A 144,179-nucleotide genomic window follows, 5' to 3' on the forward strand; every position below is an offset into this window, starting at 1 on the left:
GCATCGCTTACCTTCGTGCTTTCAAATGCAACCCCAATTAAATAGGCGTAAATCAAACAACTTCCGTAACGGCACTCTACGTGGAAACTGAACTCGTTTCCAACCGCATTTTCCCTTCCTAAAACAAACAGCGTTTCTATAAACGGATCCGCAGCTACTTATAAAACGCAAGCCAGTCAAAATGACTAATTTTAAGTGTACACTTCTATACGTCTAATATATTATATCTCATGAACCATTTTGTGAAACTCACTCGCAAAAGCTTACTATTTTAACACGGATTGCCAGTACGCGTTAAGACACTTGACCCTACCTAAAAAGTAGCTTGTTTATCTGTAAACTTACGCCCAAGGCGTGCCTGGCTTACAAGGCTTAGTTGCCACTCGATCGCTTTTGAATATGTTGGTAAGCTAGCAACCGACAAACCCATTAGCGGTGTTTCCGTAAGTTAGCGCTTTTCGACGCCGGTACTTAATCCCTCCAAGCGAAATGTAAAGCAAAAATTCTACGTTTCCAGATAAATTTTACTTATCTTTTCGAAAGAATACATAGCATACGCATTAGTTCTCAGCGAGTGCTATTAATGTATTCCGCAAGTTACCAATGATATTCGGTAACGTCAAATATCCTATAGCTTGCTAGGTCACGAGTTTTCATCGCTAACGTGTTGTTGCTACGTTGACCCTAAATATATCATGGTGGTTAATTCTACCATTTCCACGATAAGAAAATCCCCTTATCCGACCAAGACCTATATGCGGTCGCAATTACAAAATAGCTGGATAGAATTTCCAACAACGCCTGTCCTACTTCACAAACCCTAGAGTTGCCACGCCAAAATGAAGTTATGATAAACTTCGACTAGCCAGTCGAATGACGATAACCAATTTCAATGAAAATGCACGTTGCTCGCGAAATGCCCCACAAATGTTCACTTGTTGCAAAATTGTTATAACTATAATCATTGTATGTATCGCTTTTGAAGCGAAGAAATGTAAAAATGTTACCATTATGTATAAGTTACTCTATGTATCGCGTATAATGTAAATTAAATAACCATGTAATCGCTATAAAGTATATGTCATTGTATGAATCGCAAAGAATATAAATTTGAATGAATATATTGCAATAATTAATTGTCTCAAACTTTAAGTGTAACCTGTCGCGCCTATATATATATATAAGTATAGAAAATATGTGTGTCTATAACCAAAAAGTTAATAACCTAAGTTTGAAGTGTTGCAATAAAATTGTTCAAGACATACGAACACACATCTGCCGAAAAATATTTCGCATTTTTCAGAATACAAAAGCACGTTGGACAGCGAAAGGTCACAGCACAGCGCAGCGCACAATGAATGGCTTTCCGGTGACGTCAAAATTACAACGCACCAAACAGGGAGTTTCCCCTGCTGCCGCACAGATCGCCTGAAAAGCTCAATCCACAGCAATGCAATGGTGTGTCAAGCACACAACAATTTCGAGCAACTCAGCGAACGCTGACATCAAAGTCCTCGGTTGCTAATTCAGGCACCAAAGAGAAAACTTTCTCGAGGAATCAGGAATCTGACTAAAACAATTGCGCAAATGCGTTATGTGATCGAACAATATTCGCGTCCACGTGTCCACACACATTTCACAAACAAATAACCAGCTTTTAATATGCAAGCTGTTCCAAAATCTAGCGTGGGAATATTTGTAGAAGCCACTTTGTCATATTGTGTTTACACAGAGAATTTTTGTTTTAATCGATGTGTCGTAACGGAAAATTTTCAGTAAAAATCTATGGCCTAAATTCTTTGCAACCACATTGTAATGTTTGCGTTACTCCTTGCAGCCAATGTGCAAACGATACGCGGAAAGTTTTCGGTAAAATTCCGTTACGTAGATTTCTTGCAACCACATTGTAATGTTTGCGATATATTTGTAGCGAATTTGCAAAAATTCAAATTGCTGACACCAATTTTTATGCGTCAAGGTATTTACATCCGTTTTTTTGTATATGTTTCAAAACACCGCGGTCTGAACATTAGTCGGTTTCCCCGGTTGTGTGATTTTCAAACTGTTGACATTTAACTGGAGTCAGAGGCTGTTTCGCAATCGCATTTTGACGTAAAATTTGTATGTTTCGCATCAGAAATAAGTGTGAAAAAGGTTTAGACCACGCCTTGTTATCACGTGATATTTTGTTAAGTATTATAAGAATTAATGACGTAAATCTTTCTTTATCGCAGAAATTTTCTTAACTGCTTCTCGTCTATAAATAGCGTGTTCAATCAATATAAAATGGCTTTTATAGCTTCTACTCAGACAGCAAACTTGAGTGCTTTTGTGACTCAACCAGTATCAACCAGTACTACCTAGTGCAGAGAGGCTTTTACAGCTTTGACTGAAGACAGCAAAAATTGACTGTTCATGTATCTGAACTAAAGGAAAGAATTGGACCTGAATGGCCTCACGAAGACAGGCCATCTCAAATCTTGTAGGAGTGTGGTCGATTCATCTTGGCAATTATATAAATGAAGACTCATTAATCGGACCCATACTCCCTACAAACGCATAAACTAAACATACATGCACTTGTAATGCGAGTGACAAATTATTCCTTTTTTGAAACATATTAGTTTTTTAACAAATTAGTCTATGAGCTTGGAACACAAACTAGAGGTTGTAATTGGCTTAAACAAAATCAAAGCCCATAGAGAACTATGTAGCATTCTTGGAACGCTTGAATAAATCTTTAATCAAGCAACATTAGTTTGCGAGAAAGCGTGTTGTGCTTAACTTGAAATCGGTTGTCTTTGTTAAGCTGACATTGGAATCCCTCAAGTTGCTCTGTACATACATATATACAGAAGTTGTTATTATCTGGCAGTAAATATTAAAGTATATGGTGGGCAAACTTTAACGTCAATGTCTGACTAAAACTGAAAAAGAAATAGTGAAAGTGCTATTGGAAGCAAAATCCCTCTTACCATTACTAAGTTACAACAAACTGTAGGATTGTAAGATACCCATGGAATGTATATGCAAATATATAAACAGAATAGGTAGTTAGAAAACATCATTAGCTTTATTTTAGGCATTATAATTTCAACACTGAAATTCACAGTTTTATGAAATATGAAACTTAGTCATTTTAATTTTAAACACCTGTTTGTATTGATTGATCAATTATTTTACAATGATGTGTCCTCAATATTCATTTCATCTGGTTTATCATAACATGTAGTATAATAATATCATGTTTATCATTTGGTATCAGTTCTTCAGAGAAAAGCAACTTTACATTTTAATAGACTTGCTGAATTCTAAAAAACAAATTAAAGAAAAACAATCCTGATTAAAAAACTAATGTTAAACTGTTCCACATGTCATCTATAGGATTTAAGCAAGTGACCAATTTGTAATTAATTTTTCCTAAAGCTAAAAAAATGAACTAGGATTCCTGTTATCTAACTAAATGTCTGGAAGCTGATTTTTTTGTTTAAATCTATGCCTTCAAACCCCAATTTTAATACAGGCAAAGCAATTCTTTAAACAAATGCCTAGTCATGTTGTTTTTTTAGTCAACATTCTAATAGGATTTGTTTATTTTTGTTAGAACTCCAAAATACCAATATTATCTAAATGCCTCAAAATGCTCATGAAGTTTGAAGGGCAATATATAGTTTAGCAGAAGTGCTGGTTGAAATACTTAAAGTTATCTATCGATAAGACATAAGTCTAAAGTACATTGTACATCTTTGCTGATATTGTGTAAAAATCCAGGGAAAATAATTTAGTAGTCTCAAATAATGTCAGTACAAAAAATTACATATAATTTTTTATTTAGAATCCAGTGGTATAAAGTAACATTAAACCTAATTGTGATTCTGTCTTGCAATAAGAGATATTTCTAACAACATTTTTCTAAAATAACCAGTGTCTTGTTTTTCCGAGGCATTTTCATAGCTGTTTGTTATTTAGATATAACTAAAATATCACCTATGCATTAAAGAGATTTGTAAACCCGAAAAAATAACTGATTTGCATTGGACGGTTTATTAAAAAGTAATCGCCCTACATATAACAAATACCAAAAAATGTATTAAATCCTATGGAATGTAATCAAATACTAATCATTCTTATAATAATTTGTTTAATTTTAGTATATTTAAAATATTAATGAAATTGCTGATGGACATTTGTTGCACCTATTACGATTATCTAAACAGTTGGTTAAACATAGGGATATTCAATATTTAATAAAGGATCTTAAGATTCAAATCCAAATTTATATTGTATCTAATTTCGCTGTTTTAGATGTTGAAACCAATATAGTTCAAGTTTTACAGCAAAGAATTGCCTCAATTGTACGCAATTTAAAATATTAATGAAATTGCAGACTGAATTTGTTGCACCCATTATGCTTAGCTGAAGAGTGGGTTAAACATAGGGATATTCAATATTTAATAGAGGATCTTTAAGCTTATATTGTATCTAATTTTGCTGTATTTGATGGTTGGAACCAATATAGTTTTTAGCTTGAAGTATAGGTCGAGCTTGGAGTGCAAAGAGTTGCTCCTAATTGTACATACGCAAGTGGCAAGTTTGAATAAAGGTCTGTAGCAGTGGCGAAACAATTACTGTACTTGCTATTAAGGTAGCCATGTACTGCGACACCAGCGTTTTTCTAATTATTTGCTGTTAACCTTCGCCTAATAATAATATTTGCATGGGGTTACTCGAGGTTAACAAAGGTTACTTCACAGTGTATTTACCCAGTGATAATAAGATATTAATGGCAAATAGTAACATGTTCTTTTCAGCATCATATTCAGCTGATTAACCAGATCAGTTGTAGCAAAACTTAAATACAATACAACAGTTCCCTCCCTTTGTAAAGAGCTCATTGTGCTGCACCGGCAGCACCGCACTCATTAAATAAACAAAAAATTAAGTTTGGGCAACAAACAGGGGTTTCTGTTATGATATTTTTTGCTGGTAGTTATGGACTACAATTTATACAACTTTTTGAAATGTCAGTTGTTTATAATGTTGAATATTTGTTTTAATTTCATGATATTAATATAAATGTTAGCAAACAGTTTTGCGGTTGATTGCTGTATTGCCTTTTTAAAAGTATATCATGAATAATAAAGCTCTGACTCTACTAAATCGCTTTGCACTGCATAGTTATCACACGTGATTAAAATAAAATTGTAATGACACCAAGTTACATGTCAAAGACAGGATTGGCAAGGTAAAATAGTATTAGTAACCGTTAAATGTGTTGTTTTCAGTCAGCATTTCATGGCACATTTGGTCAAGACCTTAGGTGAGTGGCATCAAATTTTCAGTTGGGCCAAGGTTTAATGCAGGGGTGTCCAACAAGCGGCACGCGACCTAATAAAAAATGGCACGCAAGCCCTCCCCAAAAACACTAAAATTGTTATTTATCCAATTGACAAAAAAGCTCAATTTGTTATAGAGCCAATTTTCAGAAAATATTAAGTTTGTTATACAGCCAATTGCCATTGTTTGTTCACAATATAAAACAATCGCGGCAATCACGACAATTAACAATTACTTTTGATATAGTAACATTATACTGTGTGGAGGCTAGCATTCACATATATTATATAGCTTGGTGTAAAGAAACAAAAGTCAGCTCACCGAGAGACACTTTGATGTAGGGCTGCGCCTTTCTACTAGATAGTTATTTTTCAAGTTCAAATAAACGTTCTGATTATTGGTAAAAAAGCGCTTTTATGATTAAAAAGAATTGTTTAAGGAAGTCAAGGAAGGCGAAGAAAAAGAAGAAGAAGAAATCAAAGCACAAGAAGAGGCGCAAACGCGACTACAAAGTGCCTGACATGAAAAAAGGCAAAGTAAAACAATGGTTTGATATCGCAGACGACACCTTTGACCGTCACAAGGCAACGGACCAAATGCGATACGAAGACTTGTCAGATGCCATCCCTAGCTCTATGTTTTGGACACTCACCGAGCAAGTGAGGAAAGCAGGAAGACACCCAACTGACAAGTATGGAACATTAAAAAAAGCACTTTTAAAAGCCTACGGTTTCGAAGACGAATCAGGTTGGATGGATCGACTGGAAAAGACAAGACGCAGAAAGAAGGAATGGCCTTCGCTTTTTGCTGACAGGCTAATTAGAGTGGTAGGAGGAGAAGATGAATTAAACATCGACAAAGTCAAAGCTTCAGTCAACCGGAAATTCATAGACGAAATTCCCGAATGGCAGCGCGCCACAATAACTGCAATGGATCCACAAGACTTGGCCGCAAGAGCACAAAAAGCGGACCAGCTTTGCAAGGAATCTCGCATATGGAACAATCAGAGCAGCGGACAAAGCAGCGACTCTGACGACACCAATGACGACACCAGCACTGAGGCAAAACCAAAGACAAAAGAACAAAAAGGAGTACAAAGACAATTCTCCAAGATAATGTTAGAGCTCTCACGAATAAAAGAAGAGAAAACAACAACTCAGGTTCCAGTGTCCGACAAACCGAAGCATCGACAATTTTCCAGAAACTGGAACTCAAAAAGCAGCAGTTGGAACTCAAAAAGAAACAGAACTTTTCAAGACCAAACAAGAAGAAACAGCAGTTGGAATCAGCCACAGACATCAAGACGCCCAGAAGTCCAAAATAACTCTCGTTACTGCTGGAAACACAACAGGTTCGGCGCCGAATCAAGAGGTTGCATACCGCCCTGCGCATGGAAAACGGACCACCCTGTGAAAGAAAAATCAGTCAACAACGTCACAGGAAATGATACAGCCACTTTGCCATTTGTAATGGACAAAACGACTGGTCAACGGTACCTAATCGACAGCGGAAGCCCTTTCTCCTTCATACGCCCAAAACCTCACGCAAAGCCAGATAACAAAAACGACTTTTCGACGACAACGGGAACGCCAATCAATACGTATGGACAGAAAACTCTAACTTTAGATTTGGGATTTTCCTCAAAAATCACACATACATTTATTGTAGCCGACGTGGCCTACCCAATCATTGGATGTGACTTTTTGGGGAGAAACACACTCGATGTGAGCATTGCTAACCAAAAACTACGCAATACATCGACGAACGAACTGATTGACATACAATCAGACCAAACGGAACCACAAAGTGTAGTCGAACGACGTTTTGCCAGAATTCTAAGTTCTTTTCCAGAGCTAGTAAACCCACAGCCAGACTACCACAAGGCTCCGATACACAAGTACCAAATCAAGTTAGAGACTACGGGAAAACCTTTTCAAGGAAAGCCCAGGCGCCTACACCCAGAAAAGTTCAAAGCACTAAACGAACAGCTCGATATTTGGGAAAAACAAGGCTTAATAAGACCTATCGAGTCGGAATGGGGCAGCCCTGTGAATTTAGTTTCCAAACCGAACGGCAAATATCGCGTCACAGTGGATTTTCGCAAACTGAACCTAGCCACGACAAATTCGAGCACCAACAAAGCACCCCCAATGATACAAGATTGCACAGATTTCCTCAGAGGTTGGACAATTTTCTCAAAACTCGACTTAAAAGACGCATATTACTCCGTCGGCGTAAGGCGCGAAGACCAGCAGAAAACCGCCACAATAGCGCCGGGGAGAAAACCATTCGCCTGGACAAGACTTCCACAGGGACTGAAAAACGCTGCAGGATGCTTTCAAACATTCATGAATGATGTGCTAAAAGAAATACCAAACTGCCTGGTATATCTAGACGACATCCTAGTATTTTCAACAAACGATGAACAGCACGAAACTGACTTACGTCGCGTGCTTGGCAGACTCGCCGAATACAATCTCTATGTCAACACGAAGAAATGTGAGCTCGCAAGACGGGAATTGCAATTTCTCGGACATGTGATTTCAGGCAGAGGAATTCGACCGCCAGAACGCAGAATCCAGGCACTGCAAAAAGTTCAACTCCCAAAGACCCAAAGGCAACTGCGACAGCACTTAGGGAGCCTAAACTATTTCAACCGATTTTTACCGAAGTGCGCGAAAACCCTAGTACCCTTGTATGCAATGCTAAAACGCAAAGGGACAAGACAAGCTCTGACCTGGACCGAAGAACAGAAACAGGCCTTTCAAGCTTCAAAGGACAAATCATCAAACGCCGTTGCACTTTGTCATCCGTTGTTAGATGCACCACTGTCAATAACTAGCGATGCTTCAAACCTTGGATGCGGCGCGGTTCTACAACAACGTGTAGACCAAAAATGGGAACCTTTAGCTTTTTTCTCAAAAGCCTTTAACAAAACTCAACAAAAGTATTCCGCGTTTGGACGCGAATTACTCGGCATTTACCTTGCGGTGAAACACTTCATATATTACATTGGAGAGAGAGAAACAACGATTTTCACCGACCATCTTCCTCTCGTTCACGCTTTCACATCAAAAGCAGATCGCATAATTCCGCGAGAAGCGAGACACTTGGCGTTCATCGCCGAATTCGCCACATCTATAGAGCAGGAAAGGATAACGTCGTAGCCGATCACTTGTCTCGAAACGCGCTCAATCACATTCAACTCAACACGGAAGCGATCGACTGGAAAGCCATCGCACAAGCGCAAGAAGAAGACCCAGAATTGAAAGCCCTATTGGACAACGGCACTGGCATGTCACTACAAAAGCTCACTCCACCAACCACGAAGACGGAATTGTGGTGTGACACATCAAGCTCTGTTCCAAGAATATACATTCCGCAAGGGTTCAGACATCACGTCTTCCGGATTCTACACTCCGTGACCCATCCAGGAATCAAACCCACCATCGAACTGATCGCCAAACGCTACGTATGGCCACATATGAAGAAGCATGTTCGCATCTGGACCAGACAATGCCACGAATGCGCGACTTGCAAAGTAACACGACACAATTTCACTCCAATTGGACGATTCCAACCAGTTGAGAGGAGATTTGAATGTGTGCACGCCGACATAGTGGGACCGTTCAACAACAGCAACGGTTACAGGTACATTCTAACCATGACGGATCGTTTTTCTCGTTATACCGAAGTTCCCCTCTAAAAGACATAACAACCGAAACTGTGTTAGAAGCTTTTCTATACACCTGGATTTCAAGATATGGAATATGCAACACTTTGACCACAGACCGTGGATCTCAGTTCACATCACACCAGTGGAAGGAAATGATGGAATATTTGGGGATACAACACAATACAACCACCTCATTTCATCCACAAAGCAACGGCCAAATCGAAAGATTTCACAGACAGCTAAAATCGTGTCTAAGAGCACAGACTTCAGCAGAGGACTGGTACTACAACCTGTCGCTCATAATGCTGCAATTACGATCAACGTGGAAAGAGGATCTACAGTGCTCGCCAGCAGAAGTTCTCTACGGACAAACACCAAAATTGCCAAATGACGGTTTTGCCACTACGCCGCCAGAAAGCGAGGCAACAGCAGGAAGCATTCTTTGCAAAATTCGCTCCTACATGGACAAACAGCGATACAAGCCGACACGGCCGCGAAACAAAAGGCCCAACTACGTCGACAAGGCATTGATGACCTGCAAACACGTCTACGTGAGGAACGACGCTTCAAAACCAAGCCTGGCCCCACTCTATGACAGGCCATACAAAGTTCTTGACAGAAGCGACAAGTACTTCAAGCTTGACAAAACTGGAAAACCTGATAACGTTTCCATTGACCGCTTGTCCGCCTACCCTATTCTATCTGTTCAAAGAAACCGCCTACTCTATTCTACCTGTTCAAAGACAGTCGTCCAATAACGACGACGTTCGAACAGATATTACCGAGGATGAAGACAACTGCCCACCACAGATGGAGCAGACCACATCGAGAGGACGGAACGTTCACCTCCCAGCCAGATATCGTGATTAGTTAATGTCACAGGACATCAGACTCCGATTTCACCGACCTATTTTTTGTTTGTGTTTCAAATATTTTCAATTTTTGCCGTAAGCAATTACTGAAAAGCCAACAAATCTACACCATTGTGACAAGGCACACTTTTCGCAAACTAACATCATCAATAAACCAGAGCCCTTCTATTATGAAGCAGGACCGATCAACAGGTGTTTTCTACAATGTCTCAATGCAACGACATTTGTTTGCGACCTGGTGGACTAACTTAAGCTTCAACAAAACATCAACCTCCCCTGGAGAATTAAAACCCCACCCTGCATCGACTTCCCTTGTAGGACGAGATCTCAATAACCTACAGGCCAAAGTCCAAATTTAGCTCACTGCAATACAGCTGAGCGTCAACGTAACACAAGTGCAACTTAGACAACGCAAGCGTTTTTACGCGTCAACCTGCAGCGAAATTCTTCCTAATTCGAAAGAAACCACTTTCGCTGAACTCTTGACTTTTTGATGATCTTATCGCTGGCGATAAGATATTCGAGACAAAACCATGGGCCCGATGGACGTCCTTGAGAAGAATATCCCAAGCTAAGTCTACCTATTTTCACGGCGTTTCCTATGCACAATATCTATACCAGTTGGAATTCTAGATTACTCCAACGACGCCGCTTACAATGCACTTGGTAAACATTCCTCTACACTTCAAAGCACAAGCTGCTGTGAATGTACTTCACACATAAACTGCAATGAAGTAAAATATACCGCAGTATCCAGTGAATGCTATTTCAGATTCACGTCATTTTACTGAAAAATCATTATACCGCGATTCTTCGAGCAAAAAGTCGACTACACATATTTGCTAGACGACTCAGTCCGATGCCTTCACAAACACAAACAACCTTATTCCACCTAACGAACCCCACAACCCTTACTAACATGCTAACACCTGCAGCGTTACTGCTGACAGCGTCGGTTTTTGACAGCGCATAGAGCGAAACAGAGGCCCAAATTATGTTTGCTAAATACTTTAAAGCCAAACGCTAAGCTTACCGAATTGTGCATGAAATGAATCGCCATGTATCTATAATTCGATGTATCGCATTTCATCAATGCACGTCATAACTTTATTTGTGTCATAAAGGGTTCGAGAAACCAAGAATTCATGACTTACAACACAGACAGCCATTAGCTGTCCATTTAAGTTTCTGTGATCATAGAATCCACAGCCGACTATTGATTGTTTCCTGTATTGTATTTTCAATTGTTTGTGCACATATATATATCACGGAGAAAAATCTTTAACAAAATCGCCTCCAAAAAAATTATAAAACCACCCATAAAAACGTTGCTCTCTTCAGTAATATATATATTGTTTTCTTATAACGCCACGCTTGTTTTTCGCTCGCCATTTTTTGCATGCTATTTCTCTTCATGTCCCACAGCTTTCGGACATGCACCCAAGCCAAATCCTAATATCAATCTTCCAGATCTCTTTTCAAATTAATGAACAACCCTTCCTACGTCTGGCTTGTTCATTGGAAGGGGAGTTCTGTAGCATTTAGCCTACTTTTACGTCACTATACACGTGACCGTTGTTCACTAACGCGTGACCTAACGCCGAATCGTGCGCTTTGATCGTTTCGCATTCATTCTATTATATACGTCTTACTAATAGCGGCTTGAATCACCGCTCTGTTTTTAAGAAGTTAAGGACAGGTATTCTAGCGGCCTGCTCCTTTGGAGTCGGATTAAGAACTTGTAAGAGACTTAGGCAGCCGTCGGCCCTCGTCTACAGGGTCAGCAGCCCTCTTATAGCTCCCCTACGAACTCTCCACGCTTCACTGGCAACCCTGGCTAGTGCAGACACCTATGGCCTTAGGGCCCTTCTTTTCTATTTTGCGACCTTCAGTATGGAATAAACTAAAACAAGCTAACAGTAAACCTGGTAGTAGGTATTATACTGTAGTGGGTTATGGTGCCTTAAGTTTATTAGGACTATTGTTAGGTCCCTAAGCAGGGGCGCCCGCAGAAACCTTGTCAGCGAAGCGAGCGCGAATTTTTTTAGGTGTACCGGTATTTCTCTTAAATTGCCTGCATTTTTTTATTATATAGGTTTTATATTGTTGCATATCTTTAAAGGGACTCCAGCCTTTAAGACTAAAAACCTTATTTTGTCCAATTAAGTCTTGTTCCGATTAATTTTGAACTTATTTCGTGTTTAGGTCTTATTTAGACTATTTTAGATCTTATTCTGTCGTGGTTATTACTTCGAGTATGGCTACTATGGTAGCCTATTTATAGATTAATTACTGATTTAGACAGTGTTGCTTCGAATGTCTTATTGCGTTTTCTACTTAAATGACTTGTGGAATCAATGAGCTAAGCTTAATAGGAAAGTAAAAAATATATGTTTTATATAATAGTATAATAGGACCTACATTATTTGTTGCAAAATTTTAATTTAGACATAGAGGGGAACGTCAAGCATTGAGCACAGATAAAAAATGTACATTGCTTGATATATTGGCCTTTATCAAGTTGTGGGTCGAGTTGACAAAAAAATTAAGGTTAAATACGTAAAAATTTCCCACAAAAAAATTACAATGTTTTTTAGTTTGTGAGGCTTTAAGTTACCGATGTGTTATACTTTGGTACAATGGCCATATTGCAAAGAAGGCATAAATCGGGAGAAATACACAACATAGCATTAACTAAATTAGGCTGACAAACGTGAATTTGTATGTTTCAGAGTTTAGACAACGGCATGTATTTCGTTCATATTTTAAAGTCGGATACATTCGAAAGCAGCGCAATATATCTATATATATTAGGGCTAAGTTTGTTAACTTCTGTTGGAGAGAGTGACACAGTGCAGAGGACTTTTTTAATCTGTAAATATGGCCAAATAATTGGTAGGAGATACGAAAAAGACAGAAAAGATTCACGCGAAGCGCAAAAAAATCATTTTAGTCTTTAAAACAGGCTTAAAATAGAGTTTGGATCCTTCCCTAGAAATAATGTTAACGATACAACCAAACATGTAGAAAGTCCCCCGTGTTTTCGCTCGGCTTATGTGTTTTATTGAAAATAAGCCGCGGGCCGGATTAAATTGCCTGGCGGGCCGGATCCGGCCCGCAGGCCGTATGTTGCCCAGGTATGTCTTAGAGTATGCATAAAGGTCTTAGAGTATGCATAATTTTGCGTTAACTATTACTACTTAAAAATTTATACTTTAAAACTCGCACGACAGTCACCATTATACCTCCTTTTAAGAATCTGCTTCATTTAAACAAATGTCGATGTTACACCAACATCGGATATTAGCGCAAAGACCGAACAGCGAGAAACATACTGCGTATAACTTGACGTTTTTTAGCGAGAAAAAAAAATAAGGTTTGACTTAGCGTTGTCAATTGTCGAATACTTGCTAATCACTAATTAGTCAACCTAAACCAGCGCTTCTCAACCAGTGGGGGCCATAAGAACATTTGAGGTGGGCCACAGACCAATTTAAAAAGCTAGATTTAGTTTCATTTGTGTCACTATATTTTATTTTAAAGGAATAATGTTTTGGGATGAATTAAAAAGGAATGTAAATTTATTATTCAGCCGCAAGTATCTCACTAATGCACGGTTGATTAAATAATATGTTTTGAAATATATTCTGCTGTGTTTTGTTAAGTTTTTTTTTCATAAAAATTCTATTGGGCCACAGAATTTTTTTGCAAGGTAAATGGGCCACGAAAGAAAAAAGGTTGAGAACCACTGACCTAAACAAATAACGAAAGAGAAAAACTATCCAGCGTTTACGGTCGACCAAACTAAAGACGAAAAATGGCGTTTTGCGCTCGATTTTGGCTTTGCAATGCAAGGCTGCCACTCGTAGGGATATTACCCTACGGTAGGGTATTTTCGCCTAAAGTAGGGGGTAGGGAATACCTACGGGATAAATTGTACTTTGTAGGGAAAAGTAGGGTATTTTGGTAAAAAAGAAAATTATGGGGATACTGTAAACAGCTTTAGCAATGAATCGTATGTAATTTTGCAGATCCAGTTACAGTACGGTAGTGCGAATTTTGAAGTTCGATAAACGGATGGGAAAACTTCGGCACTGGTCTGAATCTTACCACAACGAGATAATATTGTGCATAGAAGGCACTAGCCGTTTACCGAACTTTAAATTTCGAACTTTGGGGACCAGCTCATTTTTCTAAAAATAGAAAATTAAAAAAATAACTACAAATTTGAAGTACGGCAACAGGTTGCCAGGCAAATTGCCTCTTCCTATTTCGTTTTTTTAGCATACTTACGTCAATAGAGTCGTTATAGAGCCCCTAGATCAGTGTTTCCCAACCTTTTTTACACTAGTGCCCCCTTTGGCTCAATATTATTTCATATCGCCCCCCTCATCTTGCTTCACAGTAAAGTATCATATTTAATCGTTGTCTAACATCATACTGACTTCACATTCGTTTCGATAAGCTGTCAGTCTTATTTTAAGTTGTCTAACATACATTCACTATACTAGGAATGTATAGATACATTAATTCACCAGGTTATGTCATAACCAGGAAAAATTCAACTTTCTATCAGGGGTCGACAACCTTTCCTTGTCTCAGAAAGGTCTCTGTGGGCCGCACAAAACGTTAACTAAAAATTATGTTATTGGAATGTTAGAACAACTGTGAATCAGACGGACCTCCGATTTTTTTTATTCATGCTACTAATGAAAAGTGTTATAAAACTAGTTTGAGGAAACGTGATAGATAGTGTAATTGAGTGTTTGTTAAGCTCTTTAAGTCCTGGCGCACCTGGCGAGCGAAGCGAGCGCAATATTTTTGGGGTATACCAACATTTCTTTTAAATTTCGTGCTAGTATTTGTTACATTGCCGAAAAAAATCAAAAAATGTTAAAAAATATATGTCTAATATTTTTGAATACGTTTTCCGTTTGTCCGCAACGGTGAAAAAGTGCTAATCTATTCCAAAGACAGCATCAAAACTTAAACAAATTAGACGTAGAAAGACGAGGAGCGAAAAATTTTTGCCCATACTAAGTTAAAATAGTCAAAAAGTATTTAAAATGGACTCGTGTCTAGTTTTCAAAAAGGTGGCGGGTCGTAAGTTGGCGGCCCCTAAATATACAAACATTTTGCCGCGTATAAAACTGTGAAACGCAACAACAACCAACAACTTTACATAAGAAAGTCAATTATTACGTAACAATGGTCCGAAAACTACTACAAGTTCGCAGTACGAACGTTGCCATTTAAGGTTAAAAGTTACCTAAAGTCCTGTTTGTTACTATTTTTATGTGAACTTTTTATAAAATTTAGGTACTTTTATGTAACGCCCCCTTATATGCATTCAGCGCCCCCAAATTAGAAACGGACCCAAAACGCCCCCTTGGAACTCGCCAACGCCCACAAGGGGGCGGTACCGCCCACGTTGGGAACCTCTGCCCTAGATCAACCCGCTATAGCGTAGGGAAAACGTACGGTAAAACTTGCATGTGTGGTGGGGAAAAATGAAAATTTAGAGTGGCAGCCCTGCTTTGCATTAGATTAAGACGCGTGACCCAATTTTTTAAAAAGCACGCCGCTTCGAACAGTTTGCTTAAACATGACAAAAACAAACCAAAAACGATAATATCACTTACAAAAAGGGTGGTAAGAACTCCCGCCCCCATTGGATACGCCACTGGGGGCAATGGATATTGTATATTATTTTTAACCTTCATAAGTAATACATAATACACTTACAAATGTTGCACTGAATATGTGAATAATAGAAATCACCTTGACCCTTGCAAGATAAATGTCGACCTTTAATCAATGTTGCACTGAATATGTGAATAATAGAAATCACCTTGACCCTTTGCAAGATAAACTTGCAAGGGTCAAGGTGATTTATATTATTCACATATTCAGTGCAACACTTACAAATAATACTAATAATCACATTTTGAAATTCCAGGGGGGGGGGGCAAGTGCCCCCCCTGCGGGCGCCCATGTCCCTAAGACTCCTTATGTCTGATTCCTACAATTTATTAAGGCAAGGCACAATATTTGGGTTAGGCTGTAGGTTAGTGTTTGGGTGAGGCTCAGTCAAGTATTTTAATAATAATTCTTAATCCACCCAAACCCGCACCCTAACCCTAATAATGTTCGTATTGGCAGGATTCTAAACCACTAAGTCGACCCAACACTAAGCCCGTTTATATGCACCTTTAAGTCGGATTCGAATCTCATTCGTTAATTCATTCTCTCTCGTTTTGGCGCTGGAATGAATTAAGTTCTCTCGTTTCTTAATCGGTCAAAAGGAGTGGTTTTCAATCCGTTCGGCGTTCAATCTGTTCGTTTCGCGGACGGCCAAAATCGTTTAATGTAGAATGACCTGCTTCAACGCAGTAAACATCACGCCACTTTTGGGGCATTATGACGTAACACGAACGGCTAGTCGTAAACAAACCAAGTTTAGCGCATAAGGAAAGAACATTACATACACTCGTTTGAATCAGATACTAATTTGTGACAGAGGCGCTGGTCTAGAATCCACAACATATTATATTATTTGGGTTAGGATGCGGGTTTGGGTAGGTTTAAATAGTAAAATAGTTGGCCCACCCTCACCCAATTATTGTACTTTGCTTTAATAATTGTTTCCACGCTGTGGTAGGATTCTAGGCCAGCGTCAAATACAGTTTTCATTAATGTTTGGTACATCTTATCACCTTCTTTTGTCCACTTTGCCTTGTATATAGCGTTGGCCAGCACAAACAAGCTTAACATTCCTGCACTTACATTCTGTGTGCCAGGTAAATTGAAGCACAATACAGTTGAAAACGTACTTAATCGGCAAACCTAACTCTAGTAATTCTTGTGTGATTTTCAATGTTAGGTTAATAAAAACGAACAAGCAGCAATAAATTGCTACCGCAAGGAGTAGCCTAAGCCGAAAAATCGGTTGTGCGTTAGAGGTTTACTGGAATATTACGTAATAATGCATATCAGTGCAGTTTGTACACTCAAGCTGGCTTGAATTTCGCGCCATGTAATTACGACGCTGGAACGGATTACTTTTCAAGCCGGATTGAACCTTAATCTAATCTGCCTGAGAAAGGTGCATATAAACAGGCTTACTGCTTAATTTACCAGTCTTGTAGCTTGGCATAACTCGACTCACCAACAAGATCAACGCAAAAGCACACGAGAGAGAGAGAGAGAGAGACCAGAGAGAGAGGAGGTGCTGGTTGTTACTGCGAGCAATGGTGAACGTACGGCGGCTAAGGTTACGCCACGGCGATAATGTTAATAAATAACTAGATTGCACTACTTCCACTACATTACCATATAAGATGCCCTACAAACTACATGCTCATAGATTTTTCTTAAAACGTTATACTTTTACTGAGAGCGAGGGATTAAACCAGGGGTGTCTAACATGAGGCACGTGTGCACGCGCCTAATAAAAATGGCACCCAAGCCCCTAATTGTCATAGCTAATTGTCAAAAAGCTATATTTGTTTTACAGCCAATTGTCATTGTTTATATACAATACAAAACAATGCCAGGAATTACAACAATCAATTACTTCTGATATTATAACATTATACTATTTTTTTTTGTATAAAAGCGCTTTTAATATTAGAAACAAAAATAGTTGCTAAACTTTGGCAGGGGAAGACTCCATTCAATTAAATATAATGATATCCAGGTTTCCGTTGTGTGGGAAATAAACTTGGTATAGAAGCAAGCGACCTTCGGAATTTCTATTAGTAATTATAACGTGTTCGTTTTGAGTGTGCTCTCGTAAAGTCTGTTTTAAAACTTTCTGGCATATTTTTGTTACCGTTTGCATCCTGCCTACCGAGGTCGTTAACTGACCAGTTAATCCCTAATGCATTCACTTTTCCTGCGACGTTTATTTGAACTCTACCGTAACACACAACGATATGAACACCATACCAGCGAGACGTGTTTTATTGCACTGTAAGTTGTTTTATTGAAAGAACACGGTTTCATAGGTGTCGTTAAAAAAATATTATCTGAAAATAGTGGACTGATGAAAGTAAGTTTTACGCCTAAGAAACGTTTGACTTAACAAAATGAAAATATTACATTTGCACTTTTTCTTTTGTAGATAGCGAGCATCTGTATTTGTTATTCAACGTGTTTGTCAAGCGTATTTAGAGGAAACTTTTGTTTTTTTAATCATTAATCCAAACTTACTTTTATCACGTATCCGCTCTCATTTGGCAACAGGCCAGCTTGTTTTTAACGCAGTCGCTTCTCCTTAATTATAGCCTACGTGTTGCGCCCCCGCCGCGACCTGCGCACTGGGGTCTGACCCCCGACCCCACACAGTTGCCCGGCGGGACGCAACCGCGCGAGTTCTTGTTGTTTGCAAAGGTTTCTGGTCAGATAAGCTGCCTGTCATAACCACAACTAAAATTCCAATCAAAAGTATATTGTTAGAACGAATTAAAACGTTATCAAATAGCATTAGTGAACGTTATTTTCAAGTTAATGTGAGACAGACAGCCACCGCCTATTGCAGCCACTGTCGGCTAAAACTTCGCAAAATACTTCTCTAGAAAAAAGCTCAAAGCAGCTAAGAAACGACGTGTATATAGCCAATACGTAGAAAGAAAAAGAACACGAAAGTTACCTCATATTTGGCCAATAAGACTGGCCGGCACTCTGAAAACATGGCTAGGCATTACAGCGGCCATTCTAAGGCCAATTTGCAGCGGGAGTCAGACGCCAGCGAAACTAGTGGCTTGTTTTGCAGAACGTGAGAAAACCACCCGCAAGACTGACAGTTATAGATTACGAGATTAAAGGTTACATGTCAAGTTTGAAACGAGGCGAACTGAAGCAGGAAAACTCAGGAATTTTACACACAACAATACGGAAAACTTTGCATCATCAAATATGATATTATGTAACTGAAGAACATATTTGGCAAACGAAAGCTGAAACGTGTAATCTAAAACGCTATTTATCACATCGTAAAATCACTTAATGAACTCTAAGATTTGGCTTGTGGCAATTAATTAATTTGGGTGTTTAAGTGTTGATAAACACGTAACACTACGTTAATTATTAACACAACTATTCTGTGGTAATAATTTCATGACGCAATTTCCTGTGCTGTGAGTTGTATTCATTGAAAGCGTAGTTATGCCCGAATGTACAATTAACTATATAGCGACCGGACAACACATGCACTTTGAATTGTTAAGGCATTTTGTAGTTTCCAGTGTCCTTCGGCTGAAATGTACCGTTTTTAATAGTTTTGCTTATTTTTTCACAGACATGACGTTGTTTTGGCATCGGATCGAGCGGGCGTACTTTTTCCCTAAATATCGGAATAAAGCAGGTCGTGTCGGTCATCCTTAAGTTTTATAAATGTAGATGAAGCCTGTGCTTGTTCGCTTTATTAAAAAAAATGCCTTATAAAAACAGCGCAGTCAATCAGTGAAAAGGCTGGTCATGGTCGTACACCGCCATAATGTTAATTTTCCAACAGAAATAAAATAAAAAACAATCACAATTTAATTTCGAACACGTTTTATTTTGGCCACGGACAGTTTCAAACTGCGACGGTAAAGCAAACTGTCGGTACATGTGCTTTAGGCGAATACAGCGGTGTTTGACCACGTTCTACACCAGGAGTGGGCAAACTACGACACGTTTTCAAACTGGCCACGAGACCATTCCTCATACTTTTTGCTATTTCAATTACCTATTATAAGCATTTTTTTTTCGCTTTGCCCAAAACTTGTTCCTCCAGCGAGTGTAGATAGCAAATTACCCTGGTTTTATTTCCGATTAACAGTCGTTAAGATTGTTATAATAAAATGCGTAAAGTCTTCACAGTTAAAATTTAACGGCCCGCAAAGACGTTTCGAGTTTGTGTTTGGCCCGCAACTGAAAAAATGTTGCCCATCCCTGCTCTAAACTCTTTCTTAGTGGACCAAAAACCCGATTTATTTGCCTGGAGTGGTAAAGCAAAAAACATTAGGCGAATAGAACCATTCTTTAAAGGTTTTGGCAGCAGACTGCATCTACCAAACTCGAACTGATTTGACTACATTTATTTAAAACGTTTGCAAAGTCAAATTGGTCGTTTATGCTGGCAAATTTGGCAATGAGTAATTTTATTATTTTATTTCAAAAACACCGCAGCGTTATGAAGTTTGCAGTTGGAATTATTTTATCTGTCAAACTCGAGATTTCAGCCAGCCAACCGATTTTATGACAACTCTAAATAAACAGTAAACCACGAGTACTTTAATAACTGCCGTCAACTTTTCAATTGTTTGTTTTTTACAATTCAGTTTAAATTTTTGGTGTTTTTTATTGGAATTAAATTGATCAAAGCTTTCCAAGTATGCTTTTGTAAAAAAGATTTTTAAAACTTAGAGTAGTTAAAACTTCTATTTTACAAATTAAATAAATACAGTGTCAATATGTTTAAACATAAAAAAAAAACATTTAAATAGGAAAATATATGGAAATGGCTGAAGTGTCTTTGTGGCAAAATGTATCAACAAAGCAAAAACATTGCACTAAAATATAATTCATTGTATAACAAGGTATCCTACAGCGCATTAAAAATGTACGAAAAAAATATTACAGTGTTACGACAAACGTAAGTTAAGAAGGGTGAACACATAAATAGAGCAAATAAATACATTTCAACAAATTTATATTCGTTTGAAACACTATATACGGATCTGTTCATAAGTTTAATGGTGAAAATAACGGCCCAAATAGACGTAAAATGCGACATCAAACGTTTCGGCAAATGCTCATGCCATCACATTCATTTTTACATGAATTTGTTTTATATTGCAGTTGAGTCAAAAAGATTACCAGCATGAAATATAAACCAATTTGAAAGAATATAAGAGAATAAATAATGGATGTGTGCAGACTCTTGAAAACAAAGGCATTTCAAGAAAAGTGTTCCATGTAGCCTACTTTAAAATCGCCATTTTTTATGTGACTATTTAGAATCTTTAGATTTTGTAGCAAACAACGGCGAAAATGTGTATTTCGTTTAAAATGTGCTGTACTTTTGTTACAAGGCACGTCTTAAAATGCGAAAGTCTCCCTACTTTAACAGTAAAAAATTAAATCAACCAGTTGTAAATAACTCGTTTGATATCAAAAGAAAAAAAAACGTTTTTAATATATTTTAAGATAATGTATATTTTTAAACATAAAACATTTAACTGCGAACATCAGTTTCAACTTATTATAAAAAGAAAATAATGGAAAAATATCAGGTCGCTTGTTGAACGATCGAGCTGCTATGCAATTAAAGTTTGATTTCATTTTATACTGTGTCTTATTGTGGAACATTATGTTTCTATTCAAATAGCAAAACGGTCTACAAATACCGCATACGGCAACGAACAATATTTGGGTGAGGGTGCGAGTTTGGGTGGCTCAAGAATTATTATTAATAATAAATATAATAATATTTGAACCACCCACACCCAAACGCTAACCGCCACCCTAACCCAAATATTGTGCGTTGCCGTATTTATAGACCGTTTTTTGCGTTACTTTCTACGTAGCAAATAGAAAGAGCCACGAATCAAATAGCTAAATTTAAGCGCAATTAAGGTTACACGAGAAATACAATTACCAGCAAATTTGTGGCTAAAGTAGCGAACAGAGTGGCGTAGGTGGGTGAGAGGGTATTCCCCGATGAGCCCCCGTAAGGGTTATACACGAACTCGCATTTTTCGCCAGGTTTACAGCATTTCGTCTGCGCCACATTCTTCAGGTACCCCTGCACTGATTCAGTCGTCGAACGCCGTTTGCGACTTACGGAGTCGGAGGGTAGGACAGGAGGTTTCTCGCCCTGGCAAAGAAAATACAATTAAAAGTTAATTCTAGTGTTAAAAATAAATGTTGTGATAATGTAAAGCCTTCAAATAGACAAGCTGAACAACCATTGTGTCTTTATTGATTTTGTTTCTGAAAAGTAGTTGTAATTATTTGCTTATTAGTTTTTCGATAGTTCTTGCACTTAAAGTCCTATTGGGTAAGGTTGAGTATTAGCGCAACTCTGTTACAATCAAAATTTGCAGCAAACACATTTCGTTTGTTAGCTACCTCCTACCAAGTGTAATTTTTTGTATAGATGACCTTTTTGCTTTTGAAAGGTTTCGCACAAAAATGTCTATCATCCGTGAATTTAAAATTTCCGTTAAACTTTAAATGCAAATATTTCTTTTTTTCAATCAGAAATCGCCATAACGACGCTGTAACTTACGACGTGATATTTCATTGTTGGCGTCATTGCAGTTTTGACGTCATATATATCAAAGATGTTTAAATATTTTTTCTAATAATGACACTATTCTTTACGCGATTTTTTATAGGGCAAAAATTCTTTAGCGAATTAAAGAAAGAAAAATTTATAACACGGTGTGACGTCAAAAAAGCGATTGTTAGTGCGACGTCACAAATACGATTGCTAGTGTGACGTCACAAAGGCGATTGTTACCTCACAAGAAGTGGCGAGCGAGCTGCATCCGCACACAGTAGGGGCATACCCTGGAGGGGGAACCCCGCTGAAGCAACCGATCATGTAGGGAAAGTCAAAAGTTGCGTGATATCTGCAAAAGTAAGATGTTGAAAGTTGCAACTCGACACCAGTGGTTTTTATTTGTATTTTTATATATTTTTTTTATTTTATTTTATTTTTTCATTTTTTTTGTTAATTTATTTATTTTTGATTTATTTATTTTTTTCTCATTTTTTTAGGCCTGCAACAGTCTTCAATTTTTTCTTAATCAGGGTTCACCAAACTACGCCCTTCTACTTAAACTCGATACTAAGACTGTTTATGAAAAGAGTTATAAGACCTAAACTCATTTCTTAGTTTTTTTACAGAAATATGTTACAGAAATATTTCGCCTTATGAATATTTTTTTAGACTAACAACATGAAAAAATTGCCTTTGAACGTTTCAATTTGATTTATTCTCCTTGAGCATAGTAATGACGTCATTAGTATCGGATCGGATCGCGATAGTTTTTGTGAATAATATCGGGTATCGGAGTAAGTGCCAAGTATCGGACATGCTTGATGGAAAGTGTCGCGCGAACTAAGAAACCTTGACCAAAGTCGGCATCTTTGCATCATTTTCTGCAGTCTTTACATTATGTAAAGAGTTCAGGTTCAGGTTAGCATCTTGTATAGGTTTATTTTGTGCGAGGTAGAAGCAATACAAACTGAACGTACTAAGCTTTAATCGCACTAGTGTGTGTGTAGGCAATAAACAAAGTGAAATATTTATTTTAGAAGTCTTCTTGCACAACCAACCTGTACTTCTGGTATCTGTCCTTTCGCCCGTGACACGCATCCAAATCTGCTGACGTCAGTAATTTGCCTGTTTCGTCGATAGGCCCGTAAATAGGGAATCCGTCAATGGCCACGCCTAAAAATAACAAAATTAAATTTTAAATAAAAATACCAGCGTAAGCCTTTATATCAGTGGTTCTCAACCGGGGTGCCGCGGTGCCCTGCTGTGCCACTTGTAATGCCCAAGAGTGCCGAGAGATATTTAAGAATCTTTAAGAATCTGATTTTTGCTCAACTCTTACAATTTGTTTGTAAAGATTAGAGTGGAATACATCTAATTATAACTTCCTACGTTGTGTAGAGTTGATGTGTGTTGTTCCAGTTCCATTTATGGTGACATTCTACTGATTTACCTACAGAAAAATCTAAGGGGTGCCGCAATCTATTTATTATTTCTGAGGGGTGCAGCAAGCCATAAAAGGTTGAACAACTGGCTCTAACCTTCAGTGACTAGCTGTGGTGATTAAAGGCTGCTTGTAGTCTATTGTGACGAGGATCATCTGACGTCATGGCAAGAACTACGTCACATCCGGAGATGTCGATGTTTAAAGGCGGTGACTTGCCGAGCAAACGTGTTTAAGGTACGGCGTCAAATAAGCGCAAATTTACGTCATTTCCGGTACGCGCCCCAAGGTAAATACCTCAAGGTGACCTTGCCGAATTTAAACCGCTTTATCTTTTTATTTTTTTTTGTGTGTTTTTTACCGCAACTAACAATGGTGCATTGACAACATTTTGATGTCCCTCTTAAACCCATTGTGACGTCGATAATAAACATTGTAATAGTGGAACATGCTAACAATGCCTTTATATGTGCTTAGTGTTGTTTGTTATACGAATTAACACTGTTAAAAATATTGGGTACTTCATTGAAAAAGTTTTGGGTAGTGCAACAGTTTACCCCGAAACAGGGCCAAAATATTTGGGTACCCTTAAAACCTACCCAAGTAGAATTGGGTAGCGTGTTTTTCATAAGAAATTTCCCTTTTTTGTTGGGTAAAAAACATGCTACCCAATTGGAAGAAAATGTTTTTTTGGGTAGTAAGATTTCATACCCAATTATTCATGGAAGGTTTCTACCCAAAACAGGAAAATTGGGTATTAATCACAAGTACCCAATTCCAATTTCTCGAATTGGGTAATCATAACACCCTAAAAGAATTAGGTATGAGCTTTTATACCCAAAACGCATGTACCCAAAATCGGTGAATTGGGTAAGGTTAACAAATACCTAATTACCAAAATGGGTACTCTTAACTTCCTAAAAACAGTGGTTTCAGCTTAGCATGAAACAAGACTCCAAAGCAAATTTTAAAACGTACAGTTTGGTTTATTTACAAAATCAAGTCAACTTAAATACACAAAAATCGGTGAATTGGGTAAAGTTAACAAATACCTAATTAACAAATTGGGTACTCATGACTTCCTAAAAATTAAATACACACAAGCAGACTGTTTCAAGGATTCTAACCTAAATTTTGGACAAACAAATTCTTCAAATGAACCAAATGGGGATACTATACATACAGGGCGAGGAAAAAAATAATGGTTACTTCATTCAGTTTGGGTAGTGCATGAGTTTACCCCGGAAAACGGCAAAATAATTTGGGTACCCTAAAAAACAACCCAAGTAGAATTACTCAATATAATTTTGATTTTTTCTTGTGTAAAAAAACATGCTACCCAATTAAAGAAAAATATATTATTGGGTAGTAGGATTTTATACCCAAATTCAGAGCCGAGATTTGTACCCAAAATAAATAAATTGGGTATAGTCAACATGTACCCAAATAATATCGGTAGAATGTTGGGTAAGGAATGTTCACATAATTGGGTTTGGGAACTTTGGGTATTCATAGATTTAACCCAAAACAAACTTGGGTAAAGTTTAGCACCGGGTATAAAAAACAAATTAATGGATCATACATTTTATTGTTCATCGTAATGATCAACACAAAACTTGTTCGATAGTGGTTATGTTAGAAATATAACTAGTTATGACAGTGATTAATGCGACTGTTTTAAGATGAAAAATCGGCGGACCATAACGTCCTATTTCACTTATTAATCTATTAGGCATACCGTTATGAGTTAGTTCAGTAGCTTAGAGCCTAACATACATTAAATACTCCAGTTTGTTATAACGCTTATTAGGTGTACAAATATTTAAATAACGGCAAATTGGTGCGTCGATTTTAAATTTTGAAATTCGGCGCGAGACGTCACACTCCGTTAAGCGAGAGGCATTCTTTCGCCAAGCGCGCGTCTAAAAACGCCTTTGTCTCGCCAAGCGCGCGTCTAGAAGTTAGTTTGCGAACCACATAAGTTATGTGTATGTAAGAAGTGTGATAAACATCAGCCAGTTGCAGTTATCGTGTTCTCAACTTTAAAAAGATTAGGATAAAAAAGAAAAGGAAGGTGGACATGTCTAGGTCAAGCCTTTTATGGTAAGTTAAAACATTACTGTTTTTTGATTTAATTTATATGTCAACACTTTTTTTGAAAAAGAAACAAGAAAATATACCCCACTGATATTTACTACTTTACCTTTTTTGGTGATCTTATTGTTGGACCTAGTCAAGTTCACACCAAAAACTTGTAGGTTAAGCAATGTTAATAAATAATTAATATAATACTATTTGACCCACCCTTATCCAAATAAAAAGACAATTTCTCTTTTGTTAAATCATTTATTTTAGTTTTTATTTTCATCTTTCAGCAATCCCAAACTGCAAAAAATGAAGTTGTCTCAGTGGATAAGAGTTACAAAAAGCCATTAGAGGTACAAAATTAATATTTGCAATATTTTGCTATTTTATATGGTAATAATTGTCAATGTTGTTTTTTGATATTACCTTTATTTGTACAAGTGTGCTTTATATAGTAAAATGCTTTACATGAGGCAATTTTGTTTACCTAAATAGTTTTGTAACATTAACTATTGCACTTATTGGAACTATAGGTTACTGATAAACCAAATTCCATTAGTATCGATACTTCTCATCATATTAATTTATGCACTTTGCCATGTTTTTCGATCAACTGTAGTGTTTTCTAATTTGAAGTTAAATTTCTGAGAAAATTTTACATTAAAAATCACTAAAGAGTCTTTCCTGTAAATGCACTTATAAATTTGTTTTGCTCATTTTAATATAGTAATGACGTAATTTGGTATTGGATCAGATCCCGGTACATTTTGCCTAAATTTTCTTGTATTAGACATCCCTAATTTTAAGTATAAAAACACAAATATGCATGTAGTAAGTGATATTATTTTAAAGTATAGGCACATACAGACTACGGCACTATAATTTCGTTTTAACTTCATGTGTTTTTTTTACAGACAAGCAAGGATTATTATCAGCAGTGTCCACTATGCAACGGACCGTATCTGGTCAGGTGAAGCAAATTAACCAAACGCCATTGAAAAACAAAGAACTATTCTCCTGGTAAGAAATATGTTTATAGCTCCTGTTAAGTGATAATATACAATAAAATAACTCCAAACAATAAAGACTAATGTTGCCTAAAATTGATACTGTTAACATTACTTATTTTACAATTCATATATGTTTAGATTAGTACAATATATTTGTCTAATGGCTTTTGAGAAGGATCACAAAACTTAGTTTGCATTAAGTGAAGGACATATTTTGTTTTTGTAGAAAAAGACAACCACATATCATGTTACGAGGGCTGTCCAGGACTCCCAAATAACCATTTATAGCAGTGTTTGTCAGTGCAGAAAAAAACTACTGTTGTAAAAATCTAACCCCACTTATGTATATACCATTGTGTGTTTAATATGAGTGATGTCCCCACATGTACGTTTAGCCCTTCATTTTTTATAGTCTTTTTGGTGAAACGTTCTTAAATGTTAGTGATACGTTGATTATAATTATTGTTTGCAAAATGATGCTATTTTCATTGTAATTTTGGTATTTTTTTTCCTTATGTTGTTTTTTCTTTTGTATTTTTATTTGTCAAGTTCCATTTGTTACAACAGTGTTCTTTCAAATACACTTTCTTATTTGCTTCTTAGAAATTGTGGTGAATGCAAAATTATTTGGGTGAATTATTTTTCTACCCAACAATGTTGAATTTCTCGACAAATGTACCTTGAATATTATGTATGGCACGAACTAAAATTACCCAATATAGCATTTGGGTGGAACAAAGCGATACCAAAAAATATTTATTGGGAATCCCCACGAGCGTACCCAGAAAAGTGAAGTGGGTACAACCTAATATTACCTAAGAATACCATTTGGGTGGAACAATGCGAAACCCAAAAATATTTATTGGGAATCCCCACGAGCGTACCCAGGAAATTAAATTAGGTACAGGCTTATGTTACCCATGTAATTTAGGTAAAATAATGTGATACCCAATAATTTAGATTAGGTAGATATCAGTGGTACCCAAGGTATTTTGGGTATTAATTACCCAAAAATATTTATTGGGAATCCCCACGAGCGTACCCTGTTTGACAAAAAAGTACCCAATGATTTTGGGTATTGAATACCCAATTTTGCTAACAGTGAAAGATACAGGCTTAAAATGCTTTACGCAGCATTCATTTCGTTCGTTTTTGCTATGTTAAAAAATTCGAATCGTTACTAAGTATATATTCTGTGATCAAGCCCTTCTGGAGTCTTACTGGCCAACGATAACGGCACACATAAGTACACAAGATGCCTTTGAAATAGCTGACTGATCAGCCTGATTAGTATTGTAGTGCAAGCAAGGTCAAGCCAGAAAAAATAACTAACATGTAGTGAGGTTCGAACTCACGACCTCGGTCATACCGGGACCGTCGCTCTACAAACTGACCTTTCTTGCACTACAATCCTGATTAGGATGGCGATTTTCGTAAGCCTCTCCAAAGGCATCTTGTGGTAAAAATATGTGTACATAAAAATCAAAAAGTAACCAAATTCGCTTTTCTCGCTAGGCACGTATATCCACGTATACGCAAGTTCATGCACGTATACGCAAGTTCATGCACGTATACGCAGGTTCACGCACGTATACGCAAGTTCACGCACGTATACGCAAGTTCACGCAAGCTTACCTATAAGTCCCGATGCATTCCCACACTCCTGTTTAGCGAGGCATAGCGGCGGAGTTGTGTAATAATATGTTCCACTGCTATCAACCTGACCCCAGCACTGGTCGTATGTTGACGCTGCTACATCAGCTGCAAAGAAAAAAGGCTTAGAGGGATATTAGCTGTACAAAATTTAATCATTGTTTAAAAAAGTGACTGTACTGTTTATTATTTTTGCTTCAGAAAAATATTTTCAGAAAAGTTATGTTACAAAAACCTACCCAGTTATTTGCAGTTTGTATAAATTCAGCCGTGCAAAACAATGATATGAAAAACAATGCACTCAATATATGGGCCTTATTGTGTATAATGAAATAAATAATACATTTCTATACACGTCGTTGTAATGAAGTCATATCGTGTATATTTTTATAAAATTGTATCTTTTTGTAAAAATTCGGTATATTTTAGTAGGTGTGTCACCGAGAATTTCAAACCACATTGGTGCGCCGCAAGTGACAAAAAGATCACTTCCCAAACGACAGGTAATGACGTCACGACGATCAAGAGAGTTCGAGATCATATATCAGCGCTGCTTAACCGCCTGGGAAGGAAGTGAAGTAATCGGCTGCATTTGCATCAACTTAACTTCCTTCTAAACCAGGGGTTATTAAACTGGGGTCCATGGACCCCTTGGAGGTACCTGAACTAGTTTTAGGGGGTCCATGAAGGCCTAATTGAAAGATTAGTGTATTCAGAAGTAGTTAAATTTTTAAATAAAGTTTGAAAAAAATAAAACATTCTTGCACTGAATGTATTTATACTCCATTTCACTTTCACATTTTTTGGACCAAAAACAGCAGATTTTCTAAGTTCATTTGTATTGTGACGCAAATATGTGACGTCATCTATAAAAAATTCTTCACTAAGGGGGTCACTGAATAGTAAAAAAAATCTTTAGGGTCCGCGGTAAAAAAAGTTTAAGAACCCCTGTTCTAAACGAATTTGGCTTCCCGCTTCATATTACCAAACGAAAGATAGCGTTAAAAAACAAAACAGTGATGAAAGTAAGCCGGGATGGTCCGGAATGGCGTCCCGGTAAAAAAATGTATTTATTTTTATCAAAAAGTTATTTTTGTACAAGGCCATACCTTCATCTCACTAAATTTCTATTTAATCTAAAATTTCCAGAATCATATTTTAATAGATTCGTACTTAGTATTCATACCTATGCTTCCATTTAAAAATATGCTTCCATTTAAAAATATGCTTCCATTTAAATATATGCTTCCATTTTCAATTTGATGAAAGATTTTGCTTTGGAGTACTTTTAACTTGCTGCCATTAACATGTTTTAGATTGGCGTCTAAAGTGTTAAACATCCACAAAAAAATATAAAATGAAACAAAACACATTAGTGTCGGTTACGTAAAGAAACAAAAACAAAGCATTTCGACCAATTTAAGCTAACAGAACACAAAAAAGAAACATATTTAGGAATTCAAACAATAAATGGAAAAAATCAACTTTTAAAAAGTAAGTTAAACAAAAAAAAAAATTCAACATGTTTTCTTTGGATCAACAAAAAATATATCTGTGTGGAAGAAATACATTTAACATTGACAAGGTCAAACAGGTTAAGACGAACGACAACCGTCCAATCAACACTCAACACCCAAGAAAATTTGTTAAGAAACCGATGACGTGACAACGTCGGTATTACGTAACCATTACGTCATGTCCAGAAATGACAGACACAAAAGAAGCAAGATTGATCACGAATGAATCGGCTGTTGTTTAAGTTTACATTTTTGAATTAGATGACAGAATTTGGTACTTTATTAAATATTGAAAAAAAGTAATGTGCCTTGAATTATGTTTCTATTAAGTTTCAACTGATCTATTTTAACTAGTTATTTTATGTTTGTTCATGTAGGGGTTAATTTTATTCTGGTGTTAAAATGATATCCACTCCGTCGCATATATCCTCAGAAATAATCTCAGAACAAACATACGGGTGAATAAGTCCAGAAACAACAATCTAGACTTCTATACCAGCTTAAAAACATTCATGTGGTACATTGCGTTGGACATATCCATCCGTGTAAAATAACACATATTTAGTTTATCGTGTTTATTTATTTTTTTAGTTTTTCGTGTTTATTTATTTTTTTAGTTTTTCGTGTTTTACTTTTCATGTACTCAAAAAGTTAAACAGAAAGCACAATTGACCCCAAAGAACCTACCCCATCTTTCGAAAAAATGGGACACTGGTCCCTTTCAATTAACATAAATACACTGATATTGGAACTAGGCTCTTAGCTTTCATTCAACTGTGAATCTAAAAAAACTCATAGTCTTAAAACAAATTATGTAACGACTAGGTATAGAAAAGGTAAATGACGAATCCCAAAATAACGATTACATTATTCAGCCTCCATATAAACATGCAAGAATAAAGCCAAAATTGAAAAAAAACGCATTTTATAATTTACAACAATTCTACAAGCATGTTGTGAAATATTCGGGTTAAACTGAATCCATATCAGGACTTCAACGGGAGTAACATCTTACCGACGTTGCAGCAATGCACAGTGTAAGGGTTGTAGATTGGAATCCCGTTGATTGCCACCCCAACTAGACCCACAGGCAAGCAGGTGCTGGCCACAGCCGGCCTACTGTTGTCGGCGAGGTTCGGGATCGTTATTTCAAGGTTCTGTTCCTTGATTCCAGCGCTTTGCTTGCCTGAAACAAAAGGTTAGGTTGTTAAAGAGTTGCGAAAGCCTAAACACGTGGTATTTATTTATGGGTGGATCCTGGGTGAACGTGGCCTTATTTTTTACGTATTTTAACTAATTAAGTGCCAAATGTTTGTCGCTGTTCGCTGGAACCAAAATTGTGTTGCTTGTATCTCCAAATTTTCATCAAACCATCGAAAATGAAAGTTTTGGCAACTTAAACGATATAAAGATACAAACGATATCTGGGACTCGAGTTGTTATAAAACTTGTTTGCAACATAATACAAGAGTAGCGAATCGAGTTCATGAACTCACCAAGTAAATATACTACGAGGTAGCGGGACTCGCGTGAGCAAAGCTACAACAAGAAAACTCTCACTTAGATGAATTTGTTTTTCTCGACGGACTCGTTACCAGAGATGAAAGTCACCGGAACGATAAAATATTTCTTAAAAGTCGACTTTTTTCTTTCTTTTACATTTTATTACAAAGAGATTTATACATAACAATCCTGGGTGACTTCGAGAAAAAAAAGTCATTCCACACAGGTTTAGAGAAGCATATAATGCTCAGCGGCAAAATATGTTGACCTGTTTTTGTGGCCGTCATTTATTAAGGGTTGCCAATGAAAATGCCCAGTTCTAGAAACAAAACTTAAATAATTTACAGAGAAGTCATTTTACCGGTTTCGTGATCCGGGATTCCATTGCTTCTAACGGTGAGCGACAAGAGAGCTCTGCCATCGATGGATACCGAAGCCTTCTTCATGCTGTTAGGTTCTGTGAACTGACGGGCTTTGAAAGCGCCAAACTCCAGCTCATTAAGTGAGCTCACCACCCCAATAAGCAAGCTGAGAACACATATCAGGCGCATCTTGGTGGCTGGAAAGTTTATAAGGACGGATTCTGGCGATTATTGTGCTTCTACGCCCTGCTGAAGAGCCACTCTTATAAAATATCTGAAAAGTGAAATGTTGAACATAAAATGAACTTGTTGTTGGTTCAATGGGCTTTATTATATAAAAAATCTTAAATGAAACGGTATATTAAGCCTAAAATTCACTTGTCGTTTGTTACATCGGTTTTATTACAGAAAAAGGTAAAAGGTAATGATATATTAATCCTCATTTTACTTATAATAAATCGGGTTTATTATAATATAAATAAAAAGTAACCATATATTACGCCAAAATCAACTTGTTGCGGTTAAATAGGCTTTATTTAAAAAAAAATCTAAAAAGAAAAATATTTTTATGCCAAAATGGATATTTAGGCAGACAATACCCCGTGAAGTATAAACCTATTCATTTAAACAACCTTATACAACTGCGCAATATAATTGCTAGTGTGTACACAACAATTTTCCATTTGTATTTCGTACGTACAATAACTTTGCGTACGTAGTAAAACACGATTTTCGCAATTTGTAAATAAATGTTTAACAGAACTGTAACTGAATCAGTTATATGTACATTTTGAACATCGTCTGACACTAACGGAAAACAAATCTAAAATGTTTAACTGTAGTTTTTAACAGTTTACCTCTTTGTACAACTTTTTATCTATATTTACGTCGCTAGTAGCCTATTTGCGCGATAAGGTTGTATGTGTAACAACTCCAGTGATGCTCGATTATATTTTTTGTCGTTGCAACAACTAGTACATTATCTGGCGTAGTATATTAATGTTTTAATAGTAAAACAACCTGAGTAAAAATACATTATCTTATTTCGCCTAAGCACTCTTCTATATTAGCAATCTACAGCAAATAAACAAATCAAAAGAAAGATTATTGCTTCGACTCAGTCGATATTTACAGTTTAAAAGAAACAGGTGTAACTCGTTTTTTTTAAATGGACACAACAACATGTTCTGTCCAATATTTTAATCTGGCTTTAAAAAAACAATTCTAAACCAACCCTCAAAGGTGTGGCACCAACTATTATCAGTACGCGACGAATGTTAAAGCTCCTAATAATTTACCTACAAACGTTAACTTTGCATAGAGCGACATAGATAGCGTGTGAGCGAATTGTCTGGCAACAGTCGACTCACGTCTGTTGTCTTTAAAGCGATGTCAGGCTCGTCTATTAAAAAACGTAGCTGCTTAAATCACCGGTGGTTACGCACTTTCGAAAAACACCTGTAGTCACCAAACACACGCGCACACACATATGCACACATGTGCCTTGTTAGGTAGCTATACTGTGAGCACAACACAAATCGCATCATAATAGGAAGAGTGACACGTCATAAAGGGCAGCGCTAGCAGCAGAATGGGTGACAACTTATTATTGTGTCTTCCATGACCGGGTTGAAGCAACTGACGCTTTCTGTCTCCTATACGCGCATGTTTATCGGTGTTCCCGTGAAGGCTTGATGCTTTAAGGACTATAGATCGCATTTTTAAAGCGTGACTCGATTCTCTTGTGACGTAATAATGCGACGCGATGCATAGGTAATAGAACATGTGGGGCCTTGAAAGGTCAAACTTGAATAGGTTTTCACCCTTTTAGGATTTTTAACTTGTCACAAAAAGGTTACAGTCTAATAATTATTAAACGAAAAAGCAAATATAAAGTAAAATTAAACTAATTTTTTTATAGTAGTTAATTGTTGAAAATATGTGTTCAGTAAATTTGTTCAAAAAAATAAAAAAATAAAGTTACGTACTTTTACAAACTTACGGCACGTTAAACGTGACTTCCCCAAGTTAATATAAATGAAACGCTAATTAAATTTTATCAAAATCGCTGAGACACGCGGAGCGCAAAGATGTTCGCATTTCCTTAAAATTGGCACAAAAATACAGTGTGGGTTCATGGCCACTCCCCCCTCCAAGCAAACATACGTCATCATTATTCACCAGACAGCAAAAATCGACGTCATCAGCCCTTTGAAGCCTTTTATAGCGTTATATGATCACAGGAAGCTTATTCACACAAAAGGACTTGCTCAACATAATGGTTCTTAAGTTATGACTACTTGCCAAGGATGCTACATTTGCTTTCTACTTTGACCTGATTAAGCATTATTGTGCGAAAGCTTGTCGAGAATTCAATGCCGTACAGTTTGTCTTTTTACAGGGCCAACTAATTACCCTGTATTTGGCTAAATTTTCTAGTTACCATTATTTAATTAAATAACGCAAATTTGACGCTGCACAGAGATATTATAAGATGTTGTACTATTTATACTGATATTTTAAGATCCGGTTTTGATCATTTATTGTAGTAAATCTCAAACTCTAAAATATTTGCTACCGTTTCCTGGAGTGGTCCACAGCCTTTTATGACTTACCCAAGGAATTTAACCCCTACTAGAAATTTTGTTATATTGGTTATGTAATGTTAATTGAAATCAATCTGGAACATCAAGTATGAACTCTACACTTGTAGTAATACAGTAATTGTACACAAAAAGTTGAATGAAGAGACTTTCCAAACGAGCAAAAATGTGAATATTAAAGATTTTCAAATATCTCTCAACACCCTTAAAGTGTTAGAATGGAGCCCGGTTGAGAACCACTGGTTTAAATTAAAGAACAACGAAACGACTGTTTTAAAAAGTAATGGACTGTGTTTAAAAATAACCAGTAGGCAAAAATAAAAACACTATTCATGCAGATTACGCATTCAGTGAGAACTCTTAATGCATTAGTATTATGATGGCCGGAAACGCACACCGGTTCACGCGAACAACAATCATACAGTGACGTAATGCATTATGCGGTTGGGGATTGCCACACAAATGCCAGCTATTATTGTAAGTTATCGAATGAAGTTCCTGTTGATGTATTAAGTGCACTAAACTATACTTTATATTATTACTTACTCGCAAATTTATTTCTTGCAAATTCAATCTTTAAAATATTGCTAAAATGCTAGGGTCAGTTTTCTGCATAAATAGAGGTTCAAGGCTGTTTCTTTTCCCAAAAAGCTGACGTTTCTCAGTTTCTTTTTTTCGTGTACATCGCAGTGTTAATAAAATAGCGAAAACTTAGCTTGAAACTTGTATCTTTATAATAAAGAGAGAATTTCTCATGTACAAAGTAAAATTATATCCTGATAACATTACGCATTATCAGATCCTGTCCTGTTAGTTGCAAAAAATACTAAAAGAACATTAACTCCATTTACTAAATTCTAGCCTTTCTTTTCATAATTTGTTTTAGTTTTTGTGCTTTGTCTCTCGTCAAAGCTCTCTATTTAGTTCTGCTTAGCATTAGGCTCAAGGTAAGAAGGTTGACAGACCTAAAATAATCCATTTTAATTTCCCTAAAATAGGCAATTTTAATTTTTTTAGAAACTATTTTCAGAAACAAAAGTGAAAAAAATAAGAAGAATATAGCGCAGGACTCTAGCGCCCCTAGTGGTTGTCCCGAATAATTAATCTACTAAAGAAGAAAACATTATTTTCCGTTTTATCACGATAAATATTAAACTGCATTGTAACTTTTAATGCAAATCAAAATTTGCTGATTAATTTTTTATTCGTATTTCGAGTATTAACTATCATGTTCAAGCACTTTGATGCTTCTCGCAGCAAGCTTTGTTACTTGACAATAATGCATAGAAGTTCAGATACGATTTGCGATACATCGCAGCTATTTTACCTTTAAAAGTAAATTTATTACAAAATGGTAATTTCACAACTGGAGATAACTAATCCTCTTAACGTAAAAACAAATTTGGCTTAAGACCTGGCAAAAAGCATTTGAACGTTTTAATTTGATCAATTTGGATTGTTTGAGTACAGTAATGATGTCATTTGGCAGTGGCGTAGCCAGCCGAAAATTTTGGGGGGGCCAAAAAGTTTGAACTTTTTTGTTTAGCTTTTGTTATTGTATTAACTGCCGTAACGAACACAAGTAACAATGCTAGCAAACCGTTTCGAGCAGCAACTGACTGAGTGTTAAACGCAATACTCAAAAAACAGTCAATGAGCAAAAACTGTCTGAAAGTAGTAAAACTACATTAATGTATAGCAAACGTAGTATTAACTACATCGTTTGTGACGTAACAGTTCATAAAAATTAAAGGTGTGGCATGGATGTGAACGACTGTTGTGGTACTGCTCTTAAATGCTACGAAACAAGTATTTAAGTAAAAAATATATAATTTGTTAGGGGGGGCATGACCCCTCAGCCCCCCTGACTACGCCCCCATGTCATTTTGTATCGGACCGCGAAACTTGTTGTCCATAATATCGGATATCGGAATAAACACCAAGTATCGGGCATCCTTAGTCGTGGACATTACATCAGAGCACACCAGGGATGCGGTTTAAAGTCCACAGCCCGACTAGCAGCTTAGGTGTGAGTGGTTGTTGAGTACATTAGGAGTGCGCACTTGTCGCTCCAACACAACTTCAAGCACCTAACTTCCGGGTCTGACTGCTTGTGTGTCTTCCAATGTTGACAAGCTAGCCGTGTACGATAATGTCGGATCGGAGGCGATAACCGATACTTGGAGGGAGGCAGGTATTAGGTTGGCCGGTTCAAATCAAGTTAAATAGATTGTTGTTGTGGAGTATAATGGCTTGAGGTTGAAGGTAGACATACGGTAGTAAGAACATCATATCCCATACAGAAGTGTAACATTTTGAAAAATCTTTATTAATTCAAACATTGCAAAATTGTTGTTGCAATTTGACAAGCGTGAAGTGTAGTATTTTATTTAACAAAGATGGCAATGTCAGATTAAGTTATTGCTCTAAAGAGTTTAATACCGTACTACTTTCCTTATTTCTTTAGATATACTGTCGATGTCTTTGTTGGCGAAACATATATATATCTTAAACATTGAAATATCTGACCTTGGCTGTTAGCATTGCTCAACTATTGCTGCTGTATCAAAATAAATTATAATTTTCAGTTGCCTTAATTCCATTTGAATGAATGATATCTTGTTGCGGGCAAAACATTTTGATCAATTTTTTTTTTATCTTTTAATAGAGCAACAATAGCCGAAAGATTCTATAAAATCCACATAATATTTTGTTTTCAAGCGTTTCGGTAAAAGTCTTTTTATAAATTGGTTCAGTGTTAAGTGTGGCTTTCTTAAACAGTTGCCCTGATGTTCTTAGCACTCCAAATATCAAAAATGTCTTTACGATACGTGGGTAATGACATTTTTGATATTTGGACCGAAATTTACACGGTTCTAACTTTATATATAGTTTTTCAGCCTTGATATTTATCAAGCCCATAGTTGCCCCAATGCCCCATATAAATTCTTTCAAGAAATAAAAAAGATTAGCAATCGACAAGATTCATTCGAAATAAGATATGCCGACGATGCCCTAGATATTTTAATAGTGTCTGATTTAAATTAATAGCTTTAATTGCTTTTTTAGTAATTTCAGCAAAAATATCAAATCCATAATATATTTTTATTAGAATAGAAGGTGATTTCCAATATCATATATTCAGCGACAAGGTTATAATTAACTGTTATTTATTGCCGGCGCAAAGATTGAAAGTAACTTGCAAGGAATCAAATTTCATTGAGTGGTTGAAGATGCGGAAGGCGGCTTTCTTTTTTCTTTCCGCCATCTTGGTTTGCGTCGAAGGGGTTCAAAGGTCAACTCAACCGCCAAGTAATTCACCTTCTTTGTAAATTCGACTTAATTGACTGATTTTAATCTACTGTTATTGACCATAAAAATTATATCAATGTGTTGAAACGACCTAAAAAATGTCCTAAATAATATTATGAATGCTGCCGAGTTAGAACGCCATCTTTAACGCAAAACTACTTCGATAATTCCACACATTTTATTAGTTCAATATTTATTTTTGAACATCATTAAACTAACTTGTGTTGATTTGCTGAGCTAATTATAATTAGACTGGTTATTTGCAAACGATTCTATTTTAACCTAAGTTGTTGTGAAAACCGAGTACACCCGAGTACCGAGTCCAATGTAATGCTTTCCAACCATGTATTGTGGTTGGATGCTTTATTATGATGACACCCTTACGCATGAAATTCTGAACATCCACCTTATTTTAGCTTGGTTAGTGTTTTTTTCACCTCCTTTTGAGCAGACGGGTACATACAAGATGTACAGTCGAAGCCTGAACTCATAACTCGACTAAAACTCACATTTGGCTTAAGTCGGACTCGGGTTAATTTAACCGATCCGCAAACGACTACATTTAGACAATAGTTATTTTTAACTCAAGTTTAAGTTATCAACGAACAACTTCAACATATTTTTGTTATTAGGAAGAATTCCTCCTCCAAAAGATGACGTGTTCAAGAACTTCAATGACATCATAAGGGGCAAGGTCACTCATGCCACGAGTGGGGAGACTCCAGGTTTGATCCCTACCTCGGAAGAAGAAGTTTCTACTCGTCATACCGATCATCCTCTTGTTCCCAACATCCAAGCTCCTGAACTCCTGGAGGAGATGAACGTGACTCAGCACATCCTGGGCGCTGACTCAGCGAAAGAAGAGCCCGAGGCGAAAAACCTTTTCCCAACTGAAGACAACTTCGGGGATCTTTTTCTCGATGAATCTGTTGTCGCTCTCGCGGATACGACGGGATCATCGGATGACGAAAAAAGTAGTGATTTAGAATTAGGCGATGATGCTGATTTAGAAGCTGTCGGTTTAACTTCTGAGAGTAAAGTGGGTGGGGAGGAAATGTCTCAAGAATCTGGCGATCAAAATGCTGGTTCAGACGACCAAAATGCTGGTTCAGACGACCAAAATGCTGGTTCAGACGACCAAAATACTGGTTCAGACAACCAAAATAATGGTTCAGACGACCAAAATGCTGGTTTAGACGATCAAAATACTGGTTCAGACGACCAAAAAGCTGGTTCAGACGACCAAAATGCTGGTTCAGATGACCAAAATGCTGGTTCAGACGACCAAAATGGTGGTTCAGACGACCAAAATAATGGTTCAGACGACCAAAATGCTGGTTTAGACGATCAAAATGCTGGTTCAGACGACCAAAATGCTGGTTCAGACGACCAAAAGGCTGGTTCAGACGACCAAAATACTGGTTCAGACGACCAAAATGCTGGTTCAGACGACCAAAATACTGGTTCAGACGACCAAAATGCTGGTTCAGACGACCAAAGTGCTGGTTCAGACGACCAAAATATCGATGAAGATTTGCAAGAATCAGCTGTAAATGTTGCGGCCAGTAATAATAAGAACATGAGCTCTGAAGGAGCAGATGTTGTGAAGAGAGCAAGTGGCGATGGACCTGGTGAAAATGAAGAAGCAGCTGACGAACAAACATCAGTTGTAGGCGACCAACTGGAAGGACCCGGTAATAAAGTGAATGATACTAAAGCAGAAGAAACAAACACGAACAACGACCAGATAGGAGAGGAACAAATCGGTGAAAATGAGCAGGAAGACACTAATGATGGTGATGAACCAGTTGAAAGTGAAGCAGGTGACGACCCTGGGACAAATCAAGCTCAAGATGAAGTAGAACCGTCATCTGATGAAAGCAAGTCAGATTTAAGTCCAACGTTGGAAGGAACTGACCGGTCGCCACAAACGGAAGATAATCCCATAAATGATAGTTTAAATACAGACGAACAAGCTGCGTCTACTCCAAGTCCGATCGAAAACAATCCAATCACTGCCGAGAAGCCAGAAGTAACACAAGATCCCAAAAATGCTCAAGACTCCGGAAAAATAAGATTTGAATCCGACAAAAACGACACAGTTGAAAACTCGACTAACCAAAGCATGGAGAACTCGACACTTGCAAACAACAGCAGTATTGACTTCATTCCTCATGTACCTGAAGAAATGGCTCATTGGTGGAAGCGCAACACGCGAACCGGTGTGTGCATAGTCACTTTATTTGTGCTGGGGTTTGTGATGACTGTGGCCTACTTGGCCAGAAAGGGACACTGCGGCTGTTCCGGCGCCGACGACGGGGAACGGCGAGGACTGGCACGAGACTACCAGCAGAACAATGGAGCGCCCGCGTTTTACAAGAACGACTCTTATGATCCGCTATAGATGTTTTTATTTCCCTACAAATTGCGAGATAAAACTGTTGAATAATGTTAATCTGTAATTTACGCTTTCTTTTAAAAGTAGACACAAAATGGCTTGTTTATCACCGGAACTACAGTTAAGATAAACTATTTTGCAGCCATTTTGTGTTAGCTTTGATCTTTTTTATTGCGTTGCTCAAATAAAAAACGCAACTACGTTATTATAAATTATACACACATTAGCAAAAAATTATGTCTAATTTTCCTAATATCCTGAAAACTGACAAAGCCGACGTAAAACAATTATTTTTCAAACTAGCTTTTATGAAACACAGAAACTCATATATTTCTTGTAAAAAAGGTGCAATTAACTTGTATATATATATTAGTCTCTCTTATTTATATGTTTTTGTTTCGTGCGCATTCCGAACGTTGACTTTTTGTAAAAATAGTGAAGTAATTTATCAACTGTTGAAGCAAAATAAACAAACGCTATCTAACATCACAGTACGAGTTATTTTAAAACTTTTTATTTCAAGACAAATAAAGCGATAGACAGTCAAACAGGTTATATAATTTAAGATTTTAAAGTTTAAGTGCATTTGGTTGCAGAATATTGTTAAAAGCTCATCTTTATAATTATATAAGTTAGGTAATTTTTGTCAATTCAAATAAACGAAAAAGCATGATCATAAAAGTGTTTAAAAAGGAACATGATTTACAATATTTTAAGTTACCTATAACTGAATTGCAGTAAGACGTACTTAAAAAAAAGTAAATGAAACAACTGGTTTAAACATATAAATAGACGGCATTTTTTTTCTTAAATTGCCACATTTAATATTACATAAGCAATATTGGAAATTCATTGCAAACAAAAAAGCTTATGGCAACTTTTAAACAAGAAAACAAGTTGATTGTCAAAGTTGGTGGGACAAACATTGATAAAAACGTGTTGTCACAATAAAGTCATTAAAAAAAGACTAATTTTACTACCGCTAAAATCGTAAGTTAAATAAGGCAATGAAAACCAATGCTCAACTATAAATAACAAATTTATATAATTTATCTTGACAAAAACGTGATGAAAAACGTACTTAAATGGTAAAATAAAACATATGCTAGAAAATTAATTAATACCAAACCTATTTTGTAACAACAAAGTTGCAAAAATAGCATTGTGCCACATTAATCTTGAGCTTCAACATACTACAACAAATGTTGTCAAGAGACTTGGTATTCAAGAATAATAAGTTGTTTGTTTCATAAAATACTGCCAGTCAAATGGTCAAAAAAAGTAATCAAACAAACAGTAATAATTAGAACTGTAAATTTTATACACAATTAATTACAATTAATAAACTAAAATTTGTTTGGGTTTTTATTTTTTACTAATTTAAATTTTAAATATATTTCAGATATATGAAAAATTCAGCATTGGCTATCAGATGTTTGCTTCACTAATGCCGACTGTGCTCACCTGTGAGTCGATATTAACTTTATTAAAATGAAAAATCGGTATCAATCGTAAAAGTAATATATCTAATGAAAACTACCTTTTCTTTAGTATAACAGCAGCAGATGCTATCTGGTAACACTGGCAGTGTTCAAATTGTTGTGTAATCCCTGTAAAGCCACACTCCTTGTAGCATCGGTATCATGATCAGAAATCAGAGGTTTTAGCGTAAGGGAAGCGCAGATGTCACCCACGATAAGCGGATGACACATGAGTTTGTAGCGGGAATGTGACATCTCAGGGTTCACGGCCGACCATCCTTTTCCGTACACGAAGAACGGATGTTCCACCGGAGCTTCAACAGTTATCTGGTGAACATACAGACCACATGGTTACAACATACAATGCGCTGGCTGTATTATAGATTGCGACACATACACAACAGAGATAACAAAGCGATTACAAACATGTTCTAATACTGATAAGTGATCGGGTGCTTTTACACCACTGAGTTTGTTTTAACACTACTTTGGTGCGAGTTTGTAATCGCACGATTTGTCATCGCTGTTTTCATATGTGGTTGGTTGCAGTTTGTCGCTTTATAAGAAATCTGTCTTGCATTATGCCTGGCAGCAATAGCTTATTTTACACATTCCACATGTTACAACTGTGTTACATGGAACAAGCGCTGTGCTGTGTTTCAGTAATTTTATGCACACATGGTCCTAACGGTTTTTTTATTGCACCCCTTAATAACACAGTAGAAAACCACTGCAAAATCAATTTGGTAACATATGTATATTGTAATAAATTAATGTTAAACCAAACAAATAACAACTTTTTAAGTATATTAGAAAACACAGGGGGTTGTTCAAAGTTTAATTTTTGGTTTATTCCAAGTTTTGAAATGTTTTGAAAAACATGTGCGTAACTAATTTTTACACTGTGTGTCACCCTTTAAGGATCACATATTCTCGTTTAAACCCTAAAACACACTAAGAAGTATAAGTTGCATCTTCTTTGGTAAATCCTCATACAAATAAGGTCAGTAGTTTTAACCTACAAAAGTCCCATTCCACTGTTCAAAACAGCACTTTCAAATGCATGATTTAGACTCTTTTTAAAAAAATCACATCCATCTCTGTGAATCCTTTTTATTGTAATACAATTCAGTCTTTTAAACCAACAATTTTCAGTAACCAATTTTACGAAACTGAGATTTCAAATACATTATTTAAAAACTGACTAATTTAATAAAAAAATAAAACACTGTTTTGTGAACCCTAGCTTAATAAAAGGCAGTTGTTCAAACCTGCAATTTCTCCTCCCCAACAACAAAGCATAGTAGAGCCATCGTACGTTGCGGGTTGATGTTTACTTTTACGACGGTGCTCGAATCAAGCTTCAAATCTGGACTGAGGTCTGTGCTTTGCTGAAAATCCTCAATCGATAGATCTTGGACACATTTGATTTCACCACTTGCCATCTGGATTAGTGCATCTGTATTACACAAAGAACATAAATTGACGCAAGATCCGTAATATAGCTAAATAATAAATTTTAGTAAAAAAAATTCTAGTAATTCAACATCATCTTGATAACTGGTGATGATACAAATACATATGGAAACATTTTTATCAAGATGAGGTTGTGCATGGTGTGCCAAAGTTATTAAAACTAATTTAGATAATTACTTTTTAGTTTTATATCCTAGTATATTATCACTGTTGGACAAAATAGGTACAAACTTCATAAAAACTAGTAAAACTTAAATTCAACTCCTTTTTGCGATAAAATATGTTTGAACATCGCCGCCAGAACAAGCAAAACACGTAAGTTTGCTTAGGAAAGATTAAAAGATATCTTAGAATACCCAGACTATGGCCACAGTTAAGAGTGCAACTGTGATGGGTATTCATTAAGTCTAGCTTTTCAACCTGGCTTAAAACCCACATAAATGAAAAGCCAGTTAAGTTGTAATAGGATGAGGCTATTCACACCAATTTTACAATGCCTTGTTTATACTGATGTATTTTTCAGTAATATTTAAAAAAGTAATATATAGTTTTTTAAATTTGTAAGTAATATTTTAAAATACATGTCATATTATGACATGCTATGTACGTAACTGTGTTTTATTCTATTTAATTAGTTCCTAGCAAAAGTTGTAATTGTGTTTATATGATTATTTACTCGCAACTTTTTTCTTCGCCAATTCAAACTCATATATTGCTGAAATAGAAAGGGTCGGTCTCTTTGTATAACCACGAAAAAATCAGGAAAAATAAATCTAGTTCTACCAATAACTAAGAACAAACCTTTTTCAAAATGAGCAGGGTACAAACCGCCATTGCCAGCTGCATTTTCCATAATGGTTAAAGCACTGGGCAGATATATTTCACCACAATATCGTGTTCCATGCAAGTTACGATTGAGTGAACTGTGCGATTAGATAACTTTTGCTTTGGTTTTTAAGATCAAAATGTTTTAGATTACACGTGCGTATACTTCCGGAAATATTTTACGTTCAACTGCAGCTGCCTACTTTTCGTAAATGTAGAACAGCGGCCTTAACTTACACCTTCAAGCAATTTGTTGTAAAAAATATTGTTGTACTTTTCCAGTTTCATTTCATTGTAAAAAGATTCAACCAAGCATAACAACTTACTCACGCGTAACAAATGTCGTTGTTTTATTTTAAAAGATAGTTTTGCAAAAAACTATTGTTTACAAAAAAATAAATTTAAAAATACCCTAAAGTGAATAAATAATATTAACAACGTTGTTGAACTCGAACTTCAACTGGTAAATAAAATATAGGGCCTTGGGTTAAAAAATCTGTAAGCCAAAGATTTTTAAAAACTAGGAATCCACGTTTGGAAATATAGGGACAAAACTAAATAATGTAGCACAGCTAAAACAATGTATCGTGCACTGTAAATTTGCCGAAATACTTATATTTTCGAATCGCCGAACAACGTGTAATAATGCACAGGTTAATAAATAACCGGTATTATCGTATAGTTTGGTTAGAATATTTCACGCGAGTGATGCAACTCGAGCCGCTGCATTGTTGTGCCGTTGTTACATCATAGTAATTTTGTGACATCACTTTGCCCAAAAAACGTGCTGAATCATAATAAACGTAAACATGCGAAAATCGAATCACAGTGTTACGTCATGTTTGCCAGATTTTTGAGCAATAAAAATGACCTATTTTTGCTTTAGCATCTCTATACGAATAAAAAACGGTTGAAAAATGTAAGGCTGGTCAGTTGTTAGATTTTAGGTTTAAATTTATGCCATTAATTTGATGTTACCGCCTCGGCATGATCAACATGATCAACTGATCGTCTTTAATAGCGCGGCACTAACTTCTTTCAATTGTAGCTTACTATTAGCACTCGTGGGATCAACCTTGGATACGAAATAAGACGAAAAGTTCAAATTATATAACTTTTGATATTGATTACGCAGACTTAGTTGTACTTTGCAAGTTTTAAATTGCACCATGTTGTGAAAATTATTAGGATATTAATTTTTAGTTTGACATTTCGAATATCGTTTTATTTCAACGAAAAGCGATACTGTAAACAATTTGCGTGCAGGTCTCATTTAAAACGGAAACCCTTATTTAAATGCATGCAAAATATACCAGCAGCTCGTGAATCAAAAACGACTTTTCGAAATATAGTTTAGAGATTTGGGCGCTGGTCTAGAAGCCTACCATATTTATTTAACACTAACGAAATGAGTTGTCATTGGAGTTGAAAGGAAGGCATAAATATGTAAGAGTACATAATAATAAACACTTGACCCACGCAAATGCTAACTATCACCCTAATCCAAATATTATAAGCAGTGTAACCCCTGGACGAAAATGTGGTAGGATTCCAGTCCAGCGCCGCGATTTGTTTTTTTTGTTATTTCAAGATCTGCAAATTTAGCAGCAAATATAATGATGTAAAGAAACTATGGTTGGCAACTGGTAAAAATGTTGGCACGATTGTGCATTAAAACACAACAGGGGCTTTTCTGCTCCAGAACTGTTGCTGGTTTTTCCACGCAAAGTAATCTACAGCTCTCATGGCGGCCTTACCAACCAGCATCATTACAATCTGAACACTTTAAAGTACAACCTTCATCTTTGACGAAACTATTTGGAATATCAAGCTTTAATGAGCATGGATTTATTCCTCAAAACTTTCCGACTGTTCCGAGATATACCTGCGGACAAATTGCCCCTGTTAGGGCATTTCGGTATCAGCAGCGTAACGCCTCCGAACCGAAACCAAAAAAGGAAGAAAATCAACTGGACGACCTTCAATCAATCCTCAAGGACAAATCATTAGGGATCACAACAAAGTTTAAGCTTTTGTTTCGACAATACGGCCTTGTAATGACCGGAGTTCATATTGTCACCTCTGCCTGCTGGGTTGCATTGATATACTTTGCTCTTCAAAGGTAATACTTTATATAGGTGGATTTGCATTTGATTTATGGGCGTTGGTCTCCAATCCTACCACTATTTTACACTAACGAAACAACTTTTTAAAATTGAACTTGCAAGAAAGAAAGTAAAATAATAATAATAACACTTGACCCACCCAAACGCTAACTCTCACCCTAGCTCAGTTAATGTAACTAGCAATATAACACAACCAGACAAATATGTGGTTGGATTCTAGACCACCGTCATTTTACGATTAAAAAAATTGTTTGTATTTATGATAGCTGCTAGCCTGCCACTGGTATATCATTTTTTGTTTAATATTTTTTGATTTATATATTGATGCAATGTTCTTAATTTTAAAGATTTTGTTTTATCATCAGTTTTATAAATAGAATATTTTTACAAATTGTTGCATGAAATTTAAATGATTTTTTTCTTCTCACATATTGTGCAATTTTAGGGGAATAGACATCATACCATTTGTTGAAAAGTTGGGTGTTTTTGACTTTCTTGAAAGGCTTGGTCTGTCCTATGCAGAAAAATTAAAGAGTTCATCTGCCAGTACTTGGCTGATGACGTATCTTGTCTACGAGGTAAGTTTTTGTGTCATACCAAGTAAATAGTAAATATTCAGCTCACAAATTATGGACTGCAGACATATTTTTTCTATGAGCTTGCTAAAGTGTTATTTATTTGACCTGTTAGAAAGGTGGCCTTTTTTTACCTTTTTTCTGGTGCTGGTAAAAAAATATTTTAGTGATTTTATTTTCCCAATGTATTCTGTTTGAGATAATCTATTCATTTGGGTCTTTTTTAAAAGATTTTATATTCCCCATACACTTGCTTACCGCTATTTGGAAATACATATATTTTTTTTTCCCAGTATATCTCATCTTTAAGAATTGTTGTTTGTATTTTAGTAATGCCAATTCACAGCCTAAATATTTGGCTTTCTCTTAATTTTTTCAATAGGAAACATGGCAAGATAAATAATTAACTTATCCTCGGGTTGTCCTGTTTTACAATATATCTTTTTTTTAAGTAGATGTCTTACATCCCCTTTCTATTTGCCAGCTTGGCAAACTGTCGCCAAAAACAGTAATTTGACTTACCATAGGTCTAATGTCGAAAAATTGCATAAAAAATAAAATTTTGCTAAAAAGATATACAAACAAAAATTTAGAATGTGGGACATTTGAGCATTTTCCGTGTCCTTGAAGAACCATTAATTTTTTTTAAGAAATAATGAGAGAAGTGGTAGCCCTGCCCCTATTTTACAATTTAATAGTTTTGTAGTATGTCCCGTAGACGCAGATGTTTGTGTTTTACAGGCATTTGAAAATTTTCCGCTAAATATGATGTCACTAAATGTCCGTCGCAAATGTAGGTTTATATGTGAAGTAATATAGATATAACTTTTGTTATTTAATACTTTTATTTTGCGATAAATGTGAATGCTTTTCACATATTAGGGAATGTCCCTTATAAGTTCAATTGGTTTTGTTTGAACAAACCATCTTTATTATATAACTGTATTACTTCAGAGTAATATAGTTTATTTGCTGGGCAGGCATTTTACTGAATAGTTCTAAATTGCATGTATTAAACAAAGTATGCTGTGTTTTACAGGGATATCATTATTTACGGGGGTCTGAGCTTCCCAAGTTTCTAATAACAAATCTGTGTTAAACTGTGGGTGGTATCAAAACGTACAAAATCAGTGAAACTTGTCATGGTTTCGACAAAATGTTAAAATATTCTTTAGCAGATGGTCGGTGCAAAATGAAACCAGCAAAGCTTTAAGGTTGTCTTATAAAGCATTATTATTTTGCAGCTTGGTAAACCAATCCGCTACCCTGTAACCTTGGCTGGGACAATGTACGCCGTCCGATACTTGCGCAAGATCGGGTACCTCAAACCCCCGCCCCCTGCTGCCACCGTGCGGGAGTTGGCTGAGACGCAGAGCAAAATCATCCAGCATCGATACCGGTCAACCAAAACCAAGTTCCGCAACCAACGAAGGCCTCTATCTGATGGACAAAAGCTCATGCGTAATGGAAAAAACGGAGTCTCTAAGAACAAGTCATAGTTGGTCTTTTTTTGGAAAAAACTATGAAACAGTTATGAACAACTTGTGGCCGGATAGTTGCTTATAATGCTGGTCTTAACTTCAAGTTCTTGGATAAAAGTATAAACCTTTTTGGATAAAACTAGAAAAAGTGTACAAACCAGGGTGGCAATGTTCGTTTGACTGTTGTTTGAAGGAATTTAAAAACTATTTTGGTAGCTGCCGAACGACTATAGCGTATGCGAGAATAAGGCTGATAAATCCAATAAAAGTTGGCACTTAAATTTAAATACTAAATGGCTTATTATCCAATAAATGGTATTCCATTTATAACGCAGTTTGCAAAAGCACTTAAAAAACAATTTGGTATTTCATATTTTTTTACGTCGAACAATGCAACCAGTTATAAAAAATTTAAGCTGGGTAAGAATCGAACTCACACCATTTGGAATTAGCGACCACGGCTTTACCGACTGAGCTATCAAACTCCTGGTAAACGTAGCTCAAAATACAAGTTGTTCATTTTGCAGTCGTGTGCCTGTTTGTGACTACTCAAATTCTGGCTTGTCTTGTTTTATTCAGTGGTTGTCAATCTTTTTCAAAGTCGCGTGGCACCAGTGTATTTTTTTCCTGCGTGCAAGCCTGTTTAGCAAAAACGTTCTGTTTACATATTTGTTGTTTTTGTGAATTCAAGTCTTTGGCTGAAATATTCGACTGCGCTTATTTTCAATTGATTTGTTTAAATTTGAAAGAAAAATAGTGTGATTGTTAACGTCACAATCACAATCACCTCTTGTATTTGATTCCTTTAAAAGTTTTCTCTTAAGATTTTGGAAATGAAATGAAGAGAACTGGGAAACGTAGGAAATATAATGTCGGTTTTAATTTAATCCACTGTGCTAGCTTCACAGATGCGGAATTAAGATGTTGGAAATCTTATTGTGCCACAAAGTTCAGTTATTTGGGAGCAATTGCGATTTAAAGTGAACCACATCCTGTTGTGTTCTTGTCTCTGGCTGTTTCAGTGTTCGCTTAATTCAGTGATGTCCGTAATAAAAAAAATATATAACGAATTGTGTTTTATCTTCAGCTGTTGTTCCCAAACTTGGTGATTTTTTTATTCTTAACAGGGCAAGTTTGTTAAAAGCTTAAACGAATTTGTTAATATCCGGATTAGCAGCAATTGTTTGTCAAGAAAACTCATTAAATCGCATTGCTATGAACAGGGTTATGATCGTACAACCGCTCGGCAATAAAAACACTTTTAACTTGCCGTTATTTCAGCGAAGTTTTGAGCTGCATTTAACAGAAATTAGATTACATTGCACAGTGTGTGTTGTTCTGGCCGCCCTGCGCGTTATATGTGATGACGGTGATGTGTATGTAACCTTAGGACTATTAGATATAGTGTTTATATAACCTTAGGGCTGTTAACAGGGAGTCGAACCGTAACCGAACCGGAACTTTATGAACCGGTTTTGGTCCAAATTTTCCCAAACTGCAACCGAACTTGAACGGTTTTATGTGAAGGAGCCGAAGCGGAACTGAACCCTATATTTTAAATAAACCTTAACCGAACCCGAACTTGTAAATAAAAGCGGTTCACTTCAGCATGACGTCACAACCTCCATTCTACAGAGTTAATCTATGCCATGTTCAAAATTTTAGGGTAAAAAATGAATACTGATTAAACAAAACCTTAGTTTTTTTATTTTCCAGATATTTCAATAACGAGCAGCTTGTTTACGTCATGTAACTCAACATTTATTAACATTTTAATCTCATATTGCATCCAAACCGGATCGTTATAAACCGGTTTAGAAAATAAATTTAGGCGAACCGGAGCTGAACCGGAACTTTTAAAATGCTCGGGAAAAATGCTCGGAACCGGATTCCGAAAAAAATCTTGAACCCGAACCGAACCTGAACCGGAAAAGTCAAACGGTTCGACTCCCTGGTATTTAACCGTAGAGCTACTTCACGGGCTATTTTCTAAACAGAAACAAATGTTTCTTTGAGGACAATAAAATGCCTAAATTTATTATTTTTTGCATTTTTTTGCTTTTATTTACAAAAATATACTTAATGTGTGTTCAAGCGTGGGTCAAGTTACAGACGTTTCGGCCAGGGGCAAAAGTGAATCACCGAATATGCGTTGTGTGAAACCTTGTTTTATGTAATTTTTGCTGTTACTTTTCCCGCATATGTTTATAATTATCCCAATTATATTTTTTTTCATTGGCGATGAAATAAGGTAATGTAATTTAACATGTATTTGGTGTTAGTAAAATAAAGCAGTGCAGCCACAAGCATTATAACACTGCCTTGCCCAACTTGACGTACAATGCACGTGACTAGCATCCCAACTGAGCATTTCACTTGGTACGGGATATATGGGCATAACGCAAAACTCTTAGATCAGGGGTGTCCAACTCAAACATGCCGGCGTGCCAATTTTTATCTTATAACTTCTTCCTGTGCCAAAGTTTAGTAATATAATTCTTTGTAATAATAAAATCGTTTTTTACAAATAATAAAAACGTGTAGTTAGCAGTGCGCATTACTGCATCTAAATTTCCGTCGGTGAGCTGACTTTTGCTTTTTGTTTCTTCACACCAAACTTCATAGTTATGTGAATGCTAGCCTCCATTACAATATAATGTTATAGTATTAGAAGTAATTGTTAGTTGTCGTGATTGCAGCGATCGTTTTATATTGTGAATAAACAATGGCAATTTACTGTATAAAAAAAATTGGTATTTTTTTACAATTGGCTGAATAGCAAATTAGGTAATTTAGGGGGGCTTTGCATTTGGCACGCGTGCCGCTTGTTGGACACCCCTGTCTTAGTTAAACACCAGCTCGTCGCTATTATGGTTTTATGTCGCACCATGGTACAGACTCTGGTAGTCGTGAAATAATTTGTAAACAACTTAACACGTGCTGTTCCTTTAGATTGCTCATAATACGTCAAGCAGACGAGGCCGATACGCAACAGTGCTTAAATGCTACAGACCTAAAGTCTTTTAACATATGCTTCGACGAAAAAAATAGGTTAAAAATAAATATTTAGCATTTTAGCTTAAGCAGGGTGTATTTATCTATATTTAAAACCGGTTTTATGATTGACAAAAGTCAAGATTTTTTCGACTTGCATGAGTGATAGAACCGTAAGTTCCCTACGTTTTAGTAACACTAAATTTTTTAACTTCGCACATTTTTTATGGAATTATTGTATTATTTAGCAGTTTTTTGATAATTGCGAAACAAAATGTCTGATTTGCTGCTTACTATTGAAGATGACGATGAGGTTGAAATTGTATCTGAAGGCGAATCGGACGAAGAGGTAAATTAAAGTACTTTAATGTTTTAAGAACCATAAACAAACGTGATGTATGCGTAGACTTTGTAGAGAACCTAAAACAGTAATAAAACTGCTGCTATAATCTATAAAAACTACATATTAAGAAAATACTTTTAAGAGACACTGTTTGATTCTTCCACACTTCAAAGATAAAAAAATATGACATTTAAACAACTGTATTTTTCTGTCAAACCTTTAAATGCCCCAGAAAAAAAAGTTTTACAATAATGTTTTCTGGTAAATAAATTCTGTTGAATATCTAACAGGTCCTTGGGGTTTAATTTGGGACACATTTAGTGTCTTTAATTTTAAATTAATAACCTAAAACCATTCGTTAAAATGTTTTTTGTTCAAAGTTGACGCTGGTCACCAAAAAGCAACGGACGGACAAACTTGTTGAAAACAAGGGTTTTAATCCGTCGTTTGTCTTCGAAGATGAAGGTTTCTATGATTCGAAGTGGACTTTGGAATCTGCGTTACATAATGCAATAAAAAGAAAGGTAATGACTTTTGTGTTGTGATGTTTTTTATATAATACTCTTTCGAACAGGGATATATACGTCGTGTATCCCAAACTACAGCCCACGATCAGGTCCCGGCAGTTGGGTTAATGTAATCATTTTAGTAAAGTTCAACACAAATTTTTATATCCGAACTGTGATCGTAAATCCAGTTATCCAGCCCGCGATGGTCAGGTCTTAGAATTATCTGTCCCTTTATGAAAAAGTTGGGTGAATCTGCTACAAAGCAACAAGAATATTAAATGAACTCTAGTGGTGTTTTGCCAAACCGCAACTGATACTCTTAAATCAAACAAATATTTGTAGGTGTGCAACATTTAAAATCAAAATAAATAGATAAGTTTCTGACAGTGGCAAATATTTTTTATCTGTTTAACATTTCTGAGCACAAAAACTTAAGTCCTAGCATTGATATTAAGCACATAGTTTACTTGGAATCAGCCTGCAGAACTTTTACATACTCTTTGTACTTACAATTCTTCATTTTAAAAAATAAACTTGTTGTTGTATCTTTGTTTTTACACTTTGTATGCATGCAGTAATATTGCCATTCTTCCATAATAAAAGTCAACATTTTAGATTACATTCTTGCACAAATATGTTTGTAATTTAGAAAATGCGAACAACACTTGATCAGAAGATTGATGAAGTCCGAAAGAAAAACAAGGTAGCCAAATTAGTCATGTTAATTACTGTTTTTTTTGTATTTTACACCAACATCATATGATATGGGGAACTTTTAATATTAATTGCAATCCCAAAACGTCCCACTTAAAATAAACTTTAAAAGTGGACTTCTATATACAAAATCACAATTATTGACTGTTTCGACCTATTTCATACTAATACATTTAAAGCATTTATAAGGCAAAGTTTTTATCTAGGAAATTTTTAGGCCAGCAATGTAAAATCTATAAAGGGTGCTGAATTAAATCAAAATAATTTAAAATTTCAAAGCTATTTCAAAGGAGCATCATTTACAAATATTATTGTGACACTATTCTGACTTGTTATAATTTTCTTGAGCAGCCGGTGCAATATCAGCAGCAACAAGATGGTGAACAAAATGCTGACGATGATTTGTTGGACGTTGTTGAAGATGACGATGAAAGTGAAGGAGAAAAGAAAGTCAAAACAGGTGTGTAAGGTGTTTATGTATCTTATTTTTTCCAAAAAATGGCGGTAAACTTTTGTATTAGGCCAGTGTTCCTGAACCTAATTTTCACAGTGACCCAAATAATAATTGTAAATATTACAGCTAACCTTTGGTAAACCAATATCTTCACTGAACTGTTTATAAGCTTCAAGTCAGGACAATATAATGAAGACAACAGCAATGATCACGAAATCTTGTTCACAACTAATAAGTCATTTTACATATATTGGTTTCGACTAGTTTTTGGTGGTTGGAATCCTATTAAGATTTCTAAGCTTTGATAAAACACAAAGTAATGGTGTTAAAATGTAAAAAGTCGGCATCAAAATTAGCTTAGTTGATATATTTGCTAATACTGGTCCAAGTCCAATACAATTTGTTTTATCATTTATTAAATACTCGGTTTAGGATTGGATTTTATTGCTTTATTTGTAACATTAATAAAGTAAAAATAAAACACAACTAACAAAGTTCTATTAAAACATTTCATTCTTTATTTTTTTGATGTACAGAAATACAAGAGTAAATGAATATTGTAATAAAAAGTTCCAGTGATTTATTTTTTTGTAAATATTTGGTATTTTAACTTTAAGACAAAATAAATGTGATGAAGAAGAAGCGAAAACGGAAGATTGTTGAAGAAGAAGAACAAGATCTCCCCGTTCCTCTTGCTGAGATCCAAGATAGCTCCTCCGGAGACAAGAACATAACGTGGGACCCTGACCTCGGCTTTCAGGTAAAACTTCACCCTTTATTGTATGTTTGATAATATCGGGGCGATGTCAAGTGGTAGTATCGGTGTACTAGGGTTCTAACAGCAAATTAATTGTATCACGGTCATGCTTTTCAAGCCTACATAGAGTTTTCTTGCCCTAAAACGTTTTAAAATAAATCTTTGGATATTTAATGTTTGGAGTTTGTAGGTGGCATTTTGTGAACCTTTCAAATAACCCTTTATTCATTTTTAACTTCCTTATTCATTTTTAAGAAAAAACAAAAAGCTTTGTACTTCATTTTGTGTATTGATATTTATTTTATGACCATCTTTCATGTTTATTAATTTTGCTTATTTCAACAAATTAATTAGTAGTATTTCTTGGTATTTGCAAATTTTGTCTTTAATTAACCTCTGGTCTCGAAGCTGTTACCATTGTTATTTGCATCTTTGTTTTAAAGGAAATGAACATCTCCCGTCCACTGTTGAAATCTGTGAGTGAGATGAACTACGTTACACCTACACCGATCCAACAAGCCGCTATTCCCATCGGACTGCTCGGCCGAGATATATGCGCGTGTGCTGCAACTGGAACTGGTTCGTACTGTCCGCTTTATTTTAGTATTTTGTACTTTGCATTAATTTTCTGTAAGTAATTTAAATTTGGTTTAAGTTTGTTTTTATACACTTAAATCTTTGTGTCAAAATTTTGTTTAATCGGAATGAATCACTGCTGCAAGCTTGTGTTAAACTCCTAAAAATATGTTATTCTAGAGCAATGTTTGAAAGATTTACAATCCTAAAACCTAGAGTTTTTAATTTTTTTAGAAACTCTGTTTTCAAGTTAATTTTGTTTTGGCAAATAAAAGCAAAGATAAAGCAAAAATACAGTCATATTTGACGTGCAAAGTGTGAAAACTCATTTTTTATTTTGCTAAAATCAACATTTGTTGCCCACAAACGTTTCGACGTTACCTCATGCCATTACCAGGAACAAAAAAACGTTGATTTTATCAAATATTATGGCTTTGATATTTATATTTTATTTGTTTTCTAACAGTTTATAGAATTGTTTTGCCCATTAAGTTTGTTGTGTTTCTTATAAAATTCACTCCAAATTATTTTTTTCATATCTTGGTGAAATAATTACCTTCCTCTAGTGACCCGTAGTATTTTTAGGAAAAAAATAGTAACATTAGTATATTTTGTTTGAAAAATTTATTCCATTTTTTAAATAATAAACTAGTACTTGAATTTAAGTATTCCTCTTTCAAATTCTTATGGGGTGTTTTTCATTTCAATTCTTATGGGGCGTTTAAAGTTTACTTACCCCAAGGGTTTCACGGACCCCAGTTTAAGAACCCCTGCTCTAATGACTTGTTATATTTCCAGGCAAGACGGCAGCCTTTATGCTTCCTGTATTGGAGCGACTTCTGTACCGACCCCGTTCTGCCCCGATCACCCGGGTTCTTTGTCTTGTTCCGACTCGTGAGCTCGCCGTCCAGGTTTACGAAGTGAGCAGTCAGCTTGCGCAACACACAACCGTCAAGATATGTCTCGCTGCAGGTTATTTTTTTGTACAAACTATTAGAAGCTTTGTAGACTATGCAATGATTTTTTAAGTGGTATGTTGCTGCCAGGCATTGTTTTAATTGTAAAATTCTTCCAGCAAAATTTTATTAGTACCAACATTTTGACCACCTATCGTGAATGATTTGTACATTATACAATGATTTCTGTTTAAATGTTTAGTGAATATAAAATTGGAAAGACATGGATCATAATAAAGAATTTCCCACTTATTAATGCTAATGTCTTATGTTTTGTTCGCTTACGCCAAAACCTTTGCTGGTATGATATGCTAAAATTTATAGAAAACTACTGCCTTTTATACGAACAAACTATTTTAAATTTATTAGATTCATAAATATTTAAAATTTATTTATTTTAATTAGAAATTTAACTTTACGATGTTCAGAATCTTTTTGTGTTCCCTCAACTTTTCTTTTCAAACAAAAATAAATAAATAGTTTGTCAAAAGATATATATAATAAACATATGAACTAAAATACCACTTAAAAGACACAAAGATTTTTTTGTGAACCGTGTAATCCTATCCAACAACTTTTTAAGTTAATTGACTTCATAATGTTTGTATCCAGGTGGTTTGGACATCAAGGTGCAAGAAGCAGCTTTACGACAGAACCCTGATGTTGTTATCGCCACCCCAGGTCGGTTAATCGACCATTTACACAACACCCCATCGTTCGATCTTCGAATGGTTGAAATCCTTATCCTTGATGAAGCTGACAGGTGAATATTCTTTGTAATGTAATTAAATTTGTAAGTTGTTTTATCTGCTAGTAAATTTAGTTCAAACTTTTCATTCTTTCTCAGTTTGTTATTTAAGATTTATGTAAAAAAAAATTGTTAAATTTGCACGGGAATTATTCTTTATGCTGTCTTGTAATTACAGTTTTTAAGCGGCTAGTAAATTTAGTTTAAACCTTTTTTTTAGAACATCTCGCTATTCAGGCAAATCAAAATTGAAACACACCCAAGGCTTTTCGACACCTACTTGCTAATATTTTCAATTTTCATTTTTCTCAAATTTCCAGAATGCTTGATGAGTTTTTTGAAGACCAGATGAACGAGATCATAAAGTTGTGTTCGCATCAGCGACAAACAATGCTTTTCTCCGCCACAATGTCAGAACAGGCAAGTTATCGGCACGCACTTCCACTTTCACATTTTCATTTTTTTTTTCATTTTTGTCTACCAATTGTGGACTTACCAAATAGAAAGTTGAAAGGAGTAAAAAAGATATATGTACTAGATATATTTTGTATTGTGCTTCATATATATGAGCATTCGGTGTCATTCAACCTGGCCATTTAATAGGTTTTTGAAGCGTTGGTTAACAATTGCAATTACCAGAGGAGCTGTTTTTGATTAATTATTATTACTATGACTGATAGAAACAGTTTATCTAACGCAAGAAGATTGGTGTTTGAATTATAATTGAATGCTGTAAAGAGATTTAAAGTTTATAAGGTGTAATTGGCATATTAAAATTACAATGTTATATGTTGTTTGGTAGTAATTGGCAAGCAAAAATCTAAATGATAACGGTCTACGATTCCATAAAAATTCAACCTTTATATCTTACCAATAATATTATATCATTGTATTAAACATCACACCTTTATTGTATGCAGAAGTAGGTCAAACTATGTTGAAAATGAATAAAGAGTTATTTGAAACGTTCAAAATGCTACTTACTTCTGTATGGGCTTTGATATTACATCTAACTACAACCTTCAACCATTATGTTCCAATGGTTATAGTGTGTTAATGTTGTTTAGGTGCAAGAACTAGTTTCAGTTTCGTTGAAGAACCCGGTGAAGATATTTGTGAACAGCAACACAGACGTGGCACCTTTCCTCAAGCAAGAGTTCGTTCGCATACGACAAAACAGGGAAGGGGACAGGGAGGCCATTGTTGCAGGTTGGTTAACATCTAAACAATATTACCGGCTAAAATAACTAAGTCGCACTAAAATAGTTTGCAAATGGCTTAAGTTACAGTCATTTGCAAAATACTTTCGACAGACAAAGAAGCGATGGTCGCAGGTTGGTCTACAAAACAGGAATTAATATAATATACTTCATTTATATTTGAATCTAAATCACCTTGCCCTTCTATTTCAAATTTAAATCATTTGACTTTTACAGCCCTGTGCAGTCGATCTTTTATATCGAACGTGTTGGTTTTCACTCAAACGAAGAAGCAAGCTCACAGAATGCACATCGTGCTCGGATTACTGGGACTTAAGGTGAGCAAGCAAAACATTATTTAACTGGATGCATCTGTTGATAATTTAAAGTTTCTATAAAAATAATGATTTGTTTTTTTACCTATTTTGCTTTCTTGTTGTTTTCGTTTCAATATAAGAATATAAGATTATTTTAATGTGCAGTTTATTTTAAACAATTTTTTTTATATTGTACGATATTTGGAGTTATATAACCTTTAGTTACCTTTGTTATTTTAGCAAAGTCGGAGCCACAACCCCTGGGTTACTTGTGTGGTATTTTGATTTGCTTGGGCTGTCGGCTTAAGTAGTCTACATGGTTAGATTTATTAGGCTTTGTTCTGATGAATATTTTTCCCAAATTATGAGAAAAATTTGGAAGCAAAACGAAGACACAGCTTACATTATTAAGTTTAAAACGTTTTATGCTCATGTCTTGTGTTTGTTCACTTCAATCTCACAAAAGTACAGTAAAGAGAATTGGGTCGCCAAAGCTTTGCTGTAATACTTTTCGGTCACTCCCAAAAAGGTTGAGTATACTGCCCCAAGTTGTATTCTTTCCAGGCTAGCTTTAAAATCAATTTTTTTTCAGTTTTTTAGTTTTCTGAATTAATTGTAAAAAAGTTGATATGTATCTTTTCATTTCATACTTTGCATAACGCTGAGCATAGTAAACTAAACACAATGTTAAAGCAGTCAGCCATGAAAATGAAAGCACATTGCGAATTCGCTATAAAACTAAGAAAATGTTTTATTTTTACGTAACGCTATGTTATATTTTTATTGTAAATATCAGTCCAAATTTACTGATATCATATTAATAGGAACAAAATACGGGACGATATTATCGGCAAACCAATATATCGGTCTATCTTTACAGAAATTGTAAAAAGTAGAAGTGTTTTTAATTTCATGTGTAACTTCTCCTCAACCCTCTTGTATTGTTTAGGCTGGAGAGCTGCACGGTGACTTATCCCAGGGCCAGCGACTTGACAGTTTGAAGCGGTTTAAGAACCAGGATACTGACATCCTGGTGTGCACTGACCTTGCTGCACGTGGTCTTGACATTGAGAACGTTAAAACTGTGAGTTTCTAAACATTTACTGCATTAGACTTGTATTTTGTATCTGGTGGGGGTGAGAAACTTCTCGAATTTTCTGTAGTTAGTTGTTCGTTACCGATAAAGGTTTGTTAAAACTTTGAAAATTTGCTGGTTGAATTAGTTTTTATATAGACAAGAAACGCTCACCAATGTTTTACAAACTAAACTTTTTGTTACAAACTCTTTAACTAAATAAGTAGTTTCACAAAAATTTACATGTTTAACGATGTTAAGCCTTGCTTTTTCGTGCTTAATTGTCTTAAAAAGCTCTACTTTTATATGCGTAATTCGTTTAAGTTTTACATAATTAATCCTGTTGAGCTTACATTTACATGCTTAATCCTCTAACCCGTTCATTTACATGCTTAATCCGTTCCCCAGGTGATCAACCTGACGATGCCGAACACGCAGCAGCATTACGTGCACAGGGTTGGTCGAACCGCTCGTGCTGGGAGAAGTGGGAGGTCGGTGTCACTCGTGGGAGAAAGTGAGAGGAAACTGCTCAAGGAGATCGTCAAGTTCGCAAAGAATCCAGTCAAAAGCAGGGTCGTGCCCGCAGGTAGACACAAAATGACGTCCGTACACTGCTGGTAGTGTGACTATTAGTTGCACTACTCGCGTTTATAATGATTTTAGAATCAGTTTTGAGTGTCTTGTGCCAAATAGTGGGGTAAATTACTTACAAATAACTAAAATAAATTTACGATAGTAACGATAACAAAATGGTAAAGATAAAGATGTTTTCTCTTCAGATTCAGAGTCGCGTGTCGCTTAAAAGTGCGTCGCGTGTCGCTTTTTTTAATTTATGACGCTTGTCGCATCGGTTACCGCATATTAATTAAATAGATGTCTTGTGCTTCAAAAGACAGTCGCTTTTAAAAAGTGTTTCGATTGTCGCGTACCACAAAGGTGGTCATACAGTTCTGTAAAAAGCTGCGTAGTGTCGCTTAAAAGTGTGACGCGTGCCGCAGTCGTGATTTACAGTTAAGTCGCTTTCAAACGTGTCGCGTCTCGCATCGTTTTCAAACGTTTCGCTTTAAATGTGTGTCGCGTGTTGCTTCAAAATTGTGTTGCGTGTCGCGTAAAACGCGTGTCGCTTTAATGTGTGTCGCGTGTCGCAGAGGTGGTGACAAAGTTCTCGGAGAAGCTTCGCAGTATTGAGGATGAAGTGGGAGAAGTGATGAAGTTGGAACATGAGGAGAAGATTATCGCGGCCCAGGAGAACCAAGTCAAGAAAGCCGAGAAGATCATCAAGGGGGAAGCACCTGATAAGAGAACATGGTTCCAGACCAAAATACAACGGGAGTTGGCCAGAGGTGAAAATTAAATAAAACCTTAGCGTCCATTAAAAAAGCCGTGATTAGAATTTAAGTCAGTCGAATTTCTGTTTTTTGCTGTTTTATGATTTTGAACAATTTTATCTATTTTAAATGCCGGTAATATCGAGATTTGCAAATCGTTTATCAATTCCTTTTCTTCAAACAAACTAGTACAAAATTCAAAATGTATAAATATTGCAACTTTTATAACGAACATTAAACGGTAGTACAAACAACAACTTAAAGTACAATGGGTTGGTGGTCCCTAGTTAAAAAAAACTATTCGTCACTACTTTGACCTTTGAATTGACAGCTGAACGAATGCTTGGCACCCACTCTAGCGCCCCCAAGCGGTTCCAGAAGAAGGCATTGAACAAGAAGCAAGGTTCGAAGCCAGGAGGACAATCGGTGAGTCAAGTTATTCGTTACACGTCCTTGTATCTGACTCCAAGGAGCAGGCCGCTAAAATACCTGTCCTTCATCCTTAACTTCTTGAATTCTGGACAGAGTCACTTCACGCGTTTGATATTGCTTCTACTTAAATCTCGTATTTATAACAAAACGGAAAACTTGGTTTTCGTTAGAACCAGATTGATCAGATTTTGTTAGTTAGTGTTTCCGCACAAGAGTTAAAAAAACGTACATTTTACAAAAATAGCAAATGACATTGTTTTTGACCTTGTTAAAGCCATTACATATACACCGAACCGCGCTGTATCGATTACACGGTTTGCCACAAAGTCTTTCAATTTATTTCATGTGCAGCTTAAATAATGTGTTCAGAAAGTGCCGGAGTAAAACGAATATGCATTTATTTGTTGTTGTGTTGAACATGATATTTATACTTTTGTTTGTGAATTTTATTGAAAACATGTTGAATGATCCAATTTAAAACTTTGAAAATACTTCAAATATTTTTTAATTTTTTCATTAAAGTGTGTGGTTACAACTTACAATCTACACCGAATCTCGCGTGTTTAGAACACCGAATGTGTTTAGAAAAGTGCCATAGAAAAACAAATATTCATTTTGAACGTTTCGAATAAGTTAATAAATAAAGAGTTATTCGAAACGTTCAAAATTCCACCTACTTCTGTATTTGATATTCTTATTACGTCTTACTACAACCTCCAACCATTAAGCTCCAAAATATTCATTTATTTGTTATTCTGTTTAACCTTTGAACATGATATTTTTGCTTTTTTCCGAATAATATTCAAAACACCTAAAGTAATCCAATTTTAAAAACCCACAAATTTTCTTTGAAAATTTTCAAATGTATTTTATCTTTTTTTTCGTAAAAGCTATTACACCTACACCGAACCGCGATTTATCGGTTACCTTGTATCACGTGACAGGCGGAATCACGTGTTCAAAAGGAACTTGAGAAAACCGAAGCTTTCCAGCGACGTCAAGTTAAACGGGGGAGGAAGGTGAAGCGGGCACGCGCATGCGCAGAAGATGAACCCCCCAGCAAGGCGGGCAAGCAGGGGGGTAAAGGGGGCAAGGGGGGTCAGGGGAGACCCAAGAAAAAAAGTCATTTCGACGTGGAATTGAAGTCGACGAGTAAAAAGTCGTTCGCGAGGAACAAAAGCAAGTCAGTGGATGGTCGCTTGTATTTTTATTAAATTATTTTGACTTATAACATTAAATTGATTTGATTTAAATTAATCTTTGTAAATGGCTGTATTTGTCTCTTAATTTAAATCTCGTTTGTGTTTTTTTATTAAACTATTTGAATTTATTACATTGGAATGACACAGAAAAGTTTATTGATTATTTCTTCAATTTAAAGCAAATGTCGTTTTTACTTGCAAGCGTGAGGAGATGTAAATATTGCCAAAAAAATTGCATCATTTGCAAATATCTTCCTATTTTTTGTCATTTTAAATTTTAAACATTTATTTTTTAACAAATATTCAGTGAGAAGCTATGATACAACCGTCGGCCACTAATCGGCTTTGCACTTATTTTATATATATTTGAAATCCGCATTGTTTCTTCGACAATATTCACCCGTTTCTTTATCTTATTCTTGCAGGAAACCACGGCGAAACAAGCGATGAAAGAAACGAAAGACTTAAAACTGAAGTTTCAGTTGAACGACTCTCCCTTAGTCCGGAAGGTGCGACACAATATATAGGCGCTTTGTACAAGACGAATAAAGCATTAAGATAAAAAAGCGGGAGTTTGTTTACTTTGTTTTGTGACACCAGAACTGTAGAAATGCGATCTCAGACAGATTTCAAATTAGGGATTTATACCAAAAATAACCATCGTTTGGTTGCTGATAATTATCTTTTTTTGTGGTGGGCTGTTTTTTCTCTACACTTCTCCTAATAATGTCGAATAAAACTGAAAACCTTTTTGTGGTGTTCATGAATATGACTTGAATATTTTTGTTATTCTGGAAGATTCGGCTGAGTGTTCAGCTAACTTATTCTTAAAGTGCTAAGTTACCAGTAAACTAACTTAACTGGCATTGGACAAGCAAGCCCTAGTAATACGAAAAACTTTAGCTAGTCACCATAAGCTCTTTATCTTCAAGATTCTGAAAAGCAAACGTTTAGCTTTTTAAAACATTAAATTTCACATTAATTTAGCAGAATATCCCTCGTGGCCCGCCGCTGCATCTACCGCTTAAAGGATATTTTATCAAACTTTTTCAACGCCGTCACCTAAATATTTTTTTGTCTGTGTGTGGACCAAGGTCGGCACGATTTTTCAGAAATGACGTCTTAAATTGACATAATAAAACGAGTAGACCTGGAAAACCTACTGTTTTTACTTCTAGCCCAAACTGTAATTGATTTTAAATACATTTAGTGCTAAAACTTTTGATGAACTAATCTCTTTTTTAAACATCATTACTATTTAAATGATGTAATAGTTTAATTAGGCCTTCATTGCCCCCTTAAAACTAATTCACGTACGTCAATCTGTTTCAAAGTGATGTGTAACTTGGATGGAATTGCGTTTTGCAGTAAATCATTTGTTTATTAAGTCCTAAATACTACGTTGTTTAAATAAATGCAGCCCAAGCGTTTTTGTGAGATAGATAAAACTTTCTGCGCGATCTCAGTTTATGAAGCCATGGTATTCGGAGAAATAAATAAATCGCATTTGGAGCAGCGATTATGAGCGAACAATCGAGTGACGCGATCAGGTGTCTATCCAGTTGTTGCGCAATTCCCCGAGGATCGAGCATTTAAAGGCGATTATTTCCACAACAGGGTAGTCGACTTGCAGCCAGGTTTTAAGCTTTACAAGATAGAATGCTATTAGTTTTAAGAGACGGCAATTATTATAACTAAGTTAGGAAATAGGCTATTAAATATCTGCTGTAGTTACAGACAGTGTTGTAACGACTTCAGTCACCTGTAGTTATTTATTTGTAAACTACTTGAAAAAAATATTTTTTTTGAGAAATATTCCTTAGATCCAATTTCTTAAATCCAAACATAAAAAGTACTGCAGTCGGTAACCTGGTAACTACAATGAAACCTACACTTTTGTATGGACTTTGATGTTTGCTAAGTACAACTGTAAACCTTTAGTTTCAACCAATGATTTACGATGCAAAGTAATTATGCTTGTATTTCTAATCCCTATCTAAACGTATGTATCTGAAAAGCTAAATTTCAGATAAACAGCTGTTATTTAAGTTTGTTGTCTGGTCACCAACCCGTGAAAGTGTTTTTTACTTAGCGGGAAAATTTACAATTAAAATCCGAGTATAGTTTGCGTGTTTTCTCTTTGCGAAAAATGAAAAATAAACTTTGGAGGGTACCAGTTTTTAACAGTTTATAGTCTAACAGTGTATTGCCAAAAATTCGTGCATACAAATGAGTATAAATGTAACACCTAAGTGTATGCCATCGATTTAAATATTCCTTAGAGCCAATTTCTTAAATCCAACCAGATAAAAGTAGTGCAGTCGGTAACCCGGTCTTGTTGTTGCAAACAAGATTTATTCAATGTGGTTGAGCTTAACTCATCAATTGCGTCTCGATGGCAATAGAATACTGCGCGTCAAAAATAGGTTTGAGGCATTGATATTTATAATTATATAAACAAAAGCCTTTTTAAACTTGGTTGATTGACATTTAAGCACTTAGTTGGCGGCAGTATGCGATTTATGCCATAGACTGTTATGTAAAAACAGGCATTCATAAAAAATCAAAGAAAAAATACGTTGCAAGAGCATTGTTTATCGGGTCTCGCCCGTGGGTTAAAAACTCTACATATAATGGCTTACTTGTTTTAATAAAAAAGCGTGTTGTTAAATGGCGATCATTGGCCACATTTTCCTTATTGGAAGCAGCCTTGCTTTTCTTGCCCCAGCAGCCATGGCAGCCAAGAAGAAGCTTCCCTCAGAAGCATTTGTCTTGTTCTTCACCACTTTCCAAGTCACAGTAAGTCTGGCCTCTGGAACTATCTTCACTTTACTTTTCTTGCGCAAGATTTAAGGTTCGGCCTTGCTTTTTAGTTTAGCATTAATTACAAATAGAACGAGGCCGTAGTCTAAGTTGGAAACTTGGTTAATATTCGAACGGGCGTTTTTTAAAGAACTATAGCCAATTGGGCTATAGGGAGAAAATTGTCTGGCTTTTTATTTTTAAGGTGTCTGTGAGTGCGTCACAAAGAGGCACAATACTTATTTCCACCTTTAGCAAGTAACAAACTTGTGTCAACCGACAAGAGTGGCAGTTAGTGTGACCAAGTAACCAAGCATAAATATTTTATCAGCCCAGGTGTTATACCGCCTTTGCCAAATTCAAATTAATCACTTAGAGCTACAAGCTAGCTATCAAGTGTCGCACATCTCTACAATACAAAAAGTATCATGTGAAGTTCGAGGTTTCGATCCCTTCCCCTTAGATTTGCGCAACTGTACAAGCAATCTTTCCTAGTTTACCCCTCCTTTTGTGCCCCACTAATAGCTTGCCACCTCCAACACCCACTTTTAACTTGCCAACACAAATTTGACCCTGCTAGCTCACCACGGTTAATTTGGCAGTGTCAACGTGCCATTGCCGACTTGTCTATGCCACATCGTCATTGCCAACTTTCAACTGCCAAAAAGCCACTGCCAGGTTGCCATTGCCAACTTGTAACTGACAATTCCTACTACCAAGTGGCCACTAACAACTTGCTGATAATAACTTTCCACCACCAACTTGTCACCGCCAGCTTGCCACTACCAACTAGTCATTGCCAACTAGCCACTGTCAACTAGTCATTGCCAACTAGCCGCTGTCAACTAGTCATTGCCAACTTGCCACTGTCAACTAGTCATTGCCAACTAGCCACTGTCAACTAGTCATTGCCAACTTGCCACTGTCAACTAGTCATTGCCAACTTGCCACTGTAAACTAGTCATTGCCAAATTACCACTGTCAACTAGTCATTGCCAACTAGCCACTGTCAACTAGTCATTGCCAACTTGCCACTGTCAACTAGTCATTGCCAACTTGCCACTGTAAACTAGTCATTGCCAACTTACCACTGTCAACTAGTCATTGCCAACTTACCACTGCAAACTAGCTATTGCTAACTTGCCACTACCAACAAGCTACAACTCCAGCTTTAACTGCAATATTTCCCAGATGTTCCACTTGTGTCAAGTGCCACTGCTTGCCTTGGTTCGTTGGATAGTCGGAGCCAAACTTCTCAAGTACTTTTCAACTTACTCGGTTGTCCTTTCAATCTTCACCATCGTGGTAGCTGCGACAAGATTCGATCCAGATCGCAAGTAAATCGCAATTTAATTTTGCGGCTTATAAACTCATACTGTTTTTTCTCTTCAATTTTACTCTAGGTTTATTATGGTTAGTCAAACTTTTCCCGATATTTTTTATTTGAATGGTTATTTTAAATGTTCGTAACAGATATTCGTTTTGAATTTCAATAAACAATGTATTTATATCAAATAAATAAATCTTTCCAACATTTTCAACATACACATTAAAGGGCGAAAAGAACAATATCCACTTTTATGGGGTATTTTGCATATCGAAATTGCCTGACATTTGTTAAGATTGAACTTTTATGTCTGTGGAGTAATGACGAACAGTACTTAATGTTTCAGACGTGCCATTTGTACATCTGGGGGTCTCATGGCTGCCTTGAGGGTTTATCACAACCCAGAGGGTTACGGTTCGTGGTCAGCACCAGTTACTACTGCCTGCCTACTGCTCGCTATATCCTGGGTGAGTTATATACTTAATGGATCAAATTGACTGTATTGTATTCATCTAAGCATGGAATCTACATTAGTTGTACTGACCAACGATTAAGCATACTGATAGTAATACACCGGGTGATTTTGTATGCTTAAAGTAGCAAATAGGTACGCAATATTTTGCTATTATAACGACACCTGTAAAAGTGTATTCTAATAGTTAGGCGACTAGAAAGGTAATTGCTTTACGTAACAGTAGCATGAAAGCAAGACTTATTTTAGTGTTCAGTTTGTATGGTGTGGCACTTTTTGCCGAGATCTTCGGTATCTTATGTAGATCTTAATCTGCTAGGCTGCATTTCACGCAAATATCACCCACTGAGTCGTTTGGGCCAAAAAAATATTAATTCAAATTCTTTGTTTTGACTGAGTGGCTAAAAATGTCATTTGAAAAAGCAGGATTTTTGGTAATATTTGAACTAGATTAGAACTAGAACCAGAGCATACAAAGCAATTCACAAACTAGACTGGAATTATAAATTTTCCTCTAAAGGGATACATGAACCCCAGTTTAAAAAACTGCAAATTTAATCGTTGATTTACAGGGAATGGAAATGTACAAGAGCAAGTCGATTTACCCGGAGAAGCAGAAATGGTTGAGAATAATTCTTCCAGCTTTCTGCCTTGGATCAATCTCCTTAGTTTTAAGGTTCTTCATTCAGAACAGGTTTACGCTTAATTTATGCTTGTACGGTGTTTATAACTGGTAGTTGGATGCTTGTATGTCCGATAATTCGCGTTTAAGTTCGATACCAGCTAATTTTACTATCAACTTTTAAAAAAAATAATGAAATAAAAATATATTGCGTAAAAACGACATGTTCGCTATAAATAGTAAGCAAATAGGAATAAATAACAAAATGTCGTTTTTTTAAATATTATTAAAACATGGATACACTATACACGGATCTGTAATGTAGATTGATAATAAATTGCAAAGTCCAAAAAGATCGAGTAGATCGACAGCATCTTGATTAAGACGTTTCGATATGGTGTTCAAACCTGTAGGTGCTAATAGTTGCTCCAACTATAGAAACTCAGACTAATAACAATTGCGTCCCACCTTTTATAAGTGATGCTTGAATTGCTTCTCAGTCACATTAACTGAAGATGATACAAGCTCGTATCGAAACGTCTTAATTAAGATGATGTCGAACGTTTTTGGCTTTGAGACTAATTTTTTAAAATGCTAAGAAAAAAACTTGTGTATTGTGTTCCAAAGCATGTCAAATGTCCGATTTTAATATCCTAAAAACTAAATTGTTTAAAATGTAATGTTTTGAGACCATGCAGAATATATTAAAAAGGCGAGGTGCTCCCATTTGATCAACTTTTATCGCAAACTTTGTCTTAATTCTATCAACTTGACCCCTATCTTGAATATATCCTGTCAGCTGGAACCATCCTGTGACGCACACCCTGCACCACTTGACCTTGGCGGCTGCTTTGACCTTGCTGCTCCACGTGGTGGATCCAGGAGGATCGAATAACAAGTGTCCGTCTACTTCAGGAGCTGCTGATGTGGATTGCAACGGAGTCTGCTGTTGCCTTTCCTGCCTCTGCTGAATTTATATTACTGACCAATTTCTCTTTGAAAAGGCGCTTGATGGGATTTCGTCTGTTCTAGTAGATCTACCATTCAATTTTTGTATCATAAACCATATTATTTTTCTTGCACTTGCCAACTGTTTTTGAATTTATAAAAGGGCGTATCTTTATGGAATCCAAAACCATTAAGCAGGTTTCTGTTTGTCGATCACTGTTCCGCTGGCGCGTATATGAACAATAAAACTCAAAGTTTGAAAAACCTGGGTGAAATAAAGGATCAGACAAAATTAAACATAATTTAATTATTACTCTGCTATTCATATATATTTTACTTTAACTTATATGAACTGACGGTTCCAGTATGGGCGAAATATATATTCCTTAAAACAAAAGTACAAACCTTTGTTTCACTATGTTTTTTTAACTTCGAGTTTTATTTTCAACAGCTTTGTAAGAGTCTGATACTGTCACACGGGATCAGATAAAGGCCATGATTCGATGTTCACATCACGATGTACGTCCACACACGTTATAACGGTATAAACAATACAAGTGAATGTTCAGAAACTCGAGTGAAACCACGATCAGACTTTTGTAAAGAAGCATATATTTCGGCTCTACTGGCATCTTCAGTTCCATATTCAACTTTATTTCCCTCTAGTTTTTAAACTTGAAGTTTCATTGTTCGTTTCTACTCATGTCTGTTGTTGCTTAAACTTGTGCTGGTCATCAAGCCAGGATTTTTGTTTGGCGGACCATCAGAATTGTTAAGAAATGATGCCACGAAATTACGTCATAACGTAAAATCAAAAAGGGCGGAATTTTTTTCGAATACTTTTTTAAAAAGTTAAAGTAGGTGAAAAAATTAGTTTGGGAGCCTTTGGCCTTGGACACGTGGCCCTTTCACCTACCTTTGCAGGTCACGTGAATTTGTCTTACTTTCATTGTAAGGAATAGATTGTGCGACACGCTCCTGTGCATCGTTTCAATTTTCCAACAGCGTCGAATAATCAACCCGTTTCGTATCTAAACTCAATTGCGGTAATAAAGTGCTTACAGATAATATTGATGCTACCACCTGATGTTCCAGCTTAATGTTATTAAAGGACTAGAGATTTTAGTTTTGTTACAAACAAACAAACAAACAAACAAATTAATAAGAATTTCTATTCTTATTAACATTTCTATCGCTGCGTGCGTTGAAAGCCCACCGAACTTTTGCAAAGGCGTCGAAAAATAAAATGTTTGAAAGCCATTGATTAGAACATTTGACTGAAATAATCGATTTACTAACCTATTTTCTAACTGCGAATTTGCGCTTATAACGTCGTATATGCAGGTCTTGATTAAAATGACATGTCTACATTGGCGATAAGTAACTTTCAGGTTTAATTTAGATACCAAGAAGGCTTAAGGTGGAAAGTCACCCTTTAGAAACAACTTCATGATGAAAGGCACGAAAAATGCATTGTACATAATTTATTGATTAACAACATATCGTCAGTAAATCTCCAGGAACTCGCAAAAGTAGATCACAGTGCATTATGCTTGCACGGAACTTACAAGCCCAATGAAAAAGTCAAAATCCAACTTTGAGCTGACAAAGGCTTGAATCTTTGTATCCAGTGATTCTCAACTTGGGTAAATACCGACTAAGAATGGTGCAAAAAATTAGGGGTACACAGCACCCATAGCCCGAAGCACGAGCAGATACAGGTAATATCGGTATATGGCCTTATCACGATATTTAAAACTTTATAAGTTGCACAATTATTTTTTCGTAAATTAGACGAACATTTGTGGTTTTCGTTATGACTTTCATATCTCTCTCGTCACGCGTATTGTTCTTGGCTCTGTTAGGTTATTTGCCATAAAAAAGGTAAAAACACGCAGCGGCAAAAAAAAATTCGCAAAAGCGCCGACGTTTCGATTGCCTAATCAGATAATCTTCTTCAGGGGAATAAACTTGCAACTTGGCAGATAAAAATATACAAAAAAAAAGTTAAAAAGTGTAAACTAGGCAAAAAAAGAAAACAAAGCTTATAATAAACATTTGTGTTAGAAGAACCACTTTTTAGTTTATTGGTGTATTCAACCTTACTCGAAATTTCATGTAAAACTTAAAAAAAGGAAAAAAGCAAACTTTTAACACGAAAACTATTAATGTCGCTTTAAAATCATGGCGTATGACCTCAGTTATAAAATCCACACTTCTTCGAATCCTTTGAAATATACAAATCTATTCAAAATTGTGTCTCCTTTTACAAGTAACATCACAGAATAGTGGTGACGTCACCACGCTTGATGACGTCATCTGGCGTGTGCAATTCCTTGGGCATTGTTTGTTCTGCGTAGAGCGGGTCTGTGTAGTTACGCCAGACCACCACTGGCACCCTGACCACCAGTGACAAGGTGGCAAGTGCCAGTAGCGCGGTGGCAGCCACGGTGACAGGTTGCCACATGGCGAAGTGGCGTGCCAGGATGCCACCTGCCACCCAGGCCAACACCGGGTACTGAGCGAAGCTGTAGCGCAGCCAGCGGTCGAGCAAGGTCGTTTCAAGGACGAAAAACAGCAGGGCCAGGACGCCGTACGTTGCTATGGCAACCGTGCTGGTCAGGTGCATGGCAAGGTGACCTTGGTAGGAGAGCAGGACGACCTTGAAACACGTGTTTAGTTTAATACGATGCAAACTTGGTGGCCGTAATATTGTATTTGTAAAACACTATTAAAGATTCTTTGGAGCATAATGGTTGGAGGGCGTAATAAGAATATCAAAGTTGAATTGCTATGTTGAAAATGAATAAAGAGTTATTCGAAACTTTCAAAATCAAACCTACTTCTGTGCGGGCTTTGATATTCTTATTACGTACTATAAAGATAAAGATTGTATTGTAAAAATTCATAAACTCAGGTACGACTGTTTGTTATCTAAAGATATCACCTTTGTCTTACTTTGAGCAAAATAGTACGTTTTAGCAATTCTTTTTAACAAAAAGACTGATATTTATGACTTAATTACGTGATACAACATATTTCTCCGTTCAACCCACATTTTCCGAAGCTGGTTTAGTTAATTTTACATTTTCCACGTTAACTAATCAGGACACTTGAATCTTAGAAGCTAATTTTATAAAAATATTAAAAAAAAAGGAAATTACGCCAGGTTTTTGTCAACAAGGAACAGTTATCGCTCAACCTATAAACTCTGCATCTTATGACTTTTCGAAATAATTTTAATAACTCACGGCGTTTATGACGAAGACAAATGCGCTCCACGTTGCCATGGCGATGACGCCGTTTTGTAGAAGGGTCCTGGCCACCCAGAGGTCCCATGGGTGCTTGTATTGGAGCAGGGCGCCACACCTGGAACCACAACACGTGTTATTCCACTGTAGAGCAATTGTGTGTTTTCTTACTATTACAAAAAGTTGCTTGAGAAGCGCACCATTCATAACAACCAGCATGAATCATTTGAGTTAAGATAAACTAATGAAGCTATCCACTTATGTTGCGAAAGGCGTTTAAATTTGTTTGACCTTGCTGACTGATTGTTGTTCGAAGCGGTTTGCTTCTCAATCTATTATTAAATTCAGAACTTTTATCATCGGCATTATGTGTTCTGTTGGAGGGCAAGATTTAGTTGTGAAACACAAACTAAACGTAATCACAAACAGTAATACATTATATTTTATGAAACAAACTAGTCAGATAATCCTTGAAAAAATGTACATATCGCCTAAATATAGCTCCTCTGGGAATTGTATATTTTTCTACAACGTTTTGACAACCTGAACAAGTTCATTTAGTTTTCTACGATTTTCTATAATTGAAAAACATTTTTGAGTTCTCTAAATTAATGTAGTGTCTAAAGTAGCATCTAAATTTGTAAATTAAACTACGATTTAGTTCTGTACTGAACTGTAATAGCGGGTATTTGAAGACCCATCCTAATTGTTCAGCTTTTTAGTCGAAAATTTGGACCAAATTTACTTCAAGTAACTCCGGAATATTCGATAATCGACATCACCTGTAGGTTCTTGTGTGCGATATGACGAGACAAACGACGCACGCGGCGAACACAAAGCCCTGCACGAATAGTGACGCAACAATGGCCTGTCTGTCCCACAGCACCATCCATCCAAGGTGAGTCAAGGACAAAATCCACCAGACCACGTGCAGCTTGGCGGGGAATACCCGAGTGCAACACTCTTCGCCCTCTTTATCTGTGAAAATATAATATTTAATTGAAAAGGGTCAGGTCTAAAAGTTTAAGTTAGTTTCCTTGTACTCTTAAAGTTGTTTTTTATTTAAGTTTTTTTTTATGAAGAAAATAAAAGGCGTTTGAATGGCAGGTAGGTATTTTCCTGTCAATCTTCCATTTATTTGTGCTCTTCAATGTTAACAAGTCGCCTATAATAAATTTGATAGAATTTTAACAAATGTAGGTGCATTAGCAGGGTTTAAAGTAGAACAATGTTTATAGATGACCTCACAAATTTACGTCATAACAGGAAGTCTAAAATAAGTGACCTTAGGAACCCGAGGATATCTTTATTTATCGTATGGAAATATCCCTTGTTAAACGAATCCTAATTAAAGTCTTCGCCGTTTTGACAAAAGTCGTTTCAGCCCAAAGTCGTGCGTCTTATTGCGCCTTCGAAAAAGAAAGTTTTAACAACTTCGCTTTTGCGATAATCGATAACATCTTTGTAATATAACCTTTGTACAAAAAGTAACACCTCTCCAACATAAAACGTGACGTCGCAACTATGACATAAATTTGTGACATCGCCTTATGAAGTCACTTTATGACGCCAACTCCAAAAAAATCGTGAACCCCAAATAAAAATCTGGACTCGTACTTAATCGAATTCAGTCATTTACTAGTAGTTTTAAGTTATTTCTCACAAGTTCCAAAACTTACCCGTCCTGCACATTGTGGCGATGCAATAGACAACCCAGAGCATGTTCCAGGTGTAAAGGAACTCCCAGATAGCAAAGGACCACTTGGGAGGGGTAAGGTCGGTCGGCCAGGACTCGTACACCTCGTGGCTCTTGTTCTTGAAGATGGCTGAAGCAAGAATCGGATGGTTACTTAAGGGGGCAGTGTTATGAGGATGTGTGTTCGACTTTCTTTTATTTATAGAAGGCCGTTACCAATACTTTATTAGCATTGTTGAAAAAGTAAAAGTGTTCAAAATGAAGCGTTGAAGTCAGAAGATAACAATTTTAACGATCTTTTTTTATTTTGTCACTAAAATGTTATAAGCTTTTAGTACACAACAGCTGTCCGACCGGTTTACCAACTTAATTTTTGTGACTAAAACAAGTTAAAAGAATTGCTTTGCGTGTCTAAACGTGATGACATCCAAATTGAGTTAATATCAAGTTTTTGACAAGCCTGTGTAACATAAACTTCGACTAAAGGGTAATCTCATTAACAGTGCAAATTACAAATATTCATATTTCTTGCTCTATGCTTGCTACTTCAATGAAAGATCCACACACACATGTGTTCAACACTGTGATCTAGGCCTTCTAAAGATTTTTGACCAACGATTGCTGCTTACTTATCATAGTGCACCGAAAGCCATCGCAGACTAATCGAATCTGTCGATCCATGATGCAAGCACAGCAGGCTAGAAAAACAACTAGCCGTTTATGCTTGCTACTAACAAAAAGTGCACTTGACTTCGTTGTGTTCAGATAGGGTTAAAAAGAGCCTCGGAAAATGAACATTTAACTCACCGAATCTCAGGTCATTGAAGCACTTTCCATCTGTGTCAGCCAACACTCCAAGCACTGAAGCTCCAAGCCATAGGAAGGACGATACGATGGCCGACACACCGGCACAATATCCGCCACTGCAGGGTCGGCTGCCTTCTTCGTCCATTCTTCAACCCGACTCTCGTTTACAACATGTGTGATGAAGAATTAAGACTTAGGAGGATTTTCGACAAATTATATTTCTTTTTTGACAGATGTATTTCTCTAATGCTAAACCTGGAACTTCAATTACACTGTTGAACGACAGATTATACTTTTATGTTGACAAGCTTCGCACAAAAACGGCAGTCTTATTTCTATAGGTTAATGTTTTAAATACATTGCACGATTTTTCCTAGCTTACTATAGAAATGGAGTAGGGTGAAAACAACTTTCGCACAACCGTGCTTCATCAGGTCAAAGTAAAAAGTATAAGCAGGAAAGCAGGTCAAGGTATAGAAACGGAAAATGTCTACTAATAAGAATTATCGAAATTTAACAACACTTCTAGTATTGGAAATCCATTTAATTTTTTTTAATTTCACTTTTTAATCCTTTAATATATTTCTGTTTCTTTATTTTTATTTATCGGTGAAAAAATAATCATTAACTTGTTTATATAGATGATCAAGTTATAGATAATAATTTGCAAATTGTAGAAAAAACATTTGGAGGGCAGATGCACTTTTTTGTCATCAAACAGCCCAAATTGTTATTTAATATCTTTGCCGAACAGCCGATAAAACATCAAATTTAGGGTAAATTACCCACAGTTTAAAAAAACGCTGATTAAGAAGAAAACTCAGCCCTTAATACCGTTTGCGGTCTGGCATGTTGCAAGGAAATCAATGTATGCGCTCTTTTAACTTATTTTGGAAAATTTTGTCTGTCTTATACGCAACTAATACGAATACTTAAACATGAAATCGATTCCTATGAGAACTTTGACCATAATTGCAAAAAGCAAATATAATTCCAAACCATAACTTTACATATCTCCAAAAATATCAGTAATTTATCATGTTTTTAACTTATTTAAATTTGCTATCTAATTAAATGAAAAACTCTTTTTTATAAAAAAACACAAAATCCTGCCTGGCCTTTATTTTTTGGCGACGTATCTGCTTGTGAACAAAGTTAGAACGCTGCCATCATTTTTACATCAAACATTTGTTGGTGGCTTTTTAGGTTATTTCACTTACAACTAACAGAACCTGAGAAAATCCCAATTAAACTCCGCACTATACAATGTTGCACTGAATATGAGATTATGGAAGTCACCTTGATCTTTGCAAGATATAAATGTAGACCTCAAAATCTAGCAAAGCTAGCAATTAACACCAGACACTATTTTATGATGCTAACTATATGTATATATATAGGCGTATATACTGTATAAACATATTGCCAGAAAAGACACCGTCAGTATATCTTATTTAAATAAAAATCTGATTTTATTTATATATCTTTTAATAGTGTATTTTAATAGTGTCTGACCTGAATTGTTAAATTTGGTCGAATATTCTGCTGCACTATACTTACACCACTTTTCTAAAAATAAATAGAGATTGAAGGCAGTACTATGCAATAGTTACACTTTTATATCTAATCGACAGTACTTTCCTGATAACAAACAAGATTCATAGTTACACTTTTAAGAACCAAAGCACCCTGGCCTTTCAAATATAAAAAACGCTGTTCTGAACGTCCTGTCGATTATATACAGCTTAAAATATAGGAGCGAGGTATTAAGGAATAGAGGAAAGCTCCTTAAACGAGCGAAATCAATGGGATGATGCAATTCCGCAATTGCTTTCATGGCGATTAGCGAGAGATTACGGTGATTCTACCGCGTGGGATTAGTTCATTCGAGCGGGAGAGATTTGGCGCGAGAAAACGCGTGTGGTAAGGTTTTTAAGTTATGAGTTAATTGAAACTTAACATGTGTTGGGTCGACTTGATTAGCCGTGTTTGGAAAACGTTTGGAAACATATGGCCGGTGTTTAATACCCTTTAAGAAAGAAGTTTTGTGAGTAATTGGTTTCTGTTGAAAACTATAATGGATAGAATATTAATTGCCCTTGTTGGTATTGGTATATTTTTTCTGGTTTTGAAAAAAACATTTCCACGATTGCCAATATTCTTTGTACTTAAACTAAATATTGGGCTCATAAGGAAAACTTTTACTTGAATTTGGCTGCGCAATTCTTATTACTTTATTATTTGACTTTTCTCAAGCCCAATTAGAGGTTTACCAAATGTTGCTTTACGGTTATTATATACAACATTTGTAAGTCTCAATTGAATGTCCATAAACGGTACCGAATCCTGCGGCGCTATTCGCTAACATTTATATAATAATGATCAAGTGTATCTGGTATGTGGAATATCTTTACATTTCTATAAAGTAAGTTTTAATCAAAGGATAAACCATTTGTTCATATAATGTAAACCATATTACGCGTATCAGATCTACAACTACCAGCTAAGACTAAGCAAAAAAAATCAACGATGTCTCACAGCCCTTAGGCGTTTCACGTTAGATTTTGTTTGTATTTTGACACAATTTTCAATCTGTCCGTTTTGTTAATCCAGTGAAGCTTTTTTAGGACGCCATTGGGATAATTTGTTGGGCTAACTTTGCACCAAGCGATTGAAATGTTTATTAAATGTCGATCAGACAGTCCTAACTGACAAATTTAATATTTGTGGTACTGTATATCCCCAACATGAAATGTACATTGTACAAACAGGATGCAGCCAAGCAATGATGATATGGTTGTTTCTCGACTCTCTCCCGTCTGGGCCTCAGTAGATCAGTTAATTGAGTGACGGTCCCAATATGATCGAGGTCGTGAGTTCGAACCTCACCACGAGCTAGTTTTACAGACAGGATGCAGGCAGGCAATGATGATATGGTTGATTCTCGACTTGCTTTCCCCTGAGGTCGTGAGTTCAAACCTCACCGAACACTATTATTTCTAGCCTGACCTTGCTTGCGTCGCTGATAAACCGACCTGGATATTCTATTGAAGCCCACTCTTTGTTTATTTCAGGTCTATGTATTTTGTATCATTTTGCATCGGTCGTTTTGTAGTAACCTTAGTCTTTGTTGTTTATTTTTTATAGCAAACTTAACGAACCGCGAATCATTGAAATATTGCAAAGGTCCTACAGCGTAAAATTCATTAAAAAGTTGGGGAACTACAGTTCTAAACCATCTGAAAAAATTACTACCTGTTTTTCTCATTGATTTTTTTTAGCTTGTAATACAGATACCTAATTTATTTCGCCTTATGGCTATTTTGACTTGCACCTTAAGTATTGATAAAACGTCAACAACAATGTGAAGTCTTAGTTTAAATTTTTAACCTCTTTTTTAAATTTTTCTGAATTAGATTCCGATGTCAATTATGAATATCCCTATTTAATTTTTTTTTAAATATGACATGAGCTATAGCAGGCCGGTTTATAAAACTGAAAAAAATACAGCGCTTGTTGTCTCGCGAATTAGCTGCAGCTTTGATTTGACTAAATTAAATTAAAAAACTAAAAATAAACAAGTTTTTATGTGATCCTTTATTCAAATGAGACAACAAAATAAAAATGTACAAGTAAGACAAACAAAATCATACAAATTAAATATAAAATAGCACATTTTTATCTCCTTTTTTCTTTTTGTGATTTTACTTTGTGTCTTGTTGGCCTTGTGTGTCAGTCCCTGACGAAGGCTTGCCGTAGTAAGCCGAAACGTTGGTTGAAAATAATATATATTGCCAGAGGAACCTGTTTTAAATATACTATGCCTGGTAGCAATAGCATATGTATTAAAATCATACAAAATAGACTTTCAAAACTATTTTTCTTAATAATAAACCAACTGACTTTTTCAAAATTTTGTTAAAAATCAATTTTACTGTGTTTTTATAGCGATTCACATTTCGCATAAACTGGCTATTTTTTTCTGTAATTTCTATGAAATTAAAACGATGACAAATAGAGAAACAAAACACATGTCTATTTCGGAAAAAAATTTTTTTTTGTAAGTTCTCATGAAACCATTTCGATAGAATCTTAAATAAATAAAACATTTTTTTTGCGTTGAAAAATTAATCCTAAGCCTTCTTGGTTGATTTAAAGATTTCGAAAAGGCGGAAGATAATTTTTTTAAAATTATACAAATTTTTTTTTCAATAAACACAAATAAATGTTTTCATGTTTTAAACTTTTTATTTTTTATATACTCTTTCATAAAGCCAATAAAATATCCAGCTTTATGTAAAGCACGATCTATAAAAGTTGACATTCCAATCAGTTCAATCCACAAAATGCATCTTTTTCAACCAACAGAATCCCTTGGCAAATGTTGGGGGAGCAACTTGGCACTTAGGGCCGAGACGCCGGCGTCCAGCTGGGCCAAACGTTCCTTTTTCTCCCCCAGATTGGCCCAGAGTAACACAGAGGCAAGGAGGTACACGACCCCGGTTGAAATCGAGACTAGGATCCCTGTTCCAGCCACAAAGAAAGCTTCTGTCTTCTCGTGGTAAACTTGGTAAGCTGGCATCGTGAAAGCGAGGTTCGTGTCAAGGGTAAACCACCAGCAACTGCGATAAGATGGTGATTTTAAAGTAATTTGCAAGAAATAAGAAGCAAACTTTGAAACACAATACACGTTTTTTTGGAAAATGATGGCTTTATTTATTTTATTGAAAGAATCAAACTAGTTGAAAACAAAGACTAAGGATCCAATAGGAATAACGCCAATACGCATGTTTTGTTATTTAAGTCATTTGTAAAGAAATTAAACTGGAACTGGATTAGATTATTTGATATTTTTACTTTGAGTTTTATTGTTTAATAACAAGTAAATGCCGACAACTAGCAAGCCAGACTGGCAACTGCAAAAAGTCATTTGCAAGAATCTCAAGTAACAAATAGTATGTATATACCGTAGGGTGACAAAAAACGATCAGTCAAACTGCTTTTACCTCTGTGCTTTGACTATCTTACGATTTTGCAAATCACTCGACTTCTACTTATTCAAGTAATAAAAAAATGACTCCCTTTCAACTCTGTCCCAGTTGCCATTTAGTGCAAAACAACTAAAAATTATATACATTTAGTCGTTTACTTATAAATAGTAAAAAATAATGTTCAAAATAAACGCTATTGCTGTTTACTACCCCAACATTTACACACGTGGGACAGACTTGGACAACTAGATTTATTTTAGCTTTTTAAAATTAGATTAGAATTAAAATTAGAGCATTTTAGTTTTATAAATTAGATTAGGACTAGAATTAGATTGTTTTAAGTTTTTTTCAAATTAGATTAGAATTAGAATTACCTGTGTTTTTCACATACAACCAATTTAATTTAATCACAAAGTATTCTTATAAGAATGTGAGTGGTAAATATGTGTGTGCTAATTTGTATGCATTTTTATGCTTTTTAGCCTGTAAAAATTACATACAAGTCGTTCCAACAAAATATGTTTTAATTGAAGTTATGTGTTTGAACTGAGAGACTAAAAATGCCGTTGGACAAAGTAGCATTTTTGGTAAAATCCAAATTAGATTAGAACTAGAATTAGAGCAAACAAGCAATTCACAAATTAGATTAGAATTAGAATGAGCCGCATTTTGCTTTAATTCAATGAATTAGAAAACTAGAATTATCTAGTTGTCCAAGTCTAACGTGGGACATACAGCAGAATTCGCACACGCTAATAGATCAATGAGCATCCAGAAGTTTACCTTCCTTGTATTAATACATGTTCGCACAGTTTAGCACTTTACATGTTTGTGTTACTTTATTTCGATTTTTTAACTGCTTTTTTTAAGTAGTAGTTTTTAAAGTTATGGAGTCTTAACTTTTCGGGCCCATTGGTCAGGACTTTTCAAACTTCTCAAAATGTGACCCATTGTATTACATCAAACCTTTTCACGTACTTATAGGTAATAAATGTATTTTGTTTTAACTTTCCACACGTTGCTCTGGCCTTACCTCACAAGCAGCAGAATACCACTGAGGCCTGACATCGCGCTGGCCAGCAAGGCCAAGGTGTTCCTGCCCCGAAGCCCCCCGACCAAGTTGGCCTGAGTGGCCGAGAAGCCCCTCAACTTTCGGTCGGCGCAGATGGACAGACACGAGAGGGCGATAGCCACCAGACCCCCCAGGAACCCAAGCAGGGCCAAGGTACGGATTCCCTGGTAAAGCATAACATAATGGGATTCTGATATCTGTTGTTACGTCATAATGTTTATTGTTTGGTATTGTTGCGTTGTTTTGGTTTGAATTTCTCTGTTGGAAGGTGGGAACTTTTGCTATATGACCACTTTAACAATTTAAAAACCAATATTAGGGAAGAAGGTACAGTAGCAAAAACACGCGCGCTTACCAGCAGAAGACAAGAGACCTTTGTCATATTGATGAAGGAACAATCGACTTCTCGAGGCACATCAACTACCCCGAGCATCTTGGGCGCAAGAAACTTAGGTGGGGTGACCACCACAGTATAGCGAGGTAGGGCTGTAACGGTGTTCACATTGGGTGAGGGTCGGGTTCGCGCTCTTCGCCATTTCGGCTGGCTGAAACTGTTTTGATCAAGTTTGTAAAAGTACGGAGGTGCGGGCCCAGGATTTTGTTGGTGCGTGAAAGTTCTTTTCAGATGACAGCGCAAAGCTACATTTAAACGTGACGTCACAAAGGTACATTTAAACGCGACGTCACAAAGCTACATTTAAACGTGACGTCACAAAGTTACATTTAAACGTGAAGTGAGGTGACCCAAAATATCGAATAATTACTCATTGTGTTATTTTTTTAGGCTGTTATAAATATTAACAGATGAATAAAATCTGAAAAATATTCAATGAATTTTGAAAGTCGTAAGAATATCAAAGCCCATACAGAAGTAGGTAACATTTTGAACGTTTCGAATAAGTCTTAAGATAATGGCTGGAGGTTGTAGGTTGGTAGGAAGGCTTTTTTTGACAGACAAATGTAACAGTGCGAATATCATACAAGATATATAATGTGTTAAGTTTGAAGTCTAAGCGACAACCGTCAAACATTCACCCTCGATCGTAAATATATATAGGACAGATCCAGTTTGCCAAGTTACATAACACATCTGTGCATAGTGTACCTATCACAAATTAACTCCTGAAACTAACAAACAAACACAGAAATATTCTATAATTAACAAAAATACAAATCTGTCACGGTCTGGTGCGTAAACAGTTAGAGGCAGAACGCTGATTGGCCAAAAAAACGTTTGTGATCACAGAGGACGTCATAGTTACAAACGAGCAGCATCTACACGGTGGCTGTTATAGCATGCAGATAAATGGTTTTAAAGTCTGTTTCAACATGTTCAGACAAAGTGGCCAAGTTTTACATCAGTCAATGATTTTGAATGAGACAACCTAATATAAAGGTAAGCTACTTCCATAATATTTAACAGTCAGTATATAGTAAACATACGAAATAAAGGATTTATTTGATGTTCAACTAGTGTCAATCAAGGAGTGAGTGGTGTTTCAGAAGTACCAGCTTAACTATTCATAGACTTTTCGTCGATTATTTGATAGAAATACTTTTTGTGTTTTTTAAAGTGCTAGTGACTTATAATATTGGGGCTATGATCCCAGGCAACTAGCAAACATAATTTGTTCCGGATTTAAGAGTTAAGATGTCTTTTGCAAAGATTGCCGCTCGACTGCGTGTGTGTAACGGTTTTACAATATGATGCTTTCACTTACTTAATATGCACCTTACTAAGCCTATATACAGGACGAACCTTATAGTGCGTTGAAAATATGGAAATGCTGTTACTGGACTTGACAGAATATAACTGCTTTCGCATTTTGTATTAACCTAAACATTTTGAGATAAGAATATGCCGCGGCACCCTTGTGTACCGTTTATAAATAAAGCTTAATGATTGCCAGAGATAATTTTAATTTGGCTCTCTTTGTCAGCTCTTTGTTATTATTACAATTTTTTGTGTACGGTTCAAGTTTATCCACTGTCATAGAGTTTAGGGATTTCTAAAATTATCGAAGTTGAGCCCGAATTTAATAGTATGGGAATTTTAAATCTGTTTTTGTATTACTACTTTTAATATTGGCCATATACTGAGCAAATTGTGTTTTTTTGCCAATATCATGGTTGACAGAAAAGGATTTAACATTTCGCGTCTTGATTTTATTGAAACAGTTGGTATCATATCGAACGGCCGATACTTACACAACGCATTGAACGTCAATAACACTGCCAATTGTTTCCATTATTTGCCAACAAAGCCTTACTGGTGCACGATGTTCCCGCTCGAATTTCCCGCCTTTTTCTTGATTGATGACGCGACAACTACCACTGTGTCGTCATAGTCGGGTATGTTGGCGCACTCCTGCCAGAGCCCCTTGTACCCCACGGTGATCCACCGATGATGGGGGGGTCGGACAAGGTGGGTCCGGTTCACCCCCAGGGTAACCAAACGGAAGGGGCCAGGTCTGGGGGTACTGTGGTTCTCTACAACAAAAAATACGTCATTATAGTAGCAGAAAGCGGGTGCATTGCTAAACAAATTGAGATGGAACACAATACACGTTTTTTTTAGTAATTTTTGTTGTCGTTTTTTTTTAGTTTAGTAAAAATATTAAAGCCATGATATTTCGATGAAACTGCGAAATGGCGATTTTATCGAATATTATGGTTTTAATATTTTATTGAAATTGAGATGGCTTAAAACAATCTCACTACTTTCGCCTTTAAGCTGAGAAATAGTTAGCTGCCGTTTAAATGGTATTATCTGGTTAGATGCCGTAACGTCATTGTATCTACCAAAAACTGAAAAAAACTATCCAACATTTTTAACCGATCCGACTAGATATCTTTAAGTCGGGTTAAAATGTAATTTTTGCCTGGGTACTGTGGTTCGCTACAACAACAAAAATACATTATTTCTTGCCAAAACCAGACCTACTCGTCACAACATTAAGTGCGAAGGTCGCGTGCTGCTGTCCGGAACACCTTATTGTTAACTGTCGAAGACCACTATCTATAACTCGAAGCTGTCGAAGACTTTATAAGAAAGGTCAAACTTCGTAACGTGGCGAAATTTAGGATTTTTGATTTGTCGGAAAAGCACGTGCATTGCTAGATGACGTCACAAAAACTGACGTCACTTGTACGTTGTCACCGTGAAATATTTTGTATCTTTTTCTTTTGTCAGAATTTCAAATTTAGCAAAAAAAGAAGCATCAGCTTTTTTTTTGATTTTAGCAAAAAACGAACAGTGATACGACTCTTAACGGCCACGAATGGACAATTATTATTAATCTTTCGGTTATTTATGGAAATGACACGTCTAGTGCGCAACCCGCGGTTCTCAGTTCAAGCATCCTACGCAAATAAAGAACTTGTGCCCTCCATCATAACAAACCCTTACCTTGGTTCAGTGGGTCCATCAGACCCCGGTGTTTCCCCTTGACCTCCCTGACCCTGACCTCACTCCGGCACCAGTCCGGAACCACCAGGGCGCCCAGGTTGGCCGACCAGGCCACCAGCAACAACAGGAAGCCCATCAGCTGGGCACTCGTCACGCCTGAGTAACGACCCATCGCTCTGTGACGTCAACAATAATGACGTCACTCCTATTTGACAAATGATGACGTCACACTTTTATGAACAATGATCACGTCACTATTATTGAAGCAATCCTGGAATCACCTTTAAATATTGGACGTTTGACAACTTTTTTAAAATTAAATTTGCAGGTGTGAAATGTTCTGCTGTAATTTTTAGGCAAAGCATGTGACATTGGTAAATGACGTCACACACGCTGACGTCACTCTTCGTGACGTAACGTTGTCACCGTGAAATAATAATAATTTACTATTTGTTAGTTATATTAAGCAAAATTATTAACTTCAATATTAAAATTAAAAACGGGCCTTTTTTCACTGACGTCATTATTTTTGACGTCATCTCAATTTGGTAATCCATTTTACACTTCTCTAACGTAAAATAAATTAATGGTAACGCACAGGTTTAAAACGAAGTTTTTTACGATTGGTAGAAGCCAAAGTTAAGAACTGTTGAACAGGGAAAATTGCTCCTGGAGCCTGCGATAATCTGATTCATGACTTTGCAAACATAACTGGCACAAACTACCAAGATCTAACATTCCTGGTTACTTTTTAACACCAAACTACTACAGTCAGAGTAAAACTGCTCTCCATTTGGAAGTTTAAACAATAAATTTTCAAGAAGTATCCAAGATACTCGTTCTACCAGCCACTCTGAACTAAATGACTTTCATTGTATTTTTTCAGAAAATACTATTTTTTTCTTAACGCCACTCTTTATTTGCGGCAGATCTACTTTTTCTAGATCTTAAAAAACAAACAGTGACTATTAAAATAACCTGCTGTTCTCTATCAGTACTTTAAACTCGGAATATGATGTTTTTTATATTATTATTTAACTAACTTAAGGAAATATCTATTGAATACTTGTGTATATACTTCAAATTGAATGGCAAACAGGTTGGATTGATATACACTACGGTCTTTCACTGCATCCTGGAAGAAACAATTGTAATTTTCTTTGTAAGTTTGTACGGCCTTCTAATTCACGAGGTTCCAAAAATAAATCTAACTATCTAACAAATTACTAAACGTTAAAATAACCAATATTTCACAAAACGAGCTATTTACCAATGAAATTCGGACATAGAATGCCACGGTAAACGCATTTACCTAACAACCGCCACATTTCGTTGATGACAAATGCTAAACGGGCGCCTGAAACAATCAGTAACGATTGTGGGATTATTGAGCCATTAGGAAAAGTAATTTCTTGCTGCTCCAGAGGATTATCGATTCTCGCAAACATAAAGACCTTACAGGCAAAAAAGCCTAATTAACCACCAATTAATATTGATTTCTCACTCTCTCCGCCATTTTAAAGGTGAATTTGTTTTAATTTCGAAGTTGTTGACAGTTTTATAAACAGTATCAAAAATATCCGACCAAAACAGCCAAAAACAATAAATAATTGTCTTTATAATGTTAGGAGTTGTTTTAGAATTTGCCAAGCTGCCTTAAAAAATGTTTTTTATTGGCGACACATTAACAACTTTTTTGTGAAAGTAAATGACAATTGACTGTGGAAATACAAAGAATACGATTAAAACAAAACAAAATATAAGTACGCCAAGTTTACAAACTACTTAACCAAGTATTTGTATTTTGGTCAAAATGAACCGAAGACTTTTGAGCAAATGGTTTGACTTGGTTTTAAGTCATTGTGTCGAAAGACTTGGGTTGAAATACGTGTACACAATAAATATCTTTTAATAAAATTATTATATTTATTGAATTCATACCAGCGCACATTGAAAGTTTATTAACAGTCATAATATGATGAGAGGAAAAACATTATTTTTAACTAGCTCACCCAAGTTGACTTAGTAGGAAAAAAGGTAATTTTTTTTACCTTGTTTTAATACCTCCCTATGTTTTAACGTTAACACGTGCTGTGTCATTATGTAGGCTACCCACTAGAAAAACGCCTTGAGTCAGTCCTGCACAACTTCTAATAGTACAAGTTTACTAACAAGGAACACTATTTCTCATGGGCCGCCTTCTAACGTTTGTAGAACCATTGCAACCCATGGAATGCGAAATATTTAACGATTACATTATGTTATCAATATAAAACTACCTGCCTAAAAGTTTACCTTCGAAAAAACTTAAAATCAATATCGTTTAATTGAGTTAATGCTCAACCCATGTCAGAACCTGTTTAAAATCGAAGTAATAAATCGGAAATTATCATTTATCATTATTACGAGATTTCAGTAATTTTTTTAATTTCTTTAAATTTCGAAATTTCCGATTTCCAAGATTTACAACGCTGGGATCGTCATATTACCAATATTACAAAGTAGGTTACTGTAGTTGTGTATGTCGTATCGGCACTTAGATGGATTTTTGTGCAGTTTGAATTTAAATCCCATAGCAACATGGAAAACTTTAAAAGCAGTGGTTTTACAACTCAACGGTAAGAGAGATATTTTAAATTATTTGTATTGCAAATTTTTGCGTTATTAATAAGTTCTTCGATGCAATATTTTCATTGTTTTGCGGAGCATTATTTATCAATTAAAATCGCTTCAATTTTCTGCAGAAGTATCACGAAGCTATTCTTTGGCTTGAAATGGCTAAACTTCTTGTTTAAAACAGTTGATCTTTAAATCTTTGAGCAGATAAACTAAAGTTTTATGCAGAAAAACCTAAAATTGCCCAAATTTAAACAATTTTGTAAAAAATTCTAGGCTTTAGAAAGAAAACTTTCAACTGGGGAAAATTCCAATATTTAAAAGAAAAAAAAAAAAATTAAAAAAGAAAAGCTTCAAATGAAGAAACCTCGTCGTATTTATATTTTATTGTTGCGCTGCGATTCAAAAAATAAAAGTAAAAAATGGCATTTTTTCCGCAAAAGTTCCGAACTTTTACACAGTGAGCTCTTCGCAGTAAAACTCCTTCGCAAAACCGCTGTCGTCATCACCGGAAGTAGACGACGATGACGTAGTAGGACTTCCGGTCGTGAAAGTCGAGCTCGAGACCTTCCCACTCGATGACGTCACGCTATGACGACTCGATTTGGTAACGTAGGTCTGATTCTCGAACACCAGCGTGTCAACGTCCGCGAAGTTTCCCGAGTCGGCGCGAAAGCGTTCGGGAATGTTCGCGCTCCCGAGCCGAAGCCTTCCGACGTAGGGGGGCGCTAGAGTAAGGCGCAAATTCGTTTTGCGAAAAGCGTTTGTTTTTTGCTCGTAACTAGGCGACGTTATGACGTCACAAAAGTGAGGGGTTTTGTGAATGGGCCGGCAGATACGAGGGGGGAATTCCCCCAGTGCAAAGAACCCCGGTAAGTAGTTTTCCGGGTTAATTTGGAGAGAATCGCGCAAAAAGATCCCACGGTCCTGTGCGAAGTACGGTGCGCCGCTAGTAGTGGGCGATGGGGGGGCATCGATGCAGGGGGGTATTACGTCATCACGGTCTCCCAACATCATATCCTGAAGAAATTACATATAATTTAGCTTTACTTTATAAGTTTGTACGGGAACATTGGAAATGAGTCAGTAACGTATTTCTATACCCACGCCAGTCAAAATACAACTTTATACATTTTCATACGGTTCTAACCTATAGTATATTGCTATTAACAACATTAACATTTTGAGCACATTATGGATGCATAAATAGCCTTAAAATCAAGTACAAATCCAGCGTCTTATTGTATACTTTAAATTATTCGCACTCAGATTAGCGACACAATATTGATGTGTTACCTCTTTTGTATTCTGACAGCGAGTAAAAAACTCGGTCAAACTGGCGAATGAAGTTCGTTCCAGTGGACTCCACCTCCAGCACTGCAACATAACATCGTACCTGGAAATATTGAACTTTTGTTGAATTGCAAATCCCAAAGAGCTAGAACAGTGCAATGTTGTAAACGGGTCAATTTAAAACGACCTAAACTTATTTGAAAAATAACTTAAGTTTAAGTCAAGTCAAAAAACAAGTCAAGTCCCTGTCCAAGTCATCAATTGCTCGAGTCAAGGGACTTTTTACCCCTAAAATATTTTTTTTATTATTTCATTCAATAAATCCTGGCTTTAGAGAATGTTTTTTTACTAAAAAAGATCTTTGGTAACCCCGAATTTTATAATTTTTTTTTGCATGATTTTTTTTTTTAAACTACTATGTGGACGATTAAAGTAACATGTCATTAAGCAGATTGTGGCGCACATTGTTTACTAGCATTGCATTTAGTTAATAGAAAAAGATCTATATTAAATATAAAAAAATATCTCTAAATATGCAATTTAATCTACAGGTGCGATTTTTCCAACGCCTTATTTACAAGTGAACGTTAGAAATTAAACGCTATAAGATTCACATGCAAGTTTTACAAAGTGAAACAATAACGCCATTGGAAAAACACTATGGCATTTTGTTGCCTGGTGAATTATCATTGCTGCGCACAATGGATAAAACCTGCGCGTTTCTATAAAGCTTCATGCTTCCAAAGCTTATAATAAATTTCTAAGCCAAAAAGGTCGAGTAAATCAACATCATCTTGATTAAGACGTTTCAATACGAGCTTGTACCATCTTCAGTTAATGTGGCTGAAATAAGTTTAAACCTCACGTCTAAAAGGATAGTAATTTAGTTGCACCTTTATAAGTGAGGTTTGGATTGATGTAAGTAACATTAACTAAAGATAACAATAGTTCGTATCGAAACATTTTATTCAAGGTGTTCTCGATTTATATCAACTTTTTGGCTTTAAAATTTATTAAAAAGTTAATTCCAGATCCGTGCATAGTGTAGCTACCTTCCATAGCTCGTTTTACAAACAAGCAAGCGAGCAAGCCAGAAAGCCTGCTGTTAAGCTAGGCTGGGTTAGGAGAGTGAATAATCATTAGCAGGATATCGTTAATTATTGCTTGTCGAATACTACCGAAGTCAAATCAACGCAAGCCAAAGGTAATTTGATATTGCAAATCATGATTGCGGCATTAATCAAGTGTTGAAAGGGCTTCTGTGTAAGCCTGGCGCCTGCAACCAGCCAATGTAGCCCTTTGCACACTGCATTGCTGATTAGGCTGCCCTACAAAATGTGAACCTTTACCACGTGGTTAATAACATGACTTGGACAACCACATTTCTTTCAACTTTTAAAATAGAATATAGGGGTAGTAAGATTACCAAAGCCCATACAGAAGTAGGCAGCAATTTGTGAACGTTTCGAATATATATTTATTCATTTACAACATCAAAAAATAAAAAATGTTAATATTAGAAAACGTTTAAATTGATACCTACATATGTATGGGTTTTGATATTCTTACTGTAACTACAACCTCCATCATATTAAGATTTATTCGAAACATCAACAAAAAACAACCTACTTTCCTATGGGCTTTTAGATTTATTCTACGCCTAACTACAACCTCCAACTCCAAAAGGTATGGGTTTTGTTAGTAGTTCAAAGTTAGATAAGTTGTAAATTACTAAGCTTACGAATTGCAGATGGTAAACTAGAACATCATATTCTTAAACCAATTTTTAGTCATAACCTTGGTTAAAATCTTCTTATAGAATGCAAGGTGCAAAAACACGCCAATGATGTCACTTTTACACCTGTTATGCACCAATAATAGAATTATGCACCAATAATAAGTACACCTAATGAGCTAAACACGCTGTTTGGCAAAGACAGTACATATGACGGTAAAACAAAACAAAAAATCGAAAAAGGGCAAAACAGGAATGTTACTTAAAAGTAGTCATTTAAACTAAATTATAAGAATATTAAAAAATAGAGGTGACAATCCATATATTGTCTAAATGAGGCTTTTACATTGAACACATAGAAATAATATAGGGAAGCCAAGAAAGTATCATGGCGTTTCAAAACGCCTATCTGAACTATGAATGTGTTATAAATGTGTTACACAATTGCCTAAATTGGTCTTTGCATATAAATTAATAAAACAATGCCACCGAATAGTTAAAAGTACTCTGCGTTGAAACTACATCTAAACCAGGGGTTAAAAAAAAAAAAAAAATTTTTTTACCGCGGACCACTAAAATTTTTATTATTACCTCGCGTGGACCACTGTAGGCAAAAAATTTAACAATGACGTCATAATTTGGCGTCACAGTACAAATAGATTAAATAAATTTTTGCTGATTTTGGTCTAAAAATGTTGTGAAATGGAGTCTAAAAACATTCAGTGCTAAAACGTTTTATTTTTAATTAAACTATTTTTTTAATAAATTACTTTACTTAATCAATACACTAATATTTCAATTTGGCTTTCATGGACCCCCTGAGGTTAGTTCACGGAAACCAAGGGGTCCATTGACCCCAGTTTAAGAACCCCTGATCCAAACTAAAGAGGTTTTTAAAAGCCTCAAAACAAAGTTAAAACGTTACAATGTTACTTACATCTTGTTGGATGCCAGCTTAGGTCTAGGTAGCCTTCCCCCGTATGACAAGTAATCGTATAGTTGCTTGGGTGAGACCTCAGGGTAAGGCTCGTCACCTAGAGAGTAGATCTCCCACAGAAGAACGCCGAACGACCATCTGAACACAGGGAAGTTAAGAAATATCTGCACTTAGTGGTGATCAGTGTGCTTTTAAACACAATAGGAGTCTACTGATATAAGAAAACCATCTAAGCACCAGAAAGTTGACCAACATTTAGTTAGAGAGAGTGTTATTTTAAACACCAGTGTTGGAAAATAAGTTATTTTTAAATGAATTAAGTCCAAATTAAGTGATCTGTAAAATAACCAAGTCCAAACAAGTCCAGTAATAATAATTAGAGCAAGTCAACTTCAAGTCACGTTTTTGTCACAAAAGATACAAATTAATCTGTTGAAACTGGCAAAGGTGTACGATGACAAGCAATATCTCGACTAAAAAGTAACAAAAGCGCAACATATAGCAAGCAAATATTTTATGTATGACATTAAGATGAATAACCAAAGTTTACAAAAAAATCATCAATAAAAACACTCCATTTTAACCCGAGTCCGTTGTCGAAAACGACCTAAGTCAAGTCAAGTCATTTCTCAAAAAGACTTGAGTTAAGTCAAGTCATTTGAAAACTGCGACCTTAGTGCACTACTGCGCTGCCATTACAACACTGTTAAACACAGTAGGAGTTTACTTGTATTAAATTAAATATAAAAATCCAAGTATTCAACAGCTTTGCCAATTCCCGAATAGTCATAAAACATATTCGAATACCGGATCAAGAAAGTCAAATTGCCCTTTTAAAAGCAGTTGAAACGGAGCCTTGGAGAGGCTTTTAATACGCAATTGAATCATCATCAGTAAGAAGTTCTGAAGTTCACCAATTCAAACTGATGATGATAAAGTGTTTATCGATACGCCTTTTTTAAGATGATGATTTTTTTTACTCGACCTAATTGTTTTTAAGATTTATTATTAAGTTATATTACAAATCCGTGGATAGTGTACCCTCAATTTCAGTAAATAGTTTTTCTTCACTGTTAGTAGTTTATTTAGGAGGCTGTGAGATCTATCAGATCCACTTAATCACACTGAAACACCTTAAACGCAGATAAGTCCCACTCTGAATTGATGACGTAATGCTCTGAGTGGATGACGTCATACTTACACGTCAGACTCGACGGTGTACTTGTCGTGGAGTAGCGCTTCGGGGGAAGTCCACTTGGCTGGCTTCTCCTGAAAAACAAGAATATTTTTACAAAATTGACGCAAAACAGCTTTTATTGAATTCCAAATGTAAAAAAGTTATTTTTAGGTTTGTTTTGAATATTTTTTTTACAAAAAGTTCGCAGAACGCTATTAAACTTTAAAGATGAGTAATTGTATAAAACAGCAAGAAACAAGTATAAATATAACACAAATACCCTTCCAACTTTTTTCGATCTAAAATAACTTGAAATGCTCGAAATAGTGAAAGCGTTGTAAATATTTTTGAGCAATTTTAAGTGTAACAAAAAATCACAAAACGTTTATCACAATTTTTCTTATAACAAACAATTAAAAAATAATGCACTTGAATGTTAAAATGTGCATAAACAAAGCTATTAAAAGAGTTTCTTAAAATACAAGTACTCAAAAATTTACCTTATAATAAGTTTTCTAGTGTTTAAAACACTCAGGATAAAAAGAACTGCGATTCCTAATTTGTACCGTGTAACATGAGTCTTTCCCCAAACGTTTGACCTAATTAAGTCCCTCCAATGGGGACACTTCTAATTTTAACCTCTCCCTAAAAATATCCTAATCAAGCAAATCGTTAAACTGCTACTCAAGTAATTAAAAAAACAAGAGTAACAGTGACGTTAAATCCAATCTTAAAGCTGGTGCCGGTAAGGCTTCAGATTTATTCCAGTGAATTATTAACTGCATTATTGAATTAGAAAAACTATAAACGTAATTTTAACACCTAATCTCGTCAAAATAAGGATCTTTTTTTAAGACCAGATTGTAGGTTTGCCATACGCCAAGATGTTCCCGCGCAAGTTTGGTATTTCAGTTATAAACTTTGTGTAAGTTAGGAAATTTTTACTTATCCAGTTTACAGGGAAAAATTGGAATACTTTGAAGCGACGTTTTATTAGTGCAATATTAGGCCCTTTATAAAAGGTTATTCAACCAGTCATCATAATGTCCTGGGTTTTGCCTTTTCAGACTGGCGACCCTGTACCTCTGTCTTGTGGTAACTTTATCAGCCAAACGATATTCCTACTCTTTTCTATATTTCTTCCCGTGCTTGCTAATATACTTTGTATCTAGTGCCTTACCCAAAGACCGCACTGTCTCTCGCCAAGGCCAAAACTACTATATCCGCTCTATTCTGCGACCTTCCGCGATGGATTAAACTGAGAAAGCTAACAGTACAATCAGTAGTCGGCAATACATATATGATGTACTATAGCCCTATCCGGGTATCTCATGAATGTAGTCAACTCACCCATCTAGTACAAGCCCGGTAATACCGCTTCCCGTCCATTTGCTTTGAAAGTCCAAAGTCTCCAATCTTAATCACTTGATTCTTGGTCAGCAGAATGTTACGCGCCGCAAGGTCCCGATGTAAAATCTAGAAAAACGTATTTTAAATTCCTATAGTTATATAATATGTAAAATATGCGGTTAAACCTTTTAGTATGTTCAGTAGAAAAAGAGAGTGGCCCAAATAAATGATAAAAGACTCATTCTTTTATTTACATACGTTTCGGCAAGTGCTTATGCCATCCTTAGTTTATTTGGGCCACTCTTTTTCTACTGAAGATTATGAACAGATCCGTGTTTAGTGTTCCCATGTGGTATGGTTTTACAAAACATTGGTCGCGTATTCCGACGGGTGTGAGTTCGAAACTCACTTAAGTACTAGGCTTTGAATAAGTTGACAACAGTTTCAAACGCACCTTCCTCTCAGAAAGATGTTCCATCCCGAGTGACACTTGCAACGAAAACGAGAGCAGCTTCTCTGGCCCGAGGAAGTCCTGATCTTCCAGATGTGAACACTCCTGGAGGTTTTGTGTGCGAGCTTTGTGGTTGAGGAGCAAGGTTCTAAGGTTGCCTCCCTCAGCTAGCTCAAGCAACAGAAGTGGGGCTTGCTGGTGAGAACAACTGTTTCTCTGCGGGTAAGTTAAGTAGTGTTTATGTCGCTGTTCGTAATAAATGATCATACTTTTATAGATAAAACTGTATTGCCATTTCTACCAGGGCTGGGTTAAAAATGGCTTAAAGCCCGACTCAAGCAGAAAAAATACACCCGAGTCGGACTCCGATTAAATGAGCGATTTCGTCGAGTCCTGAGTCTGGCTCCGACTCTACAGTCTGTACTTCACCAATTCAAGAAACTAAAATACGGTGGGTATGTAGCAATCCACTCATTAGGGTTGTCATACAAATCTTCCATCAAAAGTACATGATTGGAAATTATCTACTAAAATTTAAGTTGTGTTCAGTGCCACTGGTAATATTAATTATCATACTTTAGTAGATTCAATTATGTGGCCATTTCTACCAAGGCTGGGGAGTCGGTTAAAAATGGGCCAAAAATGATCAGAGGCCGACAACCGAGTAAACATGATTGTTACGTCAGTTAGACATACAATCAGGCGTTGCAATTTTTTATTTCTTATTCTTTCAAATTCAACTATGTATAACTATATGAACTATGAGTCCTTAAATAATGAAATATATATTCTGTAGTAACAGATAGAAATTTCAAAACACACTTTGATGTATTTTTAGAAAACTTTCACGTATTTATAAGAAGCTCTGTGAACCAATAAAAATTCCACCTGGACCAATTTAAAACCAATGAGTAGGCGAACACATTGTACAAAAAGTGAACAAATTTTGAAACCAGTTAATATGCACCATTTTGTTGGCCTAAACTGCATGGTTTGTTAATCGTTTACATTGATTGCAGAAATCAAAGAAAGAGTTTGTTAAATGCTCTGTTTTAAGTAGGATTTTGTACGAAATATTTTTCTTGAAAGCCAAAATTTTCTGTAAAATTTTAAAACATTATGAAATGTTCCATGTTTTTATGCCGTCCAAAATATTTTCATATTTCGAACTGAACGTTGTTAAAGCGATGATAAACTAGTTCGACGCGGCTGGATGTTGTTGGTTGGAGGAAAAGGTCAAAAGTTGTTCGAGTTCATTACAGAGGTTTCTGACATTTACGCAAACAATTTGCTTGAACACGTCGGTAACACACTGTGACGTAAATGCACCTTCTGGAAACTACGCACATCAAGCGCAATGTACGTAATATCTAAGTGGTGTTTTTGAGTTTTAAGCAGATTCACATTTTTCAGCTGAAAAGCGAAATCGCGGTTTTCAGTTGTGCACCAAAATGTATTTTTTGGGAAATTCAAGTTTTTGTTTGGCGCAAATGCTTAAGCTAGGTAGCTTATTCAGGTAAGTGGGTGTCACAATTAGACTTCTGTGTACACTAGTGGTGAAACTAAGCCTGGGTTGTCTGGAATGGTGTCCCTCTAAAGGTTTTCTCTCTTTTTTTGTTTACCAAATGCCTTTAAACAGGCCATCCCGCTATTTCCTTGAATGTATTTAAGCAATGATTTCAGTCGCATATTGATGATCTCCATCGAACGACAAACTTAGGTTTTCTAAGGTTGTTTTTTATGACGTAACATTGCGACGTCATCTCTTAACATTTTTGAGCGTTTCGCTGAGAATATTATTCCGCTTTTTTCCAGTTAATTTAAACTAAGTTCTTTTCATTAGCTTCGCCTCTGGACATATAAAAGTATTAAAACGTTGTCAGATAAAGTATGCCGAACATTAAAGCCAAAAAGATCGAGTAAATCGACATCATCTATCAGAGCTTCCTAATCAAGTTAATGTCGATTTATTCAAACTGGTGGCTTTAAAATTCATTATCAACTACATTACCGGTACGTGCATAGTGCATAGTGCACCGAAGTATTCCGAACAATATAAAAACAACAGCAAAGTGAAAATCTCAGACAAAAAACGAACTTTCTATTGTTAAAGATAATAATCTGACCATTTTAACTCATCCTCGCCTCTGGACATTTAAAAATACCGAAACGTTTCGTAAAATAAAGTATTCAGAACAACATAAAACAACAAAAAGTGCAAACCTCTGACAAAACGTCGATCAGACAAGTTCCAACCAACGAGATCACATTGTCGTGGTATTCTGCCTTGATCAATGTTTTAGCTTCTTCAACAAAAGCCATGAAGTCCCCTGCTCGAAATCCATCTGGGAACAATATTTAGGGGGAGGCTTGCGTTAAGTTGGATTAGTGTTTCTTAATCTTTTTTTACAACTGTTGGGCAAAGCGAGTTCCAATGTTTTTAGTTGTACCTATATTTCTTTTGCAATGCTTGCGAGTTTTTTTTTATAGGCCTTATTGTTGCTTTATTTTTAAGCAACTGCGAGATAAATGAGCTAAGCCGGAAAAAAACATTAAACCATATATTGTTTTAACTTTACGTAAAATAAATATAAAGTGGGAAACTTTAAACTAGAAGCGATATACTATAATTAATTAGTGTTTTAATTGATCTCAATGACATCAATTGTAAAAGTCACGTTTCCGCCTTTATATTTCAAAATGTTACAAAAGACTTTTACGTTGTTTTACTGAAAGGCGCATGTATTTCTGCACTCTGCATTAAACAGAAAATACCCACGCGGAGCGTCTTTTTCTGAATACGGCTCTTTGCAAGTTTGTCCATAAAAAATGTTACAAAATGTCGAACTTATTAGCATTTTAGTAGATTTTTCGTCTCCAGAAACCACAGTTAGTCAAACATTATATCAGCAGACATACGCTATCGCTTCTCCTTTTATTTCAAAGTGTGCTTTCCAAATTTCTAACATGTTTGGAGCTAAAACAAAAAAGTTTTAAACGTCATAATAACGTAATTAGGCGCGAAAAGTTAAATAATTTAGTCGGGATTCCCGAGAATTTTTAATTTTTTAATCCCGTTTCTCGGGGGTGAAAAAATCCGTAAATAAGAGGAACTCTAATCACAACATGCTAAGTCCTAAGCGATTTTGAAATTAGCTGATTCCAGTAAACATATATTAGTGTTTTGCAACCCGTTGGATGGTACGAAATTTTGCAGAAACGTCGTGCGGATCAATGTGCCCTGTAACTGCGCGAATGCTTACAGACATAGTTAGCTTACCTCTGAGCACTTTCACTGCCACTGGTTTCTCGTTGAGCGATCCAGTTGTGAGGAAACCTTTGTAAACGTGTCCGAAGTATCCGCTCCCAAGTAAGTTGCGGCGCCAGCCGGGAACCAACCTAATAAAGTCGATATAAAAACTGTTTTTTGCTGAATTTGTGCGGCTGGAATAATTTTTTGGCTATTTTTCTTATACTCATTTTAATAAAGCTAGGCCGGAAACCAACCTGTACAGAATAAAGTTGATATGTAGCATTGGGGCCATGAAACAGTTCAAACCTATTCTATTTTCGACAAAACAACGCTAAACCTACTTTTCGTACTGATTATAATTGATTGATGAGGTTAAAGCCAGGAAGTAACCTACACATATCAAAGATGAAGTATTAAACCTATAAAAATGTCGAACTGTTACAACCGATTCTGTCCCGAGAAAACCTGCTACACCCACAGAGAACTGTTACATAACTATCCACGTTCGTAATGATTAAAAAAAAGGTACAATTTAAATTCTAAAAAACAGCAATAATAGACGATCACAACTTTTACAATGTGACTATATTATAAACATTGTATTTTCAATACATTGTCTACATTGTTCAATCACACCTATAACCTAATGGGTTTCAAACTCTGTTAAGGTTACCACGTGCTATTATTATTGTCTCCACACCCCTGAAGTCAGCTTCGGCGACCTTTTAACTCACCTGTCTCGGCTGACCTCTTTGGTCTTCACAAGGTCAATGACCTCTCGCGATACGCTTGAATAACTTGTGTCCTGTACAGAGAAACAGAGATTAGCAGCAGAAATTAATAAGACGAAATTTCAATGTGTTTGAGCCATAAAAAGTTCCGGGTGGGAAATGAGATAACCACAACAGCCGTTGGACTCAAATGGAATATAGAGTGGTCTTTGAGTGAAGTAAGGCCCGCAGGAACTTTCAAGTTTTTTTAAATGAAACATAAACTTTTACGCTTTTTTCTTGTTTTAAATAACTATTTTATTAAAATCATTGCACAAGTCAACCCAATTTGCAAACTTATCAGCTTGTTAAAACAAGAATATTTACAGTTTTTTTTATAAAAGACACACTTTATAATATGGGTTCAACCCACACCTCCAGGACGTTTCTTATTCTTATGCGGTACACTGTCACAAACAATTGCCCACCCCTTCTAAAAGTCTGTTAAACATATTTAAATATTTAATTTGTAAGTTAGCTGGAAAGTTTGTGTTATATAGTAATATGTTGTTTGCTCACATGGAAGTAGTTTGTAGCTTCTTCTTTCAACTCCTCCTCGTCAATCCCATCCACGGCCACAATAAAGTCCGGATGTTGCGACCTTTCATCCTCATCAACCAAGAACATCCCGTTTCCAAGATGCTGGAGTTTTTTCTACATTAAAATAAAATGTAGAAAGGCCGTTTACACTACAGCTGCACTGAGCTGAGCTGGACATGAAATTGCGTGTGTACTACTAACAAGGCAAAATAACTTTAACGCTTCGATGCCAGTCGAGCAAAGCGTGAAAATCGCTCCAAAGCTTCTTTTTTCAGCAGCACGGGGCTTGAGTTTAGCAAAGCGTGAAACGCTCGCCACAATAGAATTTAAATGCAAATTACGCTTTGCTCAGCTCAGCGCAGCTTTAGTGTAAACGGGACTTAATTTGCAAACTTTGACTGTTTAAATTTTGATGATAAATTTATCTTTGCTTGCAGTTGTTTGTAAATAAAAGTTTCCTTTTTTTTAAATTCAACTTTTTAATCATAAACCTTTTTTTTCACTGAAATAAAAAAAATCAATACTTGCATATTCTTATGGAAATTAACATTTTGTAAATATAAGAAAAACAAATTTTAACGGGATTTTATATCACCAATGAACGTTTTTGCAGTAGTTTAGCAACCAATGATAATATACCTAGTAAAGTATAGGCTACGAACATGGTTTAAACAATTAGCGTTTAGCCACCAACAAGAAAAGTTAGAAAAGTTAGGCTAATCTATTTAAACAGACAAGATGTAATTCTTGCCCTTAGTTTACAAAAAGTTAAAATGTACCATGTTTCTCCCAAATACTAAAATAATTAAAACTAAGCAATACAAGTTTACCTTCATTTTCATAAACATCCACTTATTTATGCCAATAATTAATTAAAGTCAAATTATTTAGGTTATGTATATTATGCTTTTTTGTTAGAAAAATAATCATTTTTTTACCTTTCTCTTGATCGAGATAGCTCTGCAAAATCCGATGAGGGAAAGGGTCGTTGCGAACGCAAGGGCGGGAATTAAGGTCACGTGCCAAGCTCTGAAACCCAAGGCTACAATCTTTTCACTTTAAATCGAAAATAACCGATTTGTTGCAGAGCTTATTATAACCGCAGTGTGAAACGTTACGTGGCTGAAAAAATTACAAAACTACCAACACTGTGAGTCTCCATGCACAAGAAAAGAACGAAACAGGCTTGTGCAACTAACCAGATAATTGTAGCTGCCACATTAATGATTAGGGCGAAATGCGGTACTTTCTAATTCTAAACTAACTGTATGTCTCGTGTGGAATTTTAGTTCTAAAAATTCTGCATAGCCAACCGCATTTTCATCGGAAGAAGAAAATGAATTAATGTTTACAGTAGCATTTTCACTATAAACCCGAATTGAATTTACCGAAAAGCATAGACTACGCCAAAGTTTGCCAAGATTAGCACATATTTGTCATCCACAATTGCCATTTAAACAAAATTGACTGCTTATAAGTAAGTGGATAAGTGAATAAGTAAATAAGTAAATAGGTAAGTAGGTATTGTTTATTTTCTGTTCGCGATAAAATTAAAATACACAAATCATAACAAGAAACAGATTCATACGCGATACGGCCTTACTTAAATTTAACTTTTTTTAGTTATTTCAAATTTTATTCTAATTAAAAATTCTGCCATATATCTAATTATTTAAGTCTGGTACAGAAAGTATGAGTTTAGTGTCGGAATGTTGCAGGTAGCAGGTAATAACAACTAAATGTTCTAACCATGTTTGCTGGTTTCTGGTTCTGGTCCATCGATGACGAAAGTTTGGTTGAATCCACCCAGGGGATTCCCCACAGAACACGTGTAGGTTGCTGCTTCGCAAGGAACTGAAGTCTGTTGAGTGAAAGAAAATTAAGTGTTTTAAATACAAAGTACTTTAAATGGATGAGGAGACCATTCGAAGAAGTCTGTTGAGCGAACAAGAATTGCTGTTTTTGAAACAAAGTAGCCTACTTCAAGTAAATTAAGCGACCATTTGTATTTATGGCGTAACTTGTGACGTAACGCTTTAAAGCAACTTGTGACGTCACGCTTTGACGTAACTTGTGACGTCATCCTAGAACATTTTTTCTCATACCCTTCAAACCAACATCCTAAATCCGCGGTCTGATTTGGTTTAAAATCTCGGTCTGAAGCTGTTTAAGATAAAGTATTACAAAGTTTTTACCCCAAACCCAAGCAAAAAAGCGAATATAATGAAGTGAAGCAACCGTGCCATCTCAATTAACTTCTTTGTTATTTCTGATTGCCTTTTTTTCAGAAAAAGGTAAATCTATAAAAAAGATAACTGAAAGTCCAAAATCTAAAGAAAGTTTTAGCTAAATAAGCTAAAAAATAACCTTTGTTCAAATAGACCAGATTTTCTGATCTGGCCATATTAATCACTTCATTTTCTATCGGATTTGGCAGCCGTACTATTTAACCAAAATATCGAGTATAACAGCAACGTACAAAATACCTGACATTTCAAATTAAAACTGTAAAATTTGGAACACAATACACGGATTTTTTTAGGAGTTTCAATAAAAATATCAAAGCCATAATATTCGATAAAATCGACATTTTGCAATTTACAGACGATTCATTATGTTTTATCGTTTTCATCTTCACTTGATTTTTAAACTGATGATTGCATGAGGTATTGCTGAATCGTCTGTAAATTGCGAAATGTCGATTTTATCGAATATTATGGCTTTAATATTTTTGTTAAAAGTGTAAAATGATTTCCAGAAACATAGAAGTTTAGGAGGGAATCGAACCAAGAACAAGTATTTTAATGATAGAGAAAAAAACATCAATTGCCTAGAGGGATTTGACCCAGCAACCCTCGGATTTCACGACCAACTTACCTCCTTCTCATTTATCCGACCTTCCATCGCCCTCCCGTTGCCCCAGGTTACATTGACGTCATCAATACCTGACCAGAAGTAGTCACATGACAAGTTGACCCTCTTTGTTCGGTTGCTACCACAGCTGACGGTGGTTGCTAGGGACAGCGAGCTCAGGTCGTCGAAAATGAACTTCTTCACAGGGGGACTCACCGAAGCTGAAAATATATTTGCTTTGAATATTTATCCGTCAAAGTTATTGCAGGACCAATTGAGACACTGATATAAAAGTAATTACTCTAGATAGCTAATTCAAAGAAGGAGAAAAAAATGCTAATTTTAATATGAGAGAAAATATTAACGGTCAACAATATATACATATGCATATATCAAAAAGCAGATTTTTGAGCAAATAAATCATTTATTTGTTGATCTTTTTTACTTTTATTTTTTTATTTTTTTGACGTATTCAAAATATGGAATCCAACGCGAATTCGTTACCATGAGAGCCAAAATACGAAAATTCAAAATTTAATGTAAAACAGCTATTTAAAAAAAATAATAACTAATCTCTTGATTCTCTTAAGTTTTTTTCTTGAATTTCCATTTTTGCAGAAAGCTGACAATAATCTCTTACCCGAATTTGTGACCATGAGTGCAAATATCCTTTGCGCCACAATCTTCCCTGTATCGTTCCGCATCACTTGGCATGAGAAGAGTCCGCTATCTTCCATCCTCAACCTCCGGATGCTGAGTTGAGATCCAACGAGGATCGGTCTCTTCTGACATCCCGATAACTTGAACCTTCTGAACTGTGGATCGAACAACGAGTCAAGACTTTCGGTTAGCTTGGTTGGATATTTAAGCTCATGTCGACTCATTTTCATGCCGTCTCCACCGACAACAGGGGACGTGGGCGTTGTTTTGTAGAATGTGCGCACAATTTTAAATGCCTTGAGTTAGAGTTAGAGTTAGAGTTGGAGCTGGACTTGTGCCCGCATAACCTATCTCAAAAATCAGGCACATTTTTCTTTAGAAATGTGAGCACATTTTGAAGGGTTTTTAAAATGTGCGCACATACTGAAAAATAAGCATTTAAAAAGTTAAGAGAAAAATAAGCATTTAAAAAGTAAAGAGAAAAATAAACATTTAAACAGTTTTCAGAAGAGCTTAACGCAGGGGTTCTGGTCTTTTTCTGAATAAGAAACGTTCTGTTGTATGGAAAAGGGTCGGTTTGAAAAATTACGTTAGAAAGCAAGTTGACTTAAATAACGTGTTGCTTTAGGTCCCAAAAATGTTGTAATGTGATTCTAAATACATCGACTGGTAAAGCGTTTTTTTTTAAATAAAATATTTCCAAATTAATTCCACTTTTTAAATATTACAAATATGCGTTGGTGAACCCAAGTATTTATGTCGTTTTAAAGAGATTTGCTGTGATATCAAACCTTGGATAAAAAAATCGACACTTGTGGTCACATAGCTGCTATTATACTTTAAATGTTTAAGTGTTTAAGTATATATTTGCAAATTTGTCAACTTTCCACCATAAACGTTTAACGCTGACATTTGAAGTATAATTGGAGTCAAGTCAATTTCCACTTTGGTACACAATTTTACTTTTTCTTTCAAACAATCGCAAAAACGCGCATCTCGACGACATTAATAATTAATTTCCACAAACCTTTTTCCGCTCGAAATTAATGACGCGGTCGTACTTGGTCCATCTCACCACTAGAGGGGGTGCTCGCAGGTCCCTCTCCTGAAAATCGTCGTCATATTGCAAATATCGAAGTGATTGACAGCTGAACCTGACCCTTGACCTCAGTCGAGCCTCTACAATGTATTCGGGGTTGCTCCGCCATTCCCAGAAACCACCTTCAGTAAATTCAAAGTCGTTACTGTCGTGAGCATAAACGTTTTCACCTTGCGAACCCCTATGTTTCCATAAAATAATGGCGGACCATACAGAAGTAAGTATCATTTTAAACCTTTTTTTTTTTTTCTTTTTTTTTTTTTTTTCGAAATTTCAAAATCTAATGAATAAAAATTAGGGCATAATGGCTGGAGGTTGCAGTTGGATGTAGTAAGAATATAAAACCCAATACAGAAGTAGTTATCCTTTTGTGCAGGTTTCGAACACCTCTTTATTCGTTTCCAACATAGTCGACTGGTCGTCTATAAAGGTTTATTCAAAACGTTCAAAATGATACTACTTCTGTATGGGCTTTGATATTCATTCTACGTCCAACTACAACCTCCAGCCACTATGCTCCAAAATGACAGACCTTCTATTGTTTATAACTGCGAAAATTTAAAAAATATAAAAGTATAACAGTTTCAAACATTCAGTTCATCCCTTATACTCGCTTACTGTTCACATACAAAGATTTGTTATATCAACACAATTAAATACGAAAAATTATTTCGCCAGTCTATACCAATGGTCCTTAACCTTTGGCAACCTGTCCAACCCCTATGTTATTCTACAAGCGTTCGTCGAACCCAAATTTTCGCTCAGTATTCGTTGCTTCCTCCTAGCAGCTGAAACTGGGCATATTTAAATTATAAACTTGGATTTATAAAGGTTAAATTGGCCAAACTTTCAATTTATAACGTTACATAACACCTTGGCACGCAAAAGAGATCGAATTAGCTTGAAATAACAGCATTTATGTTTCAGAGGGAGTTCTCGCCGAACCCGTGAAACAGCTGCGTTGAACCCCAAAGGTTAGATCGAACCCTGGTTAAGAACCACTGGTCTGTACAATAACAAAGGACGCCTTTAAACTATCCCACAACCAAAGTTTGAGAAACACTGCCTAGGGAATGTGGTTATCAGATCCAAATCAAGTCATTCATTTTCAAAGTGTAAACGCTGAGTCACCTTCCTCCACGACGCCATTATGACGATGCGTTCTTCTTGTGACGTCACAACGGTTTCGACGCGATTTTCGTGATTCGATCATGTTTAGGTTGAGCAAGAGCATCCAGACCTGTGCAGAAATAACTCGGTGTTATGTAACGGTGGGTTAAGCTAGATTCAAAATGAGGGGTTCGCATTATTGTCCGTACTAAATAATTTCGAATTTAATTAATATACATTAGCTTTTTCGTAATAAATACGGTATTTGTTTATTTATCGACCCACAGTAAAAGATTACCACCCTTAGTTTCAAGAGCATCCAAACCTGTAAAACCGAACACGGGTTAAGTTTAACTAAAATGTCGAAACGCTTGTAAAGTTGTTTAAATGTAACTGCATATGGAGCAAAAGACTTCGGCAATTAGTTTTGGATTTAGAATCGGATCCCGATAGCTTCAGGTTCGCCAAAAATATCCTTAAAACCCTGATATGTGTTATTTTTTTGAAGCAAACCAAGTTGTTAAAGCGAGTAATGAGTATTTATTGCGTAAGACACGAATTTTGATTAAATTCTTTGTTGGTATGCTTAGTCGCCAACAAAGAAATTTGGCAGATCAATATGTGAATATGTATTGTGGAAACGGTGGCGCGACGAAATAAATATATGACGCTTTGTTTTCTTCGCCTTAATTATTGTGAACTTAAACCTGTTCATATTAAGCGCGACTCGATAGCTTAAGTTCACAGAATCACCTAACTCCAAACCTGCAATCAAAGCATGAAACTCAGTAAGAGGTCAAGATACTTGTATGACGTCATAACACTTACGTGACGTCATTATATTTATAATAGGTCCTGATACATGTATGACGTCATGTGTGACGTAACCACTAACCCTCAATATTCGCGAGGAATGCCGTTGGACAGTTGTACTGGAAATATTTGTAGGTTTGCAAACTGTTTTGTTGGAGCCAGATTATTGTGGATGGCAGCAACAACACATTATCGCCTGATGATCTATGTGTTCAGTCGGGGAATCGTATCACTGACATTAAAACCTTGTTATAGATCGAGTTTGAGTGCGCACTTCCTGATACGCTCGCGCTAAACACATCTGGCAAACTGCTGCTGGTGCATTTGTATATAACGCAATCTTTTGCGTTCCATATTAGAACCACAGCAATGGTTTTCAAACCTATATTTTAAAAATAGTCTTGATATTAACCTTACAAAGTTAAACAAAATTCGTATTGTTAAATTGAAAGTTGACTTTTTTTTGACAATTCCTCGTACTGGCCATTTATATTCAATATGCCCTAATAAAAGGAACATTAGGATCTCTAAGTGATGGTAAAACACATTTTGGTTATTATCTTGTTTGATTAACCAAAGCTGCTGCTTGTGGATAAATGATTTTTTTCACATAAAGATATTTCAGTAGTTTTCAAATTTTTAGAGAGTCTTACGTGACAGACTACCTTACGATATTTTGGTGATTCGCTGTCCGTTGCAATAACATAACTCAGAAAGAAAAAAGCCAATACATAAATACCAATGTACCGTAAAAAAACATAATAAAAGTGATTAAAGGCCATTCTTTTAACTAAATATGGTTTCGGTTAAAGACTACAAACTTTCTACTCTCCGGCCCCGAACTAATTCTTAACCTGCAATGATTACCTAACGTTGGACCCAAATATTCAGCGAACCTAACTTTGGAATTTACTGTGTCAATCGAATTCCAATATAATACAATAGGAGGTAAGTACTAAAAGATATGTATAAATGTAATTGTTATAATGTTTGATAAATAACAAAATTTGAGTAGCGGTTGACTCTTAGATTTATTATAATGATGGGAGTTTAGATTAAACAATGTTATCTGTGTTTAAACTAAATATTGTGAATGTTTAACATTTTAGATGGTAAAACATCAAAATGTCAATATTAGTGAAACTTCAACATCAACCTGTATTTTATCAAAATATACTTTTTCGCATAATCATACACATCAGCCTAAAATATATTTTTGATTACAAAGACTTTAACCTTGACTTGTTCCAAAACGTGGGCTAGTGTCACGTGACTTGATACTGACCAATCACACGGCAGAGTTCACCCAAGGTTGTTTTGATAGTGAGATTCGGTGGGTTGTAGTAAACATTTGCCCCGCCCTAAAGTTGGTGAGCGAATTCACAGAATGTCAACATCCCAACTACAGCGCGGCAATTTATTTGGTAATCTCGTAGCGAAATCGGTGTTTATCACACTGAACAAATAAGCACCATTGGTGTATAGAGGTTGGAGGGTGTAGTAAGATGTAATAAGAACATCAAAGTCAATACAGAAGTAGGTTTTATTTTGTGAACATTTCGGATCACTCTTTATTTATTTTTATTTTGAATAATAATTTATTCGAAACGTCCAAAACGCTTTCACTTCTGTATGAGCTTTGATATTCATTCTACGTCTAACTACAATCTCCAGCCATTATTCTAAGATTTATCGAAACGTTTACAAAATGCTTCCACTTCTGTATGGGATTTGTTACTAAATCAGCGCCCGATCTAATTTATTTTAATACTGTCTGCTTGAAACCGAATACAACAATTTTTTGAAAGAAATCAACATTTTTTGCAGTTTAAATAAGTGAGAAAACACTACTAATATTTTATACGAACGCTTTCTGCAAAGTTGAAAAACACTTTATTGAGTACCGTTATATTTTTTTACTTCAATTTCAAATCTTTAGCACTACACAGTTCAATCAATCTTTGGATCATATAACTTTATTTCATTTAAAAAGATAAAACGTTTACTCTTAGATATTTATGCGCTCCCACAAACTAAATGAAAATAGTCATTGATATTGTCGGATTGTAGCACTATTGGTTCGACTTACATTTGTCGTAAAAACTCAATAATAATTAATGGCCGAAGAGGCACAATTGGTATGATGATATCCAGAAAAATGAAAATTTGAAAATTTTTAAATATATCTGACAATTTTCCTAATAAAAAAAAAAAAAAAAAAATTGGAAAAATATTTCAACAGCCATAATCGATTAGTTGAAATGTAATTTGGTAACCGTTTTGCTGATCTCCAGATCGCAAGTTTGTGTTTAATTTAAACTCAAGAAGGCGCCGTGATTTTATGTCTTTGCCCAAAATTGAAGGCCAATAAAGAGGTAGACTTTAAACCTATAAAACTGCATCTACAAATCACTCTGCACTATGTTCTAAACAAAAAAATATACGATTTATACTTTTTCTATAAAACTCTGGACAAAAATCGGTCCAAAACATACCAAATCAAACAAAAAAATATTTCAAAAGACGTGTTCCGAAAATATTTTTTTTTATTTTTTTTACGACTCACCAGCAAGAAAATGTAAAAGTTTATTCTTTCGTCGCTTGTCTTTCCATTTTTCATTCTTTTACTGTTTTGGACACATGCTCTTGTGCTTGATGTTCGACTTGCGTGGCTACTAATCCATGGTAGGGGCACGAAAACTTACGACATCACCAAATATAAGAATCCTGTCAAATATCTACATGAGCTAAAATTCTTCCTAATTTCTGCAGGAAAATCTAAACAAGACATTTTTACTGTATAATTTAAATATACTTTTAAATTTAAAAATTCTGCAAATTTGACTAGTTTAGAGTAGAGGTCCACAACTCCATTTCAACAATAGTATTTTAGTGTTTTTTAAACTCGCCCAAGAGTTAAATCCAAGCGCGCTCTGAGCATTGGTCCACGCAACCACGTGGTAGCATTTTAACTCGCTCCTGCTTTTACCTTGCCTTTTTAACGAGAAGCACACCAAACAACTTATGCGACCCGCCGCTCTTGATTTTTTTATCGCAATTTTAAAATATTCAATTGCATATCAAGAATATCAAAGCCCGTGCAGAAGTAAATATCATTTTGAACGTTTCCAATAAATATTTATTCATTTACAACATCAGAGGTATTCGAAACTTTCACAAAATGATTCCTACTTCTGTATGGGCTTTAATATTTATTCTACGTCTAACTACAACCTCTAACCATTATGCTACAAAGACAATTGAATAAATTCCACTTTTAAGGGAACCTTTATATTTTCTACGCTTATATCAGTATTTTAAAACAAGCTTGTTAAAACTTTCCTTAAAAAGGAATCACAATGTATTACTCGATGTACTCCATATTTTGCATTTTTTCTTATTATCTACTACTGTCAAAAATAATAGCTTAGTCCTGCTTTAAAGCTGAAAATCCCGCAGCGGAATGGATTGCGGTTTCGCGCGCATCCGCTGCTGCTGCTTTTGCTTTGCTGAAAGCTGCAAATGCAGGCTGATTTGCATACAAGTGTCACACCACTTCGACTTCGAGAACTTACTAAAATTTCGCCAAATTAACATCTCATTTAAGGCAGCGATTTCAAAATATGTGTGGCAAAAAATTTCAAATTTGTCGCAAATTTAGAATGTTTAATTTTGTAAAAAAGTATTCGCATTACAAAAATATGCAATATGCAAGCAAGCCTGGGAAACTTGGATGTTTAATATTCACTAGAGATAAACAAATAATATGAAAAACAAATATATGATCTTTTGTATAAAATGTGCGGTGCTTGTTTTGGTTTTTCATCTCCGCAAGCTAAATAAGTTTGAGAACCACTACTTTAAAGCGGGGTATTTTAAGACAAGTCTAAACTCAAAGAAACAAATTCTATTTTCCTTGTACGTTTCAAATAAACAATACGACGATTTATGCTAATAAAAACTTTCAGGTCTTAGTTGAAATCTTTGAACTTATTGCTTTATTCTTAATTTAACTGGACGAAGATATTTTGACACAAACCAAGTGTAATCTGTTTTAACTAATCAGCTGAAGCGTTGGTTTGAATTTAACCAAAGTATTGGATAATTATGAACCTTAAATATTTGTTCATATTTTTCATCATTAAACGAGAGAGGTCGATTCATAAGGCAAATATACTTCATGACCTTGATTTTCGGACGAACTAAAAACTACAAATTAACATTGTTAGAATTATTTCTAGCGTTTAACGTACACGCTTACATAAAACACCTTAAAATAGGTAAAACATATATTGTTTTAGACCTTGTTGACTGGTTGTTGTTCGAAGCGGTGCGATTCTCAAGCTATTATAAAAATTTAGAACTTTTATCGTCAGCATTATGTGTTCTGTTGGAGGGCAAGATTCTGTTGTGGAAACACATACTAAGGAATTATACCTTTTACACTTCGAAACTTAGTCCTAGCGTTGAAAGTTCACAGCTAAAAAAAATAACCATGTTAATTTATTTTTACATAGTTAAAAAAATCCTAGCGTTTAATATTCATAAAACCACCTAAAAGTAGAAAAGCGTTACAGTTTTTCCAGAAATGTTGCAGCTTACGCAGGTCACTACACACGTGCCCTACTTTTTACACTTCAACTCAATTCTAGTGTTGTTCACAGCTAGAAACAAACACCTCAAAATACTAAAAAAATATCCTGTTAGTTTTTACAATGTTAAAAAGTAGAACAAACGCGATAGTCTCTCCACAAATGTTGCAGCTCACGCCAAAATTCACAGCTACATAAACTGTTTCAAAAAAGTAAAAAAAAAATGTTTGCATCCATAATTTATGTTTACATTTTTGAAAATAAATTATGGGTTAATGTTCACACCTAAAACAACCTCCTCATTAAGACGCCCAACCCCCTGCTATCGCTGGTGTCAAGTTAACTTGTTCCTAAGGTGTAATATTCATAGCTAAAAAACTAAAAACATATGTTTTAACACTGCTGTGTTATTTTTGCAGAGTTAAATAAATTATTGCTTAATATTCACACCTCAAAAAAAACTGCCTTGCGTCGGTAAAAAAAAATCCGATAGTTTCTCCACAAAATTCACTTAGCCTTTATAATTCACGGCAACGTAAAACCGCTTAAAAAAGATTAAAAAATAAATATTTATACAGGTAAAAATAAATTATTGTTTAATGTTCACAGCTACGAAAAACGCCTCAGTAAAAATATGCTAATTTCTCCACAAATGCTGCAGCTTACGCAGGTCACTACAAGCGCCACACGTTCCCCCCTCCCCCCTGAACCGACGGTGTCGAATTAACTTGTTTCCTGATCGCGCTCAGCAAAGCACAATCGTTTCCCTTTCACGAATTCGCCGCTGCCTCGCCGAAAACCAATCGCTACTACAACACAACCGACCTCACAACAGCTGCAAACACTTGCTCGACGTTCGTCAAATTTTTGTTAAAATTTTCGTCAAATCTTTTTCAAAAAATTTTTGTTAAGTTTTTGTAAAAACGTTTTGTCAAATTTTTTTTGAAAATTTTTGTTAATTTTTTTAAAAACTTTTCGTCATATTTTTGTGAAACCTTTTTGCCAAATCTTCGTAAAACTTTTAATCAAGTTTTTGTGAAAATTATTCGTTAATATTTTATAAAAATTTTCGACAAACTTTTGTGAAAACTACAACACGTTAGTTTACTAAAAAACGTGTTTATCATTTAGGTACACTGCGCACGGACCTGTGATGTAGCTTGATAATCAATTTCAAAATCAAATAAATCGAGAAACAAATACAATTTTATTGAAAAAAAAGTCATGAAACCAATTGATTTAAACCCAAGTTATTTGACTTAAGTCGAAGTGCATGCAATCGTTTGTCCGAAAATCTTAAGTCAAAACAGTTACTTAAGTGCACTTAAGTCCTAATAATTTGTTCACTCAAGTCGTCACATTATGTAGGGCTAAGGGGAGCTCCTAAATAAGCCTTTTCTTTAATATTTTACTAAAAATAAAGTTATTATCTTTTGTAAAACAGGTGAAGTTTAAATAAAAAATAACACAAAGTTTTAGCGAAAAAACATAAAGTAGAAAAAGACTGACCAACTCTTTTTTCTTTCTTTAGCAACATTATACTTGCTAGAAAAAGGAACAGACTATCGTTCACAAAACAGGTAAAGTTTCTTCTAATAACTTAAAAACAATTCTGATAAAAACGCAGAAGCCACCCTAACCAAAGATTCATTTTTTCTACGCCTTTGAAACGGTTTTAATAAAAATAAATTGTTTAAAACCAACTCTAATAAAAATTTAAGCTTTTTGAATTACTCTTTTAAAAATGCACAGATTTTAAAACGTTCATCCTAAAATTACGAGCTTTTAAAAACCAATCTAAAAAAATACAAGTTTATAATTCCTTTCTAATAAAAGAAGGCCTTGAAAAAATATAAATAAAACACAAGCTTTTTCCATTGTCTCGTCATAATCACGCCACAATCGTTCCACAAATATATAAGGCGTTCTGCCAACTGCGATTGTTAACTCACAATGGAGCACGCGCGAAACTTTTGTTGTTTTCCGCGAATTTCCTTCGGTTTGTTTAAGAGGAAACGAAAGAGCTTCCCGTGTGCGAGGTTGACACGACCTCACTAATGCAACTGCAGCTACAATGTTGGAACACTGGGTAAATAGCGAATTTTTAAGTTTCATGACAATTCAAATTAGCGACTCTGTAGTTAGGAATGTCACGGGCGTACATTCATTAAATGTAACACTTGGACCACTGCGTTCATTACTGCTTTTCAAATGCGATTGGAATTTAAATTGGGTAATCTAAATAATTTCGACTTAATTTGTATTCAACAAGGCAAATCTAATTAATTTTACATTAAAGTCTGTAATTTCGAACATATTGTTTGGAGTTTGTAGTTAGACTTAAAATGAATATTTAAGCCCATACAGAAGTAAGTAGCAATTTGAATGTTTTGCTCCACTACTACACTTGGACCACTGGGAATATTACGGCTCTTTATATTGGAGTGGAATTTAAATTGGGTTATCTAAGAAGTAAATTAATTAAATATTATTGCAGTATTACGAAGAAGAAATATAAAAGTCTGCTTTAATTTCTAGTTTTTTAAAAATTCGACAATACCAACTCTACATTAATTTGGACTTTAAAGGCGTAGGTTTCAAACTTATTGGTTAGAGGTTGTAGTTAAACGTACTTTTTTATGTACTTTTCGAATAAAGCTTCACTACTACACTTGGACTACTGGGTTTATTCCGACTTTTTGTATTGAACTGGAATTTCAATTGGGATATCTAAGGGTAAATTAATTAAATGTTATTCTATAGGTCCACGATGTAGGAATATTAAAGTCCATACAGAAGTAAATATATCATTTTGAAGGATTCGAATAACTCATAATTCATTTTCAACATAGTCGAAACGTTTAAAATGCTACTTCTTTGTAGGCTTTACTATTCTTAACTAGGTTTCTTATTACAACCTCCAACCATTATGCTCCAACGTTGGATTATAATTAAAATTGGGATATCTAAGGGGTAAATTAATTAAATGTAGTTCTAGCTTAATTTCTAGTTTTAAAGAATTTGATAATCCCAAAAAAGTCGTTTCAAACAAAGACTATTATTCCAGCTTATAAAGAAATAATAATTCAGTTTCTTTCAACTGACTGAGAGACTAAAAATAACATAGATCAACTTTTTTGATAAAACCCAAATTGCTTTTTGGTCTAATTTTAAGTCAGAGTCTGTCTTTAACCAACGAAATGGTGGATTCAACCTTATAGACAAGCAGTTCTAAACCTTTTTATCACGAGGAACATTCTAACTATTCAAAACTCAATTGCTCCATGAAAAGAACAGCTTCTGGAATCTGTCAATTTACAAAATCGAACATCTGTTGAAATTAAATAAATCTTTGAGAATACAATTTTGTAAATGCAGTAATACGTAGTAAGTATATCAAAGCCCATACAGAAGTAGGAAGCAATTTGAACGACTATGTTGAAAATGAATGAAGAGTTATTCGAAACGTTCAAAATGATATACTTCTGTATGAGTTTTGAGATTCCCACTAAATAGATGTTAAATCAGTAACCCATTCTCACACTTTGCCTACATTCCTAATATCTTTAGATCTACTCTTGAATTGCTTACACAGTTGCATCACGACCTTATAACTGCTAAGCAGGTTTTCTCCAACCTTCGAATCACAGCCAATAGTTCAGACGTTGTATATTTCTCAGAACTTCTTTGCTTTTTCGAGAATGTCTAGTTCCAGTTTCTGCCTAACGTGTTAAACTCCCAAGTATTTCGCCTGATTCTATCAATCAAGAAAGTAGAATTATTTCACTGAGTTTTTTGATCAAACCGCCCGACATTTTTAAGTAAAGGTTGAAATTTGCGTTAAAAGCATTTTATCAGGCCATAAATTAGCAAAATACAAGGGGAATCCACGACTTTCTTTTAGGGACCATTAAAATTTCAGGTATGACCTCACAGAGTTACGTCATAGTGATCTTGAAAACACCTGTCGTTCTCCAGTGAAAATACGCAAATCAAAGCTCGGCGAATCGCGAAAAATGGCTTTATTTTGTGTAATTGGCAAAACTTTTAAAAATATAAAGGATGCGTTTACGCCTTAAGCTCATAGACTGACTTGCATATTGCTCAAAATGTTGTAAGCTCAGCTGAAAAATTACTGAAAACGAAATAAATTTTAAGCAAAGCGCGTACAAACTTGAATTTGCATAAAAAAGTTTGCAAAAATATAGTATGTGGTGGCCATAGCCTGGTCTCCCCCACACCCATCGTAATAGTTATTGTTTGCCAAAAAGGCCCACTTTGTAATAAAATGACTAGCCGCACAATTGTTATAATGACTTAGGAAGTGCACTTAAGTCACTGGATTTAAATACTTGACTTAACTTAAGTCTTTTGGACAAATGACTAGACTTTTTCTTTTAGACAATTGATTTGGCTTGAAATAATTCGGTGGTTTCAACAAGCATTTTTTCATAACACGTTTACGTTATTTTTAGTTAGTTATTACTGTCGGACGATAAGTCGGAGTTTTGAGTTTTATTTTTGTGACTGGGACTTGACTTGGGCAACTGATGACTTGGACTGTTTTTTTAATTTTTGTTATTTTAGAAAGACTTGACTTGGACTTGAGTTAGTTTACAAAATATTCGACTGAGGCTTACGCCATTTTATTTACATGTTTACACTGAGCCGCACCCATAGAATAGATAGATGAGGCATTTTATGTTAACTTTGTGATTGTGTTTTTGTTTTTTAGCTTTATATTTCTGGACTCGAGAAATTATAGATTTGCAGTGGTATAACTTGGCTTAAGATGATCTTAACAAAAATCGAAACAACCTAAATTATTTTGCACTGTTGTATATAGACGAGATAGTTTTGTCATATCAGGGGACAAGGGTGAATGAAATCTAGAGATAGATGCTAGGGGTGAACAAAACTAAAAAAGTTTAAGAAACACTAGCCTACTTTAAATAATTTTTTTCAATATTCTTTGAAAGGCCTACCAGCTACCACAATTCTTGACATACGATAAGTAGCACCTGGGACCTGGGTTTGTCTGCAGTCAAAGCTGTCACAATCTAACAAATTGCGAAAACAGATTTCTTCTAAAGAAAGTTGTCAAAAACATATCTGACGTCAACGAAATCTTCTTTTCAAGCTTGCCTTGTCTTTGTTTTATACCTTGGTGCACGATTTGTTACATAGTAACGTTTGTTGGCAGAGACTAGGTTTCTATATTGGGTTTTGTCAAAATGCATCACGTTGTTTACTCTGCAACTTTAAAACTGCTTTGATGTACATAAACGTCAACACAGATCGGCTTTCGAGCACTTTTTTTCACCAAAAATCAAAATATCGTATTCAATTGATTAAAACCATTGATATTTATGGGACAATAAAGTTAGGCTAATTGCTCACAACAAAGCACGTTTGTCGCCCAAGTAATTCTACTACATTGTACTACAGCACATTTATGAAGCGCCTCAAACATTGTTTGAATTCCAAACTTTGGCGAATTTTGGTTTGAGGAGACAAAACATTTATGAGAAGTACAAATTGAGGTGCAAAATTTTAGATTTAAACTTTATATTACTAATAACAGCCCAGAAAACTCAATTGGTTTAAACACCAGCATCGTAGGCTGTGATTAAATAAGAATATCAAGTATTCAATATCGGCATCTGTTGTTTTACCAGTTTTAACATAAGACAATTGTCAAGCAAACGTAAGTACCAACAAGTAGAGGCTGCTTCATTTTCGATATATCAACAATTTTACATATTTAGAAACTTCTCAAATGTTTTACCTGTAGATACACCATTTTATTATTATAACGAATTATATTTATAACGAATGTTTTGGACTAACTCTAAAAACTATTTTAAAAAAGAAATAAAACCAAAGCCGAATAATATAATTTTTTTAAATGATAAAAACGTACTTTGTGTCAGGTATATAATTTTATTTACAAGTTGAAAAACACAACAATACAGACTGATGAAAATAAGAGATAGGCTACACTAGGTGAGAGAAAATAACAGCTGTCATCTGGGTCGTTAGGAAAGAGGAAAGTCGAAACCCCGTTGGGTATTACACTTACTGCCGCTATTTAAAAGTGTAATGAAAAAAATGTGTTCGAACTAGTTAATCATTTCCTTGTGTTATTTGATTTTTAGATTAGACAACCAAATGAAGGACTTGTTTTTATGAAGTGTTTTTGTTCTACGTCATACGTTTTTAAAGTTACGGAAATGAGTTGACTGTATTTATACGGAAGTGTTGAGCAATTTCGTTTCTTTTTTTGAAACAATTTGTCAACGAAACTGCTACGTGTTAGGTTATTTATTTTGGCAAATTCCGTGCTTTTTAAAGGGTATGGAACTATAGATTAAATAATGAATAGTATTTTACGTGGCACTGGTCCAGAATCCTACCACAACGCACAATATTTTGTTTAGGGTGCGGGCTTAGTGTTGATTATGATGTGGTTCGAAGTTTGGGATCCGATTCTTTCTCCATATATATGTAGAATCATGAATTGTGTACTGTAGTCTAATTTTTAATGTTCGATACTGGGTTGCCGGGCAAATAGCCTCCTCCATTAGAAAATTGCACATTTAAATTTCGCAAAAAATGGATAACTTGTGTCAGGATTCTAAACTTTCGTTTTATGTACAAAAAATTAGCGCTGAAAACAAAAAATTAGCGCTGAAAACCTAACACCATTCCTGAAAGAATGGCAATTACATTCATGAGTGTTTTCAGAATCGGCTTGCAGCCTAAGTTTATTATAAAATTTTTGGCGCTCTTTCACTTATGTACGTGAAAAGTTCTGCAAAAAACAAAACATAATAATACTGCATAACACAACACATATTGTTTGGGTTAGGGTGCGGATTAGCGTTTGGGTGAGGGTGGGTCAAGTAATATTATGTTTAAATAATAACTTGACCCATCCTCAACCAAACGCTAACCCGCACCCTTACCCAAACAATATGCATTGTGGTATGCGGCATTTGAAGAAAGTTTTTTTTTTATTAATTTTCACGTACATAAGTGAAAGAGCGCCAAATTTTTGTTATATGAATCACTACATTACACAATGATGTTCAATAAAATGCGTCAGTATGACCTTGGCTAAAAATACTTTTGTCACGCCGATTCTCTTCCATACAGCCTCTGAAATACCCAAGAAAAAGTTGCATGAAATGCAGACTTGATTATATTAAGTTGACAAAATGACCACAACTTGTAATCTATATTTATTTTTTATGTAGGAAAACAGTTTTCTTGTTTTAATTATTTTACAAGATTTCAAACGAAGACTACACAAATCGTTGTAATTGTACTTTACGGTTATTTTTTCCACCTCCAATAGACACCCTCTTGTAAATATTTTATACAAAAGGTTGGTGTGATCAGAGGGTTGGTCTTAATTAGTTACCTGTGGAAAATAACTTAAACTTTTTTATGAATTAATGCAAATTATTTCATGGAACCAATTTATTAAAATTTCAAGCAATTCGCGATATGAAATAAATGCAATTTTACAAGTTATCAAATACCCCGACTCTTCTGTAAAACAAAGTACTGTATTGCATTTATTTTTGCAGCAAAGTATTTTGAGTCTACTTTTGTATTTGTAACAATTTTAATAGTTTAGTGAAATACAGTCTGCTAGATTCGTGGATTGTTAGACATGCTTTTAAATTACAGCTGGAGTATTGGTTTATTTCTTATTTTCAGATCATGGCGTCACCTCCAATAAAAATCAGTTTGAAGAACACAACAAAAATGACCTTAAACTCCCGGTGAGAAATCTTGAGCCGTGTGTGAAATAATAGCCACAAACTTGCAGTTATTCGGTTTGTGGAAAACTGTACGCTATATTCAAAATGTGTAATAACTGCAAGCAGGCCCATTTCTCAAAGTTTCTATGAAACGAGAGAAAATAAGAGGCCGATTTTTACAAGTATAAGTGCCCTAATAGAGTGTAAGTATATATTTGTATGCACTATATTACTTTGTGGCCCATTTTCATTTGAAAAGTAAGAGGCCATTTTACTGAGTTGTCAAGTCGCGCTCGCCCTGATTTTTATATCGTAAGTGGCGTTTTGCTTGAAATATTTCTCAGCTTGTCACAAATTCAAACAGCAACCTATTACAATCCATCACAAATGATACACATCATTTTCATTTCTTATGAATCTTAAGATAATAGCTGGTAGTTGTAGTTATACGTAGAATGACTTATATGGGTGTTGATAATCCTATTAACATACTTGATTTTCTTTAACTTACTTTTTTAACAAATTAGCTGTTAAAAATGCAAATATATATATATATCTGTCATACAAATCATCATGCAATATCATTTTTTCATTAAATTAGCTTAAAATTCACCATTGTGCGAATGTATATATATGTGAATGAAAGACACACACAAACATGTGTTTAATAACTCGACTCGCTCCTCTCTGAGCCTGCATAGCTCAGTTGGTAGAGCGACGGTCCCGGCTTGACCGGAGGTCGTGAGTTCGAACCTCACTGCAGGCCAGTTGTTTTTCTGGCTTGCTCTGCTTGCATCATAGATCGACAGATTCGGCGAGTCTGCGATGGCTTTTCGGTGTATATATATGTGCTATTTTCTCAATTTAATTTCTTGTAGTATCTTAACACTAAAACTGACAATCATAAAATAATTTGTTTTATTTAAAGTGTCCAACCTATTAATCAGTTATTTTACTTATAGTCACAAAGGCATTCGCCTAAATAATACTTATATATTTACAAAGATCACCTCATTTCAAACTAGCACTTAAAAGAAGATAAAACTGAACTTATTCCTATGAACTAAAATATTGTATTCAAATAATTAAAGTGGCCACTCTAACATAAAACACTGAAATTGATATGAATGTATACACCAGGGGTGTGCAACCTTTCATACTGCCTATTTAGATCGAGTGAAAACCTATTTAGAATTGTAGTTTTATTTTGTTAACAGGCCACATTACTTTGGAATTACTTTCTCTTTCTGCTTCCGTCAACCATCAAATTTTTGACTCAAAATTATGAACAAACTAGTAACTAACTGTTAGCAGCTACTGCAGCCATTGTTCCATAAACAATACCACAACAAAAGAATATTGTTTATGGCGATGATTTTAATCGTGGATGAATTATAATTTGATTTACGGTCAAAATGACCGTTAGCGGTAATTTAAGATAAATTGCCTTCCACCTCATACTGCGAGTATTCTAATAAACTAAATATTTACTATAGGGTGACCTAGACTTACGAACTGTCAGGAAGTTTCTTATTTTAACAGTTACCTAAAACAGTTACCAATGTTTGGTGTTCCATGCCAAAATAACAAAGCACACCGCGGGCCACAAATTCGCAGACCGCAGGTTACACGCCCCTGGTATACACCACCATAATTTTCAAATAATCATAAAATTATAACATAATAAAAAATTATAACATAATAAAAAAAAAAGATTTTTTAAAAATGTACAAACTAAACTAGAAAACATTTTAATAAAATTATTTTTTTAAATAAAAAAAAAAAAATATGTAGTGAATACAACACATTTATTTAAATCTGATTACACTCTAACTCTTAAATGCTGGATGCATGCTAAAATATTTTGAAGTATATTTCATATATTTTCAAGCAGTGACAATGATAACCTACTTGAGAAAAAAAAAATTATATCATTAAATTGATCAACACCAAACACAACAAGCTGAAAATATGCAAGCAACGTGTTCTTGGCAACCTTGTGGCTATTTTGATGGCCCATGTGTTAAAACTTACCCGGCTATTCGACCTTCAACAAGCTTCACATCGATTATGAAATCGCGGCCCCCTTCGACGCAATCTGTACGCAACCAAGCAAGCACTTTAAAGTCGGCGAGCGAAAAGAACCGACGATTAACCCAACAAATGGAGCGACGTCCGACCGTAGAAGCTGCTCTTGGGATTAACCAACAGTACCGACCACCGCCGCAACCCAAACCATTCAAATCACCGGTTAAGGTATTGCACTGTGAATTAGAAATAAACACATATATATCAGTTTATCGATGATATTGTCTGATCCATTGGCAAAAAATATATTTCAGTACAAAAACTATGATTTAGTTGTTCCTGAAAAACAAACACTTTTTTTTTTTTTTTTTGAAAAAACATTTTTGTTAGCATTATGTCAAGTTAACATGTAAAATAGGAGTATAATAATAAATATAGGTTGATGAACTTTTAGATGAAAGTTTCTGTTTCTTTATATAGGTACCATTTTTTAACAGTGTAAACAATTAATATACTGTTATATTTGTAAAGTCAATTCTCCATTACCGTTGTTGCTATGAAAACCATATAATTTATATATATAAATGTATATTTTTCAAAGAAACCGATAAATTACTTGGGAGTTGGCAAGCTATTTTGTGAATAGTTTGTCTGGCAGCTATTACACTTCTACATTATTATTACTAAGATTGTTGGGCCAAATCAGAACAATTTAAGGGTTAAGGATTGCCAGCCAATCTGGTTTGCAAATCATTTCTATCTGTTCCCTAGTTAACCTGATCACTTAATTAGTACAATAAGGTAGCATTAAACTTATAGCACTTCACTAGTAGTTTTTATTACTTTTTAAGGAATTTGTAAAATCAACAAATGAAACTTTCAATAAAATTAAGTTTTATTAAGCAAATCTATACACACATGTCCACTAGTTATGTCTCTGTGCTGATCGAGTCTTTGCTAATTATTGGAAACATTGCGCATGGATTTGTAATGTAGCTTGATAATGAATTACAACGGTCAAGTAGATCGACATATTCTCAATAAAAACGTTTCAATACAAACTTGTATCATCATCAGTTAATGTGTAATGAATTCTCTGACTTTAGAAACTTAGAATGACAACAATTGCATCCCACCTTTTATAAGTGATGCTTAGATATACTTTTGAATCACATTAACTAAGGATTATTCAAGTTTTTATTGAAACGTCTATTAAGATTATATCGATTTGATTGACCTTTTTGGCTTTAAAATTCATTATCAAGCTATTCAAGGGTTCTAGAACTTATTTTAACGTGGACCCCCCAATTTTTTTGCTTTGCATGTACACTAGGCATAAATTGACTTCACAATGCAAATACACTTCAGAAATTTAAAATCGGTCCAAAAAATGTGAAAGCAAAATAGATTCTAAATACATTCAGTTCAAATCCATTTATTTTACATTAAACTATGTTCCTTGAAAATTGATATAGACTAACATTTCAATTAGGCCTGCATGGACCCCCTAAAACTAGTTTGCGAACCCCCAAGTGGTCCATGGACCCCAGTTTAAGAACCCCTGGGCTATATCTACCTTAATTTGTCGTTACAGACGTCTGTTATGGACCGCCTTGGTACAACCAGGGGTCGGGGTCGAGGGGTCACGACCCGAGCAAGGTTCCTCGTGAACCGAAGGGGAATCACCCGGCAAAATTACCAACAAAATAATGATGTCACAAGCTTCAAGAGCAACAGGGGAAGAGGTAAAATACACAAAAGTTTTAAGTAAAATACACAAATGTTCATTGTACTATATTTTTTGGGTCACTGTTCCGAGATTTAATTGGTTGATGCGGCAAAACCATCAGTAATATCTCTTATAGGCATACATGTATAGGGGCCCAACGTGAATAATACCTTGGAATTTAATCTAGTTATCAATTAATGTGCAAAATTAGTTCCTGTAGCGCAGTTGTAGTTCACCAAAAGTGTTCAAAACTTTTCTTGAAGTACCACTTAGGCATAAGGTCATTGAACCCAAAAAATCTATGTCTTTTATTTTATGTAAATGCATTTTTTTTGCGATTTAATTTTCCTATTTGGGCTAAAGACCCTGTATGTTCAATTCTTTGTAGTCACAACATTTGTGCAACAGCGCAAAAGCTGTTATCTTAAATTTAGAAGTTCACTGCCCCATATATGCAAAACGTCTATTGATACGGCCACATTGGCCACAGATTTTAAAGATTGGCCACAGATTTAAATCCGCTAACAAATATTACCAAGTCTACCTTCATGATCTGACATTGGTATTATTCATTGTGTGTGTGTGTGTTTATACTGACATTTTCCCAGAGTATCGTATTATGATTGATTCAATATAAAAAATACCTAAGAGGTGCAAAGTACAAGAAGAATGGGGTACCGTACTTATTTTGAAGATCTGTTCTTTTGGGAGTATATTGTCCTAAAAATACTAATTTACTTTTTGAATAAATAATAAGTCATGGCCCTAATCCTATATCCTACCGATATTATCGCGAATCCTTAATTAGCACAGGTAGTTTCAATAAAGTATACCTTTCTGGCAACTTCCTTTTTTATTTTCAGGACGAGGCGCCGGATTCAGGGTTACTCGGGGCCAAAACACCGGCCGGGGTCAATTCAGGGGGGCGCAGCGCGGTGCCACCAGGGGCAGGGGGAATACCCGGGGCCGGGGGGTGAACAAGGGGGCGGGGGGCAAGCCGGTGGACAAGGACAAGTTGGACACAGACCTGGACAAGTACATGGCCAAGACGAAGAGCAGCATGGACGCTGAGCTGGACCAGTATATGGCCAGCGTGGGAAAATAATGAGTTGGCTTCGAACTTGGAGTTGAGTTGTTGCTAAACTTTTCAAATTGGATTGTTGCAACACTGCGAACTGGGGATGACCGATGCCCGATATTTTTTATTCGATTCCTGATGTTTTGGACAAAAGTAGGGATTTCCGACACTTGATATTATAATCCGATCACGATTCCCGATATTTTGGGCAAAAAGTATCGGTACAAGTTACGTCATGACTGCTTAAACAAACGAGATAGTTTAAATTACAACTTTTGAAAACTGTTTCTCCCATATTATTTTAGTATTGCTTCGGCGCCGATAGCACCCTGACCCAAGTATCGGACGAGTACCGATACTACCACTTTAGGTATCGGCCCCTATTCGATATTATCGCACAGAAATCATGTAAAAAAACTATGGATTTTAACACCGAGCTTTTGTGATGGAAGGCACATTTCACTTCGCTGTTTAAATCTTTAATCAAATTTTCAACGACAACTAGCAGTTTCTGGAGGCTTCGTGAAACAAAAACCTATTTTATCGTCCATTTGTTACTTTGCGCAGGAAAGCCACATTCTCATATTTTCTCGTGTTATGTAGCAACAATTTCATGGTAGGAATACCAACAATTGTTCGTTGGTGTTTGTCGTGTTCAAACTAAACCTATTGTAGCTTTTAAAACACCAAATATTTGTTCACAGTCTGCGAAATAACTACTAAAACATTATAAATCACCGGATTTTATTTTTTTTGATATTATGGTATTAAATTTATCATAGCATTGGTCAAATTAATCCACATTAGAAGTCCAAAAATATGTTTTACTTATTTATTTTCTACCGCTGTAACTATAATAAGAATAGAAACAACGTAAGAAAAAAATGAAAAAATACGCTTATTATGTTGGCTTGTCAGCTGTAATATTACAACGATGCCTATTTGGTCACAGTATTTTATTGACGCGTATCATTTTAGAAGTTTTTAGGTGGTGAAATGATTGCAAATAAAAGTTGTCATTCTGTAAGTATCCGTATTTCGTTGAATGTAAACATTTTCGCCCAAAAGTCGCAATTTTTACTCGAATGTCGTGATGGATTTTGCTAATGCTGATAGAACAGTACAACCTCCTCAGTTTAAATTACTCTGTTGATCTTCAGTATAAGTTGGTTGCCGACCATTGACATAACATGGCCGTGTTTCGGACTTGGCATGGTGCGTGCAAATAAATACACAAGTTATATTTGAACATTGCATTAGGCAGGGCTGAAAATAAAATCCTGCTTTGAATAATTCCAGTCCATTTCCAGGCGGTAGCAAACTATTGTTATATTGTTTTGCCTTTCGACGGCATTGTGGAAAATTTCGCAATTTGTAACTTGCATTAAAAAAACTCCCTATTTAAATGGCTAAAGAAGAGTTTTTAATCTCTTCAGTGGAAATTAACGTATGAGCGTTAACCAAATAGTATATAGTCCTTGTCTTTCTGATTATCTGGGATGCGAGGTACCTCATGTTTTTAATAAGTAAGATTGTTTGTTTACGGATTTTATTTATTTAAAGTCGAAATCTGTACATCCTGTGAAAAATCACCACGCATAATATTCCCAGCAAGACTTTTTTTATTGGATTGTGGAAACACCAATAACCAGGAATTACAGTTACAGTAATTAAAGCTTCCTTATTTTGAAATCTATTGATTTCAACGAGTCAGGTTTCCAATCTCCCCATCTTATTCCAGTTCCAGAGGTAGGTGTAGGGGTGTGTGAGTATGTTGTTGTGGGGTTGGTTCGGTAGCACTGGTTGTACCAAAAAGCACCTACGTACTCTACAGCACAATTTTTGCTCTGGTGAGGATCATTGTCGCTATCGTTTGCAGAGAAAGGCCAGCCGCTGTGGTAACTCATGCTGTCGCCTGCAAATCGACTTCGTTAGTTTTCCGATACTGCGTGTTGCATTCTGATACCAGGTAATTTGAGGAGAAATTTAGGCCTTCCAATACCAATTAGTTCAATACTGATACAAACTAAAGAAAAGGCTATAAAAATAATAAGGAAAAGAGGAATTTTACAATCCATTAGGCTACTTGTACGAAGATATATTCACCTGCGTCTCCACTGTAGCCACTAACGGACAAGACGTAATTGCTTCCACTGTCCACGTTAAAAGAGCTACAAAACAACACAGCTGAAGTTGGTAAACTCCTACAGCATACCTACGTCGGTATAGGAATCATTACACTATACAGCCCCTTAATATTGTGTAACTGATTGGGCTAAAGTAGGTTTGCCAACCATTAGCGTCTGTATTCAACGAGTAATATAGATCGATTTTTAGTAGGAGAACTGTTTTGGTTTAGCAGATTGAAAACGTAGTGGTAATAATTTGGAAGTTTAAGCTTTCGCAAAATGGTACAAATTTTATTGATTTGCATATTATTAATTGTCAGCCTATTCTTGAAGTTTTTTGTTACTAGTATATTTATGCATCCTGAATAGTTTTTATCCTTTTTTAATTTATGCCGTTATAATATTATACCCGACGCCGACGCACAAAAACATTTAATTCCCTGGTTATCATGTTTTATCCCTGGTAAACTTAATTCCCTAGTTATTCTGTTGTGTCCCTCCACCTAATTCATGCCATACTGATTTCTTGATTGATGGCTACCTGTACTTGGCGTATCTCGATTCTCCCGCAAAATCCGTCATATCAACTCGAAGTTCGTAATCTCCCTGAGAAGTAATCTCATGGATATTTTGGAGACCTTTAAACAAAAGCACGTTTTGTTGTTAAACTTCTTATTGACTCCAGCAATTAGACCGAAAATCAACATTAACCTCAGAATACAACGCAGTGCAGAATAAGGGTGAAATACGACCAATAGTTAATAGTCGAAACAAGGTCTGTATCGCATAAGTTCTCAACCCGCCGTAGCAAGACCTAAATGGCCAGAAAGCGCATACACTTTGCATAACCCTTGCCCCCTAACTTTATTGTGTACTTAACTAATAATTTCACCCCTAACAAATCGCAGGCTAATCTAATTTGGATAAACTTAAAATATTCAAGGTATCCAAGACCCCCTGCAACGTCTATATAAACGCAATATGAACGATTGGACAGGATGTTTATATTTATCGCATTTGCAACAACACAATTTTGCTGAGAATGTAAGCGAATTACACGATTTTTAAAGGGAACGATTTGTGAAACCGAAAGCAGACATTACTCAAGTGGGAGAAACAGCTCTCGGTCATACCTTGTTAAGAAAATAGCTTTACAGGGTTTTGAACACTGTTACAAAAACCTCTAATTTAGCTACAAACTCACCCAACCAGTGTTCATTCGACTTGTCACCAAAACCGATCACGTATTCATACCAGTTTAGGTAAAAATCAACAGATCCGTCCGCCCGCTTAAGGAAGGTCTAACCAACAAATCTTAACTTTAACAACTTCAAGAACGCCCTGGTGCTTATTGCAGCTTAGGTTTAAACCGCAATTTTAAACAATTTAGTTTTAAATTGCAATTTTCAACAATTTTTCTTTAAACCGCAATTTTTAACATACTTAGTTTTAAACTTTAATTTTAAATCAAAGTTTAAAAAACTGTGACTCTAGGGTGCAGTTTTCTAAGCTTTTAAACCGTATCTTTACAATGTTTTATTGTCTTGTAAATAATTGTCTTGTAAATAATTTGTAAGATTAAGTTCAATTAACACCAAATCCTCTTTGAATTAATTATGCATCAATTTCGACGCAAAACTTACAATCCAACCGGGGTCAGTTGGGTTCATATCACAAAACACTTCAAGTGTTCTGCTTGGGTCAGAGAAGGGGTAGATTGTGTAAACCCCATCGGTGGTGTCTCCACTGGCCCAAACATCAGCACAACTTGTGGGTTTAAGGTCATCGATCGTCTGTTGAATTGAAGAGCAGGAACACACAGCCACTTTGCTAGAAGAAGCTTCGGCAAAACTAAAGCCAGTAATAAGCAAACAAGCGATTAGCTTAAAGATCAACATTTGTTCTTTCTGTCTGTAGCAAGTTTAACATACAAGTGACTAGACATTAATTTCTCAAGCGTATTTATAGGAATAGGGCGGGTGAAAGTCAAGTTATCAGCAGATGCCTTTCAAGTGTTTTCAACATAAAAAACGCAATGTCAGTGAGAAATTTCGACAACAGCAACAGCCAACACAATGTAGCTTCCATTGTGCAACAAGTTCATGTCACGTTCTTTGGGTTGTGAGAATAAAAGCGGTTAATTCCAGCGGCGTAGAGTTCAACTTAACATTGCCTACGTGAGCTCGATCACCTCTGCTAAGTTTTTGATCAACATTATACTCATGCTTAGCTTGTCATATATTACTTGAATTCGGTTTGGAGTAGGCCTGCGTGTTGCCCTTAATGTATTTCATGAATATGACAACTTTCAAAACAAATCTGCAGTCCTGTTATATAGGTTTTTCTTTTAGATAAATAACTGGATATATTTGAATGAGTTGTTTAAGTAATGTCTGGCAAGTTGATAAGTCTTATGTTGGACAACATCTTTATCGCCACCATGTGGTAATCTGATTACCGAATCGCCATAAAAGTGTGGTCGTCAACAAACTCAAAACTTTATTGTATTTCTCTTCGCAAAACTATCAAATTTCAACATGTAAGTGTTGATACCTATTTGTTTTGAGAATACCAGTTTACTAAAAAACAATTTATGATGCACGTTTGTATTATAATAGGAAAAAGCATTAACAACTTACCCTATTGATAAGTAAGAGGCCATCATTATGTAAGTTCTATTTTTATCCACAGTGCGTTCATTATTGAAAGCCGGTAATAAGCAAACAAGAGATTAGCTTAAAAATCAACATTTGCTCTTTCTGTCGAAAGTTTAACATACAAGTGACTAGACATTATTTCCACGAGCGTGGTTATTGGAATGGGAAAATGTCAAGTTATCAGCAGAAGCCTTTCAAGTGTTTTCAACTTAAAAAACGCAATGTCAGTGAGAAATTTCGACAACCACAACAGCCAACACACAATGTAGCTTCCATTGAACAACAAGGTAATGTCACGTTCATTTGGTTGTGAGAATAAAGCGGTTAATTCCAGCTGCGAAGCGGTTAATTCCAGCAGTTTAACTTAACAATTCTACGTGTACTTGTTTACCTCTGCAAAGTAAAGTTTTACGCAATTTGCTGAGCCTTCAAAAAATAAAGGCTTGATCGGGCACAACCCGGTCTTGCTCACTCTCGGCCACTTCGACAAATACTCACGCCACAGCGCCACCCAGTGCATGATTGTGGCCGGAACCTTCAAAGGTCAAGGCCTGGCTCCGTCAGGTCGACATGGCCATCTCCCTGGCGCGCTGAAACGTCACTAACTGCCTCAGTCGGAGCGTGTCCGTTCTGGATGACTTGGCGCGCGGGTTACCCAAGGTCGCGGCCAGTCTGATTAAAATACAAATGTAGGCTTTAACTGTGTCTACGCATGTCTGTGTGTACATTTTAAGTCTTGAATGCTAAGGGTTTTACAAAGAAAGTTAATAGTTTTCTTTAAAGTGTTCAAATATGAATTCAAAGTATGTACACCGATGACTACGATTTTTTCAATATCTTACATAATTATTTTACAGTTGATAATTTTTTTCTTTCCAAGCTCGCGAGTCAAAATCCAAACGAGCCTACACATATCTATATTTACACAATAATTCTTTGAGGGTTACGTTTTGATAGAAAGTTATCATAAAATTGTTCTGGTATGAATTTATAGTTATTTATTATTTTCTCACCAAAGGGCGTGTCCAGCCCCAATTAAAATACAAATGTAGGCCTTAAATATGGCCACACAATACACTTGGGTGTACGCCGCAATTCCCTATGACCACGATTTGTTAAACAGCAAATCATCTTTAGACTGTTCTGACTTGTAATTAACGTTAGTCTTTGTTATTGCCTAAAGTCGTGGCCAGAACTAACTTAAACCCAACTGATGGCTTCAAAGTTTGTGTTTATTTGGTTTGAATCGGTTAAACCTGAAAAAGGAAACCAAACGCATTGGCAAAAAAAAAAATTGTCCGTGCTCGAAGTTTTTTGGCACACAGGAACATATAATTTCGTTAATAAATGTAATGTAGAAACCGGGTAGATTTTGCATAGACCAATGCAAGGTAAATCTTAGAACCATAGTTTGATAGGTTGCTTGATTAATATATATTTTAAGTGTTTGTCTAGAATTATTGTAACTACACCCGGGTTTTAAATTAGAATAGACCAATCAGTAAGAGACTTGAAGCCGCATTTGTTACTTGGTTTACTGCAAGAAACCGCACCTTACACATGGACAGAGATATATATTACCATGTTTCTTCCTCACTTATAAATATACCTTTGTTAGCTAGATTTAATTACAAATGTTACACATTAATTGCGCAGGCTACGAAACGCATGTTTCTCTTTATACCAGAGATTGAACTGAGTGTCTGACGATAAACAAGCAATATAATCGTCCAGCCGCGGTTAGTTTAACTCGTTGTCGGTTGGTTTCCATAGAGCTGATTTTGACAAATATGTTATAAAATCATTGACTTTTGAGTGCACAGTTGTACGGCTGCACAGAAACCACGTCAAAATGTCGCCCGAAACGCAAAAAGTAAACATTGCGGTAATCGTGTTTTAAAAGGTGTGATGACACACAATACAAAGGCTATACTGAAACTACCATTAAAAATTCGCGCAACCCCTTGCACCACTTAGTTCTCGATCAAGCATATCATACTATTCTGAATAAACACAGCCCAAATCGACCGCAAAAAGTAACAAATAAAATCGAAAAACTTTGAAAATATAGTAACCTAAAAGCAAAATCATGAACCGTTTTCTTAGTTACTTATGTACACATGTATAATTTTGATTTAAAGCACACACAGCACGAAAGCAGAATTGACAACAAATGCAACATAGTACCAATACTATCATTGTAAAGAGTTTAAATACTGGAGTAGCTCGCGCCCCCCTAAGTATTTTAATTGTGTTTGGATATAATATATTTTGGCATCACGTGAAAACAATAGAAAAATACAAGTTGATATATAAAAGAAAATATGTTAAAAAGTTGGGTTTTGGGTTCAGCAAATAAACCATTTTGAGCATATAGTTTACGATGCAGCGAAGAAATATAGCTTTTTTCATAAAGTTAATTTTGTATTTTGTAATCATTTTACGTTTTCTTCCTTTAATATTAAATCAAGCCCGTTTGTAATAAGTTTGTAATAAAATTTTAAATCCAGCCTGTGGTCTTTAATAGTTGCTGTAATCCGAAGTTTGGGAATTCTGGATTACCGGTCTACATTCCGTGACATATTGTTTTCATACAAGAGAAAGTTTTCACTTTAAATTCTTCAGCATGAGAGATATTCCAATCTACAGGCAGGCCTGGTAGCGTATTTAAGCACATATATTCGAAAGTAACGTCCTGAAACTGGGTAAGGGAATCGGTTGATCTTCTGAGAATATATATCCCAATTGCCACTAAATACCTGTAATGTAAATAAAAGATCATGAAAAGTAATCTTGAATATAAGGCTTTATTGAAATTAATAAATTAATAAATAACCTTCGCTGTGGAACCATCCTTAATAATCTGAAAGCTTGTTTCATCATCGCTGTACGATATCTCAAACTTGGTCACCCAACCCCAACCGACTCCACCCTGAAATAAATTAGTTTTTTTAAGTCAAATTATGAAAATATTTAAATGCTGATCAATAAACATTATAGAACAAACAAGCGATTAACACGAGGTGCGATTATTATAGTTGTGAGCATTAATTTTAAACTATCGGTAAATATCCCCAAATCGAGTTGATTATGTTGACAAACCATTGTCTTAAAATGCATTTTACTTTACTCATAGCAACAGATCAGTGAATATCACTTTTGTAGGGGGAGATCAAAAAAAATGTGTTGGCTTGGTTCATGTGATTTTATATTTAAATAGAATCCCGTAAAGAGATTAAATAAACCACAGTTTCTACTTTTTTAAGCCCAATCGTTTTAGGGTTTACAGTCATTGTGTGCCGAATACTTTCGCTCGTACAACTACGACATCAACGCTCCACAAAAAGTTCCTGGGGTGTTACCCGCTAATACCATAAAAGGAAGGAAACACAAATTTTATAACACATAGTAATTCTTTCTTTCTGTTTACGTTTTTCACACACACACCTAAACATCCTACCTGGGTTACAACTCCGTAGATCGTTTTATTTGCCAGGAAATCCACTTGAAGCCATTTGTAAGGGTCATTAGGGGCATAAGCTAAAATAAAGCGAGGGTTAAGTTTTGTTAGTATGTTTAAATGTGAAAAGGTTACGAACTTTCTGGCATCCACCATTTTGGACCGTCAAGTCGGCCTAGGGTTGGTGGGAAGCGGTTTTCAGAAATGCTTGATGCTGTCATCTGTGAATCTTTCACTCTTCCGTCCTTAACTCCAGCATAACAACTCTCAACATCTGAGTATAAAGCACTCAACGTAAATCAGGCTTTACAAGAAGTAAGTTATTCAGTTAATGAAGATCAACCTAAGTATAAAACTCAGTTAGCCTAAGACAGGGTTTCTTAAACTAGGTCCATGGACCCCTTGGGGGTACGTGAACTAGTTTTAGGGGGTCCATGAAGGCCTAATTGAAATATTAGTTTATATTCAAGAAGTAATCAATTTATCAAAGAAAAAAATTTCATGAAAAATAAAACGGTTTTCACTGAATGTACTTATCCATTTTACTTTCACTTATTTTATACGGAAATCAGCAGATTTTTGAAGCCTATTTGTATTGTGACGTCAATTTATGACTTTATCTCTTAAAATTTCTTGCTTACGGTGGTCCACGCGAGGTAAAAAAAATGGGGGGTCCGCCTTGTAAAACAACCCCTAGCCAAAGTTTTCGCTACCTGTAAAAATACTATAGGGGTCTACATGGCGACATATGTGGCAATTTTACAATCGCCCTTAACACACAACAAACTAAATGTAAATGTTTCAATATTAATAATTTGTAATGAATAGTGCGTATTTAAGTTTAAAATGCCTGCGTGTATGCCTATTGGTTATGCAAATAACATATTTTCCAAAATTGCCAAAGTTCCGCGGCACACTTGACAATTTCTCGGCACACAGTTTAAGAATCACTGTTATATAGCTAAATATTTTACTTATACAAAACAGGGATGCTGGCGTCCAAGTGTTTGTCGCGCTGCATTCCGACGTTTTGATCAGATAGGCTGACACCATTCGGTTACCACAAAATGACGTCACCACGGTGTTGCCATGGTAACCAGGAGAAGCAGGAAGAGTGGGGGTGGCCGAACCTCCGCCGCTCACAGTCGGAGCAAAGTTGCAGTAAAACGCTTTCGTAGAAACAAATTCATTGAAAGATATAACCACATTTGTGTTCAACAAACCTTCTGTAGCAGCTTTCGGCCAACGATTACCCATTTTAAATATTAAAAAGCTTCAGTGAAAATGCATGTTTTATTTTGACATTTTAACATTCCAATAAACCTGCATTTTATACAGAGGGTCTTAGTGTTGTTACTTGACATAAACGCTAAAACAGGGTGTGCAAACTTTTATGCGGAGTGAAATAGCTACATGTGTTTTAGACAGGTTTTTCATCTGTCAGATTCACCCCAATTGAATTGCTAGCAACCCAAATATCCCTTTCCAGTCGTTTATTTGTCAATGCTGATTATTACGGTAAATTTTCTAATTCCATTTTGCAAAAAAATGCTCATCAAAGTCAGTTAAACAAATGACAATTTCACAGCTGTAAGAGTTAGTAAAGCAATTTCAGGGGAGCGACAAAAGACCAAACAAAATTAGTACCTTGATGAAAAAACTTTAAGATTGGAGGATTAGAAAAACTATTTTATTGAAAACATCAAACTTAAAGTAGACAAACTGTTCCTAACTTACCAGTACAGTTCTTTCCATCGCCGCTATAACCAAACTTGCAATTGCAGGTAAATGATCCTTTCGTGTTGTTGCAAGTTGCATTCGCATGACACGAACCAGCCATCAGGCCACACTCGTCAATATCTGAACAGAATTAAGTTAAAGCTGTATATTAAAGTAAATAGTGTGTTCTGTGGTGCCGATTTTACGATTTGGCGCTTTCTCTAATAAACAGTGTTGTCCTTTGTGATATATGATAACATTCAACAAAATGTTCGTGTTTCCGCAACCTAACAACTGAAACCCTAGAACTCTTGGCCCAGGAGTTTTACTTGCTGTGTAGAATTAAAGATACACGACGACACATAATTACATCATAACAAACTCCTTCTTGTTCGCAAGGCATTTTTATGTTTGTTCCTGTTTTGTTAAAGTTGGCAACTTTCAATTAATAAGGAGCCGTATATCGTTTAGTTTTATTGCATCTAAAACATATTTGTTGGAAAACTGTGAAAACTGTTTATTTACGTTATAATTGAAACTTTATTTTGGCGTTTTTTCAAGAGTTAATGATTCGCGACCTCATGTCGCAAAATGTTGTAGAACAACTTCATTAGAATGTGCGCAAATTTGAAAATGGAAACGAAAATTTAACATTTTATGAGTTGGTTTTAGGAATTGTGAATCGAATTTTTCCGGATATTGTCTTAGAGTCTCAGAAACAGCAGTTTTAGTACAACGATCGGAAAGTAGAATTATCTAAAATGTATTCACATTTCATTACAAACAGAAGAACCTAAAGTAAACAATGAAACTTAAAGTTAAAAAAACAGGGTAAAACCAGGATCCTTTTCCAAAAAAAATTTATGGTCCTTTTACTCTGTTTTTGTTTTTAAACTTTGAGTTTTATTGTTAATATATACACAAAGGCGGAACAGTGATCGACAAGCAGAAACCTGCTGCCAATGTTTTTAGATTTCATAAAAATACGCCCTTCTATAACCTAAAGCGAAATGGGCTCCGGTTTGTTTTTAATTAGAGGTGCATTTTGCAGTTATTTTCGTGCGGCTTCTAAATTCATTAGATCTGATTGTTTCGTTAAAACATTAGGTTCATGAATTCTTACATTTTTTATTTTTTAACAGAATGAATGCTAGCCTTTTTTAAATCAAAATAATTTTTTGGGTATGTATATTTTAATTTTAAAATTTGGAGAAACAAAACGCTAGGTTTCTCAATTACCCCAAAACCCATACCGTACCAGTGCAATTCTTTCCATCGCCGCTATACCCAGCATTGCAACTACAAATAAACGATCCTTTCGTGTTGTTGCAAGCTGCATTCGTATGGCACGAGCCAGCCAGCCCACATTCGTCAATATCTGAATAAAGAAAGTTTTCAACTTTTTAGAAATGATAGAAACTAAATAGTGTATTATTAATTTAAAACTGGCGACGCCGTTGCTAAATAGTTTTGTGCTGAACCAGCCATTCTCAAACTGAGTGACTCGCGAGCAGCGCTGCTGAGTCGAACTCGGAAGTCAAGACTCGAACGAGTTGGTTTAACTTAGCTGGAGTTGGATTCAAGACTTGAGTAAGATTAACTGATTACCGGGCCCAACCTGAACCAATAGGGCGACATATGGTAATATTTTTAAACAAATATGTTGGAACGTCAAAAAATATTAAAGCCCACACAGAAAAAGGTATCATTTTAAACATTTTGAATAACTTCTTTTTCATTTTAAACATTCAAGTTGAAAATAAATAAAGTTTTATCCAAAACGTTTATAAAATGCTTCCTATTTCTTTATAGGCTTTAATATTACAAGCTAGGTCTAACTACAACCTCCAGTCAATATCTTAAGATTTATTCGAAACATTCACAAATGCCACCTACTTCTATATGGGCTTTGATATTCATTCTACGTCTGACGAAAACCTCCATTCATTATGCTCCATATGGTGGAACAACTTCCACCCACGTATTTTTGGTGGATGAATTATTTGCCACTGATATAAAAGAATTGCTGCATATCCACCGTATTTTGGTTAAATTTCTGGGTGAAATACTCAAAAAAGTCGGAGTCGAGTGGTTTTAAACCGACTCCAGGCTTTCTTACGAGATGGGCATTCGTCAATTTATAAAATTGTTGTTTTCTAGAAATATGTTTTTATTTTTATACTGTGCCGCAAGCTAAAACATGTGAGACCCACTGTGCTTAAAAACCTCAAAAATCAAGCAAAAATATAGATTTTCTACTTTGTAAGGTCTTAAAACTATCCATAACCTAAAATTCGCAAGTGAAAATTTTTGTAAAATTTGGAGAAACAAAGCTATTTCTTGATTACCCCAAAGCCCGTAACGGAAAAACTCACCAGTGCAAATCTTGCCATCGCCGTTATAACCAGCATTGCAAGTGCAGATAAATGAACCTTTCGTGTTGTAGCAAACTGCATTCGTATGACACGAACCAGCCAGGCGACATTCGTTAATATCTGAACAAAATTAAGTTAGAACTACAACATTAGATAAACCACTATTTAAGGTGGGATTCGGGACTCGACGGAATCGGCAAATATTAATATTTTTAATTCCGCAGCCCTCGTAATCATACGTTTGGTCAAAAATAATTTTAAAAGTAGGTGTCAAAATCTTGTTTAGTTGTATAAAGTGCGTTTGCTTTCAAATGAAAAATATTTATTTTGTAAAGCTTGTTATATCTTACCCCAACAAGCTCGCCGGGTAATTTATTTAACGTCAAATGCGCTGGATTATATAACGTCACCTGCGTCACATAGTCTTCCTTGGAAGCCGGGCGTGCAGCTGCAGCCGAAGCCGTATTTGATATCATGACATGTAGCGTTGTTCTGACAGACTTTGGTTGGAAGTTCACATTCGTTAAAAACTAAAAACAGGTTAAACCGTTTAAAAATTCGAAGACAAAGTTGTTAGGTTTACAAAGTGGTTTCCAACTGGAGTGCCATTTCTAATGCTCAAGTGTGCTAAAAAGAATTTGAGATCAAGAATATGGTTTTCGCTACCAAATCTTTGTGCACAATTTAAGTACAATAATTTACATTATATTTATTGCATGTACAGTTCATTGTGTTGTTTCAGTTCCGTTTATAATGACAACACATTAAACAAACTATCAAAATTTATCGTAGGGGTGTTGCAATCTACTTAATATTTATTAAATGTGTCGTAAGCCATATCAGGGTTGGGAACTAGTGGCTAGCACAACAGAACAAGCAATAAACATGAAAACATGTTTTTCAGCGTCTGGTTTAAAGCTAGAAGCATAACGGCTTAAACTCACATCCGAATGTAAAGATGTTAACAGATGACTTTGAAGAACCAACACTCTTCACTCCGTTCCTCAGTGATCCATTCAAGTTTGATCTCACGTCGTGTAATTTGAAGAAAGTCACTTCGCCTCCATTTTCTAAAGATTGAACAACAGATTACGTCTTACCGAAACGTACAGTTATATTTGAGTAGCACCTAGCCAAAAACGCCTAGCCAAAGCCCAGCCAAAGCCCGACCAAAGCCCAGCCAAAGCCCAGCCAAAGCCCAGCCAAAGCCCAGCCAAAGCCCAGCCAAAGCCCAGCCAAAGCCCAACCAAAGCCCAGCCAAAGCCCAGCCAAAGCCCAGCCAAAGCCCAACCAAAGCCCAGCCACAGCCACAGCCAAGGCCCAGCCAAGGCCCAGCCAAGGCCCAGCCAAGGCCCAGCCAAGGCCCAGCCAAGGCCCAGCCAAGGCCCAGCCAAGGCCCAGCCAAGGCCCAGCCAAGGCCCAGCCAAGGCCCAGCCAAGGCCCAGCCAAGGCCCAGCCAAGGCCCAGCCAAGGCCCAGCCAAAGGCCAGTTTGAGCGGCTATTTTAAACCCCACCTTTAGTCACTTTCCCGGCGTGCACAGCAGCGCTGCAAACCGACGAATTGACGTGGTAGGGGTTGCTCCCTAGCACCAAACCACCCCCGCATCCAGGGGGGCACGTAGCTCCGTTCAGAGCCTGCTTCGCATTCCCGTTCGTATCACAGGTTACTGCATAAAGCACAAAAACAATCTACTAAACTAACTTTATTTTAAATTATTTGCGGGCAATTTTTTTTACTAATAATTTGATTATGAATTAAATTTTGATTATCTCCTGTGATATTGCAACTTATTTCATTTTCTTGGTTCTCCGTATCTCCGTATATGTGAACAAGTATACACAGGGGCGCCCGCAGAAAATTTTCCAGGGGGGGGCAATCAGGGGAGTAACCAGAAAATCAAAAAGGGGGTCCCGGATTTTCAACTTAGGGAATTACCCTATTTTTCGTCTGACGTTATTGTATAATGACGTCATAAAACAGTAACGATATGACGTCATAGAATGGTGATTGCAAGACATGAGAAATAAACTAATCAGAAACAGACAAATACGTCCAGCAAAAGCGACCACGTGCGTCGTCGACAATCTTGTCAGGCGCCAGCTGCGAAAACACGGGGCAAAAAAACCAACCAAGGCCGTGAAATATGTGTGATTAATTGTGGTAGAATCACACATTATTAAATTACAACACGCCTTTCACCCCCTGCAATACTAAACGAAGATCGTTTTTTCCGGGTGTTATTATGGCACGATTGGCGCAACATCTGCGCCGAGCTGTGTGCCAACTCAGCTAAATTACAAGCTGTGGTTGAGGGGAAATAAGTCGTGTCCATTGCACACTTAGCACGTGGTCTTAGAGTAGGCTTACAGAGCATAATATTGCGTTAACCATCATTAATTAAAAACGGAGACTTTGAAATGCGCACGACAGTCTCGACAATACCTCCCCAATCTGCTTCAGCTAAAAAAATGTCAATGTTACACCAACATCGGATATTAGCGCAGAGACCGAACAGCGAGAAACATACTGCGTATAACTCGACGTTTTTTAGCGAAAAAAAAGAAAGAAGGTTTGACTTAGCGTTGTCAATTGTCGAATACACACTTGCTAATCAGTCAACCTAAACAAATAACGAAAGAGAAAAACTTCCAGCGTTTACGGTCGACCAAACAAAAGACGAAAAACGGCGTTTTGCGCTTGATATTGGTTTCGCATTAGATTAAGACGCGTGACCCAATTACTTAAAAAGCACACCGCTTCGAACAGTTTGCTACGATGACAACGAACAAAAAACGATAATATCACTTACAAAAATGGGTTAAGAACTCCCGCCACCCTGGATACGCCACTGGGGGCAATGGATAATATTTTAAACTTCATAAGTAATACACATTACACTTATGAATAATAGTAATAATCGCATTTTGAAATTCCAGGGGGGGGGGGGGGGGGTGGGTCAAGTGCGCCCATGGGCATACACCTGTTTTTTTAGCTTAACACTCGGTGTCTGCATTTCTAATTATTTGTGTTTTGTAAACTAAACTACTTTAGACACCGAGTTTAAGCTAAAAAAACAACAGGTCTATACTCCCCAACACATTACTCAAAACACAAAGACGCTTACTGTCGAATGTATAGCTGACTTTAGAACGTGAGCAGTTGTGGGATGTAACCGCGTTTCTTGAGCCACCCATTGGTTTGAAAGAAACGTTCATGTTTTTGTAAACTGTAGCGAAGCCGCCAAAATCTGTAAATTAAATGTATAAAGTTTTTGTATAGCTACAAAAAGCAAAGTTGTTGTACAACCACTCAAAAAAGTTTTCATACAAACAGCACAAACAAGTTACTGTTACACACAAATAACGTTCTTCTACAACCACAAACAAAAAATTTTTCGACAACCACATAGGCAAAAAGTTGCTGTACAAAAACACAAAAAAAAAAGATTTTGTCACAGTCAACAGTTTTTCTCGCTGTTTTTTTTTCATCTCAAGTAAAGCCATACAGCTTACAGCATTATCCAGTAACATTACTAGTTACATTTTTTCTTGTACTAGTTACATGACGAAATCTGTTGCAATAGTTCGCTGCAAAAGTTGAGGCGTATAACATAAAGATTATTCTATTAAAGTGCACTCAAAACTAAAATCATCAAACCTTGATATAAATATTAAGTTTGTAGTTCAAACTGTCCGAAAACAAATGTCAGACCTACTTACTGTCAACTAGGCCGAGCTGCATGGCGGCAAGGCAAATTGATCCGCCCGAATACTTGTCAAGTCCGCAAAGTTGATTTCGATCATATTGTCTCCAGCATTCTCCAGGGCAGATCAAAGGAGTTATCGAGTAGGTCAAGTCAGTGAAATCAGTGTCGCAAGTGACTGAGAATAAATACAACGTCAGTTTAGTAAAACTATTATCAATTTAAACGTCAGTAAATAAAAACTTTGTTTCCGCTTGGGGCGGTAAAGCACCGTTATAAAATACCGCTAGGTGAGACTGAAGAGTAAGTCTACGTTCTCGCATTAACTTAATTAATTGATTAACCCTGATGATGCCAGCTGATATCCGCTGCCAAAACGTCAGTTTATAACTCCGTTTAAACGCAGATAAACGTTTTAAATGTTGATATTTTGCCTGGAGGTGCTATTTTCAAATGCTTATACGTTGGAAAACACTAAACGTGGTTTATAATTCTTTTTTTATTTTATTCTCTTACAGTCATAAAATAGTAATGATAATACACAACACATTTAGGTACAAGCATTTACGCATGAAAAACGAACTGAACCCGTTTTACTTTGATTTAGGAAAGCCTTTTTTTAATTCGCTGACTTATTACGTCAGTTATATGACGTCATGCGTTGCAAACTGTTCACTGTGTGCTAAAATTAGAACACTTGAACACAATGGCAAGCAACGCTTTAAATACACCGGATATTTCGTTTAGTATTATACACAAAAAGCACAATAGAAAAGTACTACAATTATAAAAAATCACACAATGTATAACTGTTACGTGCGACCATTGCACGTTTTGGAAAAAAACAAAAACACGTGAGCTACTTGGATCTCAAAAATCGTCGAAATAAAACTCAGTTTGGAGTCAAACCAAACTTGCAGTATTACCTAATCGTAGTTTTACCGTCTAAGTCGGAATAATTCGTGTATTTTCCATGCCAGAAGAACTAATTTTTAGTATACTATGACGGTATAAAACTAGTAATCTAAAGAACATGTTGTTACGTTGTGAGTTGTGCGCAAATGTACAACAACTGTAGATTTAAGGGCGACAAGAAAAATATTTGCGCCTGAAATTAAGAAAATTGCGCCTGAAAATTACGAACCGCGAGAAAATAGCTGCTATTTGGTAAAAAACGCTTTAATTTAGATTTAGAGGTGTACGTCACACATTGATCACAGTCACAGATAATATATATGTACATTTCTTGATATGTTTGCATTTGCCAAGTGGTCATGGGTGTAACTCATGCAGCAGCTCGAGGTTAAAATACGTGAAAATTTTGCACAGAAGAACGTAAAAGGCCTTTTGTGCTTTTGGGGCTTAAGTTGCCAATGTGTTTGCTGAACAGAAGGACATATTGCAAAAACTGATAAATAAGGGAAAAAAAACAAAACATGGCATTAACCAAATCTAGTTGACAAAATGTGAATCAGTATGTTTCAGAGGCTGGGAAACGGCAGTCGTACTAATTTTCCTTTATATATATTTAATACGGAATACATATTATGGTAAGTTTAAACTTTTGTTTGAAAGATTCACAGTACAGAGGGCGACTTTTATCTAAAAAGACACCCAAGAAAAAAACGCACACGGAACTTTTTAAAACCAAAGAGATTCGCGCGAAACGCGAAAACAATTTCGTTTTTGGTCATTAAAACAGGTTGAAAATGGGATTGCCTGGGTCATAGATTTGTTCTGGAAAGAGCTGTTTATATATGTTATAACCAAACATGTAGGGAGCTGCCTTGGTTTATATTTTAAGAACAATGACCCGCGGGCCGAATTAAATGGCTTGACCGGCCGTATTTTGCCCAGGTCTGATCTAGGGTGTCCAAACGTCGACAGCAAAACGGCCTTTACCAGACCGACGGATTTCAGGCGTTATTTTGGCCATTTAGGCCTTATTACGTAGAATTTGGGTCGCATACCGGCAGATTTCGGGCTTATTTAGACGATTTTGATCTTATTCTATACTTGATATAACTGCGTATTTGACTTTATTATGTCGTTGGTCTTAATGCTATTGTTTTATGCATTTTTCTGTATAAGGTTTTGTTTTTCAGGCCTTATTGCGTGTTCTCATTCTACCGGTTCGCTGATCTCATAAAACGTTATGAGACGGTTCTATAGAAGCTTCGCGAACCGGCTGAATCCACCACTGATAAAAACATTTATAAAATACAACTGCACATTTAACAGAAGGTTTCTAGTTTTTTGTTCACTCATGAAGACATAATTGAACACTGAAACACATACTTTCTGGGTTTGTTGAGATCTGGTTGGTTCCTGGAATTGCGATCATCAGTCCCAGGAAAAGAACAGCAACAGATATCGGCGTCATCCTGACAAATTAACAGGGAATAAAAATAACAACTCTACTAAAACCTTAACTTACGAAAATATAACTTTTGATATAATGTCTTAAAACAAAAAAAAAAGCCTTGAGTTTGATTTAATCATTTAATTGCAGCCCGCAAACGAATTTTACACATTTACAGATAAAATAGTGCTTAACTGAGAGCCACATTTTGCCAGAAAATGATCAAACAAAATTAGAGAGTTCCAATAAGCATTAACCCCTGTTTAGAAATATTTAAAATGCAACTATTTAGAAATAAAATTATCAGTTACAAAAAGCTGCATCTTTACTACTGGTGCGTACTGAAAAAGTCAATGCGACAAAACACATCTAATTGTTACGTGTTTGTGATATTGTTGCGTAAATTATGCCTTATAGTAAAGCAATAATTTCCTGATCTAATAAAACTGTAACATTTAGAAATGCTTTGCGAGCCACTGGTTGGGAAGCACTGGCTTAAACAAAGGCTACCATATACAAACACTTTCACTGAGAACTAATTGCAGGTTGAAGGCGAGTAAAGTTGTATAGTAAAGCAGAAACAGCAAACGTGCATCTTGTCATTTCCTTGCGCCACGCGTCTAAGAACGAAAAGGGAAGACCGCGCACTTGTGATGAGCATTTCCCGCTAAAAGTCACTTCATCACTTCGTAATATAGACACGAAGGCAAGTTTAGGTGGTTGAGTTAAGCTGACGCGGGTAACGGAAATATTCTGTCTTTGCTACAATTGCTCAATCCGTTCAGGCTCAAAATGTGTTGTTTAACAAAGCGGCAATCTATGCATGACATAATCCTATATTAACTTTCCATAAGATTTGCTGTTTAAGCTATACATTGTGTATTTGCTAAAGACTGCTATATCGGTTAACGATAATATTGGGCAATTATTTTTGCGTAGAACAAAACATATATTTGATACACGGACAACTTTAATTTTAATCCCAGGTGATGGTAACCTATCATTCTCAGAAGAACTTACCATAAAATACATAAAAATACTGAATTAAATATAATCCTGGACGTTGGTAGCGGCTCTCGAATTTGAAATACAGCCACGGGGCTGAGTCAATCGAATTGTCGGCAAGCATTTTGTGCTGACATGGCTGTGGGTAAATGGTAGAGAGTAAATTTTGGTGTTGTAATGATTAAGTGCACTTAAGTCACTGTTTTCAAATGACTTGACTTGACTTTCTTTAGTAAAATAGCTTGACGTGAATTTAAGTCATTAAGTAGCGGCTCCAGAATTTCCCGCTTAAAGTCCCGTTTACATTCCAGCTGCACTGAGCTGAGCAAAGCGTAATTTGCATTTAGATTCTATTGTGGCGAGCGTTTCACGGTTTGCTAAACTCAAGCCCCGTGCAGCTATAGAAAAACATTATGGTTCGGAGCGAATTTTACGCCCAGCTCAACTCAGCGCCTTTACGTCACTTCAATACTTCGTAATATAGACACGAAGACAAGTTTAGGTGGTTGAGTTGAGCTGGCGCGGGTGTTTGGTCTCTTGTCGTGGCAGCATCGACTCGGCAGCGAAAACGCGTCAGGAAGCAACGTGACGTCACACGATTTGTGCCGTGTGCAAACACAGTTTCGAAACTCTCGTTTTGAAAAGAAATAAGATAGAAATAACTTCTATGGCTTCGTTTATAAACCCGTGTTAAAAAAAACTTTTTATGTCTTCTGTTTATTAATTTGTTTTAGAATAAACGCTTTTATGTGTTTGTTTGTAAACTTATGTTAAAATAAATTCTTTTAAGTCTTTTTTCCTATTTTTGTAACGCGCATTAAATTATGTTACTTTGCTTGCTGAAAAAAATCCTCATCTTATAGTAAACTTCTGGATCGCCGTATTTGTATAATTTTTATTATGGGGTTCAGTTGGCACTATGTAAAGACAAATTGTATTTAATTCTCGACAAGCTTTCGTACAACCTTGCTTCATCAGGTCAATGTAGAAATGAAAGCGATTAAAATGCACAAAGTTGATTTTTCAATAATGAGGTCTTTATCGCATTTTACTCGCGCTTGTGATACTACTTTGTGCATTTTAATTTCTTTATTTTATAGTTTGACCTGATGAAGCACGGTTGTGCGAAAGCTTGCCAAGAATTAAATAGGATTCGTCTTTATATACTGCCACCTGATCACCATATTAATGTAGTTCTCTGCTATGCTTACAATTTCCGTTCTAACAGAACTTTCATTTTTTTCAGGGGCGATTGACTAAATTCGAACAAAAGAGAATTTTAGTTTAGGAAAACAAAGCGTTTAATTACAATGTTAACAGGCAGTTTCAACTATAAGTCGATTGGTGAAGCAAAATTTATTAGCGTCACAAAAAATCTGAATGAATTAAATGTCTCACTTTAAAAGATTCTTCTTCTCAAATGTAGATTAAAACAGACGCAATTCATGTGTTTATTGATTTTACCCGTTAATCCTTTAGAAGATACAATACCAAAAATTTAACCTAAATACAGTTTCAACTATAAAAAGTTCAATTCCTGCTCCAACATGGGATATAATTTCAATATTCACCTTCTTCTTTATGGTATTATAAACCCTCAACTGTATTTCTTGCAAATTATTTTTTTTATAAAAGTAGCACATTGCAGTATCTTTCCTCCACAAAGTTTAATTTCTGTTAAATTTGACGGTCAATATCGGTATTTTAGGCAATATGCAAATTATTATCAAACTAAAAATGGTGTTAACGATTCCAAAAGTAGTCTTTCTAAAATGCACTTTTTACACAAAAATTGCTGTTAATGGCGCTAGTTTCTATTTATTTTTTGTATTTTCAAACTATATAAAAATGGCCACAAGTTAAACCTAAAAAACAAGTTAAACCTAAGATGAAAAGATGAATTGTTTTTTGTTTGGCGTCCAGCTCTAAAAGCTTGCAAATATAACTTTTTTAAATTTTATTAGAGGTTTATATAATGCAGTTAACATCACGCAACAGCAAATACATCAATGTAATTCAATAGTAAAAGAAGAGATTCTAAACTTTTAAAAATTCACGGCGTTTTTTAAGTTTAAAGAAGTTTCAATGCAAAACAAAAACTTAAAAAAACATGCTGGGATCATGGATTAAAAGTTTTTTGAGTAATTATCGCAAAGGAAGAAAAATATAAAGGAGACAGAAACAATCATTCAGATAATAGTAATCAGACTCTTTAAACGAAAAAATAGAATATTTATTAAAAATGAAACGCTGAGATTTGGAAATTTTGGGGATTTTTAAATTAAAAGAAAGTTACCTTGAATATCGGAGTGCATATTTCACGCGTTTGAAATCCAGGTTAAAAAATACCCTAAACCTATTTTCGGTAAGTTGTTAAAAAGTTTTTTTTTTTGAAATTGAATGCAATTTGAAATCAGCAAATAATAATAGAAATACAAGACGAGCGAAAAAAAAATACAAATAATCATGATTTGAAATAACACGAACAATCTGCACTTTGAAATCTGGGGATCACCCAGCCAAAAGCATTATTACAAATAAACATCGGGCGATTTATTTTACTCAATGTTTTCAACATATAGGCCGAGGGTCGCCGACTGTAGTACTTCACAAGGTTAAATTAATTGAGGTTTGTTTCTGCTTGATCGAGAAAATTACAGGAGCAAAACTAAGGCAGGGCTCAGTTAAATTCGAACTTACATTTTTGCAAGTCTTATGTTTATTTGCTTTCAAAAAGTTCAGTGAAGGGAATTGATCCACCTAAGCTTCGCTGTTGGATTTTACAGTTCCGTAATTGAGCCGCCGCGAAATATAGTTGAGAATCACTGTTAAACTATTTTAAAATATTTCGCAGTTTCTAAATGGAACCAAATAACGCTAACTTTCTTAGCTAGCTTGAATGCATGATACAATTTTAAATTGCGTTGACCTTATTTTTGGTGACATAGTAACAACAACAAATATAAAAACAATCAACGAAACTGTAGAAACAATTTTCGTAAGCGAATATTACTCTAGTAAAGTAAAATCAACTCATTATGCAACTTTGAAGTTAAAAACTGTTTTATCTTTTTCCAAAATACGTCACTTTTACTCAAAATCTTGTTAGCATGTGATATATTCCAATCTAAGACGAGACAAGTTGCCTTTGTAGGCATCAATAGCCAGTCGAAAATAACGGACTATAACTGGATGAGGGACAGCAAACATTACTCTAGAACAGGGGTTCCCAACCTTTTTTACACCGTGACCCCCTTTGAAAATTTTGAGAAATCAATGGCCCACCTATTTAAAATCTAAATTATTAAATCTAACTCAAGATAAAAAGCAGCTCATTGCTGTACTAGTGTTTTTATTAAATTTTTATTATTTATTTTCTAATAGTGGAGTAAACTTGGAGATGATAAATTAAAAAAAATAATATTTTCTTTATTTTTTCAAGCAACCCCCTAAAAAAGGCTCATGTTCCCCTAGGGGACATGGTCCCCAGGTTGGGAACCCCTGCTCTAGAAGAATAAAATCGACTAAATTTAAAACTTTAAAAATAATAGCTGATTTATCTTTTTCCAAAATGCGTCACTTATTACTTAAAATATATTTAGCATGTGAGATATTCCAATCTAAGACGAGTGAATGTACCATCGTAGGCAGCGATAACCAGTCGAAAGTAGCGTGCTGTAACTGGTTGAGGAAACTTGTTGATCTTGTGGCTATTCCAATTCACGTTCCCGTCGAATACCTGTAGTTTTTATTTTTCAAATATGATATATTTATTTAATCATGAACAACAAAGTGACAGATCCCATTGCTTTAAACGTTTAAAGCTCTGGTGGTAAAGTAATTTAACCTAATTGAAAAACCAGATCGCTGTAAAAAGATCAGTACAGGAAATACACATATA

General features: G+C 35.7%; 8 protein-coding genes and 1 long non-coding RNA gene across 9 annotated transcripts; 5 read left to right on the forward strand and 4 right to left on the reverse strand.

The window, feature by feature from the left end:
• Positions 1-21,421: 21,421 nt before the first annotated feature.
• LOC146157994 (uncharacterized) lies at positions 21,422-31,952 on the reverse strand. The gene is made up of 6 exons (XM_083384628.1): positions 31,733-31,952; positions 30,884-31,054; positions 28,334-28,459; positions 23,221-23,335; positions 22,400-22,511; positions 21,422-21,751 (listed from the first exon to the last, which is right to left on the reverse strand). The coding sequence occupies exons 1-6, from the start codon at positions 31,920-31,922 to the stop codon at positions 21,512-21,514; spliced, it is 954 nt and encodes a 317-aa protein (XP_083240754.1). The 5' UTR covers positions 31,923-31,952; the 3' UTR covers positions 21,422-21,511.
• On the forward strand, positions 24,846-27,510 carry LOC146157995 (uncharacterized). The gene is made up of 4 exons (XR_014494666.1): positions 24,846-25,706; positions 25,979-26,041; positions 26,603-26,708; positions 26,925-27,510. It is a non-coding gene; the product is annotated as an uncharacterized LOC146157995 (long non-coding RNA).
• An 8,598-nt stretch (positions 31,953-40,550) lies between the features above and the next one.
• Positions 40,551-44,103, reverse strand: LOC146157996 (ataxin-1-like). The gene is made up of 3 exons (XM_083384458.1): positions 43,805-44,103; positions 42,799-42,986; positions 40,551-41,854 (listed from the first exon to the last, which is right to left on the reverse strand). Exons 1-3 carry the CDS (start codon positions 43,854-43,856, stop codon positions 41,615-41,617), a joined length of 480 nt encoding a protein of 159 aa, XP_083240584.1. The 5' UTR covers positions 43,857-44,103; the 3' UTR covers positions 40,551-41,614.
• A 1,315-nt stretch (positions 44,104-45,418) lies between these two features.
• On the forward strand, positions 45,419-49,062 carry LOC146157997 (uncharacterized protein C18orf19 homolog B-like). Its single transcript, XM_083384754.1, has 3 exons — positions 45,419-45,950; positions 46,400-46,532; positions 47,774-49,062. Exons 1-3 carry the CDS (start codon positions 45,481-45,483, stop codon positions 48,026-48,028), a joined length of 858 nt encoding a protein of 285 aa, XP_083240880.1. The 5' UTR covers positions 45,419-45,480; the 3' UTR covers positions 48,029-49,062.
• A 2,174-nt stretch (positions 49,063-51,236) lies between these two features.
• Positions 51,237-62,301, forward strand: LOC146157998 (putative ATP-dependent RNA helicase DDX27). The gene is made up of 17 exons (XM_083384114.1): positions 51,237-51,353; positions 51,728-51,871; positions 52,506-52,559; positions 52,922-53,030; positions 53,642-53,784; positions 54,225-54,360; positions 55,156-55,329; positions 55,926-56,076; positions 56,382-56,481; positions 57,129-57,270; positions 57,498-57,598; positions 58,527-58,661; positions 59,061-59,238; positions 59,801-59,995; positions 60,312-60,406; positions 61,357-61,595; positions 62,040-62,301. The coding sequence occupies exons 1-17, from the start codon at positions 51,279-51,281 to the stop codon at positions 62,062-62,064; spliced, it is 2,196 nt and encodes a 731-aa protein (XP_083240240.1). The 5' UTR covers positions 51,237-51,278; the 3' UTR covers positions 62,065-62,301.
• Positions 62,302-64,273: 1,972 nt separating this feature from the next.
• LOC146157999 (protein myomaker-like) lies at positions 64,274-67,808 on the forward strand. The gene is made up of 5 exons (XM_083383618.1): positions 64,274-64,413; positions 65,608-65,753; positions 66,090-66,210; positions 66,788-66,909; positions 67,637-67,808. The coding sequence occupies exons 1-5, from the start codon at positions 64,285-64,287 to the stop codon at positions 67,806-67,808; spliced, it is 690 nt and encodes a 229-aa protein (XP_083239744.1). The 5' UTR covers positions 64,274-64,284.
• Positions 67,809-70,063: 2,255 nt separating this feature from the next.
• Positions 70,064-73,684, reverse strand: LOC146158000 (uncharacterized). The gene is made up of 5 exons (XM_083383619.1): positions 73,540-73,684; positions 72,716-72,862; positions 71,819-72,014; positions 71,037-71,154; positions 70,064-70,447 (listed from the first exon to the last, which is right to left on the reverse strand). The coding sequence occupies exons 1-5, from the start codon at positions 73,682-73,684 to the stop codon at positions 70,064-70,066; spliced, it is 990 nt and encodes a 329-aa protein (XP_083239745.1).
• Positions 73,685-86,080: 12,396 nt separating this feature from the next.
• On the reverse strand, positions 86,081-106,330 carry LOC146158001 (fibroblast growth factor receptor homolog 2-like). The gene is made up of 17 exons (XM_083383622.1): positions 106,235-106,330; positions 102,877-102,985; positions 101,674-101,867; positions 100,627-100,801; positions 100,011-100,207; positions 98,883-98,994; positions 98,072-98,175; positions 97,113-97,247; positions 96,558-96,628; positions 95,851-95,969; positions 94,801-94,915; positions 92,574-92,784; positions 92,120-92,245; positions 90,794-90,861; positions 89,593-89,730; positions 86,924-87,023; positions 86,081-86,647 (listed from the first exon to the last, which is right to left on the reverse strand). The coding sequence occupies exons 1-17, from the start codon at positions 106,286-106,288 to the stop codon at positions 86,081-86,083; spliced, it is 2,595 nt and encodes an 864-aa protein (XP_083239748.1). The 5' UTR covers positions 106,289-106,330.
• Positions 106,331-115,991: 9,661 nt separating this feature from the next.
• LOC146158002 (uncharacterized) lies at positions 115,992-122,049 on the forward strand. The gene is made up of 4 exons (XM_083383623.1): positions 115,992-116,053; positions 118,090-118,288; positions 119,655-119,805; positions 120,653-122,049. The coding sequence occupies exons 1-4, from the start codon at positions 115,992-115,994 to the stop codon at positions 120,892-120,894; spliced, it is 654 nt and encodes a 217-aa protein (XP_083239749.1). The 3' UTR covers positions 120,895-122,049.
• Positions 122,050-144,179: the final 22,130 nt, after the last annotated feature.

The sequence above is a fragment of the Ascidiella aspersa genome, chromosome 3 (assembly GCF_963924565.1).
Source record: "Ascidiella aspersa chromosome 3, kaAscAspe10.2, whole genome shotgun sequence".
Taxonomy (NCBI): Eukaryota; Metazoa; Chordata; class Ascidiacea; order Phlebobranchia; family Ascidiidae; genus Ascidiella; species Ascidiella aspersa.

Bases quoted from the DNA above. Each gene is read 5' to 3' on its own strand.
- LOC146157994 (XM_083384628.1), bottom strand. From the start codon at position 31,922: ATGCGCCTGATATGTGTTCTCAGCTTGCTTATTGGGGTGGTGAGCTCA. The intron at 31,055-31,732 runs GTAAAATGACTT...CTTTTGTTTCAG, and splicing joins AATCCCGGATCACGAAACCG to GCAAGCAAAGCGCTGGAATC. The intron at 23,336-28,333 runs GTAAGCTTGCGT...TGTTATTTTTAG, and splicing joins GAATGCATCGGGACTTATAG to GCGTGGCCATTGACGGATTC.
- LOC146157996 (XM_083384458.1), bottom strand. From the start codon at position 43,856: ATGGAAAATGCAGCTGGCAATGGCGGTTTGTACCCTGCTCATTTTGAA. The intron at 42,987-43,804 runs GTTTGTTCTTAG...TGTGTAATACAG, and splicing joins CCCTGCTCATTTTGAAAAAG to ATGCACTAATCCAGATGGCA. The intron at 41,855-42,798 runs GTTTGAACAACT...TATGTTCACCAG, and splicing joins TTGGGGAGGAGAAATTGCAG to ATAACTGTTGAAGCTCCGGT.
- LOC146157997 (XM_083384754.1), top strand. From the start codon at position 45,481: ATGTTGGCACGATTGTGCATTAAAACACAACAGGGGCTTTTCTGCTCC. The intron at 45,951-46,399 runs GTAATACTTTAT...GTGCAATTTTAG, and splicing joins ATATACTTTGCTCTTCAAAG to GGGAATAGACATCATACCAT. The intron at 46,533-47,773 runs GTAAGTTTTTGT...ATTATTTTGCAG, and splicing joins TGACGTATCTTGTCTACGAG to CTTGGTAAACCAATCCGCTA.
- LOC146157998 (XM_083384114.1), top strand. From the start codon at position 51,279: ATGTCTGATTTGCTGCTTACTATTGAAGATGACGATGAGGTTGAAATT. The intron at 51,872-52,505 runs GTAATGACTTTT...TTTGTAATTTAG, and splicing joins ATAATGCAATAAAAAGAAAG to AAAATGCGAACAACACTTGA. The intron at 54,361-55,155 runs GTTCGTACTGTC...TTATATTTCCAG, and splicing joins GTGTGCTGCAACTGGAACTG to GCAAGACGGCAGCCTTTATG.
- LOC146157999 (XM_083383618.1), top strand. From the start codon at position 64,285: ATGGCGATCATTGGCCACATTTTCCTTATTGGAAGCAGCCTTGCTTTT. The intron at 64,414-65,607 runs GTAAGTCTGGCC...AATATTTCCCAG, and splicing joins TCACCACTTTCCAAGTCACA to ATGTTCCACTTGTGTCAAGT. The intron at 66,910-67,636 runs GTTTACGCTTAA...ATATCCTGTCAG, and splicing joins AGGTTCTTCATTCAGAACAG to CTGGAACCATCCTGTGACGC.
- LOC146158000 (XM_083383619.1), bottom strand. From the start codon at position 73,684: ATGGACGAAGAAGGCAGCCGACCCTGCAGTGGCGGATATTGTGCCGGT. The intron at 72,863-73,539 runs GTGAGTTAAATG...TTCTTGCTTCAG, and splicing joins CTTCAATGACCTGAGATTCG to CCATCTTCAAGAACAAGAGC. The intron at 71,155-71,818 runs GTGATGTCGATT...TTGTGGTTCCAG, and splicing joins TCGCACACAAGAACCTACAG to GTGTGGCGCCCTGCTCCAAT.
- LOC146158001 (XM_083383622.1), bottom strand. From the start codon at position 106,288: ATGAAAAATGGAAAGACAAGCGACGAAAGAATAAACTTTTACATTTTC. The intron at 100,208-100,626 runs GTAAGAGATTAT...ATATATTTTCAG, and splicing joins ACTCATGGTCACAAATTCGG to CTTCGGTGAGTCCCCCTGTG. The intron at 89,731-90,793 runs GTAAGTATGACG...CCCTGTGTTCAG, and splicing joins TACACCGTCGAGTCTGACGT to ATGGTCGTTCGGCGTTCTTC.
- LOC146158002 (XM_083383623.1), top strand. From the start codon at position 115,992: ATGGCGTCACCTCCAATAAAAATCAGTTTGAAGAACACAACAAAAATG. The intron at 118,289-119,654 runs GTATTGCACTGT...TTGTCGTTACAG, and splicing joins CATTCAAATCACCGGTTAAG to ACGTCTGTTATGGACCGCCT. The intron at 119,806-120,652 runs GTAAAATACACA...TTTTATTTTCAG, and splicing joins CAAGAGCAACAGGGGAAGAG to GACGAGGCGCCGGATTCAGG.